The following is a 119395-nucleotide window of genomic DNA, read 5'->3' on the forward strand; positions in this document are numbered from 1 at the left end:
GAAGGAGTTTCTTTTGAATGATATCTGACGATAATGGCGCCATATTGTCCAGGTTACGTTCTTCATGAAGTAGAGGCACGCGACCAAGTAGAGTAGAGCGTAGCTCGCAGCGCCACCTGTTAGTAAAAATGCTCCTATAACTTTTAACCTTTTTTTTTTTTTTTTTTTACATTTTATTAAAACATGTAGGCTACTATTGTTTCTGCCCGATCACAATAATTCCATTTTCCTATTCTAAACATAGAGGGATTTAGCCTATGCCTTATTCAAATGTGAGTAAAAGCCTAATTGAATCTGTTCTGTTCCTAAAAACACTTCTTCCATTTCCTTCTCACTGCTGAATACAGATGTCTGCCCTTGCTATCACAGTTCCATACTAGTACTCTTTGTTGATGAATTCTTTAATTTCCCTTTAACCTCTTTTTTTGCCAAGAGTCACTTGTATAGGCTATATCTGTGTGTTTTAGAGCTTGCTTAGCTATCTTATCAACCCCTTCCTTAGCCTCCACTCCCACATGAGCAAGAACCCACAAGAACATTATTAAGCTATACCACTTATTCTTAACAAACTTGCAAGAATCTCATATATAATGTCTTGCCTTAATGAATTTACTTCACTTGCAAGGCTTGAGTTTGCTGAGCAGTCAAACATGTCCATCTAGCACGTTTACATAAAAAACAATGGAAAAGCAGCACAGTGGAATGCAAAAATGTGTTCTGTGTGAACGACCAAGGTCGCTTGACTCGCATCGTATCAGAAATGAAACTCTGATTTCTGTTTTGATGCTCATAGACACAAACTTTTAACAGTCACAAATATTGCGCCTCACATAAAGAGCACAATTCTAAAAATTGTCTATTCACTGGAAATATACCTGCAATGCTTTGGAATTGGCCAAAATAAATACTTTTTATAAAAAAAAAAAAAATGCTAAACGTACCTCAGGTTTTTGGAACAAAGCTGTTCATTAATTTGCAATATAAGAGGTTCAGTAGGCTACTTCATGCTTGCATTACTCAATGTAACTAAATGAAATAGGGTAAATTTGTTAATTTTTCCTCTCTCTACTGAGTCTTTTTCTAAAAAAAAACATACTAGCATTCATCAAAATACATTTTGAATGATTATCATACTTTTTATACTTTATAGCAGCAGGCAAGCAGGCCTGTGGGAATAACAGTAAGGCTTCTCTCACCATCTCTTTCTATCTAATTGCTCTCACTAATTATACACTGTGCCCTACTACACCATGTTAACTCTGAAACGGGAGGGTGAACAGGGACTCTGTGCCTCATCCTCGCTCCCTCTATTTTGCCCCAGCTTATTGGGCTCAAAACTCAATCACATTGAAAATTTGGCCATTTTTTACCAGCAGACTTTTTTTAACCTCTGATTTTAACATATCTCAGCTGACGTTTAGGCCTACGTGTTAATAATATGTATCCAAGAGATCACAATATCTTTATTTTTAGTCTGAGAGTGCACATAACCTATGCCTGAGAAACAGACACGTTGCTGGGGCGTGAATGTGTGCTGCTCAGGGAAGCAGAAGGGGGCTGGATGTTGAGCACCAGGGAAATGTCATGTTGACCTTTTTAATCAGCAAGCTACAGGCTGCTTCAAATGGGATGAGGAGGTTTCGTGTCACTCGCATATGAAGTATAATCTACGATAAGTGCGAGCCGTGTGCACAAGGGCTGTACATTACAGCGTCTCTGATATGTTGCGCATTATGCAGTTGGCCTGGATATTGTATGTGTGTCAGTGGCAGGTGAGGATAGTTTTTGTAGTCCAATGTAAATTCATGTCCTATTTCCATATGATATTTACACTATTTCCAGGTAAAGGGAGTTGAAAAAGGTGATCGCATGCTAGTTATTTGGTCAGGTATTGAGGAAGGTGAATATCAGTACTGTCTTTTTCTTCTGTAATGGCTTATAATGTGCTGTGCATTCTGACAAAACATTTTTTTCCATTTTGATAATATTTCATTTGTTAATAACACTTAATTATATTACAGGTATTCAACCAGTGGCCAGTTTAATTTAGAAGAACAGTGTAAAATGGATATTTTTCGCTAGTGAAGGACTTGAGATGTCATTAGCCCTGAAGAAAAAAATCCTCATCCTCTCATCTCTTTTCATCCAGACTTTAATGACAGACTTCTGTTCTTTAAGCATAGAAAATAAAATGTACATTTATAGTTTTGGCTGACACTATAGGGTGTCGGAGTCCGACTTTATTATAAACCAACTGTTGGTCCAAGTCCAATCCTCCCTCCTGGCCTTTGTTTAATGGAGCACGGCTGCTAAGCGCTAATGTTACTGTCTGAACGAGAGAACAATTGGACCAGACCACATGAAGCCACCACAGCTCTGTAAAGTCTGCAGAGTAAATATCAGATCAACTGTAAAACCGATGTGGCATGTTGATGAAGCTCCTTATATAACATGCTGCTGCTTGAATGAATAGTTAAAGAATAGGAAATGTTCCTAAAGCATTTAAGAGGGAATGGAAAGCTCAGTGTGAGAGAACAAACGCTGCGGTTGCCCTGTGGGGAGAGAGACGAAGAGATGGGGAGGGCTGAAAACATGACAGTAGTTTTGAAGCTCAGATCTTCACAATGTTCTCCAGATTTCTCTTTCTGACTAGTGTCAGAGACATAAAAGAGCACAAGAGATGTAAGAGAATGGAACAGAATAACGAAAAAAAGGGAGACAGACAAAGAGAGATTGGTTAGATTGAGAGAGAGACGGACGGACGGACACACGGATGGATGGATGGATAAAGAGAGAGAGATGGATATAGGATATACAAGACAGGTAGAGAAAGACAGATGGATGTGCAGACAGAGACAAACAGATAGATAGATAGATAGATAGATAGATAGATAGATAGATAGATAGATAGATAGATAGATAGATAGATAGATAGATAGATAGATAGATAGATAGACTTAAGTATAGACAGAATGACAGATGGGCAGACAGAAAGATAAACAGAGATAGAGAGATGGATGACAAATGGACTGAAGGATAGATAAACAGATAGAGAAAGATGGATGGATGGACAGAGGCAGACAGAGACAAACAGGCAGATAGATGCAGAAAGAGAGAGAGATGGATGACAGATGGACTAAAGATAGATAGACAGAAAGACAGATGATGGACAGACAGGCGGATGAATGGATGGACAGGCAGATAGATGGGTAGAAAGAGAGAGATGGATGACAGATGAACAGCTAGAGAAAGACGGATGGATGGACAGAGGCAGATAAGTAGAGAGATGGATGACAGATGGACTAAAGATAGACAAAGATAGATAGATAGATAGATAGATAGATAGATAGATAGATAGATAGATAGATAGATAGATAGATAGATAGATAGATAGATAGATAGATAGATAGATAGATAGATAGATAGATAGATAGATAGATAGATGACAGATGGACTGAAGGATAGACAGCTAGAGAAAGATGGATGGATAGACAGACAGGCAGAGACGAACAGAGGCAGATAGATAGAAAGAGAGATGAATGTAGGGGTGGGCGATATGAGCAAAAAATCATATCACGATATTTTTGCACTGTCCGGACGATATCGATATTATATTCCGATATGAGAAAAAAAATTGGAATCACATTTTAGTACAGCTTAGTTAAATTACAGGCAAAATATATAACTAGAAAAAGGTGAGGGATTTAATTGGACATAGACCTGAAAAATATTTTTTTATTGTCCCATTGTTTTTCTCAAAATGTACAAACTTGCAAATGAAGGCCTGAATTCACTTATCTCTTTCCACTTTTTATTTTGCGGGGGTCAAAATAATTCCTTCGTTAATAATTTGTAAGATGAGTAACACTGGAGTTTGGTTTATTGAATATGTTATAATCAATAAATATGAAATAGTGTGATTTCAGAGAGGTTTGACACTAAGGCCTAATTGAAGACAACATTATGTTAACCGAGAAGTTTTTGTATGACCAAAAGAGAGAAGTAGGCTACATACTGCTAATTCAGTGGTGAGAATTTAATTGTTGTTTTTATTTATATTGTTGTCCATTTATCAAACTTCCATACCTCTTATATAGTAATTATAAATTACTGTGTATCAATTTACTAATGCTCGGACACACGCGGTCTCTCGCTGTCGCTCGCGGAGTTCGCTTTGCTTTTGTCCAGTCCGGCGCCTCAGACGCTGTGTGTGTGTGTGTGTGTGTGTGTGTGCGTGCGTGCTGGCATAGATATCCATAAATCTATGCGTGCTGGTGCTTACAGCTTAAAATTCTACTTTATTTATTTATTTATTTGTCCAAAACATACAGAGATTAAATTTTTTAATGACATACAACTTGTATACAATGTACAAAATGTAACAATATGTTCAATGTCATCAGAATACAAATGAGAAAAGAACAATGAGCTGAAAACTAAAATAAATAAATAAAAAAGATAAAGAAAAACAAGCAGGAAAGATATTTATCTATACATCAGTTACACTGTACACATTGTTTCATGTTATGTTTAAATTTTCATAAAGAAAAGTTTCGTAAGAAATGTTAGGTAATGTAGGGTCCAAAATGTTAAAGTTGAGACACATATAAAATATAACGCATATTTTAAAAGCTTTTTTTGTAAAGTACAAATAAAAATATATTTGCAACCGTTATGTTAACAGCATTATATTTCTGTGGTAAGAACAGCTTTTCAGCTGATGGACGCTGTGCTGCGTTGTCATGGGAACATCCCAGGTGAAAATAATGAGGAAATTAGTTGTCTTTCGTTGCTCCTTCATCAAGTGCGCTCCACACGGCTATAATGGCACACTAGTGCCCTGCTCACTCCAAAGTCCCACTTTAAGGGCTCTGCCGTCTGCCCTTCGAAGGGAGTATTCACTGGTAGGGCATAGGGAAGCTCACGAGCAATAAGCACGTCCCAGCCGGGTTCGTCACTTATTTGGTTTCCCTGGAAACATTTCCGTTGTTGTCTGTGTTATTTGCAGCGCGTTTCTGTATTTGGTTGTGTAGTGAACTTTTGCAGCGCGTTTCTGTATTTGGAGCACACGTGTGTTTTGAAACTGATGAAGATGTTTTTTTAATTTGCACGCGTTTTTTTCTATTTGCATGTGTTTGCTTCAGTTGCAGCGCGTTGAGCTGTCTCGGCCACCGTATGACAGAGAACGAATACACTGCGTGTTTTAAATAGCGATAAAAAAAAAAAATGAATCAGGGTGCGGATCCACTTGTCCGTGCGATACTTCTGTCGCGCCGCGCTCTGCTTTATTCCTATGGGTGACGTCATGCGACTTTAACGCGCCCGCAAAGCATCCCGGGAAGGCGGCGCTTCATTTGGAAAAATGCTGCGCGTCAAAAAGCTGGCCGATGCCCATCTTTATGCAAATGATTTCCGCTGAAAGCGACGCGACTATTCAATAGAAATAGAGCACATGGAGACGGGGGAAGTCTCTCGCAGGTCCTCTGTTCTAGACTGGCCGCTGGCTCAAAACCACGCCCAAAGCGGTTAACTTTAGGAACGCCCATCAAAGTACAAATGTGGGGAGGCGTCGCGACACCACGCGACTGTCGTGTCGCAAAAGTGGATCTCTACGGTAAGGGTGCGGATCCACTTGTCCGTGCGATACTTCTGTCACGCCGCGCTCCGCTTTATTCCTATGGGTGATGTCACGCGACTTTAACGCGCCCGCAAAGCATCCCGGGAAGGCGGTGCTTCATTTGGAAAAATGCTGCGCGTCCAGTGGCGCAAAAAGTGTCCAGTGGCGCAAAAAGTGGGTATGCGCTATATGCGGCGCATAGGGGCGCAGCACCATGGGGGGCGCCAAAGCGATGGTAAAAAAAATTTTTTTTATTAAAATTTAATTTAAAATATATATATATATATATATTGTATTTTCTATTATGTAGTTGCTGTTGTGCGTTTTTTAAATCATTTCTGCATTTCTTCAATGTTATATAAAATTTTAGAGGACTAATTAACAGGCTAGAGTAGGCGCCCTCATGGAGAAGGGGGCCTGGGTGATATCGCGAGCGGGCGGGGGCGCCGTGAGCGCGGAGCAAGCAGGTACGAGTAGTGAGTTGTCGTCGAAAAAGATGGATAAAACAAAATGCTGTGGGGCTAAAAATAGAAAAAGAAAGCGGGAAAAGGAGATGGCATGTCAACTGATGCGACAGCAGCTAAATAAGAAATAAGTGCATGCTGAAAGCCAACAGGTAGGATTTAAAGTGTGACATCCAGGCATGTAGGCTATCTATATCTCTGGGCGCAAAAATTGTTGCTGCATACCCCTCTGACACGGGGTAGTTGCGCCCGTGTGCGCGTCAAAAAGCTGGCCGATGCCCATCTTTATGCAAATGAATTCCGTTGAAGGCGACGCGACTATCCAATAGAAGTAGAGCATATGGAGACGGGGGAAGTCTCTCGCAGGTCCTCTGTTCTAGACTGGCCGCTGGCTCAAAACCACGCCCATAGCGGTTAACTTGAGGTCGCCAGTGGCTGCGCTGGAGGGCGTTCCCACTACTGGTTGCCTTGTAATGTTTGTGAGTGACATTCACGGATGTTACTCTAGATATTAGACAACAAATACGTTTTCTTACCGCTACAAACAAACATTTTGGAAGGAAAAGTCTAAATATAAATGGAATCAGTACATAAAATGCATAATATTAAAGATGAACGAGAAACAGTGAGTGCACTTTGCCATCGCGGCTATTTAACTGCAGCAAACGGGCAAATACTGGTCTATCTGGGTTCCCGAAACCATTCAGGCACGGAGTCAGTACGGCGAATACCACTGTATGTACACGGAGATATATCATAAATTATAGGACAGTTTCTGACTGCTAAAATGAGCTTCTCGTTCAACTTGCCTCGGTCAGACTCAGCACTGAAGAGTCAACTCCACTGACTTCACTCATATTGGTTGTCGCTCCCGAAAGTCGCTCTTCATTTGTATAAAGTTAAACAGATCTCAACTTTGTCGCTTCACCAGTCGCCGGTGTGGTGAAGACATAGACAGTAAAAGAAATGGACACAGCGACCCCATAGACTTCAATGGAGAAAAGTAAAGTTAATTAGAAGCACTCACTTCCTGATGGCTGAGCGCACTGCGCATGCTTGACGACGTAGATGTGATGTAAGAAACATGTCTCACAGTTGTAAGTCTTCTAGTAGCTGTGCTAAGAGGAATCTGAATCATTCCCTTCCGAATCTTGCAGAGCCGGAGAGCGTGAGTAGGAGCTGTCCATGAGCTAGCAGCAGGATCAACTTTATGACTCTATATGGGCTTCTCCCTTGACTTTATGCCTCCACGTCCCCCCGATTGTGCGCGAGCTTCTACTTCTGTCTACACGGTAATTTCTCTACTGTGCGACAGAGAGTCGCGTGTTATGACGCAATCGTTAGCCTATTTTTACAAAAACTGCTTCTATGGGGCCATAACGTATGGTAATGGAGCCTTTTATACATTGTCGTGTTTCTTTAGAAATAAACAATGGACAAATGGAATCTTTAAACGCCTCAGATGTAAAGTTATTCGCTGTCAAAGTGACGCCAAAATGAATAGGAGTCAATGGAATGCTAACAGCTGGTGAAGGCTTGTTAGCTAATGGCGGCCCCCGGGGGGGGCCTTCAGTTTTCGGCTGGTGGATTACCCCCTTGGGTGAAGAGATTAGTCCCACTGAAGAGATGGGTCCCAGCTTAGGACCCCATTAGTATGCCAGTAGTATGCCTGATCTAAATCTGTTCTTGCGATAACTTGTAGCTAATGTGAGCTGTTTTGGTGTTATGTGTAGCTTGAATGCTAAATCCTGCTGCTATGTGCAAGATAAGATAAAAAATAAAAGATAAAAGCAGTTTGTTGCCATCAAGTAATACATTTATTTGTATAGCGCTTTTCATAGTAGGCTGCGTCAATAGCAGAGGAGAAAGGCCGCGAAATTTAAAAATACTACTTTTATTGTGTCACGAAATGTAGTTTTAAGAGTTTTCCAGTCGAGAACTTTAAACATATAAGTTAAAAGACATTGATGACTCTATATAACGTAGTTAAAACGTCTTCTATAATAAAGTGGTTTTCTCTGATTTGTAACCAGGCACTAAAGCGATTACCCATAAAAGGTGCTTTGAACCAATCGGATTGCTTGGGTCCTAAGCTAGGACCCATCTCTATAGTGGGACTCATCTCTTCACCACACCGGAACTCGCCCGCTCCCCATTGAAATGAATGGTATCGTGTCGCTTGTAGTGTGAACGGGGCTTTAGTCTGTGTGGGAAACACTGGACTTTTACCACACTGGTCTCTCTGTGTTTGATTATTAATGCCTGTGCATCACGCGAGTTGGACACAGAGGTTAAACGTTCAGTTCAGCCTCGATTTTGTATTGTCATTAGTAGTGTTAAAAGTTGTAAAGAGTACCAAATTGAACAAAACAATATAACTGCCCAATTTGAATTTATAAATATCTAACGTATTCTTGGTATCGCAAAATCCATATCATGGTACAACATAATACCGGTAGTCACGTTCGGTATAGTGCCCACCAGATAGATAGATAGATAGATAGATAGATAGATAGATAGATAGATAGATAGATAGATAGATAGATAGATAGATAGATAGATAGATAGATAGATAGATAGATAGATAGATAGATAGATAGATAGATAGATAGATAGATAGATAGATAGATGATAGATAGATAGATAGATAGATAGATAGATAGATAGATAGATAGATAGCCTTTACAATGAAGATGCATTAAAATACAGAGAATTATGCAGCTGAATAATTAAGGCTTCTGTGTGGGAGAGTAAGAAATTAAATGGATTCTCCATCCCTCAATTTTTTTTTCCTTTTCTTTTTTCCTCTGCAACTCTTTTCTCCTCCGCATGCACCTCTTACATAAACACAGTGGATATCAGTATGCTCTATATGAGCAAAGCGTGCCCAATTCGCCCATGTAGAATGCAGACTCACACATTTCATGAACTTTAAGAAGAGCATTATGCAGTGAGCTGATTAGCCGTTGATGCAGAATGGCATGGATAGTTTTGTATTGCATTGTGGGAATTTGTCACTGGCATGGCTTGGACAATGAAACAGACCTTGAAATGACTGCCTCCCTTGATAGTACACTGACTACTGAGGGAGCTGATTGAGATGCTCTATATAACACAGCTAGCACAAGCGTATGCATGGCGTGCTGCATCGTATCAGTAGATTCTATTGCAAAACTGTTGATAGAAGCATAATTCTACCCTGAACGTGGCATCACTGCATTCCTACTGCTATTAAATAGATAAATTAAGCTCTAATGATAAAGTAAACCACAACATACTAGTGGTCTGTCCTTTTCCTGCATGTGCTGCTTAGCACATCCCTTTCACTCACACGCAGTTCAGCTGTGACTAAGGCACAGAGAGAGAGAAAGAGAAGGCAGGACGTGTGGGTGGAAGTAAGAAAAAAATGGATGGTTTTAATGTGGGTTGCTGAAAGGAGTGAGAGCACGAGAGTGATTCAGCACATGAAACGTCCTAAAACTGCTGTAAAAGCCAAAAGCTACTTGTCCGTGGTTTTTGCTGCTGTAGAAATTAAAACATTAAAGACAATATTCATGGGCACTGCCATCATTTTAAAATCAGCTGGGCAAAGCCTGGTTTTACATTAAAGTCGTAGCTACCTGTTGCTGACTGAAATTTAAATTTGGGCAGCACTGAATGAATGAGAAAAATTGTCCCCATGTGTAAATCTATGCTTGCTTTTTCTGCACCACACAGCCTTCGGTTTGAGTAGTGAGGTGTATAGGAGAGAGAGGGAGAGCAAGAGCGCGCGAGAAACTGCACTCATTTTGGCTCATCTCAAGGAGCCACTCTCCCGTCGAACTAAATGTTACCGCGTTCCAAAATGGCCGACCACGGGGACACAGTTTCCCCGGCATGTTCCTCTAGCGTTACACGCTCGGACCAACGTCAGAGCCTCGATTGAAAAGAAACATATATTCTCTCTGACTCACTCAAATGATTTTAACCCCTGCATCATCCGTTTACACGGCGAAAGGCGCGGAGCATCATCGACATGCTGCGAAACTAGCGATCGAGACACATGTGGACACTGCGGTGAAACCGAATGGCGGCGAGGGGCGGCAGGTGCAGGGCTGTTCAGGGAGCATCAGGAAGGAACGCACGTCTGTTCAACATGTGATCAGTTAATTCATTAGCGAATATCCTTAGTCAGTGGCATCAATTAGGCTTGACATTATGTCACATTCAGGGAGACACAACCGTTTTTGGCATTTAATTAGTTGTCATGCAACGCAGTCTTCATAAATTGACAGCTGTGCTCCATCAGCATGGGTGTTATTTAATGATCTCGCGCGCATTAGCTTGACACTGTGTGGACGAGCACGCGGACGCTTTATTGCGCGTCTCAGCTGTTTCGGGACCTGAGCGCCTTTGCGCTGCTCATACTAAACGATAAAACTCGACAGGCAGTGGACATCCTGCTGCAAGGATAGTATTTCTTCTCGATTTTGTTTCAGTTGATCGCGAGGACCGCGTTGGGACTTACAACGACAAAATATCAAGAAACATCTGCTCGGTTTAAAGTCACAACAGATTTCTTGCTTTGGAACGTCGAATTTGGAGATTGAAACGAATTTGACATCATCGTTTTGGGACGCATTCTACATATCGTCTGATTATCGCGCATCTGTACGCGTTGGAGACGCGATTGTCTTCAAGGACTGTCTGGGCAATAAGTGTGAAACCGCTCGTGAGTAAACGACAAATGCGTACATGAAACATTAATGATAGATGTGATTTACACTGAAGAGAGATTTGGGTTCAAGAATAATGGAATAAGGGTGCAAAGAAATAGTATGTGTTATGAAATAACGAAATATTTTGTTGAACTGACTTTGCAATGAGTTGAAATACATCATGCGTGGGAAATCCAGGTGATGTCTTTAAATGTATAATGATAAGCAATATTAATGGCTTGAATGAAGAGATCTTGCTATTGTAATGAGGGTGCAAAGAAGAGAGAAGGGGGAATTGGTTTGTTCTGAAAGACATGCGCACACCTCCCAGAAGCCAATTTAGTATTGCAGTGGATTTATCAGAAGAACTTTAGTCTCTCTCTCTCTCTCTCTCTCTCTCTCTCTCTCTCTCTCTCTCTCTCTCTCTCTCTCTCTCTCTCTCTCTCTCTCTCTCTCTCTCTCTCTCTCTCTCTCTCTCTCTCTCTCTCTCTCTCTCTCTCTCTCTCTCTCTCTCTCTCTCTCTCTCTCTCTCTCTCTCTCTCTGTTTCTCTCTCTCTCTCTGTCTCTCTCTCTCTCTCTACACCTTTCTATCTCGATCGCCTCTGGAATAGAATGACTCCTGACGAAAATGTCTCCCAAACACATCGGACTGGAATATGAGTCATGAATACACAGCCAGAAAACAGCTGCAGTGCTTCAACTCCACATTTCAAAGAGAAACGGAAGAGGACGTGCATCAGAGAAATGGACGAAAAGGAAATCGGCTTTCCTTCCTGTTTAATGGATATTTGCTGACTTGGCTTTTTGCGGTGCATCCTTACCTTGGACTTGAGGTGCTGGGAATGTCCTGTGACTGCTGAATTATTATTTTTTTCTCATTTTTATTACCTATTGAGAGTTAATCTAGTTGAATGACTGATGAAATAAATTTCCACAAACCGGCTTTGATCTCAATTCCATGATTCCTTGGTGGCAGTGGAAAAATGACACAGAAGAATAGCAATGCACACTTACACAAACACATACTCGCACCCACCGTAAACAAGTGAACAAATCATCATCATCATCATCCCTTATATGTGAATACAAATTCTCAATATGGATTTCCCTAATCACTTTTCAGTACTGTGACTTCCGAAGCTGAATCTAACTTTGAGGGAATCTCAGATTAAAACCACTGACTATTTGACCCTGGTTACCCAACTCTAACTCCAACACATTTCCGTCTCTCCCCCCCACCCACTCCACGTGGGGGGGAGAGCTTCCACCTACAGGGTGATCCCAGAAGCTTGTCCCGGCAGACGGTGACTGTCAGCATGGATGCTGGCCAGGGCAGCCCAGAGAGCCCTAACCGGGCAGTGGAGTACCTGCTGGAGCTCAATAACATCATCGAGAGCCAACAGAAACTTCTGGAAACTCAACGGCGGCGCATCGAGGAACTGGAAGTTCAGCTGGACCGACTCAGCCAGGAGAACAAAGACCTGAGACTGGACCGACAGCCCTGCCCACCCCCACCTCCACCTCCCATCCACCCTGTCCTGCCACCAAAGTCCCACGCTGCATCCTCCACCGCTGTGTACGCCAATCTGAGCCTCAACAGCGGGCCCATCCCAATACCCATCCCGGCTCCGGCGCCCCCGCCCCCACCTCCACCAGTGCCACCACGGGATCGCCGTGTCAATGCCAACACGCACACAAGGCTCGGCCAAAGCCTGTCAGCTGGACCCAATTCCACGGAGAGAGAAAGGGACCGAGACAGGGGACGAGAACGAGACGGCGCTGCTACCAGTTTGGGAAGCTCTCTGCAGAGACAGTAAGTACAGGCCTGAGGGCTCTTTTACTGCATAGCTGAGGATCTACTGTAGATTACAGTCTCCACAGCCTCCATGCTGGCTGTTTGGAAAACTGTCAATCAAGAGAGCGTGTGTTTGCATGCAAAAACAGTTTAAGATGTTGGTTGTGCGAGTGTTAACTACTGTAAATAGACTACAGTTAATAATCAATATATTTAAAGGAATAGTTCACTCAAAATGAAATGCATTCTGTCATTGTCAAGTTATCTAGCTCTTTATGCAATACAGATTGTTTCAAAGCAGCATCACAGTAATAAACTGGAAAATAACTATCAATGATGCAAACTTCAAGTTCTACTATAAAGCATATCTAAAAAGACAATAGTGTAATTTTTTAGCTCAAGTCAGTTCAGTGTTGGTTCAGTTCAATAACTGTAAAGTTAATCAACTATGAAACTGGTATGATATGGGTTTAATTTAGTTATAAGCAGCTCTACAGAAGACAATAGTGTAATTATTCAGCTCAGTGTTGATGCAATTCAGTACAATGACAGTCTTGTCTCTGTTGCAAAATTCATCAATAATGAAACAACTTTTATTCAGTTTTAAAGCAGCTTTACAGAAGATAACAGCCTCCTCATCTGTCCAGCTCAATTCACTTCAAGTTTGGTTCTCATCCGACAGTGTCAGTGTAGTCAAACCGATAATATTACTAAATATGACACACCCTCATGTCATTCAAAACCTGTACAACTTTCATGCTATACAAGCATTTGTGTGACACAAAGAATGATGTTTGAAAATGGACCCCATTGACTTTGAATGTAGTTGAAACATTCTTCAAAATATCATCTTTTGTGTCATGCAGAAAAAAAGGCAGTCATAAAGGTTTGGAACATAATGAGTGTGTAAATGATGACTGAATTTTTGATTGAACTATCCTTTAAAGCAAGTACAGGGAAACTGCTGCGTGGACTGTAATATTTACTGACACTGGATGAAGATTTGAACTACACATGCTTATGAATGTTTGTACGCTATGTTTTACATCTTGCACTAGTATTTTAGCAGCATTTCCTGTAGATTACACTAGTAATGTTGGTGCAGAACTAAGAAAGCACCTTTCAGAGGGTATTTCTCCTGTTTGCACCCTGCCTGTCTTTCAAAACTGAAATTGAGTGCAACAGTTTGTCACAATAGAACTGTTTCCAGGCCATCGGACAGGCAGCTGGCTGTGCCATCGAGCCTGAACATTACATAAGCCAGCAGACTCTTATCTGGACAGACTTGTGCTGCTGGGCCATTGGCAGAGTGACAGGCTAATGTCATGGGATCCTGAGATTGAATTAGCATTCTAAATCTCAAACAAATGTCATAACTTTTTTGATATTGAAACATATTGGACCATGTCGGCATGATTTCTGGAGAATAAGGAGGTTCCAGGAAGTTTAGCTGTATTTTACTATAAACAAAGATTTTAGCTATTTAAAAAGTAATCTAAAATCATTTGCGAATGGTGAACAACCCTATTGGTTTGGGATGAAATACATTTTTTGGCTGTCCCTTTAAACTGATGCTGTTGCTATCTTTTTTAATCATATTCAGTGAAATCGACACTATAATCCGACAGAACAACATAAATAAAGTGTTTTTAGAAAAAACCCGAGCTTCTAACTCCACCTGGAGCGTGTTATTTGTTTTGCAAAAATCCACATCGGATCATCGGGTCCAATCAGCGCAGGGGGGTGTGAGATCTGACTGTCAATCACAGATCGGGCACACGCCACCCCTTGCGCACGTTACAATCACATGCACACGCCTGAAGTTTGCGGAAGTTCGCGCAGTAACGAAGAGTGATGGCGGAAAATCAAGTAAGCTCATTGAGAGTATAAATGACGTTAGCATTTGCAATCTATCGGTAGATTAGCCAGGGCAGCATACTTCCAAATAATCCATGGTGTTGATGGATGCTGATGAGACGGGCGCGTTCACTGAAAATCTGGTGCACACGCACTGACGAGCATGAACTCGGTGGGAGGGTATTCGTTGATAGTGGGGGAGGGCCATGAGAGTTGTAAACATTCAAAATTTTGCATAAGTCCACTCAATCTGCCAGACTTGCCGACTGCAGCTTTAAAATACAGTTTTTTTTTTTTTTTTTTTTTTTTTTAAGTGTTGGATGGTCCCTGAACAGATTTCCACATTGAGCAAAGCTGTCAGTAGCCTGGAGACTGTCAATATCATTCCCAGCATTTGCTGTGTCAATTGACTCCATATAAATCCAGAGAGAGATGGTACAGAAGTGTAGTCGGCCACTCCTTGTGCTGCTGACAGTTGGGTTGTTTGTCTCCATCCCTGCATTGCTGAGGAATCGACCTCTCCATTGCACCTCTGATCACTGTAGTGTGCACTTGAGCCGGCCTCGTCACAGCATGCGATGCATACAGATTCGTGCTTGAGAGTGTGCAGATTAACGTTAGTGGATTGGATCAGTGTCGAGCACTGCAGTACAGCATCTCCTGTAGTTTTTAAGGCTGGTGTGGTGTGTGGAGATTCGTTTTGTATGTATGATCGGGCCACTGTGTAGGAGAGGTTGTGATTAAAATTCAGTGCAGTCAGATTGTGGATCAACTTGTGTGGGAGAGAGTAGCATAGAGTCAGAAAGAGAGAGAAATAGGCTGCAGAATTCACTGCACCCTTTGTGTTGCTCACTTTCAAGGTTTTGTTTGTCCAATACACCTCTTATAGGCTATTTGTTTCTCTTGCCCTGATTCCAATGGAGAGAAACCTGAATGCCCTCTGATAAATTGAGTCCTTTCCTTATCATCTGAGACTTATTTATTTCTTCCTTGAGGGCAGATAGTGTACTTCATTTCTTCTTGCATAGTAATCATGCTTAAACTGTAGTATTTGTTAGGGGTGGCGATTTTTATTCATACTGTACTAGTGACTAATCTTTTACTTCTGTTCACCAAAAAAAAAATGTGTTCACTGATTTTAGTCACTATTTGGTGAGACTAAATCTGCGAAAACCTTCTATGTGACGAACTGTAAATAATCTTTAGTATATTGTTTGCGATAAATAATAAATGTCTCGTTTTAATAGAACGTTAACGTTATTTATAATTAATATTAGGAGTTTCACTTGCTGCGTTTACATGGACGCTAATAATCCGCTTGGAATCGGACTAGTAGTACAGTCGGAATAAAAAGTCACATGTCAATTGGCCAAATCTGAAAGGGGTGGTTTACACCTTTTCTAATCAGTTTGATAGGACGTATAAACACTTGATTGGATTGAAACCGACACTGGAAAGTTCTGCACATGTGCAATGGCGTAGAAATGGCGTAATGACGTATGACACGGAACAAGCTGTTGTTGTTTTTGAATATAGTAGTGTGACTGTTGTGTCAGTCTAAAATTCTCCCTCCACTCCTCATCACTGTATCTGTGAAGTGATGCAGGACAGTCCTTGCTTCTGACTCTCATCCACAGACGCCTTGTTTTGGGTGCGGGAAGGGGCATTTTTACTGCTTAATAAATATAAGCTGCACGTCACAAAGCTTCATGTGCTTGTCATCTCATAATTATGACCAACACCTCGTCGCTCAGTTTGTTCACAATTACTTTAGTTCATTCATGAGATTCAGTGTCACTCTGAGTCTCATTCTGATTCAAACACTTGATCTTTTCTTGTCAAGTAAGTCTTTGAAGGCAGGAAAAAGCTTGTCTTGTGAAAAATATTAGATAAACGCATTTAGAAACTATCAGCTTCCATAGCTTTTTTTTTTAATTGAAAAAATAAATAAAATGAAGATAAAAGTAGATTTAACTCTTCTGCCTTGGTGTCATCTCCTGTGTCATCAGATGATTCGCATGATAAATGCATGAACTCACTAGCCGTCTCGTAAACAGCATCTGGTCGATGTGGCAATGTGTTTACTTTACACCTGAGCGGCTTTAGTGCTGCTAGCTTTAGCTTTGCATCATATTTACCTGAAACAATGGAAAGTCACATGACATATGAGTGCAGATGGCTTGCTTTACTGATAGATTTAGCGTTTTACAGACTTTAATGACAGTTGGCCATCATTTGACTGATTTTGAATGAACGGCATATATCCATCCATTTTTCTTTTACTTTATTGCGAAATTTCCCAATCTCTTGTTCACACCCTCACCAGCCCTCCCTTGGTGTTGAGCAGATGGCACACCAGCATGCCATTTGCCATTTTCTTTAGGGTCGCCTTTTCTCTTTTCACCCACAAGGGTCGTTTACAGCATCGTCTTTTAATGTGAGCTCTATTTCGGTTTACATCCGTGTTTCTTGTCCCTTTTTTCTCGCCCTTCTCCCGTCAGCTGATCCAAATCACCCAACTTGGGTGATCACAATCTTTCTCTTTCTCTGGTGTAATGCTTTCGGCTAATGAACAAGTGTAACTACTGCTGTGGGTGAGCTGTTGAGGTGGGATTGTTTCTCAGAATAATTAGCATGGTCGGTGTTAATTACATTTGTCTATTGAAGGTGGCAATTACTGTCCTAGATGTGAGTCTGTGAGTAATGTTGGAGGACTGACTGATAGAGTTTATAAAATTATGATGTAATTGAATGTCTGTGGAGAAGCTTTTGGGGCAGTCAAACCTGACACCTGCTGCTTTGTGGGATAGTTTTTTTTAATGAGTTTTTCTCCTAATCAAAGTAGTAATTAATTATACTCTTATTTTATAGTTAGTTTTATAGACTAAAAGCAGTGGTTTGTCAGTCCACCTAGTGGCATAACAGAAGATGTCATGTGACCTTTTTAATATTGTTAACCCAGAGTCATTCTTAAAGGGTTAGTTCACCCAAAAATGAAAATTCCGTCATTAATTACTCGCCCTCATGTCGTTCCGAACCGTAAGACCTTCATTCATCTTCGGGGGGTTGTGCACAAAAATATTCTTGTCGCTTCATAACATTAAGGTTGAACCACTGTAGTCACATGGACTATTTTAACGATGTCTTTACTACCTTTCTGGCCCTTGAAAGTGGTAATAACGGGGGGGGGTCAGAAAGCTCTCGGATTTCATAAAAAATATCTTGATTTGGGTTTTGAAGATGAATAAATGTCTTACGAGTTTGGAACGACATGAGGGTGAGTGAGTAATGACAGAATTTACATTTTTTGAGTGAACTAACCATTTAACATAAACACTGCACATCCCCTGCATCTCTGCTTCTGGAGACCCAATGTCCTGCAACGTTTATTTCCAACTGCTTTAGCACACCTGCATGTGTGTTTTTATTTTTATTTTTATTTTTACAGCAATCCTGGAGAGCTTAATTAGCTAGTTTATATGTTTGATTAAGGTTGGAGCTAAATTCCCTACCCAGGAGCAGGAAAGACCTCTGCCCTGCATAATTGTTCTTATTTGCATATTTATAAGGTTAAAAACTTGGTTTCTGTGGTGTTGTACTGGGTAGCTCTGATAACCTCTGATAACAGATCATTCTAAATTGTAATGTAGAAACATGCATTTTCTGATGCTTTGAAACGATATGTATTGTAAAATGCGCTATACAAATAAATGTGAATTGAATTGAATTCGCTCAGCCCACAGTGAAATCTCATTGGTTCAAAGTCCTGCTCCACATAACTGTAAACTTCAAATATGTTCTGATTGGCTGTGATTGTCACTCTAAACCTGTCTGTTTAGGACTCCGTTTAAGAGCCCAAGTAATGTGAATTTTCTAGCCTTGGATTCCCATTGATAAAGTGGTTAAGAAATCCAGTGGAGATAAAAATATGGTGATCGTTGATGCAATAATGCATTTATATTATTCTCACAGCAAGTATATTTATATATTTTGATTTGACCTTTTCACAAAACTCTTGATTTCCCACCCCTTCTATCCATGATTGGTATGAATCTGTAAATGGGAAAGAACTGTAGTCAATCAAGGTTTCAAGTGGATCTTTTGAGAAAATCATTGATATTTGTGATCATTCAAAATCATTTCCTTGCACAAGATCAATTCGCATTTGCTCCATTGTTGTGTATGCATTCCTTACTGTATGTGTTCAACAATATAACATTACTGACAATTCCACTTTCTTTGTTGTCTCCATGTTTGTCTGTCTCTCACTCTTTCTTCCACTGGATCCACAGGACAGAAGGAGACTCCTCCAACAAAGACAGGTCTGTGTTCACGCTTTCATTTAATCTCCATTTCTCCTCCACAGTGCACTCTCTGACTCCTGTAGTAGCGCACGCTTCAAGTGACAGAGGCCTGTTCTATCTAGGGCAGCCTGAATGCATGTGGGACATGCCATTGCTTCTAATGACTTATTGCTTCGCTCTATGAAAGAGCTCTTGCATCTGGAGCAGGTTTAGCAGAAGAACAGCACTGTGAGCTAACTGAGAGATAAGTGTGAGAACATCAGAACAGAGGGATGAAAATCACTTGGAAATCGAGAATTATCCTCACTTGGCTGCAAGACTCCCTGTTAGCTGTTGCCGTAGTGACCAATATGCCCAGTGTGAGTATGTTAATGGGTATTGATATGCATGTCGTTTGCATTCGCCCATATAGTGAACGCGAACATGGGCGTCAGTGGTTAGTCAGAAGTAACACGAGTAATGTCCCAGCTGTGTCGCGTGTTTTGTGTGTAGGAGTGTTAGTGGGTGCAGGGAAAAAGGTCAAATGGCAAGAATGTGCTGGATTTTGATATGTTAGGAATGTCTCCTGTACAAAAAAAAGCTTATTTTGTGTGTTTTAATGCCTTGGTGTTCGTATGAGAATGAGCTGTGATTTGTTTGGAGTGTCTCGCGGCGTTATGACGATTCCTCACCATGGGCACGAGCCGGGGATCTGAAGGATAAATGATTGGTTGTCATGGCAACACCTGTAGATGAACTGGGTTGCCGAAAAAAGTTGCTTGTGTAATACATAACCCATTCTGTGCATTTTTAGTGTGCTTAGGAGTGTATATGAGTGTGGGTGTGCATGTATTTGTGTTCCCTACACACAGCAGAAGGACACGATGAACAGGGCTTGAGGACAAGGCCGCTGCTATGTCACGTTTCACTATAATTACTCTCCGCATGCTTTTTTCCTTGGTTCACGAGTCGCACCGTGTTATGGATGTGAATTTAATTGTTCCCGCATTGTTAAATCGCAGTAATACGTTCTCAATAAATGTGGCATCGTTTATGCATTGTGCTATGAATCATGCTTGTTTTTGTTTGTCACTACAACACTAATGCAAGGTTGCAATAATTAATGAAATCGCTTTCATATTCCTGCTCAACCTGATTTCCTGAGCCGGCGGAGCACGAGTTGGTCTCTGCTGGGCTAAGCGTGGAAATAACTAGCAGCAGAGGTTTGAGCTTCTCTTCCAGCAATGCATCATTTCAGCCCCTGAGGGCATCCGCCGCTGCTTTCAACCACCAGCCCTAGAGCTCTGTGTGTTACGCTGCATTGGAACTGGGCTTATGATGTAATACTTTTACACTTTCTTTAGTACAGTACGTGTGAACCAGTGTATTCCAGTAGTGTTATTTATATATGATTATTTTATTTATTTTTTGTTTCTATTTAGTATATATTTTTTCAGTTAATTTTAGTCATTTTAATACGTCAACTTAAATATTAGAAATATTGGCTTGGCAACTAACTTAAAAAAAAGTTTTTCATCTTTATTTTATTTCAGCTTTATTTCTATTAACGAAAGCAAATTTGCAAAAAGAAAATGTGTAGTTAAAAGTAACAACGCTATAATTATTCGGTAACACTTCCTTTTACAGTCCTGTCACCCATGTACTTTGTACTTATTATAGTAATTATAATTACTGGGTAATAACTAGGTACTAACCCTGAACCTACCCCTAACCCATGTACTTACCTTATATTAGCCAGTACTTTCTAGGTAAGTACACGTAAGTACTGTACTGTAAAAGGAAGCGTTACCAATTATTCCAGTATAATGTGACATGACTGGTCAATACCAAATTTATCATACAAAACTAAAATGTCCTTTTAAAATACAAAAATCAATGTTATTCTTGACCATCATGAACTGCCAAGTCCAGCTATGTGCAAAACAGCATAATAATAACATGACACATTCTAAATAGGAAATACAGCTTAAAAATATACAGCATAAGTATGATTCTTTGTTATTTGATTGTTTGATTTTCAAGTTTCAGTAGCCATTAATTTATCGCATTTATTATTTTTTGAGGATGATGGTATGTAATTCAACTTGTCTATAATAGAATCTGCCTAATTTTGGCAGTTTATGCTAAGCAGTGGTTTTTGTCTGCTAAGCATTTGTACACATCTAGAATCTATTAAATTTTAAATTAGCTTTTATTTACATAATTTCAGTGTAAGTTGTAATTTAGCTATGCACTTTTGTCATTTAATAAAATATTTATATATTTAGCTTTTTGTCCTTTGCACAATTACATATTTTTTTACATTTTATTATTTGCATTGTTTTTTTCTCTCTGCTTTCCCTGGGGGGAAAAATGCATTTTATATTAGATAAGCAAACATATTAATAAATGAACATGCAAGGGGTGCGAGATATGCTGTTATTTTGTGGAAATCTCTGGAGCTTTCTTTAAACGCAAACTATGTGCTGCCCTTCAGTATGTATCTTTTAAGTTTAGTTTGATTGTCTCTGAGGGGTAGAATTATATTGCAGCTCTTTCATTTGTAAATAATCACTTTCAGGGATGGCGTTATTTTTCTGTGAACAGTTGCATAACAGATTTGCCTATATTATGGAGTGACAGAATTTTTGCACGTTAGAATGAGGGTCGACCACCGACGCCTTGGTTGGGACTGAATATCAGCTTGTGCATTTTTGTATGTTTAGCACTTGAGGTTTATTGTGTGTGCAAAATTTAGTATGAAACATTCAGCAGAACGCAGGGCCATCTCAGGGAGGGACAGCTGAGAATATTTACCTGTGGCGAGGGCAAACCATATTTGTGTATGCTGCAATGTTTAATTTGTCCTAGTTTCCTTGAATCCAAGCAATGACCCAAAAGAACGGCATCAACCAGCCACTATAGTGAGTTGATTTTTAACTTGACGTCTGTTAGGATGGGTGCAGAATTTTTTGGGTTCCTGGATCCGTCAACATGCACAGCAAACAGTCTTTTACACAAGTTTATATTTTTACGTTAATAGTCCATATTAGACTTGATGTCCAAATAAGGTAAAAATTAACACGCAAATTAAACGCAAAATAAAACAAGATAATTGACCGAAACCAAACACCATTCTGTAGTACTCCAACTGAAAAGATATTCATGCAACCATGAATTTAATATGCACTTTCATTGCTTCAGCCTCTGAGCACACTATCAGGTCGATTACACTTTGACTGACAGACATATTTCCCATCAGAATACTGAATGACTTGAAGAAATCAACAGAAATGCAACATCAGGAAATGAAGATGGATGCTTTTTGTTCATGACTAAACTATGCAGAGTGAAACTGACAGCCCACCTGAATAGTTATGACAAATTCCACCAGCTCAAACGGAGTGTCTCGGCGATAAAGGAAGTGTGTGTGCGCCAGTGAAATCGAATTGACAGGGCTATGCGGGCATGGTGGGGACATCTTCCCTGACCTCAGCTAATGTGATAGCCCTCAGCTTTAACACTGTGAATTCACAGTCAATCGACCTTAGTCATGTTTAATTTTACACAAAAGAAAACAAGGCTCTGAGGGACTGAAGAACAGCCTCCTACTGTCCCCAGTCCCAATCACTTTCATTGTATGGAACAGAGCATCTTGAACATTTTGTAAAATGTCTTCTTTAATGTTCAACAGAAGATAGTTCTTAAAGGTCTGGAATGACCGGAACGTGAGCAAATGATTAGGATTGTGTCAGGATTTTTAAAACAAATGAAAATTGTCATCAATTCATTAAAGAGATTTATCTACCTTTAACTTTAAGCATGTACTTGTACAATCACAGCAGGACAGAGTATTTGGCCACAGCTAGTTTGTTCAAGCAGGGCACAAAGTCACAGAAGTGCTCTTTTGTTCTTTTTTCTCTCCCTTGTGGGCTTCGGTAGAAGTGTTGCTGGGGGAATGAGGTGTGTTATCACAAATGTGTTTATGTGTAAAGAACTGTGTGGGCGACAGAGAAAGAGAGGGAGAGACAAAAATGAAGGAGAGAAATGCATAAAGAAGAACAGAGGTACTAATTGAAAGAAGGAAGGAGTGAGAGGAGGAGTAATGTGTAAAAAGAGAGGACAGTGCAGCTGACAGGCTAATAAAACATGCAGGGAATTACAAAGGAAATGAGCCTTCTCTGCTCACACATACACTCCCACATCCTATCAAACACACAAAAACCTCAACACAAAACCGCTCCATCATTTGCATCAAGGGATGTCAAAAGTCTGTCAAAAAAGGATGTCAATTAAAAAAAAAAATTTTTTTGTTGTTGTTTTGGCAGTGCATGTGAGTGATGCACTTTGTGGTCCAAATGGCTTATTAACAGTCTATTTGTAAAAAATAAATAAATAATTGGATGTTAGAATATCAAATTTGTGCATTTGAGGGTAAATGTGGTCTACAAGTACTGCTGCCGTTTTTTACAACAATATAGACAAAGTACAGTGAGGGGTTCTCTCTTTTTCTTAAAGGGGTCATATAATGGTATATGCACTTTTACAAGTTGATTGTACTGAAATGTGTGTTGGCAGTGCCTGTACACAACCATCATATAATGATAAAAATCCATCCAGTGTTTTTTGTTTTCCCCTGCCCAAATCAAGCCGTTCGACCGTGTGACGTCACACGGTCGGAAGCCCCTCCCACGATTGCCGATTGACAGCAGCGTTTCAACACAGACCCGCCCTCGCTCGTGAGTAAGCTGTCAATCATAGTCCGCGTGGACCGGCGCGGTCATTGTTGATATGCTGGAGCACTGTCTATGAGCAGAATGGCGTCTAAGCGATTGTGGTGTTCTGTTCTTGGGTGTAATAACGAACACAGCAGTCATTTTAATGTTCCTAAATCCGAACCGCTGAAGACGCAGTTTGTTTTCGAAGGGAATATTCCCCACGAGCAACGTCAATGCTTTCAAGTTTGCGCGAATCATTTCTCACCAGACTGCTTTATAAACGAGGGTCAGTATGAGCTGGTTTTGCTAAGAAGCTGCTCATGAAAAAAGGATCGGTACCAGATATTCGTGTTCCTGCTGAATCTCCAGAAGAACTGAAGTGAGTGTAACGTTTTTTTAATCTTTATATTAATATTTATATTAATCTTTGCAAATCGCTTGCACACTTCACGATGAATGCGGCTAAGGTTTACACTCAGGGTACATTACGGCATGTTTTCTATGTACGATGTTCTCAATATAATTCATAATCCCACGTTTATAATGAACAACGCGTTATGGTTATTGTGTTATTGTGTTACAAACGGTGTATGCACAGAACAGAGGCGGGGTGAGCAAAGCTCATTATCATTTAAAGTCATATGCACTGAAACGGCGTGCTGAAAACAGAGCTGTTTTTGACCAGGTAAAATAAGTGTTTTCTTACAATACTAATGAGAATTTGTAATTAAAGTATATTACAAACTTTTAATTTAGACCCTAAAGAATCATATTAGCTTGTACAAAAATAGCATTATATGACCCCTTTAAGCATTATTGACAATTTGTTCCAAATAATTCTAAAAAGTGTAATTATTTGGTAGAAACAGTTACTCATTTAATATACATTATTTTTTTAAAGAAATCTCTCATGTTCACCAAGGCCATTTATTTGATACAGTAAAAACTGTAATGTTGTGAAATATTTTTTACCATCTAAAATATATTAGTTATTTTAAAATGTAATTTATTCCTTTGGTAAAGCTGAATTTTCAGTATCATTACTGCAGTCTTCAGTCACATGATCCTTCAGAAATCATTCTACGCTGATTTGGGTGTCAAGATACATTTATTATCATCATTGTTAAAAACAGTTGTGCTGCTTAATATTTTTGTGGAAACCATGATAAATTTTTTTCCCCCAGTATTCTTTAGAAAGAAACTTTTAAATAACTAATAACAATTCTTTAGAAATAGAAAGTTTAAAATAACATTTAAAGCTGCTGTCCGTAACTTTTTTGGGTTAAAAATGATCCAAAATAATAATAATTAAAAAAAACATAACCAGCCAGTGTTCAAAAATATCTGCTTGCTTTTGCCCGATTCAAAACGGTTAGCTTGTAATAATGATTTTAATTCCAGTGGTACTGGTGGATTTCCGCGGGAAATTCGAGCATGTCTTTGCGTCATTACGTCACATCTGTACACATAAAGAAGGCGTCCCGGCTAGTCGGCTAGTCGGCTATATTGCGTGAGGATGTTGGAGGTGGACATTTTTAGCCTTTTCTCACAGCATTAAATAATTAAACTTATGGCGGATCCAGAAAGGTTCAAACGACAATCACCAGTGACAACTGGACATTCACCACTTGTAAAACCCCAAATAATTCGGACTTCGGAGTGGGTAACGTTAGAGAAAAAAGAGACTGCAACTGGCCCACGCGAAAACAAGGATAAACATTGGTTCAAAACGGACGCAGAGACGGCTTTTTTTCTTTTAGGACAGGTAAGACATTACAATAGTTCAATCGTGTAACAGTAGCACACTTGTTCGCTTAATTCACACTGCAGTTACGGAGTTTCCTGTCTTTATTCGTTTAGCTATTATGGTAAATATTTTGTGCTAGCTATGAGAGGGAGCAATTCACCTCTACTCCAAGCAAACCAAACCGGCCTCCTCCGAAATTATATATAGTTTTAAATATGCATCGGATTACAGATATGTGTTTTTTTTTTCTTTTCTTTTTTCTCAAAGAAAACCAGTAAAGAAACATTAATTTATTGGTATGACAATTAGAAATTAGACTGCACAGAAATAGAAACTGAACTACAGGGTAATCATAATACACATTAAATGTAGTCACAATGCTGATGTTGATAATTTGAGAACAAAGTATAATTTGAAAGGTTTGACGCGATCGTTATATTTAATCAGCACGATTTACTGCAAGGCTTTCCCCCCTTAGTTGATGTGGATGTTACTTACTTGTTCAGATGACATTTTCCGATGAAAATTCGTATGTTGTCATGGTCATACTGTAGGCCTACTTCCAAAAGTAGAATGTGTGATTCTGAATGCCAGTTTCCACATCGGCGCGGTGACTGACAGACTCGCAGTCTCAAAACATTGTGTTCATCCGCGCTGTTTCATGCCGATGTGCAACTCACGCAAAGTTAATAATTCCGCGAATAACTGCAATTACAGATTTCAAACAGAGATGGCGACAAAGAGGAAAAATGCCGGACTGCAGCTTTAATAACATAACTGCGTTTATTTGAAAGTAAAGACATTTGTATTTGTGATCCATGGTTACATGAGAAACCTGAGACGTTTTTTGCTGTGGTATTGAAATTAATATCGTAACATCATGATATTGGTATCGGCCACGGAAATTTTGGTATCATGACAGCCCTTGTGGGATCCGAACCTTGTTTTTTCTGATCAATGATACATTTGCATTGTCTTGTTTAATCTTTTATTTTTGTATTGTTCATTGTCTTGTCAATCCATGTGATTTGACTGCAGCCCTGCCTGAAAGCAGTGTGTGATATCCTCCTCTTTCTATTATGGGCCGCACCATGTTTCCCTCGACTTGCATCAGCCCTTCCAGATGAGTCCAGAGAGACTAGCAGAAGATGGTTATACAGGGTTTAGCTCTTGAGGTGCTTGTTCACCGAGAGAGACGTGATGAGGCATTCTCTCTCTCCTTTGCAGTGGGATGGTGCATGTCAGCTGGTTTTAAGGTGACCACATTGGACGGACACATGGGGACAGACTGCTTTTTTTCGTTGTTGCTGGGCAGCAAAATTGAGTTTTTAAAGTGTGTTTGTGAAAGAGAGAGAAAGAGCAGTTGAGGAAAGGGCTTGTTAGAGGTTGTGCACCAATACAGTCCTTCCCTAGAGGATTCGATGCTGTGTGTGTGCGCGCACATTTCCAACAACTGTCCCAGCTGCGTTCTTACCAGAACATTGCAACTGTGCTGTTTGCATATCCTTCCTGATGAAGGAAACCACAAACACAGAACTGATGGAAAAAGGAAATGTCGTATTAAAGGCAATGATTGAAGCGGATGAAATATCTGACCTTACACATTTTTTTGTGCCATTCAAAAAAGAGATAATGTACAGTAATTTTGAGGAGATTTATTCTGGCAATGGATTCCCATGTTACGTTTTTTTCATCCTTGCCCCTCAAAATCACTTAAAAGCTGAGGTGACTTTTCTTTCTTTTCTTTTTTTTTTGTTGTTAAAATACTCTTACACCACTTCATTTGCATTTATATCTGGATTTCCTGGATTTCTTAAGTTAAACATTTGTGTCTCTGTTGTGTTATCAACTTGTTTGAGAATCCTGAACCAGCCGCACACAGTAACAGGCTCAGCCAATGGAGTGAGTTTGGGGCGGGGCTATCAGTTTGGGAGACCAATGAGAGCGTTTGCGAGACCTGTTTGAAAACAATCAATATCTTTTGTTTTTCCGTTTGGTGAAACTATAAAGTTACACACTTCAGTTTTGCTTTTGGCACCTTTAAAAAGTGTTGTTGCACATACTATAGCGTAAAGGTTTCTCAGAGGTCCCTGTTCACACCCACAGATTCATCCCTGGCCTTTTTACACCAGTACACGCTGAGGACTCATGCCACCTGCCTACACACTTCTGCATCCTTTTCTTTCAGGCCACAAAATCTATCCATCTCTCTCCTTTTCTTCCCTCCTTCCTTCCTTCCTTCCTTCATCCTTCCCTTATTCATACCAGTCCATTAATTCCCTCTTTGTTTTCTCGTCTGTCTGTCACTGTGTTCTGTGTTTGCTCAAGCTTTAGGTGATGTTGAAGTCTGTGCTGTATTTTTTTTCTTGATGTTTAATGCTAGCCTCCTGACAGACTCCCTGTTGTCCATCAAGACTGGAGACAAAATTAACTTTCAGTTGATCATGATGAAATACCTGAGATGGTTTAGTGTGATAGTGCAAAAAAAGTGAAGTAATTAATTTTTAAATTTCAAGTATTGATTTTTTTTTTTTCATTAGTTGCTCAGAAACTAGCTCATTTTGGATGTAAATGCAAGCTAATCAAATTTGAAAGTATTTACAGTACAATATTTGTAAATGTCTCTGGTCTTATTGGGCATGATTCATCAGTGCAAAAAAAAAAAAAAAATTATAAAAACATAACTTTCTATGCCTAAAGTCGTTTTTTTGTTCTTGTGATCTTGCCTGGACATGGTAAAAGTTATGTTAACCAATAATATCATAAGCCACCCATGTCAGTATGGAATGATCATAGCCATACATTACCCATTATGCATTATTCTTTAGATTGAAAATGCATTATATAATGCATCACATCATGGAAGTGGTGAATGTTGTTTTATTTGAAATGAACCCCTGTGATTGGCCAGTAGGGGTCAGTCACACATTCTTCACCAAACAAACCTGCAGGATCATAATTATATTGTGACACTTATTATTAAAGCATGTGGTTCGGTGACATACTGTGTACTACAGATGATTCATTTGAACAGATAAATTCATTCCATTTGTCATTTTTGGCATGACAGAACTCTCCACATTTCCATTGTGGAATAAAGGCTCACGGATATTGATTTTCATACTGAACATCAGGCACAATTCACCACTCTTGCTCTGACAGAATCTTGTTTTCAGCATTTTTAGATGCTCAAAGTCTTGTTTTAGTTGAGAGATTTCATAAAGCTGCAAGTCTAATTTCTCTGTAAGAGCTGAATCCTTTAATTTGATTTTAATTTAAGCACATTCTCATTCTTATTATAGGACAAATTAATTAATGCATATCTGTATGTAACTTTAAAAAAAAACGAATTTATTTTGGCTTAACATGGGTTTGTTGAATGATAAATTATATAAACTGTTAAAACAAGTTAAAATAGACTTCAGTGGATTGCTTTTGTCTAGTGTGGCTTCGCAGCTTGACCGAGAGCTGTGTGTGTAATGAAGAACAAGTCTGCCCTTCACCTCGGATGTGTCTCAGTCCGCTCAGTAGTTCAATAATAAGTCTACTGCTTTGGGAGTTGGGTTGGCAAAATTGTTTCAGTGCATTCATACAGTAAGTTCTTGCCAGAAAGCACTACAAACTTAACTGGTTCATCACCAAAGGATTGATGTACTGTGATTTAAAAAAAATAATAATTTTATGTAATGTCTGGATGCCATTCATGTATGTAAAGGTACTTTTTTTGTTTAGAAAATGCAAGGCAAAATTTCCAAATGGCACTATTTTTAACAGCTGCAGTGAAGATACACAATGCCATTTTGCGACATGGTCAGTAAATTCAATTAACGACCTCATAAGGTAATCGTGTCATCGGTGTCCCAATGTTTAGCGGACCCCTGTTAGCGGCCAAATGTGTGATCTCGATGTACTGATTCACTGCATGGGGAACAAGGGAGCGGATTGAGAGACAGCCCTGGTCTGTACGCTGTAATACTCCTCTATACAGGTAATTTGACATAACTCTACATAAACCATCTTAATCTTCATTAAATGCTCTGCCTGACTGCACCTAACTCTCCACAGCTCGATAAAAGTCTGCATAACGCTTCACAACTCTGCATAACGCTGCCTAACCATGCCTGTACTGCTGCTGCTAAAGTGTTTGTAATGTATGCATGTGGCTGTCTTTGTTGTCTGTTATCTTTTGTTTCTTTCTTGACTTTATTTTTTCTCTCTCTTTCTTTCTCTCTCTCTCTTTCTTCCTGTGCCTATCTCTATCTTTCTCTTTTTCTCTCTTTTTCTCTTTCTCTCGTTCTCTTTCTCTCTCTCTCCCCCCTCCTCCTCTCTTTCTTTCTCTCTGTCAGGTCACCACCCTATTCCACCTGTAGTACTTCTTCTACTCGTACCAATTCTTCCACCTCCTCTACTGCTACTCCAGCTTCTACCTCTGTCCACACCAGTCTGACCGCAAACAGCCACTCCACCCACCACCAGTACTGCTGCCCCGCGCGGCTCCTTCTGCCCAAGCCGCCCTGCGCCCTCCCCCCTGCCCGGCACCCGGAGCAGGCAAGGTAAGGGCCTGAGCCCACACTTCCCCTCTCGATAACCCGCTCACCCGATCCTTCACAACCTCAGTGTCTCCCATCATCCACGTCCAAATGCTCACCTTTCATCTCCCACCTCTCCAGAAAGGAACAGGAGAGCTGTCCTCTCAAAACTGACTACCCATAATTCCTTTGTCCCCCAACTGAATAATGCTTTTGCCTCCAAAAGCAAGAGAATAATGGCTTTTTGGAGATGAAACGACCTTGCAAGTAACCTAGCGAGATCTGAACCCATGTGGGCCACTTCAATTTCATGTCTCTTTGCTCTTTTATTTACCATTATTTGAAAAGAAAATTATTTGCTTTGTTATGAATGTAATTTAAATTTCTTAATTATGTAAATCTGTGCTTCAAAATAGAATAACAAAATTAACGACACTTCCCCTGTCTACCTTTGTTTGCCCCCAAACTCACACATTGGTTAAGTCGACTCACTTAAGCCAATGCATTTTTGTGCCACTAACAGCACAGAAATGACATGCTGTCCCTGTGATTTTGCATTAGTGCCCCTTCACACACATACACATCTCTGAATAAGACATCTATTCAGTCTCCTTGGTCCACACTCCGGGCACAAATGACAAATTCCTCATGCATAATCCTCCACACACACCAACGTACACACTCATCCTCATATGCTCGTTCAGATGTAGTTCCGCCCCTTCATTAAACATGAGTCACACAGAGGCGGAGACAAAAGTGCATGCAGAACCCCCCCACCCCTCTGCCTACACACACAGACACACACACTACCCCTCACACTCGGTCACTGTGATTCTCAGTCTCTATCCTCCCCCATCAAATCCGTCATTTCTCCCGTGATTCCATGTTGCATGTATATTGCTATACTTCACTTTGTTTTTGTTTTATTAGATTATGAGATAAGAGATAAGATGTTTTAAAGTATTGTGATACCTAGAAAAATAGTTTGAACTGTTATGCTGTTATTTTAAAAAAAAATTATAAACTTGAATATATACAAAAGAGATTATACGTATATTAGTTAAACTGCTGATTCTTTAGTCGGTAGGGTTTTATTGGCAGAACTGTGGTGGCTGAATTCAGCTTGAACTACAATTCTGCCCCCTGCTGGAAAGGACTAAGACATACAAAATTGAGTGAAAATTTAGGTTGAGGTTTGAATCCCTGCAAACAAGATGATTCCTGAATCAGAGGTGCTGGAACTGAATTTTAGCCAACTCAATCAAACCTCGTTAGTGAATATTAATTATTTTAGTGATTTTAGCACATGATACTTTTGTTTTTATTTAAAGAAATTACTAATCAATGTACTAAAAATGTATTTCTAATCATGTCAACATTATTTAAAAAAAAAAAATTAAATCTTGGAATGAACTGTACTTCATACTTGATTTCCAGAATAATTAGTTATATTGACATGGCGTGCTGCAGGGATGACGGATATTTGGGATATACCCTTGTTCCCTCGACAAAACGCCAAAAGCTTTTGGATTGCAGAAAATAAGTTCTGTGAGCAACAAGAGTTTGATACTTGCATGTTTAGAATTTTGAAGCCTGAATACAATTGCCAGAAGTAAAAATCTAAAGTTAGTCTATAGAGGAACTATACCACGGTTGCATGACTTCCAAGTCATATATATACACTCACCGGCCACTTTATTAGGTACCCCATGCTAGTAACGGGTTGGACCCCCTTTTGCCTTCAGAACTGCCTCAATTCTTCGTGGCATAGATTCAACAAGGTGCTGGAAGCATTCCTCAGGGAGTTTGGTCCATATTGACATGATGGCATCACACAGTTGCCGCAGATTTGTCGGCTGCACATCCATGATGCGAATCTCCCGTTCCACCACATCCCAAAGATGCTCTATTGGGTTGAGATCTGGTGACTGTGGAGGCCATTTTAGTACAGTGAACTTATTGTCATGTTCAAGAAACCAATTTGAAATGATTAGAGCTTTGTGACATGGTGGAAGTAGCCATCAGAGGATGGGTACATGGTGGCCATAAAGGGATGGACATGGTCAGAAACAATGCTCAGGTAGGCCGTGGCATTTAAACGATGCCCAATTGGCAGTAAGGGGCCTAAAGTGTGCCAGGAAAACATCCCCCACACCATTACACCACCACCACCAGCCTGCACAGTGGTAACAAGGCATGATGGATCCATGTTCTCATTCTGTTTACGCCAAATTCTGACTCTAACATCTGAATGTCTCAACAGAAATCGAGACTCATCAGACCAGGCAACATTTTTCCAGTCTTCAACTGTTCAATTTTGGTGAGCTCTTGCAAATTGTAGCCTCTTTTTCCTATTTGTAGTGGAGATGAGTGGTACCCGGTGGAGTCTTCTGCTGTTGTAGCCCATCCGCCTCAAGGTTGTGCGTGTTGTGGCTTCACAAATGCTTTGCTGCATACCTCGGTTGTAACGAGTGGTTATTTCAGTCACTGTTGCCCTTCTATCAGCTCGAACCAGTCTGGCCATTCTCCTCTGACCTCTGGCATCAACAAGGCATTTCCGCCCACAGAACTGCCGCTCACTGGATGTTTTTTCTTTTTCGGACCATTCTCTGTAAACCCTAGAGATGGTTGTGCGTGAAAATCCCAGTTGATTAGCAGTTTCTGAAATACTCAGACCAGCCCTTCTGGCACCAACAATCATGCCACGTTCAAAGTCACTCAAATCAACTTTCTTCCCCATACTGATGCTCGGTTTGAACTGCAGGAGATTGTCTTGACCATGTCTACATGCCTAAATGCACTGAGTTGCCGCCATGTGATTGGCTGCTTAGAAATTAAGTGTTAACGAGCAGTTGGACAGGTGTACCTAATAAAGTGGCCGGTGAGTGTATATATATATATATATATATTTTAAAATCTACAATTTTGAAAAGTTTGAGTTTAAATATTATATTATAGATAGTATTATACATTAAATAGTATAAACACAATGAGGCTGTAAAAGACTAGTGATTAGATGAATTTACTCCAGTTCAGTGTAATGTTTAAAGGGATAGTTCACCCAAAAATGAAAATTATCCCATAATTTGCTCACCCTCAAGCCATCCTAGGTGTATATGACTGACTTCTTTCAGAACAAACACAGTTATATTAAAAAAAATATCCTGGCTCTTCAAAGCATTATGGGAGTGAATAGTAACTGTGATTTTGAAGCCCAAATAAGTGCATCCATCCATCATAAAAGGAATCCATACGGCTCTTTCATAATCCATACTTTTTAATATAATTCCGACTGTGTTTTTCTGAAAGAAGAAAGTCATGTACACCCAGGATGGCTTGAGGGTGAGTAAATTATGGGATGGTTTTCATTTTTGGGTGAACTAACCATTTAATGTTCCCACAACCTCTGTTGTTCCATTTAACCACTTATTAGTGACCACATCTTATTTTATGTCAGATTAAAACGTGAAAATATCTTGAGCTGGTCTTAACTATTGACCTTAATTCAGGAGTTTAACCTACAACCCATCCAAAAAAAAACACTGACTTCAGGGCGATGAAACCGGAGGGGCACAAATGCTGACTTGTTTATGTGCTTTTTAGGACTTCCTGCAGCACTCTTATTAGCTTTTAATATTATCTGATATTTCAAACATATTTGCTTGGTATTGTATCTCATTTCAAAGTCGGCATGGAACTCATGCACATCTGCGTAGGCCAATATATAAATAGTACTAAGGCGAAGACTCGGCTCATGAATATTAATTCATGAACATAATTTGACAGTCTAGGAAAATTACCTAGCAATGTCAGTGCTAGCTAATTAATATTCATGAGCTCAGTTTCCTCTGTATTCCAATTAATTTAGTGACATCATAACCCGCCCATTTTTGACTCCCTTTCTAAAACTCATTCCGGCACCCTCATTCTAATTTACAAGCAAATTACTCTAACTTTGAATCACAGCACATTACAGCACTGTAGAGTGAATGTCACTGGATTTATATACAACTATATATATATATATCGACCCATCCATTCCTCCATTCATCACTCTTCCTTCTCTTTACTGTACTTACTCTCTCACTTCTCTTTTTCTGAAACTTTTTTTTTTTTTTTACTCTTTCCACTCCCCATCCGCTTCTGCCGCACCCTAGAGAGGATGAGGATGACGACATCGCCCATCAGTTCTGTTGCCCTGCCTCTGAGTGCAGTAGCCCCTCCTCTAGGTAACCAGCAGACTTGTTGGCCCCACCCCTGACAACATCCCCCTGGTTTGCCCTGCCCACTACAACAAAACTATACGGGGTGCTTGTCAATCACCTGGATGCTAAACTTGAACCTATTGCGTCTGAATCTGCAGCCTAAATGCAGCTGGTCTTAATTTAACTGAAACCTCTGAAACAAAATACAAAAATATCCTTTGCACTAGCATGTCATCTGCATCCTACCACGCATCGGAAATGGACAAATATCCTGTACGTGACTGAAACGAGCGAAAAGGAATGAAAACCATTGCTGTACAGTATTAATAAGGGGACATACTGGAGAAGATCTGAAGTGGAAGATCAACCCGAAGAAAAGAAAACAAAGCAGATGGTCCCCTTTTCTCCACCACCGCCTGTCTCCCGGCCCTCTCATTGTTGCGATATCAGCTTCTCTTTGGTTTCTGCTTTTGTCTTTCCTCCATGTGTTCTCTGGCCTCTGTATCTCGTCTGCCAAACGCCTGTGTAACTTTAGTATGGTCTGTGATGTGTTGTGCTTGTTCCCACATTTAGTGTCAAAAGAAAGGATATGCGTTTCTTTTTATCATCCTCCGTTTCCCCAGAGAGAGAAAAAAAGACGCTTGTCTCTCGGCCCAACTGTCAAAGTTTCCCAACGAAATTAAGGATTTACCACACTTTTGCGTATATATCAAGCCCAGCATGACGGCAAGCCTCTCTAAAGCCATATTTTAATGTGAAGCTTCACCGACCACCATTTGTCATCCCCCAGAGTTCTTTTTGAGTCACTTTCTTGACATTTTGTCTTTTTGTACTGTTGTTTACTGGCATTTGCTTATCACCTTAACAATCCAAAGCCAAACCGGTCGTCGTCATCCCACTTCTACCAACTCAGACTAAAGTTTGTGACTCTGTACATACATGTAAATGTCAACGTTTGAAACGCAATGCAGTGCAGGACACATTGTAGGAGAAAAAGGCCTGGTTGGCATGTTAGTCTAGCGATGTAGGTTAGTAACAACAACAGGGATTAAGAGGTGCTTCATAAGATAATCAAAGTTTTTCAATCCCTGGCCTACTTCAATGAATGCATCCTCAAAAATGGCACTGAATTATCCAGGTATAGTAGTGAGATATTGCTATAGTAGACTTCTTACTGTACCTCAGGTATAAAAGATACGACGTAAACAAAACGTTTGGCACTATTGTAGATCACATCGCTCTGATGTGGTGGTTCCAGTAGCTAGATGTCCACAGCTGGCTGATGAAAAACCCTCTCACCTTATTGGTGAAAGTGTCCAAGATTGTTTTGGATGAAGAGATATTCTGGAACTGTAGTGTTTTGTTTGTAATTATGTGATTGTACTGTACAATATACTGAACACGACATGCACAACGTACATACATAAATGAACTGCTTAGGGAAATTGATTTCGCGTTTATGATTTTAATAAGATAAGTTTTCCTTGCCTGATCAGTTAGAAAATCAATTGAAAGGAATGTTGAGGTCATATGAAAAACTAATACAAGGTGTGGGAAATCATTGCATGAACCAAATATCTTTCATGAGAAGGATTGCAAAAGGACTGAGGAATAGAAGAAAACAAATTTGCCAGATGTGTGACTATGAAATGCCCCCGTATTTGTGACAGAATGATGACAATGACATTGTTTGCCACTTGCTCAGAGACTCAACTGCATAAACTGGTAATAAGAAAAGAGTTTCTCAAACTCTAATGCATGTTCTCTAAAAGTCATTGCTCTTTTTAAACTCTTTCATGGTTGTGACTGATATAGTTTTTTTGTTATTGTGGAGGCTTAATTGTTTTTAATTTGTTGTACCAGCATTTTGGATGTCTTTGGGAGCCGTTAAGTACAGAATGAATGGAGTTGAAGGGGAAAGGCTCGTATTCACTGGTTTATCCAGTGACTTCAAGTCTCTCCTTTAGTCGTTGCAGCAGTGTGCTACTTTTAAAGGAGCCTCTCGCATCATGGTGGAACATTTTAATCTAGGGACGTACTACAGGGGACTTATAAAAATTCAACTTTTGTGATATGAAAAAGAGTATTGACCAAGTTTTAAAATATGCAAATTAAGCATCATCTTATTAAATATGCAAATTAAGAGTTCTAATTTACCAAACTTTTACTTCCTGGTGCAATTTAGCATAATGTAGTAGAATGGGTATTCTGTAGAAGATGTCAACTTTTTATTTAAAGTCATCAACAACGTATTATTAGTCAAAAGTGAATAAATATGTGTCAAAAAACATGCTGCTAGAATGCAAAATCGTTCGTAAATATGAAAGAAAATCCTTTCTAAAAATGTCATTACAGAAATATTACAGCAGCAAAATCGAAATTTTGGTCTCTGGTACTAATTATGAAACATGACATTGCATCCAACCGAATGCATCATGCATGCCTGTAGTACCTCCCCATAAACCATGCTGTGACTCTCATACAGTGGATGAAAATGACACGACATCACTGCTAATACGGAGATGAGTGTTGGAATCGTTCGCCTGATGCGTTCAGTCAGCGTGTTCCTGTATTTAGCGCTCACAGCGGGAATGAATGCGATGAGTCACACATGAAAGAGCCCTTCTTTACTATTTTTATTCTCTCTCTATCTCTCTCTTTTACATGCTGTAAATACTGAAAACATCATTCCTACTCCTTTCCAATGGAGGTGGAACATTAATTGATATATGTACATTACATGAATGATAATGGATATGATATAAAACTGATATATTAAAGAGTATTACTGAATATTATAAGAATGTTACTGATGATGGTGGTGATGTGGTGGTGATGGTGCTTCTGATGATGATGATGAAAGCGACTGAATAAATGCTCTTATGATCCAGATTAAAATGTGGTCATGTAGTCTTTTAATGAGAGGTACGAGTTTTTCCGAAGGCATCTTCTTGCATTTAATTAATAAAAGCAGATCAGAAACAGACGCCTTCAGATAACGACACTTGTACATACCTCTGTTGTGGCACCACCGACATGTTTTCAAACACTAAGCTGATTCCTAGGGTTGAACTGGCACTGTGTGGCTTTTTAAAATTATGTACACGCATTACAAAAGTGCAACCTCATTAAAGAGCTGAGATACGTTAGGGATCCCAGGCAAATTATGAATGTGCTCCTTTTTGGGGGGAAACAAGCTAACTGTAATAAGAGTTTGACTGACTGATTGATTGTACCGTGTAGATGTGTTTCAGTTTGTGTCACTTCAGTTGGACGCAAGGTCGTGCGGGGATAATTTGATTAAAGTCTTAGTGGAAGAGATGAAGGAAGTGTCAGCTTTGGAGGGGGGAAGGGTGAGAACCGGAAAATACAACCTCAGGGCAATAGAAAATGAAAGGAACGGGGAAAATCGATGAACGAAACCCTGAAACGGCACTATGAATGTAATCCAAGATGACCAGAACATTTCCTCAACAGAGGTTAAAAGGGTTTCATCAAAGATAAGAAGCATCAAAAGGCACCAGTGATTTATATATTAGATCTAGAGTTCTCATTTGAATATATTAGTATGCAAAATGAAAAAGAAGAGAAAAAAAACTGCTCCCAGGGCAAATGTGTTTAACAGGCCTCTTGAGCACACGGAGCAGAAAAATACTCTGGGATGTTATTTGTTCACCCATTAATGCAAACTTGAGTGTTTTTTGGGTTCATTTTCCCATCATTTACTGATATATATCCATTAATTAATATTGTGGGAAATGATGTTCCTCAGCCAGGAACAGTCAACGAGGTTCTCTCCCTCTGGATTTGCTTTTGCACAGTCATCAAATCTAAATCCCGTGAGGTAACTTACATTCAAGCCAGTGCTGGAAAGGGCTACGGAGAGTCTGCTAGCCTAGCTGTGTGTTTACTGCTGTCACACTTGCCGCTGGGATCGGATCTCTCATATCACTTCAGCACACAGAGCTGGCCCGTGACAGACAGGACGAGCAGAAGCGGTTTTAAATGGATGTGCTGCAGTCTCAACGGTTGGGCCTCAAGCACACAGCAGAAGGACTGGGGAGTCTGGACTATGTGGTGTGGAATATAAAGGAGCCTTATTGGTAGTCAAGTATTGGAGGAAAGGTGCTGCTCGAATTCTCTAAAAAAGGGGGGGGGGGAAAGCAAGTGATGTTTGTTTTGCAGTGCATCTGTCCAGACTTTTGGCCGCTGTTCTGTATGCGGTTAGTAGGTACCTCGTCCCGCAGGTATGTGCTCAGAAAATGTCAAATTAAAATTTGCTTTCTTGTCATTCTGCTATACTGTATGTGGAGACCTATAGTGGAATGAAATGTTGTGCCTCGCAGGACCACAGTGATAGATATTTAAACATAAATATAAACAACTTATATCTGTTTGCCTAACTTTACAGTAAAGTGCACAAAAACCTCAAAATATTAATCTATCTGTTGTTCTATCTATCTATTATCTACTATCTGTCTATCTCTTTCTATCTGTCTGTTCTATATTTATTTATCTCTCTGTCTGTCTGTCTTTCTGTTCTATCTATCAATCTACTTTATCTATCTGTCTATATATCTCTGTCTGACTGTTGATCTATCTATCTGTCTATTGCTCTTTCTATCTATGGTTCTATCTAAAAAAAAAATGTTTTAACCCAAACCCTTTGCAATCCAACATTCAAAGTTTTCAAATTTAGCTTTTCTATAGTTAAAAGTTAGCTACATGAATTTCTCTGAATTTCAATTCATTTGACTTCTCCTTCATTACATTCAATTTTGAATTGCAGTTCTGCATCATGTTTGCTGCTTTAGTTCAAATTAAGGAACTCAACCTGAACTTAAAATGTGTTCTCAATTCAATTCTGAATGGCGCACAGCACCGCTGTGGTGGTTACGGCCTGTATGCAAACTACAGAGAGAAGGGTCCCGTTCTCTAAGCTCTAAATGAATCCATGCCACCCTGCTGCTCTTAAGGCAGTTTCGCTCCCTGTCCGCCGCTGGAGCCGCTGTATCAGGAATCAAGCTTGCTTTGCTCTTGTCTCATTTGTTGGTGCCATATGCCTGTTTATTCATTTTATGTGGGAAAGATCATGGGTAGCTCTACTAGCTCCTATTCTCAGTAAATGGCTACATCCCCTGATGTTTATCACTCAAGTGCCCTTTATAGCCAAATAGAAACAGATGGGCTCTGGGTGTGTTTTGCACTAATCCAAACGCAGCACTAACCTTTACATGCAAAACCACCCAATTGGTCCCAGATCAGTGTTTAAAGGCAACGTTAACACCCACAGAATGAGGGAAAGATGAGGACCCTCGAAGTGTGGTTTTGGGTTTTCACCAGGTTGTTCGGTATACTTATTTTCAGAAGTATACATTAAATATAAATATAAGTATATATTAAAGCGATCAAGCATATAGCCTACTTGGATGTTTTTGGAAGGTTTTTGTGTTACTTTTGTTTTCTGTGTTGATTGTAAAGTGTCCTTGTTATTTTTGTATTATTTATATATAGATAGTAATCATTAATGTTTTAAGTTAGTTTTTATTTTATTTTAAATTAAGTTTTCATATGAATTTTAGTGTGGTTTACTAATTTTGTTGTGCTTTTTAATTTTTTTTAAATATATTTCTGTTTATTTTTATTTCTGTTTGTATATTTAAAATGATTTTTTTCCAGTTAGTTGAGATGTGGAAAGTGCCATGTATATATGGCTACCTATATATATATATATATATATATATATATATATATATATTCGTCCCTATGACCGAATCACAGCCGTGATTATATACACCGATATCGCACTGCTACTCGTGTGATATTGCTCATATATACACTCACCTAAAGGATTATTAGGAACACCATACTAATACTGTGTTTGGCCCCCTTTCGCCTTCAGAACTGCCTTAATTCTACGTGGCATTGATTCAACAAGGTGCTGAAAGCATTCTTTAGAAATGTTGGCCCATATTGATAGGATAGCATCTTGCAGTTGATGGAGATTTGTGGGATGCACATCCAGGGCACGAAGCTCCCGTTCCACCACATCCCAAAGATGCTCTATTGGGTTGAAATCTGGTGACTGTGGGGGCCATTTTAGTACAGTGAACTCATTGTCATGTTCAAGAAACCAATATGAAATGATTCGAGCTTTGTGACATGGTGCATTATCCTGCTGGAAGTAGCCATCAGAGGATGGGTACATGGTGGCCATAAAGGGATGGACATGGTCAGAAACAATGCTCAGGTAGGCCGTGGCATTTAAACGATGCCCAGTTGACACTAAGGGGCCTAAAGTGTGCCAAAAAATCATCCCCCACACCATTACACCACCACCACCACCAGCCTGCACAGTGGTAACAAGGCATGATGGATCCATGTTCTCATTCTGTTTATGCCAAATTCTGACTCTACCATCTGAATGTCTCAACAGAAATCGAGACTCATCAGACCAGGCAACATTTTTCCAGTCTTCAACTGTCCAATTTTGGTGAGCTCTTGCAAATTGTAGCCTCTTTTTCCTATTTGTAGTGGAGATAAGTGGTACCCGGTGGGGTCTTCTGCTGCTGTAGCCCATCCGCCTCAAGGTTGTGCGTGTTGTGGCTTCACAAATGCTTTGCTGCATACCTCGGTTGTAACGAGTGGTTATTTCAGTCAAAGTTGCTCTTCTATCAGCTTGAATCAGTCGGCCCATTCTCCTCTGACCTCTAGCATCAACAAGGCATTTTCGCCCACAGGACTGCCGCATACTGGATGTTTTTCCCTTTTCACACCATTCTTTGTAAACCCTAGAAATGGTTGTGCGTGAAAATCCCAGTAACTGAGCAGATTGTGAAATACTCAGACCGGCCCGTCTGGCACCAACAAACATGCCACGCTCAAAATTGCTTAAATCACCTTTCTTCCCATTCTGACATTCAGTTTGGAGTTCAGGAGATTGTCTTGACCAGGACCACACCCCTAAATGCATTGAAGCAACTGCCATGTGATTGGTTGATTAGATAATTGCATTAATGTGAAATCGAACAGGTGTTCCTAATAATGCTTTAGGTGAGTGTGTATATATATATATATATATATATATATATATACACATACTGTATATATACTTAATTTCATAATCTTTCCCTCTGTTGTAAATCTTAAATCTCATCCACTTGGTTGTGAATATTCAAATATGCAGTGTGAAGACACCTTGTACCAGGTTTGACGTCAATGATGATATCTTGTAGGCCATGTGACCACAATAATGATTTCAGTCTGTTTCTCACAGAAATAACTAAATAAGCCGTATTGACTATGGTGTTTTTTTTAATCAATATCCATTCTTATTTATTTTTATTGGGATGGAGAACACATGACAATCTGCTCATTTTTTTCCTTTCTGTGTTCCTTGGAAGAAATAACAGCATACGGGTTTGCCAAATGCACTAAATTCCATCATTTTTAATTTTTTGTTGTGTCTGTGTGTGCGTGTGTGTGTGTGTGTCTGCGTGTGTGTGTGTGTGTGTGTGTGTGTGTGTTTGTGTGTGATATTTTGACAGCAAGTACAGGTAATTATTTAGTGTATGTGCTCTTCATAAAATCTCTTCACTCTTCAGCCCCTTGTAATCATGCACTCTCAGCTTTAGTTTCCATCAGGTTTATCTCACCGCCACCGAATCGTCATCACAGTAAATCTCACACACATGCTGTTCAAATCTAAGCTGAAGGTGTTGCAATCTGCTGCATTTCTCAGGCAGACAGCAAACACACGAGCAACCAAAACTGATAATGACAGAACGAGCCAAACTGATTCCTAGAAACTGATTACAGAAGTCTTTTAATACATCAAATCACATATTTAATATTTTAATAAACAATATACCTGGTCCCTGCATTCCTCCGTTACCCCGCACTGCAAAAAAGCCCATTCACACATCCCTGTGTGCGAGTGTGTGTGCATGTGCACTCATGAGTGAAATACACACGTGGAAGAGACCTGTCAAGAATGCAGCCTTTCCGCTACTCAGAGAGAGGGAGAGAGAGAGAGTGAGAGGGAGTGAGAGAAAGAAGGAGGGGTGGGTGGGTGTGAGAGACACGGGGTAGACTGGAAGAGGGGTTATTTTTTCCTCCGCTTCTCTCAGCCTGAATGGGACCTCTCTGTGTCTGCGTGGCGGTAAGCTCTCGTTCGTTTGTACACTCCATCCTTTCATTGACTCACTGCATCATTGCACGTTTGTCCGTGGCATTAGCGCTGACACTTAACTAAGCGGCTGGACAGTCTTGAGATAACAGACCGTCCGCTCACCCTGCACGGGAAATATGCTGACTGCGGGCCTTTTTATCCATGACATTTTCAAATTCACATTCAGCTAATCTTGTTCGTGCTCGTCAGTGCACCACGTTTACTATTACTTCATATTGCTATCTAGTAAAGAGTGCTGCTTCTTCCTGATATCAGCTGTTTTGGACTGTGTAGGACAAGCTGACTCTCTCTAGAACGTAGCCCAGCAGTGATTACAGTTAGAGACGAAGGCCCACAGAAGTTCTTTGTATTACCCATTTATCCATTTTCATTACAATGGGAGTATTGCGTGAGATTGGAAAGCATTTGTTCTGGCTGCTTTTGTGTAAATGTTGCTTTAAAAATAAACCCAGGAGCCACTGGGGACGGAGTGAAGTGAAGTCTTATGCTTGAGTGAGACAGAACTCAATAATTTACCAGTTTGGCCTGCCTTCAGGCAGCTGGGTATGGTTAAGTCTTTGTTTCAGAGTTAATTTAGCTTATTTGGCCTAAAACTGATGTCTTTGTCTTTTTGAGAGAACAAAAGGCAGGAGGTGAACATCTGTGTGTGTGAGAGAGGATGTGCAGCTTCAGCACCCTTCTAACTAGGAATGTTGGTATTATTATTTTTGTTAATTTATTGTGATTCATTATACTGAGAGAAAAAAAGATGTGATTTAAAATTACACAATTAATGATGGCCCTGTAGCTGAATGTGAATTTTATTACAAATCATTTTCCTACCGTCGGAGCATGACAATATGAAAATAAATGAAGCAACATATTGATTTCTAAGGGGACGAATGTTTAAAAAAGAAAACGTGAGACACAGCATCCGGGATTAGTAAAAATATGATGCACAATATGTCAATGCCACATTGGTTATTAGCCAATATTAGAGTTTTTATTTATTGGGATCTTCCGATATTGGATATTGAATCTTGTGTTTTTACATTTAAATAACCTTTGCCATCATCTAACACTCAATTAAATCTTTAATAACAGCATTTAATGTAATCTTTAGCAGATCTCAAAATCAATATCTATTTTCATACTGTACATTTTAATGTTGTGATTCCTGAATTCACTTAATGCATTTAAAATGAGTTTTTGTGCCATATTTTTAGTGATTTGTTTTTTATAGATTTCATTATTCTATATTATTATTTAGATATTTTAGTGCAATACTTTAAAATGATTTGTATATCATTTTAAGATTTTCTTTTATATTGTTTAGATATTTTGTATTTATTTAATTGAATTGAATATCATTAGTGCATTATTTTATTGTATCTTTAAAATTTATTTACATGTCATTATTAGATATCATCTTGATATTTTTTATCTATTTAATATTAGCCTTTTATCGGTTATCGGCCACAGCAATATTATTTTCGGCTTATTGGTATCTGTCAGAACTTTAATATTGGTGCATCTATTGTAAAAAGAAAAGCATACCACAGAATGAAACATACATGCTGTTCAGGGCTGCGTTTCCCAAAAGTATCGTAAGCCTAAGTTGGTCGTAGAACAATTGCCACCAATGGTCTCTACGATCAACTTAGTCTTACGATGCTTTTGGGAAACGCAGCCCCCGAAATGGACAAAAAACTAGGAGGTATTATTATCCAGACACAGCTTCTTGTTATTGACAAATGAGTTGCTACTGTAAACATACTTGCAGTGCTTGCTCCACCCCCAACTTTTTCTGATTGGTCCACTGTTTTGAAACTGAAATTGATTAGTTGCGCTGTGTGTCAAAAGTTGAAACAAGCATCTTAGTTTTTCTCAGCAAATATTAATATATGTGGTTAAATATTAATTTGATATATCTGATTAATTGTGATATATTGGATGAATTAATTGGCGTGTCATGTTATTAATCTGATTTTAAACGTAATTGATTGTTGTTATTGTTGTTCGTATGTTTGTCTGAGACTGGAAGTGGTGGGTAATAGTTCAATAGCAGATGGGATTCGTACCAGCTGTGTTGTCGAAGCGTGAGGGAGAGACATGGATGGAAAGAATGATGAATTGACGCATCTAGAAATGAAGTGACAAGTTCAGAGATCCAGAGGGAGAGAAAAATCTGTCAAAACCATCTTAGGAGAGGAGGGGGAAGGGTGTGAGAGAGAGAAGAAGAAGAGCAAGAGGTCATGTTTTAAATTAATAATGTAAAGAAAAGCAGCTGGCTCCACACAGGAATTTTCAAGTGTTTGTGAGAGAAAAAGAGAAAGTGAGTAGATTTATAAGCTGAAGAGAGTTTTAAGGTTAAAGAAGAATTCCAGCAGAATCGTCAGATTTACGGGGTGTGTGTGTGCACCCATGGGTCTCATCTAGTGACAGAAGATTAACTGTGTCTGGTAGAAGCACTTCTGGTATCCTCAGTCTGAAAGTACAGGGCTGATGGGTAATTTAGAGCTGTGTTCTGCTGAAGCGTCACTCTTAATGCCTCCTCGCTCTCTTAGGCAAAGCAAACCCTTACTACCCTGCTACAGCGATTGTGTCAAATGGTAATACTATGGTACTGAATGATATATATATATATACAGAGAGAGAGAGAGAGAGAGAGAGTATGTTTATGGTGCTCCATACTACTAAAGTAGCATCATGGAAATATACATTTCATCATTTCAAATCCAAAGAAATCCCATTTATTTATTTACAAGACGAATCATTGATTAATGATTGTGAGTCATTGTAGCCCTTTTCAAGCAGACATTTAATAGCTATTCTTTTATAATTATATAATAAAGCACGTGTGTCCATTATTACATGTGTGTCTATCATATTCATATATAGTATGTTTATGGTCAAAGAACGTCATTCAATTACCATAGTGCGAGTCCAAAAAAATATGATTTGATTTATTTATTGTTATTGTTATGCTGTTTTTTTGTTTGTTTTTTTTGAATAATGGAAAAAATATTTATTAATACAATACATATTTTCTTTTCACATAAAATGTACATTACATTTCACATAAAATTCACATCAATTCACAATTTCAACCTTGATAAATATTTATTTATTTATTTATTAAACAAAAAATGACAGAATGAGCTTGAGTCAGTGTAGCATTTTTCAAGGAGTCATGTACTTGCTATTTTTTTGTAAAGTCTGAGTGAGAAGTGAGTCAACAATCCCAAGCTGAGTGAGAGCTGTCCAAGTATCTCGAGACACTCGTTTTCATTTACTCTAATGATGTGCGATGACTGACCATTCTGCTGTGGCGTGCGACCTCAAATGGTGAGGGATTTAAGAAATTGTTAATTTGCTAATATGTTTCAGCGGGGATGACTGTGTCGGATTAATCTTGTTTGGTAGACAGCAAGTGTCGGCTTGTGGTGATCATGAAAGGGAGCTAAAGGCAGATTATTGCAAGCGCACATCAAAGGGCGAGGGTGACTTCTTTCTGCACGCGGCTGGAGATTATGGCATCACTGTTGGGCAGTGCCGTCATAGTTGGTGCTACACTGGTTTATACTATATTACTGTATTAAATGTAGATCTTGTGTGTGTGTGTTGCATGAGGATACATGAGTGTGCGTGCTGACTGTGTGTATATAAGTGTGCATACTGTATTGTGGTACAAGCCAAGGTCACATATATAACAGAAGAGCAAGCAGGAGGAAGTGTATGAATGGTTAAAACAATAATCCGAGAGAAATGGAAGAAATGGAAATGTTCGGCTGTTAAAAAGAACAACAATTTCCTAGAGTCTCTGATAGTTATATGTTCATATCAGGAGGTTTGCCCCTCAGGTGTTTTGCTCTGAGTTCAGTGTCCTGCTCGTCGGCTCTGTAGGAAAGCACTGGTGACAGCAAATACAGTGACAGAGGAAATCATTGAATTATAGATGACAGTGTGGATTAACCTACAGGTCAAAATTTGGCTGGTTAGCATTGCCTGGTTAGACCCTACTGGCAGACGCTGTTAAGACACTGTCTGGCTTCGAAGAGCATTTTCTTTATTGATGGGCATTCAAAAGCAGCCATGCATGTTCACAAGTTTGGGGTCAGTAATATATATATATATATATATAGAATTATTATTAATAATAATTTTAAGCAAGGATGCATTAAATTGATCAAATGTGACAGTAAAGACATTTATAATGTTGCAAAAGATTTCTATTTTAAATAAATGCTGTTCTTTTGAACGTTCTATTCATAAAATAAGTCTGAAAAAAATGCACTGTTCTCAACATTGATAATAAAAAATGTTCTTGTTCTGCTGAAAATACGGCTTTGCCATCACAAGGATAAATTACATTTTAAGATTTATCAAATATGACAAAATGTCATGACATTATGACATTCTTAATGACATAAAATAAGAAGAGAAAAAGACAACAAAAAAAAAGAACTTTAAAGGGGTCATGAACTGCATTGTTTATTGTTTTATAATGTTTCCTGGGGTGCACTTATAAAGTTAGTATGATTTTTACATCAAAAATAGAAATAAATAATAGAAATAATTTAGAAATAAATGGCATTTTTCCTACCCTGATTTTAGCCCTCTGATTTGATTTGAAGGGGCGTGTCTGTTGTGAGACTTCAGTGTAAACACCCACTGCTGTGATTGGCTAACATCTTTGCATTAGAAATAGCTTTAGAATAGAATAGAAGTTTTACATGTGGAACTCTCTCGAAAACTTTTAGCACATTTTTACTATTACAGCTCTCAAGGTTAACTAATTGTGAAAAGTGTTTGATTATAGCATTATATTTAGATCTATTGCATTATATTTAGATTGTGGCATTGTAGCCTGTCACAGACATGTTGAGCGCATGAGAGATTTGTTAATTATAACGGGAGTTTGAGCGAGAGTCTAGAACTCAGTCACTGAAAAACTCACACTGTTTGATTGACAGCTCCAGCGATTGTAAAGGTTACATTCTTTGATCGCTTTTTATATATAATTTAATCACAGTTTAAATAACAGATTATTTTCATCCTACTAAGAGAAACAAAGTGAAGTTGACCGTTTGAGTCACTGGTTTGATTTACTGACACACAGACAAAGAACTGTAGAACAAAGAACAAAGACTGTACACGAATCATGACATATCAGAAATCACTGGTCACAGATCAGGCATTAGAATTAACACAGTTTCTTACATGTTGTGGCAATACTGTCGAGTCCATATCGTAAAAGTCTGTTTGCAAAGCCTGCGCCGAAATTTGAACTGATTTACCAAATAATCCACAATGTACCGAACAAACAAATAATGCTCAACTGAGACATTCTCATTGTTGAAAATAAATAACCACATTCCTAGCTTTAAGATCTTTTGGAATGATCCACTGATCGCTCTTGACTCCTCATCATCTCACTAACACACCAGTGGGCGGGGCCAAAGTTGCAATGATAAAGTAGGCGTTGATTTTCTTCTGCAGAGGCGGTCTTTCACCTATCTATTACATAGACACATTCCACAGTCGTTCGCTGGGCTTGGTTACAATAAAAGCTGTTTTTGGACTAACAAGGAAGTTTTCAGTTCTGAAACTTACAGGATATTCTTATAGTATGATGACCTCTTAAATGTCAAAAGCTCAAGGAAAATTTTAGTTCTCAATTCATGACCCCTTTAACATACAGTTCTGTCAGGACCACTATTGTCAAATCCGGTTGACAATTAGCATACAGGATTGGCGGTATAGTTCTGTTCTGGGCAGGAACTCAGAGAGCAGAATAACCCCCCTTAGGGTAAACAGAACAGAACCAACATGAATGTATTGCAGATATCATTAATTAATTTTAATGTACAACGTAATTAGGGAATTTTAGTCTGATTCAGGGGAATCAGAATGCCAAATCCTGACTGACGAGAGGAGGAGCTGGGGATGGAGGAGGGAATTGGCTCCTGAGAAACGCGATAGCTGCTGATAATACTGAAGGAGCTTATGTATACAGTGATAGGCGCCGTATTGCTATAGGTAGACGTGGATGAGCTGAGACTCAGCTGATGCGAGCTTGACTAACGTGACCTGCCAGAACTGACGCTACGCTTAATGCGAATAATGAAGCTGCTGTAAATATATTTTGTCTAAATATATTAGACAAAATATAGACCAATCCTGTCCAAATATGGCTAAAGAAGACTTTCTGGTAGATTAAAATGAATGAAGAGAATGTAGCAGTCACATCGCAGTACTAGCGTTCATGTGATCACAGTCCCGTTACCCTGCAGACAGGCATCAGCTGAATCACGTTGCTGTACAATAGTGTGCAGACGTGACTGTTTGCTCTGTGCTTATTGTGTAAATTAGCATGTTTGATTAGACATGATCAGTGAGCTTTAAGCTTCAGTTTCCCTGTGGCCTTATTTTCAATCCTGACTTGCTCTGAGGTTAATTTTACACCCTTGTAAAGTGTGGGGAGTAATTGCTGCATATTTCATAGTGGGATAATGGGATTAAAAGAGAAGCTCATTTGTTGATCAAAATGATCCATGTATCACACTTTTTAGCAACTTGTTAAAACTATAAATTGCAGCACTATCTTTTGCACTCTGAAATATGATTTATTAATAATAGCAAGTACTTAAATCTGTGTGTGCTTGCCTCATTAATGTAAGCCTTCATCAATATGAATTTTTAGCAACATGCAATTTTGTATTTTGACCACAGGTGGCGATAGAGAGGCCAAAGTTTTGCAACCTTTAAAGAGCCTCAAACTATAGCCTGCTGATTATTTCAAAAGGTTTTCATATTAAATAATTGACATTAATATATTTATAAAATGATACATTTAAATGTTTATTTTAAAAAATATTCTGTTTTCTTTTGTATAATCAATTTTAGTGCTGTGTTGGTTCAATGTCCAATCAATTTCCAAGCAAATCTAGTTAACATCCGCTGAAATTAATAGTTTCATGTTAGTTAAAACACAAATACTGAATTATCTGAATTAGTTGTGTGAACCACTATAAAGGAGGTCAAGTTGCTGTGAATGATGACGGCTGTATTCAGCACAATGGACAGCTCCCTCTATTCATCCTCTAGCTGGGACAGCTTCCTGAAGTGCATACGTAAATGTGTTTCCATCTCAATTGTTGTTGGGTCATACTTCAACTCAGCTGTGTTTAAAGGTGCAATATGCAGGATTAAAAAAAAAAAGTAAGGTATAGACTCATACAAAAATAATGCTTCCCAGTCATTACTTATGGTCCACTAGAAGTGTGCGGTGGTGTTTGTGTGCTGCCCTGTGTCTGTATCTTCATGTTTTCTTTTTGCTGTTCTATAATTTTCATAAGTTCATAATTTTCATAATTTACCCGCTATATTGTTTCTGGGCTGCAACCTTTGGCCAGTGGGTGTGTCCAAGGGCGTAGATTTGGTTTGAACATTGGGGGGGTTGAAGTTTGGGTATGCCTCCTGATATTGTGATCATGGTATAAATAATGGGGGGGGTTGTAATGCATAGATTTAAATATTGGGGGGGTTATATCCCCCCCATCCCCCCCACAAATTACGCCCCTGGGTGTGTCGCTCCTCCAGCCAATAACGATGTGCGGTGCAGGTGAGGGTGGGAAGTTGTCGTTTCTCAACACAAAAACAGTTCACCGATGTTGCTATTGAATTGTTGACTGCTATCTGTAACTCGACAGATTACTGGTTATTGTAATTTTGTTTTTATGATGACACGTAATTATCGTCTATTAGCAAGCTAGACTGAAGATAAACTCGCTCGCAAATTACAGCCAGTCATGTAACTATTAGCATAACTGATATTTCATACACAAAAAGTGCTATTTATGCATGATAAACAAAAAATAATTGCAAAAGAGCTCACCACTCATCCGATATCATGTCAGAGGGCTTGAGCTTCTGGTGGTGTTTTGCTCACGAGGAGGGTCCAAGTTTAAATGTCGTGTTTACAAACAATAACTGAAAATCTTGCATATTGCACCTTTAAACAAACCATTCAAAAGTATGGTATCAGGTAAAAAAAAAATTTAATAGAAATAAAAAAATTTTTTAACAAGGATGCATTAAATTTATCAAACGTGACAGAACATCATAGAACGTCTGTTGAGAAAGGCATATAGTTCATCATAACATTGTAATATACATAATTTACCCGCTATATTGCCTATGTACCTGATTTTTCATATTAACAGAAAAATATACTGATAACCTGGCTTCTCTTGAGACTCCCCTATTTCAGAGCGGTCATAGTTAATGATATGCTAAAGCCCGCCCACTCTGATGTGATTGGTTACAAGGTAGTTTGTGACGCCAGAAACACTGTTGATATCAAACCGTGACTGTCTTTGATTCACTGCAGTTTTAAGGAGAAAAATACTCAGCAATGGTGTTTACATGAATTTGCGCATGGTTTGTCTTAAAGCACATAAAAACACCACATAGACATATACACAAAAGTAAAAACTTGATTTTCACCACAGGAGGTCTTTAAAATAATATTAGCTCTAGTGTTTATGTGTGTACTTGTGTATGTTTATATTGTATATGTGGATATATGATGCTACAAACCCCTCAGAGGTACTGTGATCCCTCCCATCTTGCGCCAAATCCTGTAAGACAGTGTGAAACCTCGGTCGCCATGGCAACCTCACTCTTGACTCTGGCTCACAGCAACCCCTCCCACATCTGTTTCTCAGCAACCGTCACCAAGCAACTCTGTCCTCTCATCCCCGCCTTTCCTCTCCCCTTCTCTGAGTCTGCCTCTTCCAGAGAGAGTGACAGCATCGAGAAGGAGGGATAAAGGGTGGAAGCAGTGGGGAAAGAGAGATAATGATTAAAAAAGAGAGAGAGGGTGCAGTATACTTACAAAGAGATAAGAAGGAAGACAAATGATGAGCAAGAGATAAGTAAACAGGATTACAGTAATGGACAAATAGAGTAAAGCGAGAATAATAAATGCTGTGAAATAATGAAGTAGCAACAGACAGGGTTGAAAGTGTCATGCTTTATTATGTATGGAACAAGATTGTGAAAACATTTCCAGGTCACCATTCACTCCAAAATCAAACGGAAAAATAACGGAAGTTATATGTATGATGAATTATATATTTTTTTAAAGTGCATGGCTGCATTTATTTGTTCAAAAATACTGTAAAAACTGTAATAATTTAAAATGTAATTTATTCCTGTGATGGCAAAGCTGAATTTTCAGCATCATTACTCCAGTCTTCAGTGTCACATGATCCTTCAGAAATCATTCTAATATGATGATTGGTTACAAACAGCTGTGCTGCTTAATATTTTTGTGGAAACGGTGATATCTTTCTTTTTTTTTTTAAGGATTCTTAGATGAATAAAGAGTTAAAAAAAACAGCATTTATCTGGAATAGAAATCACATGTAACATAATTAATGTCTTTACTGTCACTTTTGATATAAAAAAAAGACTAAGTACAGTTGTTTATATGTGCTTAATTGTCATTAAATTAATGTCACAATGTTATGCCACGGTTTTTTTTTCTTCTGGTTGCTCTTTCTCTTTATTATTTCTTGAGTTGTCAGGTTCTGATATGTTCACTATTATAAAAATATGATATTAATGTTTTCATCTGTGTTAATTATGCAGAAATCATAATCTAAAGTGATGTCTCCATTCCTCTCAGCTGGTTGAACTTGCTGCGTTCTGAAGCAGAGACTTTCTGATAGCTCAAATGACCTAGTTAGACTTTATTAATATTGCAGTCAGCAGCACGTTGTATCGTTGTTCTTTGGGAATCATGAAAGGGGAAATGCGAGGAGACTGACGTTGACTCCGCCCACCACGGGAGGCCGATAGAGCACAGTCATGAAGCATCATGTCTGTCCAATCATGTGGAGATACGCATCACGTGGTGCCCTGGTGACATTAAAATAGACTGAGTGCTGCATGAGTAGTAGCTCAAAGCACATTTACATGATGTGGGTCTACAGTTTTTCAGCAGGATGGTTTCAACAACATTTGTATTATGCAATAGACAACTCATCAATGTGTGCAGGAACAATATGAGTATGGTGACACTTCATACTGTACACCTAGAATGAGAGCATTTGTGGTGATGTGTTTTCTCAGTGTGAAAGCATGAAACATATGAGCTCTGTTCGTTTTTGTAAAATGAAGCATGACTGTATTTAGTTTGCCATCGCAAGAGGGTGAGAAAGAGAAGGTGATTGTGCAATCATTCAGCATGTTCACCCAAAAATGAAAATTCTGTCAGTAATTACTCACCCTCATGTCGTTCCAAACCCGTAAGACTTTCGTTCATCCTCGGAGCGCAAATGAAGATAATTTTGATGAAATCTGTGAGATTTCTGTCCCTCTATAGACAGCTACACAACTGAGCGGTTTTGTCCGAATTTTCTGAGAAGACACGATCGCTTTATATGATGAACAGATTGAATTTATGCTTTTATTCACATATAAACATTCTCACACATTCATTCTCGTGTGTTACGCAGCACGTTTGAGAACCAATGAGGTTTGTTCTCGCGCATCAAGCAGGTTCATTTGACCTTCTGTTCGCTGATCAATGTTTATATGTGAATGAAGTTCAATCTGTTTATCATATAAAGCGATCGAGTCTCTTCAGAAAATTTGGACTATGCCGCTCAATTCCGGTTACAATCTCTTTATGAACTCTTTGAAGCATCAAAGTGGTAGTTGTGTAGGCTGTCAATGGAGGGACAGAAAGCTCTCAGATTACATCAAATAGATCTTCATTTGTGTTCCAAAGATGATAGAAAGTCTTACGGGTTTGGAACGACATGAGGGTAAGTAATTAATAACAGAATTTTCATTTTTGGATAAACTATCCCTTTAAATACATCCACTGACAGTTTTGCCATTTTAATTGGTTTAATTGAAAATATAGCCTGTCTACACTGAAAAAGTTTGGAAAAATGTTCACTCAGAAATTAATTTCAAAGAAATGGCAAGTGACACATTGAATTAAACATGAAATATTGAGGTAGAAAGACTAAAAGAGTATTTTCTTGTATTATTTTTGTTTTGTTTGCAACTTTAAAAAAAATATTTTTTTTACAGTATACAGTAGGCCAAAACATCTCATAGCAACATGAAAAGCCAGCACATCCAACAATATTTATGTATTGTTATCGATGCCCTTGCTGTTTATTATGCTGCATTTTAGCAATTATGGACAGGAATTTAGCTAACTCATCAATTCTCATTCATGTTCTTAAAAATAACATGCAAGAGTGTGATGAATGGCAAAATGTAGGTCATGAGACTCCTACAAATGTAGGCCATAATTTTAGTTTCTATTTTTAAATGTTAATGAAAAAATCAATGAGAATTCCCCTAGAATTAATTTGGTTTGGACATGCACAGATTTAAATGAATAAATTAAATTTTAACAGTAAGTATTTGTGAAGTATCCAAAGAAACAAACTTTTCCTGTCCTGGAAATCACGATTTTAATATTCCCTGGCCTGATACTTTCAGGTTTACCATGACCGTATGAACCCTAAAGAAAAGAGAAAGTGACACAGGAGAGATGAAGTGAACAGAACACTGAGCAGCTTGTGCTGAAGAATGAGACAGATGACAAACATGGGGAGAAGGCATCAAAATGGTGGCTAATATGGAATATGATGAATTATATAAAGCTGTCCTGAGGCCAGGGAGAAAGATGGAGACAGAGAGAAAGAGAGAGAAACATCACCAATCTCTCCTGTGTTTTGATGTCCATGTGAAAGGAACGAGACTGCTCAAGACGAGAAGAAAAGAGACTTGTCACAACAGAGTGGGTTGAAGCGTCTCTCTCAGCGTACTTCAATGCTCAAGTCCACTGACAAAACATAAAACATTAATTAATAAATGGCAGATGTGCAAAATGAAGAGAGAAACGTAGAGTGATACATCCACACTATTAAATATAAGTGTTTTTTTGGCATGGTTCCATGACGACCTTTAACATCCACAGTAGGGCCTATACATTTCCAATGCAATTAAAGTGGAAAAGGGTTCTTCACAGTGCCGCTGCTAGCCATTTTGGTGCCCTAAGCATAATTCCTTTATGATGCCCCCCCGCCCCCCCCCCCCTAAAAAAAAAAAAAACATTTTAATTTAGGATTTTCATTTAGGGGGGCTAAGCCCCCAATGAGGGTATGATTTATAAAAAAAATGCAAAAATTAAAAAGTAACACTTTAGTTTAGGGTCTAATGCTTACTATTAACTAGTTTCATTACCATGCAATGGCATGGTTTTATAATCACTGGGGTTCCGAATTTGAGGCAGGTTAGTTAGGGGTGTTCGGGGGAAATTTTGGATTTTTCTGAACTACAGATGTGCATTTTAAGATGTTGTGAAGGCAAAAAAAAAAAAAAAAATATATCGATAACAACAGCTTTAAAACCATGTCAGTGGGCAGCTGATTATTTTTCTCTCCTCATCAGCATCACACTCTTTTCTCTTTGTTTTTATCTTGCCCTGTCTCTTCCCCTCCTAAAGTTGGCTTTTTTTAATTTTCTAAAGGTTACAATTTGTATTTTATTCTCAATATGTACACATTCATTATTAATCCTGTGGCTAACATGATGAAAACGGCTTTGTTCATGTTTCTTGTCCCCTCACAATGACAATAGCCTAAACTATTACACTAGGCTACATAGGCCTATTTTCAGTTCAAAATAGCGAAATTAGACAAAACTATATTAGTTTGCCTAATAGTTTTTTGTCATTCGTTTAACATTTATGACCTAAAAAAAACTGTCAAATAAAGTTAAGTTTAGCTACTTACATCTTATCTCGCACTTGACCGTACACTGAAGCGTCGAGTTGCACTGTTAAAATTCGCGCTCAGCGTCTGTGAACATAAAGCCCGCCTACTTTGATTTGATTGGTCATCTCAAATATTCTGACATTGACGAGCAGTGACAGACCAATGAGGCTCAGATGAACAAACACATGACACACACACACACACACACCCTGTCCTGTGTTTCTGACGTGCTCTCTGTCTCTGCTCGGCGCCGCTGCGGAATGAAGAGGAAGAACGCGCTGAATCTGATTATAACAAGAAGTTTGATGATTGGTTTTTCATTAGGCTATTTTTGGTGCCCCCTCAGCACTTGGTGCCCTACGCACAGCGCGTGATGCGCGTGGTGGGAGCGGCGGCGCTGGTTCTTCAGATTATTAAAATGTTCTTCACACTAGAAAAAAATGGTTCTTTGGGGAACCCAAAATGGTTCTACTATGGAATCACTGCACAAAAACTCCCTTTTGGAACCTTTATTTTTAAGAGTGCACTTTGAGAAGTGGCGCGAACTGAGTGATAGCATTGACCACCAGATTGACACCATATGGTTCCCCCGGACCGCGCGACGAATCGAGATGTGACTCACACAGATTATGTCACATGACACTCTGATTGATCTTAATGGCACCGAACAGAGCCTGTCAGAAGAGTCGATGCAATGTTGCCTGAGGTGCGGATCATGCGCTGCGAACAGGAAGCGGTTTGCCAAGCTCGGCTGGCACTGGCAGACGCGTTTTCGCGCCCTTACTGCTGTGTCACGCTGGCTGCACGAGCCTGAAGAGATTCAAAGGATTGGGAGAGAGAGAGATGGAAAGAGGGGGGAGGAGGAGAGAGGGTGGCCAAGGATGAGAGAATGAGCTTCTCATCATCTCCTCGCTAATGACAGCACATGAAATCGCAAATCATGCCTTTTAAAGTGAATCCTACTCCGCGCGCACGCCGTGAGGGACGCTGTCAGCGCTCGAGCCAAATTAGCGATCAAATGAAATAGCGCTTGCGCATCCGGACGTGTTTCTCTCGCAACAATGTGGTGCATCAACTGTGCGTCGGATAAGACTCCAGCGATTCTTCATAACAAGCTTGTGTACTGGTAAGACGCAATGTTATGATTTTTTTTTATTTTTTGGGGGGGTGACACGACTGGCTGGAATTGTTTGTTGTCTTGTGCTAAGTGGATTTTAATGTGTATGTTAGAGTCGTTCATTTAAATGACCCTGTTATGAAGCATCACTGGAAAAACAAAAACCGCGCAATATGCGTGTACGCGAGTCCTCTGTTTATTGTAAATGGAAGCGCATCTCTAGCCGCAGAGAAAACGCTTGAGGCCAACGAGTCAGAAGAAACCACTACCAAAAACAGTCAGTTATGCTTTTAAATGATATGTTACTACGTGAATACCTGTAATGTACAGAGTTATGAGCTTGTGCAGTGGTCTCCGTTTTTGAATGGATGTTCTTGGCAATGACTTGTAGGTCACAAGTTCCCTCAACACAGAATCGCCCTCATTTGAAAACAAGTGTAATACTGACTCACGCTTGAATCATTTTTCCTCTTTTATGAGTGCTTTACTGTACATATTGAGATGACTGTTGTATATTCAAACATCTTACTGTCGAATGACATTTTTTAAGCTTCCTTTGGATTTGGTATAACCTGTTTGAACACACTAAAGGTAATTGTGTGTGGTGGCCTTTTGAAATGAGGAAGCAGAGTCCATGGTCTGTTTGTTTGATTGTTTGTTTATTGTTAGTCTAGTGTAAATTAACCATTTTCATTTGATTTTTACAGTTTCTGTAGCCCATTTAACAACCCAATTCTCCACTGTAAAAAATGGGATCTTAAAGAGCTATTTCTACCTGATTTAATCCATAAAATGAGTTTTGTTTGTATAATAATGTATTAGTATTAAGTGATTATAAAACATTTGTGAATTTAATAACTATTTAGATGACAACATTTTTTCAATGTAAATTTAATGTTTATATTAGCCTAATTTTATTTGAGTATTTTTACATTTTCTTAATTTGTACTACAGGACTAAGCACTTAAAAAGAATTTGTGTTTGGCTATTTTTATTAAGAGTCACCTTTTTTTGGACCATTATTTGTCAACAAAAGCTATCCGACAGGCAGAAATCATGTTCATGGACGAGCTAATATATTAAAGTTTTATAAATGTTACTGTGGTATTAAGCAGGGCGTGGCTGAGACCCTGGGGCATTTTACTTGCTGTTTTTATTATGCTTCTATGTTTATGTTTATTTTACTATTCATTTTACATTTAATGTCCACCTGCTTCTTCGCTTCTTCCCTGAACTTGAACTTTGTTACAGTTACATTTGATCACTTAAATTCACATTATTATTTTTATCTTATTTCATTCTAATGAAATAGCCACAAGTGCTGATTTAATACTTAAAGAAGTCACTTTATTTGATGAATTAAAGTTGTGGGGTAACTGTTTTACTTGGTCAATAATACATATGAGTGTGTTGAAAGTTATGTTAATCTGTTCGTTCGCTCGGTGGGTGCTATGAGACACTTGTTGCACATTGCAGTAAACTAGATCGATATTAGAATATCATATTAATAAAAGCTGAATCACTTGTGTTGCTAAATAACATGCAATTTGTTTTTTTCATATATTGTATACTGTTACTTACAAATAAAGCAAAAGAAAACAAGAGATTCAAACAATAAGACTAATGATGTTTTCTGTCGATAAAGGTATCCAAACAGTTGCTCACCCGTCTAATAAAACACATAACATATTAAAGCGTCTTTGGTGTTTCCATTGTTTCTAAAGCTCGAGGGATATAACATTGACACGCTACGTAAAGACACGGGCTGTTACATTGGTTAAAATTGTTGATTTCTCTGGATTTAAACATTGTTGGAAATGTAATTAATGTAAATAATAATGTAATAATAATGTAAGTACACAAGTCATCAACACAATATATAACATTGTTCTAGTGATTTTTGGATATTTTAATCCCAAAATCTTGGATTAAAGTAATCTTTTCAAGCTTACAGTATATCCACTAATGTGACCTGAAGTGGTGATGTCTGAGTGAGTTGTTCACTCTGTAACTATTTCATTCATTTACACCAGTATGTTCGATTTAGTTCAATTTAGGGACTGGTTGTGAGCATGAGAGGTAGGGATTATCACATTGACAGATTTATCAGCCAATCGTAGCATATTTTGTCATATTTGTTCTTTTTTTATTATTGTACTGTCAGTTATTTTGAGGAGGTGCTGCCTCTGTTTCTTCTTCATAAAACGCACCTGTCTGAAGGAACATGCTGTGTTCCTTAATGCTTCAAACCTCATGTTCTTACACTGGTACTATGAAGTATCGGATACAGCAGCCAGATTGAGTCCTGTCAAAAAAGCATAAAACTCTTTAGTACATTGTGCAGTAAAAAAAAGGCTGTAGTGTTTTCTCTTGGCTCTCTCTCTCTCTATTTTTCAGCTGGTGGGGGGTCTTCTGAATCCGCTAGTCCTCTCGTCTGAGGGGTTTAAACGGTGCTGGAGAGATTTCAGCTCTTTTACAGGCTGCTGAGAGTTACAACACTGTCAAAGAGGCAGCGAGAGACTGAGTATGTGAGAGAGAATCGCTGTTCTTCAGCAAGTGTTCTGCCAGTAAGTTGGTCTTGTAGTTTTTTTTTTTTTCCCTCACTGTTGCCGTCATGATGGAAGGATCTAGAGGACTGTCATCCATTGCAATAAGGAATTATTTATTAAGCGCTTCATCACTCTTGTTGCATGATAGTAAGTGAATGTAACCAGACGAGCAGGCTATTATTCCTGTGCAAGGCCTTCAGATTCATACTCTGACCAACTGTTTTCCAGTTTAATGCTGTATTGAATCTTTGAGCATAGTTTTAGCTTTATGAACTTTTGAACATTGAGCATAGGGGTGGGCGGTATGCCGGTAGACACGATTAACCAGTAGAAATTTGTCAACCGGTAGAGATTTTTGACTATCATCTACATCACAGTTACGCTCATGTGATGTTGCTGTGTTCGCTGTGTTGTCGCATATCAATGACGTGCGGGTCGGATACATGTGACCTGGCCGTTCAGATTGAAGTCGCATTTCAAAAGATCGGATACATATCGGATTTGGACCACATACCCAAGTGGCCTGGGTCGCATTTGAAAAGATCGGATCTGTGTCGTTCAGACTGTCATTAAAAGATCAGATACAGGTCGCAATCGCATAGGGGCAAAAAAATCGGAATTGGGTCGTTTCAGCCTGCAGTGTGAACGTAAGCTCATCACTTAAATGTGTTTTAACACGGTTTAAAAACAAGTGATTTTAAACTGTTATGTGCATGAAGCAGCGAAAAAGAACTCGTATGCTAAAGCTGCTGCTCAGATCGTGCGAGTACTGAACAAAGTTGTTTTTGCCGCCTTATTGGGCTTCAGTCAAATACACACATTTATGTGTCAAAATGCCTGTCTTTGCAAGTGTCCTCATAAACAGTCATTTATGTCTTCACAGTTGAGAAAGAAAACGAATGTATAACAGTATATTGGATCCGTGCATTCGCTCTTAAAGTGACAGCAGCCTAATAAACCTGCTGCAGCCTGTCATTAATGTTAATCAAACAACAAAAGAGAGAAGATCTCTCACTGTTCTTCACTGAATCACTTTTGGATCTTTAATGAGAATAAATTAAAATATTTATTTTACATAGTGTAGACTATGCAGTGTTTTTTTACACTTTACACAATTGATGTAGTATTTCTTATTTCTAGTGCTTGAAGTTTTTCAGGTAGGTCTATTTCATTTGTGTCTTTGTTCTATTGTAGTTTGTCCTATTGCTTGTAATTAGTTTCTTTTTTCTTATTTTATCAGACTGTTTACTTGTCTTCAATAAGCTTGAGTTTTTTTAGTTTTATTAGTTTTAGTTTAATGAATTATGAAATTTCAATGGTATATTTTTTTTATATCATAACCTTATTTAAAGCAAAAAAAAAAAGCCTTTGAGCGGTATATGAGTTCAAAAATGCTAAAGATTTCTTCTGAGCTTTGACCTTTCTCTCACCCTCTCTTTCTCTTTCTAACCCCTGGCTATGTGTCCCGCTGTATCAGCCTTGGTCCTTTCCTGTATGTTTAATGCATTGGATTTGAGCCACAGTCACAGCTTTATCTTTACTCACACTAATTCAGTTTTTCCTTCTGACTATATTTATGTTTTTAGCTCTGCGCAAAGTTTATTTCTTATCCATGTTTACATGCACAGATTTTAGTTTTTGTTTTCTCTAGTGCATCACATTAACTCCAAACACATTTATGCACATATGAAGTGGCATGTAGTTACCATAGCAGTGAGATGCTTGTGAGTCCTGTCAGAGAAAGAGACTGAGTCAGCTGACTAAAAAAGTTAGGCTACTCAGCATGGCATCTCAGTGAATAATTGGCATGTCTTGCCTTTCTAACATGTCTAAAAATACGAAAAAAAAGCTTTCTTCTTATGTTTCTTACTTAGTGAGAGCAGTAAGTGTTGCATTAACAGTTCATGCCCATTTTAGTGTTCGGCTATAGATGTGGGCTATATTGTGCACACAGATGCGAACTTAAACTGTCCTCTCTCTTTCAAGTAATGTTGGGATATAGATTAATATTATTGAAGTGGTTTGTTTGAGGGGTTCATGTGAATCAACCTGTGCAGAAACTATTGACTGATTCAGATCTGAGTCCTTTTGTGCACATGCTTGAATTTAACATTTTTTCAAAATTTGTCTAAATAATTCATTTGCAAATGTATAAGTTATAAAATGGTAAATTATTGAACAAATTTTTGGATCAAAAGATTCAAGTTTCTAGGATGAATTAATTCAAAGTTATTAGCCGCATTTCCATTTGATCACCATATGAGGCAGAAATATATGTATATGCGATTCTAAAGGCTACATCGCATTTCTTTAGAAAGAGTGAGCATTTCTATTTATTTGCCACAAAATTATGCGATCTGAGGAGGTTTGAGTGATCTCTCCCGTCTCACTATACTGTTATCCTTTCAGACAGAGAAAACTTGAGTTATACGAGTCAAGTCGAGTGCATGTTTTTAATGATATGTATGCGGATGCATTAGTCCGGTATTAAAAAAGGCTTAGGGAAGAGACAGAGAAAACATGAAACCCAATAAATACACGATTATAATCATAAATGATTTGTGTATGTTCTTCAAGCAGTCTCTGGTATTTTCCATAAACATAGTATTTGTATTTATTATCGCAGTGGTTGGCATACTGTAAGTAAACATGAAATTGTATCAATATTTTTCTAAATGTTGTGATGGATTTTTTTTCTAAATTAATAAACTCTATTTTAAAATAATCATAATTCTAACATCTAACATTACTTTTCCTACAGCCCTAACATTCTAACACTTGAAAAAAAAAACTAAATTTACTTTAAGGTTGATGTGTTGAAACCAGTGGAAACTTTGAGATGCTGGCTGGCTAGACAATATCAAAAATATAATAGTCTCATGACATATTGAGTAATCAAATAAACTTCTAACCTCTTTGATTTTTTCAATGATTTTGAGATCTAAATTTGGTCTGCCAGGAACAGAGGGCGAAGTGGGGCCTTGTTTTGAACAGATTGAACCAATCATATTGAAGGAAAACAATCATGAGTAATATGTCATGTTAATCTTACTGTTGTATATGTCTATCCTATAAAACCTGATGTAATCTTCTTTCTGGTTGAGATTCTCTGAGAATTGTTCCAGAACTCTCCCGGCCGCTGAAGTCTGTCTGGTTTTTGCTGCGCAGCAAATTAACAGATTAGTGAGACACTAAAGATCTTATTTCCGAGGGATAGTGTCAAAAGGAGCGAGATGTCGTTCGACTCAGTGTGAGACTCTTAGGTGGGGTTAGATGTGGTCAGGTAACTATAATTCTTAGGCATTTGAATGATGTGGTCAGAATAGCTACTATCAGGCGTAAACCAACGAGGAGAGGGGAAGTCACCCGAGTATAATTTTGCAGATGTGCAGGGTCACTTGGTTCAACTTAAGTCAGGTGCGTAGGGGAAAATTCTACCATAATGTGTAAGCATTTGGACTTAAAAGCTTTAGAGTTGTTTTGTGCATTCCTGTGATTGCAAATAAATGGAAGCAGGTGCAACCGAATAGATATTTCTCTTTTTATGTGAAATGGTAAATATCAGTTTGATTCAGCATGATTGATGTGCACTCCTGACTCAAATTAATAAATGACTGTCACTGTACCATTTTTATTGTAAAACATTGGTGAAATATCGATGCTGGAATTTAAAGGTGCCATAGACTGCATTGATACAATATTTTTAATTGTTCTCTGATATCTACATAGAAGGTATGTGGCTTAGGTAAAGCCTAGGATTTGTCCCTATAATGAAATGGGCTGTTATTACCTTATTTGGAAGGGTCATGAATAATAATATTAAACTCTGCTCTGATTGGCTGTTTTCACAGATTTGTAAGCAGGAGCTGTGATGTACTCATACTATATAGTCATACTTCAGTTCTCAAACAAAAAAATATTTGATCAAATTGACTAGATGCAGATTGTCAATTGACAATCGTTTCAACTTAAGTGGTGGAGAAGGTCACCTTCGCTAGAAGGAGCGAGTGAGCTATCTGCAAGCAACCAAACAAACCTAGTTAGCTCCTGAGTTGTTGATGAAATATAGGCTAAATTAAAATACTACCTTACAAAAGGGACTGACATATAAATCTACAAAATACAACTATAGATACATCCATGACAACACAGGCATGAAATAATATTAACCTCCATGTAAATAGGTTGCCATACTATTACGTTAACGCTTGCGTTCGATCTCGAAAACACAGGGTAAGTTATTGTTAATGTTGTTAGCTCACTAAGAAACTTTCAATTTAAACAGAAATGGCTTCAACAGTCAAGAAGTGGATAAAATCACTACTTACTGCTTGCGGTAGGGGTTGTAATGGCAATATAGTTGGAATTGCCCCCTTCTTCAGTATCAAACGCTGAGCGAAGCCTGTCTGATATTGTCCCAGGTTAGAAAAACTGTCAGTGGTGAAATGGGCAGAGCAAACGAACAACTTTGAATTAAAATGGTGCGGTATCCTGCTGTAGATAAACATCAACCATGCCTGTTGACAGTTCTGTTCTGTGGGAAGGGTATGAAAAGTGCTCACATCCCCTGCACAGCCTGAACATAACATTTATATCCATAATCTGCCATTTTCGCTATTGTCCTTGCTGGCTTCTCCACATACCTGCAGAACTTCTGATGATTCGGCTGTGCAGGTCCACGTTAATACTACATGGGCTGGTATGCAAATTTGGGGGGCGTAAATATTAATGATCCCGACTGCAACCTCACAGTCGGCTGTTTTTCAGTGGTCTTTTGCACGCACGAGATTGACATTTAAAGGAGGAAACAATGGTGTTTGAGGCTCATAGTATCAACTATGCCAAGGTAAATACAGTTTTCCATTCGGTGGCACCTTTAAGTCTTCTGTCATGCTCATTTTGTGATCTAGCTCGTTTTCAGTCAGCTGGTGAAATGGCGGGGTTGTTTGACTTCATTCTATGGAGGTGTGTTAAGGGCGGGTTTTATGGTAGCGCTACGGTGATACTGGCCTGACAGTGGAAATACAACTTGATTTTGGCCTCTGTGCTTGAGGTCCGAGGCTTTTGGCCCCGCCAGGCACTTTGTTAGCCCTGGCTCGCTCTGGCCCGACAGTGGAAAAAGCTGCTATTGAGGTCTGATTGTAATAATATATTATATAATATGATACTGTCTTTTTCTGTATAGACATTTAATATATTTGGATCAGCTCAATTCCATTTGAAGTTTATACCTGGTTTTGTTTGAGTTAGTCAGATTATTTGCCTACTGTCTATATTTAGACACTCAATTATGTCATTATTAATCTTCCTTGAACATTCGTCTTGTTCAGACTGATCTTTGGAGTTCAAAGTCGTGTGTTACTTTTGTGTTTTCAGCAGTCCTGCTATTTTAAGCCTAAAACGTTGATGTCGTCAGTGTTTCTCTCTTCTGTGCTGCTGAAGCTGTGATCCGGTTTGGTGTAAATGACAGGCTGCTTGAGGTTGTGCAAAAAAGCGAGACCATACAGCGCTCTGTGTCGTGACATGCAGCAGTCTTATTCTCCAACAGTGTGTTCTCAAGCTGAGCCTTTAGTAATGAACGCAGAGATGATTCCCAAGGCTGCTTTAGCAGTTCTGGCCCGTAGCTTTAAACAGGAAGTGCACTGTGACTGCCAAACACTGCATTTTGAGGGAGTGCAGAAATGACGTACTGATGCTCTTTGGCTTCTGATGCTCACTGCGTGAAGATTTGTTGTTTGCTGAGTGTGCAAAATGAAAGCTTCCAATGCTTTATGATCCACGCCAGAAATAGTAACATTATGTTATATTTGGACATCTAAGCAAGTAATCCAATGTATAGATAAAATGCATGTATAGCATTTTCGGTTTTTGGCGGAAAGAGAAAATATATGCCGCCCTTCAGTGTTCTTCAGTGATCCGCTTCCCGCTACGCTCTGCTCACATGGTCTGATAATAATAGCTTTGTATGACTATACATTATTTGGATGATTGGTCAAAAATAAATCTGCTGAATCAAAATCTGTTGCATTGAATCGAATAATTTTAGTGAATTACTTTCAATAAAAGCGTGGTTATTTTATTTTATTGGCAAGTATTTTTTAAATTCACTATCATTAAAATGATTGAATTTCATAAAAAAAAAATCTAATATTAATACAATTATACAGCATTATAATTCTATAATTATGACAACACACTGGTCCGGCCGACCAATCAGAACATATTGCGCTTTTCAGAAGGAGGGGCTTCATAGAGACAGGAACTAAAGAGGGCGTTACTGACAGACTGGGAAGAGAGGTGCTGCAACAATGTAAAATATGTGAATGAAAAAATTTGTTTTTTGAACATTCAAGCATGAAAATTGTTCTAGTAGACCCCAAAAACAAAATCAAGATTTTGTAAAAGGCCATAATATGGCCTCTTTAACAACATCCTGCAATAAAAAATATCTTGCAATGACACATTCTCACTGTCTCACACCTTTACCTGCATGATAGCAGAGATGCACATGCAGTAATCTCAAGGAGACAGATGACTCAGAGACTGAATGTTTCCACTTTCCATTTCAAGAGGAAACCATGTGCCTGTGAGTGTGAATTAAGTCTAAATTCAGCATCCAATTTTAAATGTGCAGTGTATCTGTCAGCATCAGATTTAAAGAACTAGTATATTGAAAAATGACATTTCTGACATACATAGTACAAGCAAAGATGGACATTTATTAAATGGACAAAAGCCATGGCAACATTTTTCAATATCTTCTTTTATGTTCCACAGAAGAAAGAAACTCATACCGGTTTAAAGATTGTCACTTTTAAGTGAGCTTTCATCCCTTTTCTCAATCACATTCATATTTATTTGGACATGGCTTTTTACTTCTTTTCTTTATATTAAATCATGTGAATAACTATGCTTCTGACTGTATGCAAACAAAGAAAAAGTTGTATTTTCTGAATAACAAAATTTCGGGCTGTTTATCATATGGCTTCAGATGACTTGTGACTTACATGTTTTCAGTATTCTTTGAAGAAAGAAACAGCATTTATTTGAAGTAGAATTTTTTTTGTAACTTTATAACAGTCTTTACTGTCATTTTTGATCAAGTTAATGCATCCTTGTTAAATAAATGTATTAATTTATTTAACAAAAATTATACTGACCCCAAACCTTTGAACAATATTGTTATTTTGATCAATAGAAAAGAAAAGCTGAAATTCTTTTTTTTTTTTTTTTTTTTTTACAGTTTTTCTGTTTTATAGGTGTGATTTTTTTTTTTCTCATTTTCACGTGAATTACCCCATGATATTCACATAAACACGTGAACGTGATGGTTTTATGTTTTATGTTTTTTATAACACAAACTAAAAAGATGATTACAATGCCTTTCTTTCTGCACCCTTAATGAAGATCTCACCCACAAAATCACTCCCAACTAAAGGCTATGATACTAGACTGATATCGTGGAATTACTGTAATTCTGAGCCTAAACTAATTTAACATGATTATGAAAATCGATAGAATTGATAATAAAATAGCTCCTAGCTGTGTTACACCAGCCCCCATCTCCTGTAGCAAAGATAAAACCTCTGTTCCAAAACCTAGTGTGCTGCCTACGGAGGCATCATTTTAAGACCTCACATGGCTGTTCCAGAAGGGAGGCAGCTTAATTATACCGCCTCCTACCCAGTTTACGCCAAATTCTAAGGCAGCATCACATGTATCCTTTGTAGAGAAGGCAATTCTATATTACATTGCAATAAGCTCTGTGAAAAATCAATCCAAGATGATGGAAAAGGTGAGAGAATTAAATAAGCTTATACTTTCATTAAAATGGTTTTATTGGAATTATAAAGTGTTTTAGCCAATTTTTTGTTTGTTTTTTTGCTAGGTATTTTTATGCTTGGAGTACCTTGGTGTTAGCTAAGCAGCATGCTAAGACTAAACTCTATTGCAATTAATTTAAAAAAATGAGTCTCTTTTGGTACTACAACCACAAAAACATGGGCCACTGCCTAGTGTAATTTGTAGAGTAAAAGTTGCTGATTACTTTCCGATTGTGTTGTGGTTTGTGGTGAGATCACGGTGACACATAATGGGTAATAGATTTACACAGAACTAGCTGAGGAAACAATTCAGTAATCCTTCAAAGATCAATGGCGCATACTCTGTTTATCTGTCAGTTTGCTCTTTGTCTGCTAGTTGTTGTTTTTTTAAAGCTTTTTCTAACAGCTTCATTAGATGCTTGCAGGATTGCATGAAATGTTTTATTGGTTATTGTGGATCTTTAAACATAATAATGAATGTCAATTACTAAAAAATCATGACAGATTGATTGCAGAGTGACAATTTTAAAGTGCACTATTATATAATGGCAGATGAATGGTATAGTGATATAGTTACATTAGCATAATGCAAGATCATTCTACTGAAAAGCAGATGGCTCTTTTAGATCATAAAGTTAATGGTGCGGCTTTTTATTACTTTATTATTGGTTTAATAGAGCAAGCTAAAGCTGTACTGATGTCTGCTGTGAGTCCTTTATATTTGTGTTGAATTACGCGTATTATGTATTTAAAAATCTGTTTTGATTGGCCCGTGCACTTCTGTCTGGAGAGCGTGAATTACTGTATTTTATTACTAACCGAGGCACTTGACAAAATTATAATCCCAGTTTGCATGTTATCTGTATTTTAATGTGTGCAAGATTAGCGTGTCCTAAATTCTAGTGTGTTGAAAGTGTTCCGGTGGCCATTTCTGGTAGATCTGTGCATGCTTTTGAGCTAATATTGCAGAACCACTTGGTTGCCTTCCCGTTGATGAACGTTTTCTTTAACAGGTTACACTAATGCTGCCAAACGCATGTAGGAGTCTGAGTGACACTTTCAATTAACAGCCATTCACTGACTCGCACGGAAATATTCCTTTCTGTCAGCATCTCCCCCGCGATTTCATGAAAATACAAGTGTACACACACAACTAATGCACATGCACGTTTTGCTGTCAGTACACTTTAACAGTCAGAAAGATTTTCTTATATTCTATCTATGCGGTTAAATGTATTAAATCAGATATCTGTGAAGAATTATAACTAAAAGCATCTGCTATATGAATAAATGTAAATATAATTTGCTCATCTTAATGTTGTACAAATCTGTATGACTTTCTGTATGAGACCAGGGCCTCTACGTATTTTCAATGAAGGTAAATGAGGACTGGGGCTGTCAAACTTCAAAATGACACAAAAAAGCATCATAAAAAGGGTCCATATTACACATGCACTATATTTGTAGTCTTCTGAAGTCAGTTATAATTTAGGCCTAAGTCATTGTTCACTAATAATCGTTCCTTCTGCTGTTAAAGGTGCAGTATGTAATATTGACAGCTAGTGGTTGAAATGGGTACTGCAGTCCAAATTCAAAATATTTTTACGTTAGATTATAACGTTAGGGGAACATTACAATATAATGTTCTACAAATCAAAAACTAGCGTTCTATTTTCGTTAAGAAAACTTTCCTGGCTACAATATTACTGTTTATTATCGTAACAGGAATGAATATTATCGTAACAGGAAAGAATAATGTTTGTATGGTAGTGAGCTGACCCAGGACTGCCATGACGTGTTTGCAAGTGTGCCTTTGTGTGACTTGCCCCGGGAGGTGGGGGACAGCACGGTTTGCCCACACACACAAGCACCATGTGACCGGGATCCTACCACAGCTGCATATCCGTCATGAGCAAACACACACATACACATACAGTACATCCACATATCTAAAGTCACTCATGCTGATCACCGCAGGATTGCACGGCTGGACTACTCGGCACTATTCCTGGACACACATCCCCATACACGTCCTAGACAGGAGAGAAAGTCTGAAGGACATTTATTGCCTTGTGTGTGATTGAAAGAGAGAAATGGAGGTTGTACTATGCTGCCTTTTGGTGGAACGGTATATTGTGAAACTGTAGGCTGCATAATAATCATACATTGAATGTTACAGTGTGTAGCGGTATAATATTTCAGTTGTTTGCTGTTGAGACGATTGTTTTGAAGCTTTTCTGTTGCTGGCTAGACTCAGCTGTTGCCGTGTTGTTCGTTACCAGCCCCCTGGTATGAAGAGATTTGTTACACACAAAGAGAGAGGACTGTATGTGTGCGGTTGCTACTGTACTGCTCTGAAACTGCATCGGCTCTGCAGTAATTGACAGATCGTCGATGCGGTCATCAGGAAACCCTCCGGCATGATTCAGCTGATCCCAGAACAGCTCCTACACAAACACATGCTCCCTATCACACCGCTGCAGTGCAGACATCATGTGTGAGTGTGTGTTCTCCTCCTTAGCCATGCGCTTCCACCGAAAGACTAAACTCCCGCACAGGGCCCACGCCTACATGTGAGTAAACAACTGGGGGAAAAATCACAGAATGATGAACATTTAAATGTTATATGTTAAGATTTGTGAGAATAGCATTATCATTTGACTGATAATGCTTAATATAATGACTAAAACACATACAGAGTGTTTTTAAGTGTCTGACAACCAATATCTATAATGAATTTTTAATTAATAGTTTATTTGTGATTTTTTAGACTACAACAATAAAAATGTAATATGCAGCATAATAAAAATTAGTAGTAGTAGTATTGTTATTCAAATTGCAAAGTTGTTTTGATAATAATAAACTAGAAGTTGAAAAGTGAATATAACAGTAACAATTATAAATTATATCCATAACCAATTTTGAATTATATTATTTGTGCTTTTTGGCTACAAAAATATTAATTAAAACATTAGACTACAACAGTAAAAAAAAAAACATGCTTGCATAATAATAATAATAAAAAAATTATTACTGTTGTAATTTTTGCTTAGTAGAACTGTTAAGTTGTAAATATATATATATATATATATATATATTGGTCAAACCGGTTTAATCTGTATATTTGTTGAGAATAGGTTAAGCTAGTTATGGCAGTAAAAAAAGGTGACTGAAGAATACAGAATAAAAAGATGACATGATGTATAATTACGTATTTATTATAAATGGCAACTTACTAAAAAAATGCTGACCAGGAAGTGAGTCATCACAGTACAGTACACCTGCTTCAGGGAGAGGGGGATACTGAAGTCCGACTTGCCTTTTATACTCCTTTTCATTCTTTTTTGTGCTTCTCTCTTTCTCGCTTGCTCTTTTTCTCTCCGAGTCATCATTGGATGACTCAGTTCTTATCATTTTTGATGCCTGACTTGGCTTCTCTCGTTGACAGTATACCACACATGCTACTGTTTTTCCCTTCTATCTCTCTCTCTCTCTCTCTTCGTTTCTCTCTGCTTCTTTCTCTATGCATCATGCCCTCTCTCTGTTCCTCTTTCACACTCCCTCCATCTTTTCTCTCGTTCTTCTGTATTCCGGCCAGATGGCTGAGTCCTGGCTGGGCTGCATATGGGCATTTGAAATGCTAATGTTGGTTAGTGTGCTAATATGTTTGTCTACACTGATCAGTTTAAGTGCCAAGATTACAGACTTGTTTTAGTCTCAACTTGTCAACAGATAAGACCATTTCTGGCAGTTGTTGACCTAGAGCTCATTCTCCATATCTCTGTCTCTCTTTCTCTCTCTTTTTTCCTCTCAGTGTGGAGGGAGATCCTCAGTGTCCGGACACGACTAGCTTTACCGACAGCACCTGCAGTCAGGGCCCATACCTGGGCAACTTGGACCGCTACGGGAACATTCGAAACATTCCCGGCCCTCAGGGGCCTACTGTGGCCCCTTCAAGTCCAGCGAGCCTGGCCTGGGCGCAACGGACCCGCCACCAACCCGCCAGCCTGGCACTCCGCAAGCAAGAGGAAGAAGAGAGCAAGCGCTGCAAAGCGCTCTCTGACAGCTATGAGCTCTCCACGGACATGCAGGACAAGAAGGTGTGGATGTGTGTGCCTCAAGAAACGCATATCGCTATTTTGACCTGCCATTGTGTATTTACACTGTACCACCTTTCCCAAATGTGGGGGGGCAGTACCATGGTTAAATGTATGTATATACTGTATAAGAAATATATACATACATACACAAATTGTAAATCTTGGGAATGGGAAATGGGTCAATGTTGTTGGTATTTTATTTATTTTTTGTCAATCCATTAATTAAATCAAAAGTGCATCCAAATGAAAATCATACAAAGACTTAAATACATATCTTCTATGATGGGCATGTTTTAAATTTCTAAATTATGATTCATTTTCATTTCTTTTTCATGCAAAAAGTCAACAATTTCAGGATGGTATAACCAAAAAAAAGCGGTTTTGTTCAAATATTACATGGAAACATGCATAGTACAGGATTATATCAGATGATCATACCGTAGTGCTTTCATACAGTAATTACGGTGGAATTGAATGTACAGTATATCATATTGATGTACAGTGGTGTTTGCACATATCATTTAAAGAAATCGTGCCATCACTAAAAAAAAACAGTATTACCATGTTTTCATACCATTAATGAAAGGAAATCTTCCGCTTGTCAAACACTGTTAACTTTGCTTAATTTGTGCTTGCTTAATGTTTGTCAAAACTCTCAGCGGCACAAACAGCCCATAGGAAAATCTACTTATCACAACGTGTTTGTGTTTTAATGTGCATGGAGGCCATATTACAAGCTTTAAACTACAGTCATGCCTTGAATGCACTTAATGTCCTCCAGTCATGCTAATGTGAAGCCAAACCTCATCTCACATAATGAAAGCATCATCTCACATAATGAAAGATGGGATTGCAGTTATGATCCAGACCGTGCTGTTATGTTTTCATATTACTACCAAGGATTTCTGCATTCTGGAATTATCCACTCGTGGAGGAGTGACTGAGACTTCCGAAAAGATTCACATAAACACTGCAATAAAAACTGCAATGTATACTGCTATGTACAGAAATATATTTAATTTTATTAATTATTGAACCACATTGCTGTCATTTCCCAGATTCTTTGTGTTTCAGGCTTGATTGGTAAAGCATGTAGACACAGTACATTACTAGGTTTGAAGAACAATGCACCACGTCTTTCTGTCTTCAATTCCATTCGCCTTTCATGCTCTCTGTTTTCCTTTTTATCAGGTGGAGATGCTGGAGAGGAAGTATGGCGGTTACTTCCTGAGCAGGCGAGCGGCTCGCACGATTCAGACAGCATTCCGGCAGTATCGCATGAACAAGAACTTTCAACGGCTGCGCAGTTCCGCCTCAGAAAGCCGAATGACTCGCCGGATCATCCTGTCAAACATGCGTTCGCAGTACTCGTTTGACGAGCGACAGCCACAGGCAATATAACAGTATAATGGTTAAAGCCTGTACTAAGTGGAAAATTCAGCTTGACTGTCAGATATTGATTCTGTTTAATGTGATATTTACGTCATTTTAATTCCTATTTTTAATATTAATTATTGCTCAGGTTCAGCCCCAAACGCCCCAGCAGCAGCAAGGTCGATATGCCAGCCATCACACTTCAACTCCAGGAACAGCTGGCCAGGCAGGAACCACAGACACACAGCAGGAGACTGACTCACCCGGACACTGTCCTTCAGACAGAGAGGAGTACTCGCATGCAGATGACGCCTTCAACAAACAGGTGACAGATGAGTGAAATAGTCCAAAAATGGGCCTTAGAAGTCATGCTAGATTTAGGTTCATTTAAACTAATTTCAGTCCAGGTCACATACAAAGTTGGAATAGTATCGGAAGAATAGATTTAGGCTATATTAGATTTGGTATAAAGTAGTTTTACATGTTGCCTGTGAGACAAATGAGGACTTATCAACAAATCAGGCAAACTTATAATCTTTCAAAACAATCCACAGAATTAGATAACAGACACTTCTTTCAAAGTGGCTAATTGCAGAGAAAATCTCCCTGTAGCCTGAATCGAAGGCTTTTATTAATGGAGAGAAAGAAAGAATCCTTTTTCAGGGCTTTATTTCAGATTTTATGCACTAATATGAAACGATTTAAATGTGGAAAAATGGCTACTGGTTGAATTAGGCAAAATATCAGAAATACACAGATATTTCAAATTCTGGTTGACACTGATATTCTGACAACGACTTTTATGTTATGGACAATAACTGATAAATAGTGATATTCTATAATATTTTGTTAAGTTACTTAAAAATAAAACACTGAAAACGATAGTAATTTAAATGCTTTACATTTTAAAATATATTAAAATAGAAAACAGTTTTATTTTATTTTTTAAATGAAATACAGTGCATGCATAATTATTAGGCAAGTCAATATTCTGATCACAGTGTTTTCCAATCACATCAATCTTATTAACTACTATTCATTTTTTATATGTGATATATAATTGTTAACCAGGGCTGGAAGTGAAAGATGCCTTATATTCATAATTGCATAATTATTAAACAGTTTTCTTTTACAGGTAAAATTGGCCAAAAAATGTCATTCACAATGAAAAGTCAAAAACTATTAAATGGACATGAGAAGGATGGCAGACAGCAGGGTCACAAAAACAGGTTGAGAAGGAAAGATACTAACTGCAAAAGACTTTAAGAATTAAGGTGAAGAATTAGGTGTGAAGCCATCAGGAACCCTTTAGTCTCCAGTGCCATTTTCCAGAACTGCCAACCTACTTTAAGTCTTCAGAAGTACAAGGTGTCAGGTTCTCAAATACTTTTCTAAAGAATCCTGAAACATGACCCCAACTTGACACCAAAAAACACAAACTGAAGTGTTGTGAAATACATGCAGACTGTGAGTTCATTTTAAGTCCATCTCCTACCCTGAAAGGTCTGTCTTGCTCATTGTTAGTCACACCATGGCTCTCTTGCCACCTTGCTGTTGTCTGACTTCAACTGGTTCTGGTACCTCAAGAGTCACTCTCAAACTATCTGTCCATAAAACTTTTATTAAAAATCAGTCTTCGTCTATTTCATGACATTTCAGCGTGTGATTCTTATTAAGTGGGGGTTATGTTTCAGGAGTCTCTGAGAACCTGACACTTTTTCCTTCTGAGGAATAAAGGTAGTTTCCAGGTAGTTTGCTGTTCTCGAAAATGGTGGCACCGTAAACGAAGAATTAAGTCTGAAACCACCAGAAATTCATTAACATGCTTCTTTTCTTCTCCACCTGTTTTTCACATTCATTTTTTAAATTTCTATAGCATTGCATACTTCTCATGGGCATTTCATAAATTGATTTTTCAGTGTGCTTTAAATCTCTTTTTTTTGGCCCATTTTACCAGTAGGGGAAAAAAAGCCTAATAATTACGCATATATATCTTAATATAAGGCGTTATTCGCTTTAAGCCCTCATCTACAATTACATATCGCCAATTAATAATTATATACAAATCTTAATAGTCATTAAGATTTATGTGGTTTTCAATTGGTAAAATGTGCTTGAAAAAAATATGATCAAAATATCAACTTGTCTAATAATTATTCACGCACTGTAATTCACAATGTTAATGTTTTTAATGTATTTTTGATCAAATAAATGTTGCCTAAGTGAGCATAAGTGACTAAATCCCCCAAACTTTCAAAAATACTCAAAAAAAGCCTCCAAATGTTTGAACAGTAGGGTAAATGTATGTGTGCTTTCTCTCAGGTGACCTCTCTGGCTAACTCTATGGACGACACTTTGACGTGTCAGTCAGGTCGCGGAGATTCTCAGGATGGTGGTGGGGGAGGCGGCGACGAGAGCGAGGATTTCGGAGAGTGTGTGTGGAGCAACAAACCTACCTCACGTAGGGGGGTCTTGGGGGAGCAAGAGCGTCTAGGGGTCATGCACGAGGACAGCACAGCCACCTCGTACAGCGATGTCACGCTTTATATGGACGACGGCATGCCGTGTTCTCCGCTATCTATTGAGCGGGTTCCCTCTAGCACGGACACCGAGTACTGGGGCGTCAGCAGTGGGGTTGGAGGCCGCGAAGACAGCCGGGATACAGAGGGTGGCGGGAGCAATAACAGTCGGCGGAGCACGCCGTGCACCGAATGCAGAGATTTCCGCTTGCGTGGTTCACACCTTCCCGTTCTCACCATAGAGCCGCCTAGCGACAGCTCCGTTGACATGAGCGACCGTTCAGATCGAGGCTCCCTCAGCAGACAGCTGCTTTATGAGCAGGAGCCTACGACGGGCGGATCACCCCAAGGGACTCTCAAACACAATCCTGCACCTCGCACGCCCAATCCCTGCGCGGCACAGGGCCAAACGCGACCACAGGGTCGCCCCATCCCATCTCCTCTGCCTACACACTTACCGCACCACGCTATGATGCACCACCATCACCTCCCACATCTTCACCATCCACTGCATCACCACCCTTTGCCACACATCCATCACCCCTACCCAGACCCCACGTCTCCCTCACCCACCCAACCTCCACTCACACCTCTGTCTTCCTCATCCTCCGCACCCCTGCCCCCTACTGGCCTGGAGCACTCGGATGGGGACAACGACTCCTTGAACTCCACCACCAACTCCAACGAGACCATCAACTGCAGCTCAGGCTCTTCGTCTAGGGACAGTCTAAGGGAACCGTTGCCTCCTCTTGGAAAACAGACCTATCAGAGAGAGAGCAGGCATAGCTGGGACTCACCTGCCTTCAACAACGACGTGGTACAGAGAAGGCAATACCGCATCGGACTCAACCTCTTCAACAAGTAAGAGATGTTCACCAAAATGCGTTCAGTCCTGATCAGTGATAGGACAAGATCAGTGATAGGACTGACATTGTGCGGTTTCAGTTGAAATTTTAATTTGAAAATTGAAATAGTGTCCTGCAGTCTAAATCTATTTAAACAAAATTTCCCCTTTTTAATTTAAAATTCCCTTTTCTATACACATGCAATGTTTTTTATTAAATAATTATTTTAAATGAACTACAATTAATTAGAAAGTTCAGTTTCCCACAATTGAGCATTCTTGTTGTTTTATTTTGTTTCATTAACAATTACAATTGGATCATATTACTTGAGTAACTACATATATAATATTTGTTCTTTAAAAAGTGCATTATCATATCACAACTATGGACATGCAAAAAAAAGTTTGATTTAAAATAGTGAAAAAAAGAAATGATAACCAATATGTTGCCATTTTTTCATAAAAACAGTAACCATAAGATCTTAATGTTAAAAACATTTCAAGGACAGATATTTTTCAATTGGCCATCTACAGATTTCTCCTCCATATGGTTTATCACACCTGTCATATTTCATTTTTACATCCTAATATTGAGGAGATGACAAGCCCAGAGTGAATGGAACCTTTTTCGGAATTAATACCTTTGTTAAAATCACAGACGATTTATGACAGTACAGTATTATTTTAACTTGTCCTTATAAATCATAGAGAATTGATAATAAAAACAAGTAACTAACATTTTATGGATCAAGATTGATATGAATCTTTTAGCACCGGGGGAACTTTTAGCAGGTTCCTTTAGAAAACTAATTCTGATGAGGAAATGAAACCGCATGCAATCAAGTGAATTTTAGGATCAGTTGACAGAAATAAATAAAATACCGCATGATCAAATGCAAAAGGTGGGAACCCAAATCCGGATGCAAGATGTTTAAAGTGTCTATACTTCTGTCTACCCTCATGCTGTTGTCAATATGCTCTTTTTCGTCTTTATTCAGTTCATCACAGATTTACTGAAACAAATCCTGTCCTATCTGTTTAATCTCTCAGTCTCTCTGTCTTCCAGGAAACCAGAGAAGGGGATCCAGTATTTGATAGAGAGGGGTTTTGTCTCAGACACACCTGTGGGCATTGCCCGCTTCATCCTGGAGAGGAAAGGCCTAAGTAGACAGATGATCGGGGAGTTTCTGGGAAATCGACAAAAGCAGTTCAACAAGGATGTGTTGGAGTAAGTAATGATGTTTTTCCTGTCTTCCAGACCCAGATTGTAGCAAAGCATCCATATGCTGTTTACACCAGCCTGGAGGCAAAAAACAGAAGCCAGACACTGGCTAAAAAAATCAACAAATACATGTTGGTAGATGAATTCAGCAATCGTTCTGTTTTTCTTTCTCAGCTGTGTGTTGGATGAGATGGATTTCTCGGGTATGGATCTGGATGACGCCCTTAGGAAGTTTCAGGCTCAGATTAAGGTTCAGGGGGAAGCCCAGAAAGTGGAGAGACTAGTAGAGGCCTTCAGGTAGCCTCATGTGACTCTCATCACACCCTGTGCTCTTTTCTCTGAATTTTGTAGTTTCCGCATGAGTATCACCTTCTTTCTTTCTTGCAGTCAGAGATACTGCGTGTGCAACCCTGCGCTTGTCCGCCAGTTTCAGAACCCAGACACTATCTTCATCCTGGCATTTGCCATCATCCTCCTCAACACAGACATGTACAGCCCCAACGTCAAAGCTGAGAGGAAGATGAAGCTGGAGGATTTTATCAAGAACCTTAGAGGTGATCCACTCCTTTCCATTAGGTCTAGAATGTCTTTCATGTTCTTTTTCTCATTCGTTTTACCTCTCTTTTTCATTGACAGGAGTGGATAATGGACAGGACATTCCCAGGGATATGTTAGTGGGCATCTACCAGCGCATTCAGAAATGGGAACTCAGGACAAACGATGACCATGTGTCTCAAGTGCAGGCTGTAGAGAGGGTCATCGTGGGCAAGAAACCTGTGAGTCAAACCATGTGATTCACTCATGCATGTCATACTTCTGTTAGAAACCCCATATTGTAGTTAAAAGGAAATTTGATCTTCAGTTTGTTTGGGTCATTTAGCGTGAGACAAACCAAGTTGTATTTTGATATGCTTTTTGTATGTGTGTGCAGGTGCTTTCTCTGCCACATCGCAGGCTAGTGTGCTGTTGTCAGCTGTATGAAGTCCCTGACCCCAATCGACCACAGCGGAGTGGAGTTCACCAGCGGGAGGTCTTCCTCTTTAATGACCTGCTAGTGGTAAGTCTTCAGTCAGCTCATATTGGTCTAATTACTGCAAGAAGATGTAGAGGAAAAATACTCCCTTTTGTATAGATAAGACGTGCATTTACAATAACTTATAGTATTATTTGCATTGAAAAATGTATACAGGATGTATTGGCTGTTATATATACCTTATGTATACTGTTTTTATTTATTTTTTAAATCAGTAGGAACATACAGTATGTAACAGTTTCGGTCTTATAACTATTTTAGAATTATAGAATTATAAATGTATATATATATATACAGTATATATACACACACACACACACACAATTCATTAGTTACAATCAAGCCATTTCTGGTCCTTGGTGAACTTAAAAATGACAAAAATAATATATTCTTTATATGTAAATATTATGTATTTATACATATTATTATTACTACTATTGCTACTACCAATAGTAATAATAATAAATACTTATTATTGAAGATATAATTTGTACTAGTAAGTTTGGACACCTTCTTGTTCTTTATTTATCATTTTATAAAAAAAAGTCATCAAAACTATTAAATGGCACAAATAGAAATATGAAAATAATACAGTGACCTAAAAAGTATTCCAGCTATTCAGACTGAATGTGTATGTAATTATATATATAAAAGGCTGTCACTAGATTCAAATTTGTATTTACGATTAATCACACACTTCTCGTGAAATTAAGCATACACCATTTATCTTCTTAACACGTTCATTTTGTCATCATTTGCTATATCAATCGCTGGGATCATATTACCTGCACACGCTGCCGAATAGGGCCCTCTAGACTAACTCATATGTTTCTGTTAACGGGTGCCCCTCGTGCCAGAATCCATTATCACTGAAGCATATTTTGATGGACTGTGATAGATTGAACTTTTTTTTTTTTTTAACTAGAACTAGAACTAGAATTCTTTATTTTTCAGTTGACTCGTATGAAAAGATTTTTTATTAAGTAAGACCAGATCCAGTTTTAGAATTTTTATCTAAGATAAAATTTAAAAAACCTATTTTAATCGTTCCTTTTTAATCTCTTTCTCGCTATGAATATAGCCTTGGTAGCTGGCATGGCGTTAAACTAAAAACAAACAAAAAACAGTAAACTATCAGATTTAAGGGTGATTCTCACAAAACTGTATTTTCTGCTTTTTTTTGTAGGTAAATTTAGGTGTCTTTCCAAAAAAGGATACTTGGAGACTCCAAAAGAACATTTTATAATTCATAAATGTATGCACACCAAAGCACCCATTTATATATATATAACAAATATTACAGAAAAAATCAACGTTTTTCACTGAATTCACAGTATAGTATGTATGTGTACAGTGCAACAGCAAAGAGCTTGTTTACATTTTAGACAAGTCAAGTTGCCATACCGAACAGGACCACATGGAGATGCCAAAAAAAAAAAAAAAACCTTGACCTGACTGCATATACTTACTACAGTATCCATTCAGAATTACTAAACACAGCAACATACACATGACAAATCAAAACATTATCCTGAATGTATGTGGAAACAACGTGAATGTTTCCTGTTTGGACTCCTGTTTGTCACCCCAATCATCTTTGCCTTGATTGCAATCTTCATCCATCAAAACTTTACTAGCGAGACGTTGGTTTGCTTTATCCAGCCGAGAAACGTAGTTTCATCTAGCCATACAGTGGTGGGATGTTTTGATATCCTGCTCAGTCTGTATTTCACTCGATTTGTGAGGTCTCGCACTCTTCAGAAACAATCACAGAATATGACAGAGCTTGTGTTTTAAAGCGAAATACACTGGAATGAATGATTCACTAAGAACGCAACGTGAGTCTCTATTCTCTCTGCCACCTCTGATGTAATCAGCCTGGTTTTATTTACATTAGCGCTGTTTTGGACTGGTTGTTTAAATTCCCTTACTGGATCATTGGACTGAAAACTTTCCTGGAGTTTAGCAGCTTAAAATGATCTGTTCACAAACAGAGAAGTGGAATCTGTTTAGAATATAAATTTCCGCCTACCAGGGTTACAGGTGCTTGCGCCATTGTAGATGCTCATTGTGATAAACTTCTAAGATCATCTAACTGTGTGACGTAAATTACGTTAATGACACAATTCCACGTGCTTCGGTATATTCAGTCAAGTGTGTCCAAGCATTTTTCTGTTAGAGTATGTACATATGTATAATGATCATAACTACATCCGAACATCCCTTCTGTTCCCCGCTGCAGGTAACGAAGATTTTTCAGAAGAAGAAGACGTCTGTGACGTACAGTTTCAGACAGTCCTTTCCCTTGGTGGAGATGCAGGTTCATATGTTCCAGAACTCCTGTAAGTATATTCATCCCTCCATCTGTCTCACCATCTGTCCCTCCTTCTTTATTTATACTATCACTCCATTCCAGCTCGTTTACACACTCTGCTCTCATCCACTCCATCTCAGCTCGGTGCTCTCTCATTACCCTTTTCTTGCTTTCATGTAGGTGGTGTTTTGGTTTCATCCTCATGCCATCATCTCGATTGGAGCTATTCTGTTGATTTCTGAGAACATCTGTTCTGTATTTATCTTAATCAGTGTTTGTTTTGCACTTGTTTTCGACTAACAAAATAAATAAACATCCTTCAAAGAAGATAAATTAGCTTAAAGTAAAATGTCATGTGATTCAGACAATCTATTTTGAATTAAATGTATTTTTCTTACCCCATTGGTCAGTTGTTTTTTATTGTTTTAAACATAAACCTCTTTATGCTTATTAAAGAAAAACGAATAGGGTAAGAAAACAATTTACATATAATTTTGATAGTACACACAGTACATTTATTTTGTTTGAAGGTCCTTAGATATTTTAACTAGAAAACAAAACCAAGGTTATAAAAAATATTGTTGAATGTGTTAGGGAACTAGCTTTTCTGGGTTTAATTTTAATACAGTTCTTGTGTGTATCTGTGGACTTTTGTCAAAATAATAGATCTATAACTAATTACATGAGGCACAGCACATGCCTCTTTATCTGGTTCTCTCTTTAATTGACTGCATTTACCCTCTATCTCTATTCCTCTCTCTCAGACTATCCTCACGGTATCAGACTGACATCAGCAATGCCCGGCAGTGAGCGTAAGGTTTTGATCGTGTTCAACGCGCCGAGCCAGCAAGACCGAACACGCTTCACCAGCGACCTGCGTGAGAGCATCGCTGAGGTTCAGGATATGGAGAAATACCGTGTAGAATGTAAGAAATCTTTTTATAGTATCTGTTCTTTCACACTCGACAGATCCAAAGCATGAGGTTATTTTCCTGTATGCAAACTGAAATTTCAGAAATTTGCTGTGTGGCTGATAAATGATTCATTATGGTTAATGTTCATTACGGTAATTGTCAATCCCTTATATCTGTTCTCCGTAGCTGAGTTAGAGAAGCAGAAAGGTGTGATGCGTCCAGGGCTCATGAGTGGAGATGTGGGCGGGGTTGGCGGAATGAAGACTGAGGCTGTGAACGGCACTCTGGGAAGGCCCAGTCTGGATGACACGTACGCAGCAGGGGAGGGGCTTAAACGAACCGCACTTAGCTCCTCACTGAGAGACCTCTCTGAGACAGGTACAACACCCATTCACACAACAAACTCCCTTCTATTTCAACTAGGCTCTCAAAAAATGCAAGACAAATTAGCACATTTAATTATGCTCCCCAGATTTCTGTGGACTGTAGAGTTAAAAAAAATATATATATATTTATAGCGGGGAAATATTTATAAATCCACCACAGTTTGATCATGAGTGCCATACTGTAACAGTTGTGGAGTGCTGAACTTCTGTAATGAAGTACAGATTGACAGACAGTGCCCTCTAATGGCACATTATGTCTTTGCATACTTTTTTTAATTCAGTGGCTGTATTTTGAATGTCAAAGTGCAATTTGCAGTGATTAGTATGTGCACTAGTATGTCACAGTATGCATAAAATGCATAGGTTCTACATTTGTTCAAATGTGCAGTGTACATTGGAGCAGACTCTGTGTAAGGGCCGTGACACCAAGCCGACAGTCGGCCATTCGCGGGCCGTCAGTGAGCGTCTGTCAGGTTATTTTTTGCGGTGTGTTCCACATGTCGGCAGCAGTTCGCCCGATTCAGCATGTTGCATCTGAGCCGTCGGTGAGAGAGATCATGTTATGTTGGTTTGAGGTTATCCTAACTTTCTGAAGTTATTTAAGATGATTTTTAAGAACATTCTTTTCGGGAATATGAATTGATCTTAAGAACAATCTTAATAAAAAATATATGAACATTATAAGAAAAGTTTTTGGGAATAGAAAATATTCTTATCTTTTTTCTTAAGTTAGAAAATAATAAGAAATTGGCAGTTAAGAAAAATGTTATTCTTAAGAATGATTAGTGAATCTGGACAAGAATAAAAGTGAAAGTGATGAACGCAAGCAAAGAACTGTTATAATTTTATGTAATCTTACCTGAGCATTCAAATACTCAAATATTTCCATAACCGCATGAGCCGCCTGGAATTGAGAAAGGGATCAGCATGATTGATATTCAAAATGGTAAGCAAGTGCTGCTTTGTTTATGGTTTGTATATCTGCAGTTCTAGTTTCGGTTTACCTTTTTGAATGACAAATAAAGACTTTTGATGCCTGCTGATATAGACAGTTATTTCCTTACAAGCAGGTGCAGAACCCACATGCTAGTTGGCAGTCGCCTTTAGTCCTTTTGGTGTGATGTTCAAGCGCAGCTTTTTGGCCCAGACGCAGCCAACGTGAGCCGACGACACAGTCGGGTTTTGTCGCCGCTAGTTCTTTGACGTCGGCTTGGTGTGTCACGCCCTTAATACTGTATCACACAATGCAAACATCTTGACTGTGGCCACCTATTTCCATGATGTAATAGCTGCCAAAATCTTTGAAATGTCTTTCTTTTCTCAATGTTTAATCAGGTTGCCAAGAGTTAAGACATATTTACGCAAATACAAAATTGACATTTTATTTTGTAGAGTATTAACTCGCAGACTTAAACACGAATGTAATGTGGTCATGTGACGTACTACTCTTTTATATGGTTTCTGAACACAGCCAATGTCGAGTTGAGTGCCGTGAAGTTTGGTTATGTCAGTAGATGTTTGTGTAGATAATTTGTACACATTGTTCGTTGTAAATGGATCATCCAGGGTCAAACACCCAGTATGAGGTTTTGGAAAATGTTTTCTCCATGGCCGTTGACTCTGACCTTGCTGTGCTTGGTTGGGTGCAGGAAAGCGAGGCCGTAGAAACAGTGTTGGCTCTTTGGATAGTACCATTGAAGTAAGTCGGACAGATCTACTAACTGCTCGTAATCACGTTGAAATGGAATGATCTTGTGTTGCAGCTTTCTCTAGTGCATGAGTCCACTGTACTGTATTTAACAAAAACGGCTATGCATGAATTTGTGATTTTTGTTTGGTGAAGTGCAGCATGTTTTATTTCGTATTGTGTAAAAACAGTAATCTGTGTTTGCTTTGCATGCAGCATGTCTAATAGGTTATGCCTGGTGCATTTGCTACTAAATACTACTAACTAATGCATTGCTTGGTATAATAACGCCTCAAATCAGTGTTTGAGGATTGCTTCTGTTTTAAGATTCAGATACATGTTTTGCCTGGGTAAATGAGTGAGGCGCTCTAAAAAGGAAGCTTTAGTTTGTTATATATACTGTATAGTCGATCATCACAAACATCTGACTGCATTGTGATTTGTTTAATGTGACATTGACATTTCTAACTTTTGCAAGATGTTTGAGGCTGTTTGTAGTTAATGCCGAAAGGCTTTTTGGTTTTCTGGTGCCCAGGAGATGTGTGTACAGTCTCAAGCTACATCATTTTCTTGCTCGTAAAATTAAGCATGTTCTGATATTAAAATTCTGGCTGATGCAGACAAGCCAACAATTATTTAGTGTATTATAAATTCTATAATATATTAAAGCAATTAAAATGTATACATTTTAAATGCTACAAGTGAATTCATACATCAAAACGTTATATGATTTGCTAAAGATTACATTTAAAAATAATGATGTTATAAGTATTCAATAAATGTAGTCTTTAATCTTGTAAATCTCAAAATAAATATTATTTTCATACTGTACATTAACAGTACCACGTTGGTACTGAAATGTAAAAAATGTGACAATACCAGCATTTCTGCTGTACCGGTAGTACTGAGTACTGTGTATATTCGCTTTCAAACGCTCTCATGTGTATCTGTGTAAGCGCTCTGTGAAGAGGTTTCTATTTACAACGTGTTTTTGAAACGTTGATTATTGTACCCAATCACAGACATGCAGTATCTGTTGAGTGCGTGAACGCAAGGGCCAATCAGAGGTGTTTTAGTTAGTCAGAATCCTCTCAACACCGCTCAAAACACACCAGAGTTTGCAAATCCTTTCATTATTACCAACAAAGTGTAGATCTGAGTGAGCAGGTGCTGAACGTACCTCAAGTGATTGACAGATCAAGCGTAGCGTCAGTTCTGGCAGGTCACTTTGGTCAAGCTAATCAAAACTAATTTAATTTAATTAATATTTTTTATTGTCAAATAGTAGTAATAATATTGGTACGACCATTGGTATCAAATAGTAATGGTATTGGTACCGACTACTGTAATTTTGGTTACCGCGGCGTGACAACCCTAGTGTACATTATGACACTAAAATTAACTTGTTTTAATGTTTTTTGTTTGTTTGTTTTTATTTAGAAAAAATAGTATAGCATTTTAATATCTGGTATTAATTGATTATCTGCTAAAACATAAATCATTATTGCTTATCCGTATTGGCCAGAATTTTAATATCAGTGTATCCCTGAAAAAAAAAGCATGCATTATTTATTTGACGAAGTAACTGGGGCATGTCTGTCACTCATTAGTAGCAACACTGTCCGTCCTCTCAGATTTTCAGTGCAATGACTGTCTGGCTTTGTGTGTTTTTGCACACTATAGGGATCCATCATTAACAGTCCTCAGCCGCATCAGCGTTTGCCCATGGGGGGTGCTGTCCCCAGTTGCTACGGGCTGGAAGACTACCGGCCTCACCGCCCCATCCTGAGCCCCGGAGTAGGGGTGGGGGGTGGGCCGGGGCAGCTTCACAATGCCGTAGGCAATATAGGGGGGGTCCCTGGCATCAACGATCGAGGTGGGGGGCCGGGGAGCAGTTCTGGAGGGAGCAATTCCGGTTCCTTCCTGGGCTCCCTGTTTGGGAGCAAACGCGCCAAACCCCCTGCTCCCCTTATTCCCCCCGGGCCACATTACCCGGCCCCCGTGCCACCTCCTACTACAGGAGGACCGCCGCCTCCGTCCCCCTCCGCCCTCAGCCAGTCAGACCCCGGTGGGCCTTCCAAGATCCAAGCGCTGCACGCTCAGTACTGTCACAACAACTTTGGGCAGCCTCCACCCCCCTACCACCATCATCATCGGTATCACGTGCAGGTCGCCACCCCTGGCCACCCACCCATCCATCACACCCTACAACGAGGGTCCCTCCCACGACGTGGGCCGCCCGCTCCTTCACACGCCCAGCTCCAGCAGCAACTATCCCATCATGCTATGCAACAAGGCCGTTACGGCAATATGGCATGCACTCCACCGCCTCTGTCCCCGCATTCGCCCCATTCGCCCATCGCCCCTTTCAACTTCTACCACGTGCACCCCAATACCATACGCCACGTACGGGTGCCCGGTCCTACCGGCAAGCTTCCTCTTACTCTGTCTCACTCTCAGCCCCACCCTCACGCCCACTCCCACGTTCACTCTCATACCCACAGCCATCCCGTCCATGCCCACAGCCCTCACCCCTTACTGCATCACTCTGCCCATCAAACTCATTTCGTTTTCTCGCCGCCCCCTCAGGCACCATCCGCCATCACCGCCCGGCACATACCCCAGGGCCCCGCCCACTACATACCACAGTACCCGCCCCTTTCCTCCATTCCGCCTCCTCCACCACATTCCCCATTACCTCCTCCGTCACCACATACCCCTCTCACCCCTCTTACCCCGCTCTCCCCACTAGCCCCGCAGCTCCCGGGACCCATGGGGGTGCTGTCGGGCGGCCCAGGGGGCGGAGGCGGAGGCGGAGCCGGCAACAGCAGCACGATCGGCAGCTCCAAATCCAAACCTATCAACCGCATCAGCACGGTGGTGTGAGGGTAAGCCACAGCAGAGGGCACAGAGTCTCAACGCGGAGAAGTCGGAGACCAGGCAAGAGGAAACATACCATACTCAGACTCTGTTACTTCCACATCCGCTTCCCCCACGTGTAGAGTGGGAAACCTGGCTGGCTACATGCTCATTGCTAGCCTGAACAGCCTCTTGCTGTCCGCTGCCATACAAAACAAAGGCTGTGTGACAGCATAAAATCTCCGACTGAAGATCTGAGGAGCCTAATGGAGACAATGGTGAAGCAGATGAAGTGTTTGTAAGAGTTTGAGTTGAATTTGACCTGGATTGCTGCCAAAGGAAAAGGCTACAGGGGGAAAGGGGGTGCCAACTTAAATCAGACTAATGAATTTAAGATTCAGATTAAGAAGACGATGATGGTGAACTCTTCAAACACTCAACATGGATGCATAAGCAGACAGACGAGTGCATATTATTAAAGAAACTGAACTTTTTTTTTTATTTGTAGTCTTTTCAGTTTTCATGCGTCTCAGATGACAATCATTTCAGGGTCAGTAAGAAAATGTTTGCTCAATACATTCCTCAAAATTGTCAATCGTATTCCTCAGCGTGTAAAAAGGGCCAGCATGCACTTAGAGGGATGCCAAACACTATATTTTGATTCTTTTAAACTTTTATCTTGACTTGTGAGTGAAGGGACGGGGTGGGAATTGCTGGAAAAACTTCACTTAAATCTGCACAGTAAAAAAAAATATCACTATTTTGGAACTATTTGAAACTGTTTTTTGCTTTTTGTTTTTGTCTTGAAGAGGCTGGGCATCAGGTTTGCAATAAGTCAGCCATAACAGTAAAAATCCTTTTTGAAGACCTCAGTGAAGTCATTATGTAATTTGCGCCTTTCGTTTATTAAACAGAATGTGTAGAAAGAGATTTAAATTGTTTAGTAGATATTTCTTTTTTCTATTATATAAGACAATTAAGTCTAACCTAGCGTAACAAACCTAAATGTAACATACACAAAAGAGTCATAACTAATAACGACCAATAATCAAGACATGGATAAATAGAAAAATCAGCACTGCATTTATTTCCTGCCACCTGTTACCTCAGCATCTCTCCTTCCCTTTTTAGCGTTGACATTTCACTATTATTTTTGTCTTTTTATTTAAACAATCTCACCTGACCAATGAAACATTTATATTTGGCAATTCATTACATAACCTTAGTGCCTACTGTAAAGGTTTGTCATTGGCGGTTCGGTAAAAGTGGTTACATTGTGATACACCTGGATATTTTCTCTGGATGACCTGTTGGAGGAGCAGGATGTTCGTAGAGAGTTTCATTGAAACTTTGAAATGAATTAAGTATTTCTGGACTCACAGTTAAAATGTGTTACAGATATCTTAAATATATAGAAGTAACTGAATTTTAAAGAAAATCTGTATATGGGTGATTTTAATGGGTAAATTTATTACTATTATGATGTCAAATACTACTGATATAATTCTTGCTTTTTTGGTGTAAAAGCTACTGCTAATATGATACATGGTTATGTTTTAGCAGAGTGCCGTGCTGAGTGTTTTCTAAGAGCTTTTTTTAGACAGACCAACAGGCTAGGTTTTTTTTTGTGTGTGTACAATTAATGTTTATTCAACTAATTGGACTGCTGATTTCAGGTAAATGTTTTGCAGCAAGTTTATAAAACTATATTATCCACATAAATGCTATATGATCCATGTAAAACTTATTGTTGCCAGAAGCCATACACACTTGAGCAACTTGCTCTTTTAATATTGTGAATTTTGCAAGAGTTGCATGTCCAATGTCAGTGCCCTCTTATTTTTTTATATGAAAGTGTGTTTAGAGGACTTCAATTCATGCACACACACTCATTTACACTGAGAGAGTGTAAAAGCATCTTTAATTGTGAAGATCTTTTTGCTGAAAGTTTCTGGTTTTGCACATACACAAGTTAAAAATCATCAGTGCCTAGGATCCAAAGTCCCTATACCATCTGCGTCCCTCCAAACAGTCCCTATCTCTTTCTACTTCTACTTTCCCCTTCAACAACCAAAATGGGCCGTTCTCTCTCCATTAAGCAGACTAATTCAAAGTATTACATTAGTGATGTTTGTGTTGAGGAGTTATTTTTATATTTATTAAAAGTCCTAAAAGGATGAAAACATCCTAAATAAGAATATTGATCTCTGCTGCTAGGCCCAGCCCTTTATTTTTTATTATTATTATTTCCGTTGCCTCTATAAAATACATTTAGTCAAACCACAATAGTGTTTATTCAGGTAATTGATTCCAGAACTTCAAATCTGCTAGCATTATCCATTACTGGAAACCTTAAGGCCCTTGTAGACAAACAGGAACTCCATGTCCCTGTTCATAAGCTGTGGCGTGATCTGAATTTAGAGGGCCGTTCAATACATTTCACATTTTTTTCCTATGGGTGGTTTTGCTTCTCTCTAACTCTAACGCTTTGCTCTTGTGCTTGTATTAAGAGTCCTGAGTGCTGGGGCATGCTGAGCTCAAACACAAATAAAGCAGAGATGTATGAGGTATAAAAAAAAAGATCCAGTAGTTTTTTGAGATGCGTGTTCTGGTTTCTGACACGCTAATGTCTTGCGCCACCGTGCCCTGTGTTGCATGTCTGCACTTAGCTGAATGATGCTGTATAAACCTGAATGTATATATTAGCTGATATAATTATGCCATATTTACTCTGCACTGGACTGAGGAATCCATATCTGGCTGGGAATGGGAACATGAACCATTGTTTACATTTTAAGGATCTGGGGATGGGGGGGGGGGGGGATTGGAACAAATTGTAATTGTAAAATTGTATCAGTATGTGTGTGTAAGAGCAGTTCCTATATTTAAAATGATTAATTGTATGAAGTTTTATTTGTATATATGTTGAGGTTTCGATGCAGAACTAATTCAGAGACATTATGTGATAATTTATTGCTCTCGTTCTATAAAACATGTTCTTGCTGTTGGAAAGTTGTTGTTTTTTATTAATATTTAAAATATTTTTGAGTGACTGTTTGGCTGTGTGTGTACAGTATGGATGTATATGTGTACGTGTGCAATTAGTATATGAAGATTTATATTAAGCATACAAAATCATTTTATTTGTCTAAAATGTTATATTTTTTATACTGTCTCAGCAATGCATTGAAATAACCACTCAAGAACTAATGCACATTACACATTGTATAATTAGGACTATTGATATCAGTCAACAGGTAGGTACCATTCGAGTACAACTGTAGGTTTCTACATTTTTATCTAACACCAGAACGACAGAAATGACAAATGATGCTGGATAAAGTACTCTGGTCACATACATTTGTATACTGAGAAATGGAAGTTAAATTTCCACTAAAGTTCATTGTGTTTCTGGCATGTACAATATAGTCAAAATCATAGTCAAAGTCATGCAAAATTAGTTGAGCTGAACAAGTGACTCTCATCACCAAACTGGTCAAAACTCTTAAGGCCATTTTCTACAAAATCTTCAAACAGTTTTGAACACTTGCTATATAATATGCTAACAAATTTGTATATCAATCATTTGTTTATTAATAAGAATATCCTTTAATTTTTTAGCTCATTTGCTACACTGTTGTGTGAACCACTTCAGGTTAAATGCTCCTTATAACAGTATATTAAAATGTACGATCTGTTTTCATTTTGTAGCTGGTTATATTTCAGGATCCCGGAGTGTTTTGTGCTTCCCCTTTTGCTGGTGATTAGTATGTGTTCGCATTAGGCCACATAGGCTTGTGAAAGTCTCTCTGTGATGACTTGGGGTGTTCGGAAAAAAATTACCATACATTCAAAATTAAAAAGCATAATGTGGCTTACATTGTGCTTTTGTCTTATTTGGGTCCTAATAAACAGTAGAGGAGAATAGTGTAAACAGACTATCACAAATAAGCAGTACAAATCTCAGTTCAGCACCACGTCTCTGTAGAAAAGTTAAGCATGATTGTGTCTGCACAGGTTACGCACTTATATGATGCTGTAGTTAGAGCAGTAAGTTGTACAAAAGTCTTATTGTTATCCAATCCTGCTATTGTCAATGAAAATCAAGAATTCAACAGTTGAATTCAAAAGAAATTGAATTGTTTTTCTTTTGGTTCAGCTATAAGGAAATTACCGTATGAATTCCATTTGTTCTATATATTTGCTTGCAATGGGCAGATTTAGAGTGAACAGTTTTCCTGCTCAACCCCACAAAGAGACCTGTCTGTTTGGGTGCAGTTTGTGTGTCTGTTGTGCTTGTCTGTGTACGTTCAGTCAACATTCATAAACTTCCACAGTGACAAAGTGTCTTTGTCACTGTGCTGTCTTTTAGTTTAAACAGTTAAACAGAAATTCTTTAAAGCATATATGCTTGACCCCAGAGGAGTGTCAGTAATGTATATTGAGAATGTCACATTCAGTAATCAAGAAAATCAAGTTTTTTCCAAGAACTTAAGAGTACCACCACCCAAAAAACTTCTTAATGAGTTTTAACTAGTCTTTTGATTTGAAATGTACATTCACATGAATCATCACAGCATAAGATATTAAGGACTTCAGAGAATGGGAATGTTAAATTAAAGAGGGTGATAGATGCTAAACATTGCTCAGCCATAATAGTAAAGTGGAATGATGATCCTTTGAAACAGTTGAGAACTGTTCAAGATAGTAATTGGATAAAATAGATTCTCTTTCTGTTGTCCTTCCTCACCATCCTTTGATTTCAGACTGTGGTAACGGACAGAAGAGGATTGTACACCTTTGTCCCGTCTGGAGAGCGAGAGCCATGTGCCAGTAGCTCTTGGATGGTGATCCAGTTGTCCAGTATGCGTCTATTGCGTTTCTTGGAGCTTTTTTTCTGACTGAGCTCTAGGATTGAGGCTGAGTTCTGACCTGACTCTGACTGGCTCTCCTTGCCCACGTCCAGACCACGATCCCGGAGATATTCCAAACGACTCTGCATCATAAACTCTCTGCGTCTGCGCTGCTCACGGGCCCTCAGAAGCTGTTGCTTACGCTCTTCTTTGCTCCAGTAGCGTCCCATCTTCATTTCGCTCACTGCGTCGTCATCAGTTGTCATTCCACTACGCTCCTCACGGATCTTCATTGCTCTGGCTTTCAAGAGTCGGTCTCGGACGGGACGTTTGGCCACATAGCGTGTCCCATCGCTCCTAATCTTCACCTTCCACTCCATGCGTGGTGAAGCAGGGGGAAGCGGCAAAGGTAAAGCCAGAGAAAGCTTCACTGGGCTGGGGTGAGGCAGCGACCCAAAAGTGCCATTCCTTTGGCCCTCACGGTCACTGCCGCCCATTGGTGCCTCACTTTCTCCTTCCACGGCTCTATCCAAGGGTCCAGAACTCTCGGAAAGTGAAGATCCCAGATGCATGCAACTCTGGTAGCGTTCTGGAGTGAAGCAGTTGGAATGACGGCGTCGAGTGAAGTAAGGACTTGACTCAGCACTACGACCACCATTCCTGTCATGGCTGCTCACCCTAGAATTGCCGCCGTGTGTCACCCCTTCAGGCATGCGACGGATGGTTCCTTCTCTGGAGAGTGAGTAGTATTTCTGGTTCATAGGGGTGTTAGTCTGAAACTTCTTGTAGCTGCTTGGTGAATATGAACTGTTGAGGCTTGCTCGTCCCCTTTCACACCAGGTTGGTCGATCCTTGTGTCTACTTAGCAGAGGGCTTGTTGACTCTTCCAACTGAGAAACTGGAAGTCGATTCTCACTCACCATAGGCGTGCTCCTGCAGCTCTCTCCCCCAGTGTTGTAAGCGCTGGTGCTGTCCTTGTCCAACCGTTCCTTCTCAGGAAGTTCGTTGATGTCAGATAGCTCATGCAATGGAGACCCCTGAGGTTCTGCAGATGCCCGGCCAGATGTTTCTTCCTCCATCAGCCAGGCTTTCAAACAGCGCTCTCTTAACTGCTGCATCTTCTGTGCCCGTAGAATGTTCCGGCACTTAAACTCAAGGTGTCTCATTTCCTCTTCCAAAAGCGCCATCTCATGTGGAGTCAGGTTCTCGTTACTGTTTTCATCCAGAGTCTCCTCCCTCTCCCTATTCTCATCTTCCTTTTGTCCCTCTCCTTCTTTCTGCTTCCCTTCTTGAACCTGCTGCACTTTCTTCATCCTCTTTTCATAACGACACTTGATTTCCAGAAGTTGCCTGTACCTCTCGCATTCCTCCTCTGTCAGACCCGGCATCATCATCCCGCTGATGGGATCGTGAAGGTACCCTCCACCCACGCTTCCACATTCCAGTGAGTCTGTGCTGAGGTGGAGCTCTCGGAGAGGGAACAGTGGAGATGGCGTGTCGCTCCCTCCTCCACTGTTCCTGCTGGGCCTGAACTTGCGCAAGCTGCCAGGTGTGTTGGTGGCATTTGTGTTGGAGGCGCTGGTCTGCTCGTCGCCCAGAAGGATGTCATGCTCAGAGGACTCTTCATTCTTTGTGCTCTCATCAGTGCGGCCCACACCACTGTCGAGCTCCTGACTGTTGCTAAGGGTTGCTAGGCTGAGCATGGGTGTCTCCCGATGTAGGGCTTCTTCAGGAATGCCTGCTTGGGTTCTCTTTTGGCGGAAATGGTACAGGCCGGACAGATGTGAGGTATTTAGGCTGTCCACACTCATCTCTACAGGTAACTCACAATCAAGCTCCTCTGGGTCCAAATGAGTGTCCGTCTAGGGGAAAGGCACAAAAAGGAAGTGAAGGGGAAAAGTAAGCAAGCAAAGAGGGGAAGAGTTAGAGGTTGACATCACCAGTTTTGTCATAAAAGTACATATATACAGTAATACACTTCAACACTAGATGGCAATATAGACATTTGTTTAAATGTGTTCAACATATTTAGTTGTAACACAAGGATTGTGGGGTCTGTTATTTATAGTAATGTTCTAATATGTGTATTAATATATTTTATACATCTGTATTATTATACATATAGTTTGTCTTAGGTTACACTGTATTTTATAGTGTTCTTGTTACACATGTTGCATGTAATAACAGTAAATTATATGCAATTACATGCAACTAACTCTAAACCAAACCCTATTTCTAACCATAACCCTATAGTAAGTACTTCTACAACAAATGTTGTTAATTAATATTACTCAGGAAATTTATAATTACACTGTAACAACAATGACACCTTCAAATAAAGTGTAGCCTTATCTTACATGATCATTGAGACCTGGACATGGAAATTAATCATTTATTTTCTTGTGACATACTTTGTAACAAAGTGGCACTACTCTGAATGTTAATTTGTTAATGTTAATTTGTGAAAATTATGTTATATCCTCCTACAGGTTTATTGATGAATACAGATTTATTGATGTATTGATTTGTTTTCCCAGAGTATCTTTGTCTATAGAAAGAAGACAATAATCAATTGCAATTGTCACTTGATTAGTATGTCTCTCTTCCTCTCCTCTTGATTTAGTCAGCCTGTAATCTCTTTCTGTTAGTCAACCATTCTCTTTTCCCTTTCTGTTTCTCTATTACTGTCTCTCGATCTCTATCCATCTCTTCCACTCTTGGTCTGACAGCTCCACTTGTTTCTGGTCTTCAGTTCATCATTAATCATTTTGTGTTGCTGGGAGGGTGATGAGAATGAGAGGTACAAAATGGCCCTCTTTTTGTTCTGATCTTGTTAGTGCTGAGCGTTGGCTGAAATGAGCTCCCTGTTTTATTCATTAGCTGACGGCTGTGCTCATGATAGATGATTTTTGCTGGCTGCACACAATAACCAACAGCCATTTTTTTTCAATATCTCCACTGGTTTCCCAGAAATTGCAGAACAATTGACACAGTTACAAAGTCATAAATTTAGACCACCATATATACAGCTCTGAAATATAGGTGCTCATTTAGAACAGATAATAAATGAGTGGTGCAAGAGTAAAAATGCTGTTAAATGTTAAATAGAATATCAAATTTGTTTGAATAGATATAGCTTGTAGATTTAGTTCAGATTAATTGCTGCTGTGTGTGTTATTCTTATTTGTTAGTCACTTTGGATGAAAACATCTGCCAAACGAATACATATAAATGCATAAGTAAGATTGCAGCACTGGTTATTGAAGAATATTCAAGGCTTTACATTATAGTAATACAATAGCATCACAGTAATTGAAGTAATTAGATGATTGTGTTTCTAATAATGAGCAAAGTGCAAATTTACTAATTTATTATGTTTTTTATAAATACCTAGACCATGAGTGTGTATGCGCACAGCTTAATCAGATGTGTATGTCCTCGGAAACAGCTGACTGTGGAAATAAAAATCATCTCCTTTCTCTGCCTAGTGTACCTTGCTCTATACCTCTTCATTTGCCCTCTCTTTCATACCTTCCATCAATTCCTTCAATTGCTCCTCCTCTCTGCATGTCTTTCTAATAGTGCACTTTTCCCCATGCATTCTGTAAAGCAGCTTTGTTCCCTCTCACTCTTCACCTCCTTGTGGAATAGTGTTAATGGAACTGCCACAAATCCTTGATGCCCATCACTAAGAGTGATCACATGATTGAGACATTGAGTGATGTGAGACTTCTGTTTCCCTTCCTTCAGCAAAATAAGCCATTAATTTTAGGATCTGCTGTCGTTGGGGACAGCGTGGGTCCATTAACTTTGCATGTGCCTCAAAAAGCCTATTTTTGTGTGTATGTGTACTTGAATTGTGCTTGTATGTGTGTGCCTAGAGGACCGTTTTATTGCTCCGAGGATGTGCAGATGATTTCATGGAGATCTAAGTTATATGGCATTTTAACGTCCGCTTTGTTTCTTTTAGGTTTCTCCTAAAAAAATGTGCTGTAAAAAGTAAATACCTTTAAAATATAATGACATTTAAAATTACTACTATTGGTGTATAATACAGTAATTGTGTCAGTATGTTTCTATTTTCTAATGAATCCAGTTAATTTAGATGCTACCACTTTAAAAAAAATGTAGGACTTGACAAAACATATATAGAGATAGCTACATTCAGATTAAACTGAATTTTGGTCTTGGAAGAGTTCTAATTTTTGATTGCAGACTTTCCAACTCCAATTAAACTCACCTGAACTTGCTATTCAAGGTCTTACTAGGCATCCTAGAAACTTCCAGGCAGGTGTGTTGAGGCTTTTACCTCTGTTATAAGTCTTTACCTCTATCTCTGGTCTGGCCAGCAGTAATGAGAAGTTGGTGCTGTCCTCACGGGTCAGGATGGCCACCGCTTCCTCTCGGTTCTGAACTTCCATGCCATTTATCTAATGTGGGACAGACGGAGCCATCACACACCAAATGTCAGCTCTTTTCCAAAATAATAATAATTCGTTACATTTACATTACATGTAATTGGTGGTGGTTGAGGAGATTCCCCCTTCCATATGTAAAGCGCTTTGAGTACCCAGAAAAGCGCTTTACATATGGAAGGGGGAATCTCCTCAACCACCACCAATGTGCAGCATCCTCCTGCATGCGACGGCAGCCATATTGTCCCAGAACACCCACGACACACCAGCTTTTTGGTGGAGAGACAGAGTGATGAAGTCATTCAGTATATATGGGGATGATTAGGAGGCCATGATGGATAGAGGCCAATGGGTAAATTTGGCCAGGATGCCAGGGTTAAACCCAAAGGACATCCTGGGATTTTTAATGACCACAGAGAGTCAGGACCTCGGTTTAACGTCTCATCCGAAGGACTGTGCTTTTTGACAGTATAGTGTCCCCATACTGGGGCGTTAGGACCCACACAGACCACAGGGTGAGCACCCCCTACTCCCCTTACTAACACCTCTTTCAGCAGCAACCTAGTTTTCCCAGGAGGTCTCTCATCCAGGGACTGACCAGGCTCAACCCTGCTTAGCTTCAGTGGGCAACCAGTCTTGGGTCAGACAAAATAAAAAATAATATAATATAGAGGCAAAAATAATATAACATCAAAACATCAGTAAATGGGTGGTCATGTTTCAACTGAGTCCAAGGTAATGGATGTGTCAGTGTCGCATCAGAAACCAGAATAAACTAAGAACTTGTCAAGACAATGGAATCATGTCACTCTGTGTTTGCTGTTCTGTAATTATTCTCTAGAGAAACTGTGTGGGCTGTCTTAAAAGTCTCACCAATTATCTGTTTATAGACCGATTGTATCTAGAAGCACTTGGCCTGCATCCCAAATGAACATAATGACATTATGATGTCAGTTCATTTGTAATTATTGTTGATGTCATTTGACTCTAAAAGCACATCTGAGAAGAATACAGACCTGTAATATTCTGTCCCCCTTTCTGATTCTTCCATCTTTTGCTGCTATGCTGTTTGGATTCACCTAAGAACAGGGAATGTTTAAATATCAGCTGGATAACTTAAATATCACAGTTGAATACTTTTTTACTGTTGTGTTGAGCAGTAAAACATGACATCCGGCCTCATGTGATCACTCACTGCTCCAACGTAGATGCCTTGGTCTTCCTCGTCGTCTGTCCGATAACAGACTGTTAGCCCCAGTTTATCCTGCTGACTCGACTTGTACAGCTCCACCTCCTGACAGAGATGTAGAAGGAGAGCTACTTATATGGGGTGAAGATTAAACCCTCTGCTTTAAAGATGCACAGAGACAGAAAGCCAGCCAAAGCAAATGTATGAGATATTGGAGGTTGTCGCAATGTGTTTGGGTAACTGGTTATGTTAACCCATTTAATCAAATGTTTTCCCTTAGAATGAGTTTTTTTTTCTTCTTCCTGGAAAGTCCAATGAATCAAACAGCATGCCTTTTCTAAAAATAAAAGGTTTATGTGGAAGTATGTGCTTGGTCACAGTTGTAATCCTGTGGAATCTGCAATCAGAGATTGCACAGTTTCCAATATAATAAAATCATTATTTGTATATTTTTTTAGTTAACAGGCGATTGTTGGGGGGGGGGGGGGGGGGGGAATCCAGAATAATTGTATATTTATTTTTGCTGAATTTCATGTTTTGAATCAACCGATTTTTTTGTTTTGTTTTGTTTGCAGATTTTGAGCATGTTTGCATTTTACTTTTATTTACAATGTACAACGTCATTTATAATAATAACATTATGTTATATTATATTATGTTACATTTTTACCTAAATAATGTGTTTCTCTATATTTTGACAGGTTTTACTTATTTACTTATTATTATATTGGAGCTTTGACTTTGACATCAACCAATGAAACAGCTCTGGCCGTTTACACCATCCAGGTAAAAAAAAAAAAAAAAAAATCATAACTTTGCTCACCAATTTTATCAGCAGTATTTAATTTGTTAAATGTAGTGGTTAATTATTTGTAATTATTGTAAAGGATTTATTTTGATTAGTTGGTGTTCCCACCTCATATTCCAGCTCTTCTTGTTGATCCACCTCATGGTTAGCCACATTGAAGTAGTCATTTGGATCACTATATTCCTGCCCCAGAGAACCACTGTGAAAACACACATGTTTCTTCAGCAGGTTTTCAGTGCATGCAACATTTGTCCACCTCACAAACCCGCAGAGACACTAATGAGAACTGATAAAATGGCAGAGGACAGTGAAGACGCTCACAGGTCATTCAGCAGGTACGGCTCCACCAGCTGGGCGAGGGGAGGGGAGGGTGGAGGCATTGGTGATCCACTACTTGGGTAAGACCCTCTGTCCCCATTCAGGAAGTTCTGGAAGCTAATGTCGGTCTGGGTGCCGTTGTCCATGCAGTCTGTGATAGCCATGAGCCGAGCCGTGCCAGCGGCCGCACCTAATCTCCTCCTGTGACCCTTGCGTACCACCTGAAGCAGCAGAGGATCATGAGGCTGCCCATCCTTGTCCTGGGACAGGTGAGATGTTCTTCTGCCTTTGAGCTGCAGGTAGTGAAAATAGTTACCATATAGGATTAATGCAATTGTATGTCCACATTAAATATAATGTAATGATTGGTTGTTTAATCTGACACTTCTGAAAACGCTGAAGCAGCACTATAAAGAGAATGAGGCGGGAGGAAGGGAGACAGATAAGAAAAATGAGAGGAGGAGAGAGGGAAGATAAATGCACAAATAAGCAAAACTCAAGGAAGGATGTAGTTCTGCTCCTCCTTAGTGAGAAGTAACATTGCAAACCAGCAAAAATGGCTAGTGCAAGACAAGCAAGAGCTGTTCATCATCCAATCACAAACGGACATAGAAAGAGAAGAAACTGATCTTACAGCTGCTTCTTTGCCATTCAAAAGATTGGAGTCATTTCTTGCTCACCAAGGCTGCATTTATTTGATTTAAAACGAATGCAATAAAAGCAGTGATACTGTGAAATATTATTACAATTTAAAAGAACTGTTTTCCTTTTTAATGTAAGAATGTAATTAATTCCTGTCAAAGCTTTCAGCAGCCATTATTCACGTTTTCAATGTCATGTAATTCTTCTAATATGCGGATTTGGTCATTAAAATACATTACTTATTATTAGCAATGTTGAAAACAGAAATTTTTTTTGCAGGATACTTTGAATAGAAAGTTTTTTTAAATAGAAATCTTTCTAATTTCTTTTTTTTTTAAATGACTGACCCCAAACTTTTAAACAGTAGTGTATAGACATGTGATGAGACAAATTTCAGATCTGAGTGATATGTGTCTTACCTTCACTTCTGCATCAATGGGACGCAGAGTGTTTCCCTTCTGTGGAGAAAAAAACAAGCAGAAACAGATTAAAAGAAGTAAATATTGACAGCTTTAAAAAGAAAAAAAAACAGCTGATGAAGGTTGATATTATTTCTTATAACAGTTCATGTTTTGGCAGGATTTTTTTGTTGCACATCACTGATTCTTGAGTGCTATGACGGCTACAAAACGATATGTATCAGGGATTTATTTTTATATTTTTTACAGATCAGTGTTTGAGTTTTCCAACATAATTTGTGTTGTGTGTGTCAAGTCAAGTCACCTTTATTTATATAGCGCTTTATCCAATACAGATTGCTTCAAAGCAACTTAAGAGTGATAACAGGAAAATGATGCATTTCAGCTGAAGTCAGTTCAGTGTTGATTCAGTTCCGTTGTAAAGATAATCAATTATTAAATGAGTTCATTTCATCTGTAAAGCAGTTCTGCAGAAAACAGGGATGTTTTCGTCCAGCTCTGTTCAGTTCTCACACAACAGTGTCAGTACAGTCAGATCAATAATATCATTGAATAAGCAAGCCAGAGGCGACAGTGGCAAGGAACCCAAACTCCATCAGGTGACAGAATGGAGAAAAAAACCTTGAAACCAGGCTCATTCGGGGGGCCAGTTCTCCTCTGGCCAACAAACGAACACGGTGTGATTATGATTCAGGCTGCATCACAAGTCAGAATTCAGACAAGTCAGAAGATCAGTAGCAAATATTCATCCAGTTCCTTTTGATTGAAGATCAGATTCATTATGCCGGTATGGAGCCGAAGCTGGCCATATGGTCTGTGCTGAGGACCTGTCTGGTATATGTATTACATATTATACCATGTCCTACATGTGCTGTTGTGGACGCAGGTTAATAACTCTAAGGCTGTTGTTTTATTTATTATAATTATAACTAGCAGTCCAGATTTGGATTTGTGCATTGGGACAGTTCGTCCGATGACAGGGCTTAGGGAGGGACATATGAGAGGTGATTTAACCCTCATGAATACAACCCACAATCAATATAAGGTTAATACTACTGAAAGTACTTTTGACATAATCTCTCTCTCTCTCTCTCTCTCTCTCTCTCTCTCTCTCTCTCTCTCTCTCTCTCTCTCTCTCTCTCTCTCTCTCTCTCTCTCTCTCTCTGTCTTTCATCATTCTCAAAGCAGTCAAGCTACAAATAGCTGACCCTTAGAGACCAGGTCTCACCCCAATCCTTATGCTTTTTGACTGAAAGTCTTTCAATGTCTAAAAGAGGTGAAACCTATTTATTTTTCATTGTGTTCAGCTCATTATCGATCCTGTCAGTAGCTTTGATTACAAATGGACTGTCTGCTCATGGGATTCAGAGTTGATGGAGCAATAGCGATATTGGCAAACATGGAGTTCTCGAGCAGAAGAGTTTTTCCATACATTCAACTACATCTGTCATATAGAATGTCTGATTCTCTAGCATGAGCTTGATACTTTAGTATTTTACATTTAGAAACATAAGATCATGGGGGAAATTACAAGCTATTTTATATAGGGAAGCAGTGTGTTGGAATTTAATAATTGTTTTAGTATTTTCAGAGCAATGTGTTGAATGGACTGTGATGGAATTTCCTCTGCATGATCAAGTGGCCTATACAGAACTCAGTGGGTGATTGTGCTTATCAGTTCAATACCAGGAGACAGCAATTACATCTCTTTAACTTCTGATACACCTCTATTGACCTTCACCCTGTACATTTGCCCCTGTGGAATATTTGCTTAGCTAATGAAGGAGCTTCTGAAAGCGCTCACAGATATTGCAATGCACATCCACACCCCAACGATCCCTATCATCTCACTGTGGGATGCCTGCATTAACTCAAAGTCTGATCTACCAAACAAGCTGCATTAATTATGGTTCCCTCCAAGACTTCAATTTTGTTGTATTTTAAGAAAATGTTCATCTAGCTAGTGTGGAACCAAATGCTGTTTTTGAGTTATTCACAAAGTAAAACGTCACAACAAAGTTCAATCGATTAACATTAGCTGACATCCATTATGTAGAATGTTACAATAACAAAAAAAAATTAAATGCTTTAAAAGTTTTGTTCATTTTTAGTTTGATACCCAATGCAGCAATGTCGCGATGTAACAGAAGTAGAGACAGATTTTTTTCTTTCATGTTGTGACATGTTTCTGAGTGAAACAATAAAACAATACTTAGTGAAACATATTTCTGATTTTTTTTTTTAAAAGTAGGTCAGAGACTGGGTTCTATCTGTCGGTTGTTGATTGTATGGAGGCATATCTGAATGTGAGTTTGCAGTCAATTGTAAGAATGGGACGGGGTTTAAGTGGACTAAATGTTTGAAGGCGGCCATCATACGTCAGCAGAGAGTGGTCTGTCATTTCACCAGAAGATGGAGTGATGACATTTTGATTTAAATTAAAATAAATAAATGTGTGAATGAAGGAATCGTTCAATAAGATTCAAAATAGGTTGAATGTTGACTACAATCATTTTAACTAAATGTTATGAAGTAGTAGACTGTGCCTGGAAAGAAAGTGTCTTGTTTGTTAGACATTGTATCTGCTTATTGCATCTGTAACTGCTTTAATGCTTCTACTTTGCCACCTCTGAGTATTACATCTTGTGGTTATTATTACAGAAGTATGAGCTGTAATATGAGCTGAGTATTGGAGTGACAGGTTGTTTGTTGTTGCATTTCCACCGCCGGCCTGCTATGACTGCTAATTATAATACAGAAACAGAGGGCTGTTTCCGAAAAGATTCTCCCCAAATAATTATTCTAATTATGGCCTCTTTTTTTCTGAGTTTCATTTTGAAATCAGCTTGCTTCTATCAATCAACTTGACCCAGTTAAACAAAGTGTTAGAAATGCTAAACGTCTTCACAAAGGTTCTAAGCACTGCAGTAAACTAGGTCAACTCAGTTTGAGGTTCTAAATTGTGCCTTTTACATTGTTCCCAAACTATATTCCCGTCCTCCTTCCCTCTTTCCATCACCTTCCCCTCAGGATTTCGTCTTGCTTTTGATTAGAGTTTAGAGGAGGGAAACTCTCTCTCTCTCTCTCTCGCTCTCTGCCCTGGATTGAACCTTAACCTCCATTAATCCTGAGTCCTGAGCAGTGATGGACGGTATGTATGTTCAAGATGGACGATAGCAATTTTTGCTCCTGCTAGTGTTGCCGGTCAGGGCAGGGCAAGGGTTGCTCTAGAAACCAGAGGAGAATTTAACTAAAGGTTACTTGTGCCTGAAATGTCAGTCTGGATTAGTTTTACTTTCTTCTTTCTTCCTCCTATTCTCCGAGCAGGTGAAGGGTGGACTGTTTTATCTTTTTTCCTTTCATGTCGCTGCGTGTTTGGAGAGACCTCCTGCAGCGTGGAGGGTACACTTCACCCTGCACTAGTGGATCATGTTTATTTACATCAATGGTTTTTTCCAAACGCCTGATTTAGTGTGCTCGACTATTTGTGTTCGCCGTCATTATTGCGTCTTCGTGCGTTGCAGTGAGAAAGCATATAAGTCTTGCTTAATGACCTCAGTTGCCTTGGCAACGGCATCCCATAGAGACAAATTTGACAGGGTATGTTAGGTAGAGGCAGGAAGACTGAGAGAGCGAGAGGGAAACTCATCAGACGTGTCGTGGGGGGTTTTAGGCGGGATTACAAAAGGCAAAGTGTAAAAGGCTCATTTTAGTGCGACTCAACATGCACAGGATTTTTGTGCAGACTGCGCTCATTTAAATCTCATCATAAGACTAAGGCTTAGCGGCAATTAGCGCGGATGAGCATCACATGAAGATGGTCCTGCCAAATGAATGCGATGGCGTTCACGGATAGCGATTCCACGCGCTCGGCTATTCCAGCAGAGCCGGCTAATGTGATCCAGTGTGAATGGTATTATTCATGCCTGCAGCAGCTTGTCCTGAGTCCAATGAAGCCTGTCAGGATGTGTCTGCTCTTCATTACTGTGTGCCCAGCCACAGAGGAGAAACAAGAGCAAATGCCACTTACTCAGATACATGACACAGAGAAAGACTGAGTGAGAATGTGTGTCTAAGAAACAGTGTCACTGTGATAAGCACTTTAGAGTAAGCAATAAGCCACAAGAGGTGCGATTTATTGTGTTTTTTTTGGAACACTGCTTAACCCATGGCGGCTTGTTGCTTTTATAAAACAGTGACAATATTGCAATGATAAAAGACATTTTATGAAGAAATGCCATGATCACCATGTTGATTTGCTTTTGTTATATGTTACGAGTGCTTTTTAGCATGTTGCTGTGCAGTTGCTGGGTGGTTGTTAGGTGTTAAGTGGTTGGTTACATTAATAAAAGCACATCCATGCTTCTCTATACTATTCTGATCCCTAGATATGGCTCGGGTCCCTCCGTCAGTATAAGCCTGGGGGATTTTACACCAGTTTTATCATCTCCAAGTCTGTAAATAAATAGTGCCCACTGTGTTAAGATGAAGGAATTTTCCATATTAACCTGTAATTTAAATACACATTGTGCTGTGTCCGTAAACAAATAATGTCCTGAAAGACATGTACCTTTTCCTTTTTTTTTCTTCTTACACTGTGGTAATAGCTCACCTCTCTTCAACAAGTCACACGATTTGGTATAATTTACCGTTCAAAAGTTTGCTGTTTTAGTTTTTAAAGAAATGAATAGTTTATTCAGCAAGAATGCATTAAATTGATCAACGGTGACAGTAAAGAGAATTTTACATTATTACAAAAGGTTTCTATTCTAAATTAATGCTGTTCTTTTTCATTTTCTTTTCATCAAAGAATGCTGAATTTTTCTATCATGATTTTCACGAAAATATTAAGCAACACTACTGTTTTCAACATTGATAATAATAATAAGAGATGCTTCTTGAGCACCAAACCAGCATATTAGAATATTTCTGAAGGATCATGTCTGAAGACTGGCGTAATGATGCTGAAAATTCAACTTTGCCATCACGGGAATAAATTACATTTTAAAATATATTAAAATAGAAAACAATAGAAATATTTCACAATATTACTGTTTTACTGTATTTTTGTTCAAATAAATGCAGCCTTGTTGAGCATAAAAGACTTCTTTCATAAACATAAAAAGATAGATATGGGTGTTGTTACTGATGACAGAATTTTCATTTTTGGGTAAACTATCCAATTGAACAATTTCAGTTTGAAAGCTATGAAGGATATGGGGGGGGGGGGGGGGGGGGGGGGGGGGGGGGGGGTAAAGACATGTAACGCCTCCTGGTGATGTCACCCACAGCTTGTGTATCACTCTCATGCTGATATCGTTTTGCAATGCATCACATTTTAAAGCGCATTATATATGCTTCACTATTCCTTTGTAAATCCAGGGGGCTTCCAGTGTTGGTGCAGTTGATTTGGCAGGGGGTTTATGGTGTCTTCCAGCTCTTTCCACTAATATGTGTGCAGCATTTAAAACAGGCTTACACAGAGAGGACTATCCGTCACTGTGGAAGAAACTGGTTAAGGAGCAAAACCCTCTGTGAGGAGCCACAGGCAGTGTAGAATATGGCAGAGAGAAGCTGGAAATTGAAGTGAGATTGAACAGATCAAGTGGGAGATCCTCTCAGTATTAGAGAAAGCTCAACCTATCCTGGCATGACATTGATATCTGGCGGAGAAAGCAAATTGCTCTCTGAACAAAACTTCAAAGCTGCAAACTCAAGCTGTGAAGAAGATTTTGGTCAAGTGGAGTTTAAATGTTACAGGTGAAAGAACTGAGAGGCATCAGTTCATTTGAAATAGGTTGCGTTTTTGTTTGGAAGTCTTCGTTTTTTTTTAAAATTAATTTATGTCATTGTTATTTTCTTTTTTAAACGAGGCACTTTGTTATATAGTACACATAAAAATGTTTATATGCATGTTTTTTTTTAAATGTTAATCATGTTTATAATTAACTTTTCTTGAATAGATTGAATTTTTGTTTTGAATTATTTTTATTTTTATTTACAAAAAAGGAGACACTTTGCTGTTATTTGCTATAATCCAAAGAAAATAGAAACCCTAACCACGTTCCGCAACCGCATAGTTCACCCGAGCATCATTCTCTTCCCAAAATATATAAATTGAGTTAATATTTGCAAATTCATGAGCGTGACCTTGCAAAAAGGCTAAAATAGTTTATTCAGAGGTGTCACAGATACTTACTGATTTGGACCCTTAGTTTAATTCAAGGTGACATTATACTGCAGCCACTTTCCATTGTCAGCTTTAAGCCATGTGTTCAGAGACGTGCCATGCTTTTTTATTTTGCATATTGGATCAGCTTTGCTCCGGTACACTTGTACTCAGCTTCCGAATTCAATAAACCTTGATTTTAACAATCCATTTCCATCTCTGCTATCTGCCACAGATATTTTACACACCTGATAGGTTTTATTATTAGCAGATCTGCCCTTCTCTCATCCTGCTCTACTTTCCAGAAGTATAAATATCCCCTAGCTATCAATCATAGTCACATGACCTGTCATGTGGTTGGAAAAATGACAGAATGGAACCCAAACTTTAACACCTCAACAGTGGAATAGGTTTAAAAACGAGCAACACTTTTTCTCTCTCAGCCTATTAGAAAGTCTCACCGCCATGTCAATTAGAGGATGCTGAGTAGGACGTCTTTGTGTGGTTTGGGGGATTGTGGTTTTCAACAGGATTAATTCATTAAATTCTTTGCTTAAAGCACCAACGTAACTTAAAAGCCCCTTGACACATCTTAAAGCTGCTCTGTTACGATAAACATTTTCCAGTTTGCTGGCAGATCTACAATCCCCGTAAGGAAACACACACAAACCCTGGTGCCTTTATATGAGACAACAGAATGGGAGTTGTTTTTCATTGGTACTAAGAACAAGAACAGGAGCCTCATGCAGGAGTACAGGACCTTAAACCCAACACAAAGAACCATTTCACCATTTCAAAGGTAAATATAGATGTATGATGAACTATTAATATAATTTGAGGAATGGTTCACTGTTATAGATCATGGAATGGTGATCATACTCAAGGTTGTCTATTTTGGGCTCAAATTTAAATTGCTCATCCAAACGAGCTGATTTAAGGTCTAATTTCCCTTTTATATTTAATCATATAAACTAGATGGCCCAAATCCATGTCCATGTTTCAACATTTATTCAGTATTACCCACGGTTTTAAAATGGAATATTTAACAGTTAGTTTGTATGTTCCTAATACATTTAATACATAATATAACAAGCTTCAGCTCATCTCAGAATTGTTACTTTTAATGTTACATTTGATACCGGTCAAATGTTTGGGGTCAGTAAGATGTTTTTTAAAGGTCTCTTATGCTCACCAAGGCTGCATTTATTCGATAAAAAATACAGTAAAAACTAAATTTGTGAAATATTATCATTTAAAATAATTTGATGTTATTATTATATGTATATGTTATGTTATTATTAAATGTTATTTATTCTTATGATGGCAAAGCTGAATTTTCATCAGCCATTAGTATTTCCAGTCATAGTATTACATGATCCTTTAGAAATCATTCCAATATGCTGATTTGGTGCATATTTCTTATTATTATCAATGTTGAAAAAAGTTTTAGTACAGAAGTTGTTATTTCAGGATTCTTTAATGAATAGAAATTTCAAAAGAACAGCATTTATTTGAAATATAATTTTTTTGTAAAATTAGTAATTGCATTACCGTCACTTTTGATCAATTCAGTGCATTCTTGGTGAATATATTCATTTCTCTTTTTCTTTTTTTTAAACCTTTGAACAGAAGTGAAGTCACATTATATGTGGTCTATTTAAATGTATGATGCATTATGAACTTCATAACTTTATGAAACTTTTACCTTCTAATGATTATTCCCAATAAGCATTAGGTTTGCCCGTGCAAAAATCAAAAAGTGAAGAGAAAATGTAATATGCACTTGTTTATGTTGGCACTCTCACCTGGAACATGATCCTGTACTGTTCCTCTGGCCTGTTCACCACACACATATTGCAGCCCATCCTGGCTTGTGATTTCCTGAGGGGGTGCGATTCCTCGATGAACTTTGCTTCCTGATTCTCCGATGTAGGTGCCTATCCCTGCCTTCCAATTACAATAATCCCTCCCTGAGATCAGAGGTTAAGACTCTGCACTCCATGAAAGGGCTTTGATGTGCTTTTCTTTGTCTGCTTCCCTCATTCAGGCCCGGCTGCTGTTTTAATTGAGGTCCAACCCTGGAAGCGGGATCAGAGATGCTGAAGCATCCAGCCGTGAGAAAGTCGAGGTTTGATTGCTGATGTATGAAGCCTCTGACGTCCGTGTGCTTTTACCCAGCTTTGAATTTACTTCACCATATACACTCAGGGAAGCTGGTTCAATGTTACAGCCTTGAAAACTTCACCTATGGCAGAATTATGATGACGCAAATCTGATAATATTACATTAGACTGAAAATGTTTCATATCCCCAAAGTCTTTGCACTTGAAACGAGCAGCGAGCCGAGGATTAAATTCACAGATCCCACCGTGTCAGAACGATATAATCAAAGAAGAGATCTGCTCAGCGTAAACTCCCTGGTGCCAAAGTCGTAGACTAAGACATGAATTATTAAATAAAAGATGCAATAAACAAATGTTTACTTTCCGCCGCTCCGCTTTCCCCTGAGAGATGCCTTCCTTCACACTCTTTCTATTATTATAGAGCTTGTTCCCTTCATTTACATATAACAACACTCTGTAGGCGCAGACATGCACGTCATGCTATTTGAAGTGCTTTAAAACATGTTGCTTGATTCTATGACTACTGCCTGCTGCAGTACTGACTTGTTGAGTATTTCCGTTACGATTTATTCCCTACAATAAAACATTCTTGCAATTACAATGCGGATGCATTTAGATGTTCATTAGCCTTCAGTATAACTGTAGGTCTGATGCCGTGCCTGATTTCATAGCATGTTGTATTTGACACCTGCATGTATTTACCTACAAAAGCACTCTATGACTGTGTCATCATCTTTTCCTCGTCCTCTATAAAGTGGGGATGTAATCCCACCTCTCATTTGCACTCACTGTGCAGATAAGAGTCTGTCGTTCACAGATCACATCAAACCTGCCCTCTTCCTTTCTTCCCGGAATTCCTGCTGCGTGTTCATGGCAGAAAATGAATGAGCAAGTGCACCTGTCAGATCATGCCAGAAACAGCCTCTCTCGCACTACAGAGGTAAGCTCAGCTCTTTCTCCGAACCAGATGGCAGTCTACCAGGACAGGTCTCTCCATCACATGTCGGACGGATGATTGAAAGGGATGAAGTGGAGCCTGGAAGTATCTGATCTTCAGCAGGGAATGAATTGGACGCTGCCCTACATCTGCTCGGCATCTGAGAGAAATCCAGATTCAGGAGAGGCTCACAATAAAAAGTGCATATTACCCCACTGCTAATGATGTTCCCTTATGGTTCTGCTGCTCGCGTCTGCATATTTGGGATGTAATCCAGCTTGCTTGAGCGTTTGAAGATGAATGAACTGGAGCCGTGCGTTTCCAAAGAGAAAAACCAAGTCATTCAGTCAGATGGTGGGATGGTGAATCCGAAAAATCCGTTTGAGTGTCTCAAGGCTGTGCTGGAGCGGTGCCAGCCCAGCGCGCGCACATTTGTGTCTGCAGAGAGAGGAAAAGCTGCTAGGTTGGAGGAAATGTGGGGATCGGCACCACTGCACAAGCTGGAGCCCATTACAGCTTTACAGCAGGCCCCTCCTCTCCCAGCAATACCAGCCAATATTCACCAGCCAGCTCTCAGCTCTCAGCTCTCTCTCTCTCTCTCTCTCTCTCTCTCTCTCTCTCTCTCTCTCTCTCTCTCTCTCTCTCTCTCTCTCTCTCTCTCTCTCTCTCTCTCTCTCTCTCTCTCTCTCTCTCTCTCTCTCTCTCTCTCTCGCACAGCCTCTCTCTTGTACTTATAGGTGGTAGCTTCACCCTCCCACCTTCCTTTCCTGCTTCCCTCATATCTTATTTCCCAGCCCCTCATTGCTGTCACCTGTGCTGGGAGCAGCTCTGCACTCGGGGTCTTTGTTGCCTGTGGTGAAAGGTGCTGAGGCTGTTGTCAGTCTCTGGCTGTCGGCACACAAACAGAATTTATGACCACATAAACCAAGAAGCTTTGAGAAGCGTGACACTTTCTAGTGGCCATTCTCTTCTTTTTTTTTGCCTGAAATCTTGCAAGCATTCTTCAATTATAAATAAATGTATTATTAAAATAATACTGAAGGTGCACTCAGTCATTTTCCCACATTAAAAATAAATGAATTGTACTGATTCTGAATACTGTTTAACCACCTTGTTATTACTGACAACTTTTGATTTTGTGTGATACATTATTTATTTATTTATTTTCCAATAGAAGATGTAGTCCCTGGCATGTAAACAATTACAGAATGTTTCATTTTGTTTTTATTTTATTATTTTTTATTTTATTTTCCTTCCCCTTAAAGATAAATAATAACAGAAATGTTTATTTTATATTATTTAATTTTATTATTTAATTTGATTTCCACTGAAAGATACAGGGCCCTATTTTAACGATCTAAGCGTATGGTCTAAAGTGCAATTAGGGCGTGTCCGAATCCACTTGTGCTAGTGTAACGACGGGAAAAATGGTCGGCGTGCATGGTCTAAAGCCTGGAACACACCAAGCCGACGCCGACGAACTAGCGCTGATGAAAGCCGACTGTGTTGTCGCCTCTCGTCGGGGTAAAAAGCTGCACTTGAACACACCGAGAGAACTACAGCCGACTGTCAGCTAGAATGCGCGTTCTGCGCCTGCGTGTAAATGAGACAACTGTCTATTTCTGCAGATATATTAGTCTATATTCGTCATTCAAAAAGGGAAACCGATGCTGCCGGCTGCAGATTCACATACCGTAAACAATGCTTACCGTTTTGAATATCAATCCTGCTAAACACTTTCTTTATTCCACTCCGCTCGTGTTAATATTGAAATATTCGCCAAGGAACACTCAGGTAAGATGACGTAACATAAGAACAGCCTTCTATCTGTAGAGTTTTAACTTCTTTGGTCGCTGTTTTGCTATTATTCTCGTGCATTGACTCTTTCACTAAGCTGAGCAGCCAATCAGAGTTCCCTCTTTCACCGACGGCCCGACGCCGATTCAACATGTCGAATCGGCCGAAACAAAGCCGACGAGGACCAATTTCAGCCGACGGCACGGAACCGTGCGGAACAACACACCGAGGAAACTTAGTCGGCCGACGCACAAAAACTGCCCGACGGCCGACCGTCGGCTTGGTGTGTTCCAGGCTTAAAAGGATTGTCCCTATTCTCTTAATGAGTAATGGGTGTGTTTTGGGCATTAAAACAAAAAACAATCAGGGTCTCATCTACCATTCCCTTTAAAAGCCAGTTGCGCTCTTGCCATGGCGGATTACTATTTACATGTCGGAATTTGCAATCGGAAAAACTGAACACTCCAGAGAGAAAACGGATCTGCTCGTGCGCGAGGTTAAAGCGTGCAAGCAGACCATCTACGGGACAACCCGGATTCCTCCATATCTTTATGTACACAATAATAATCTGTTACATTGTAATCCTTTTATTTTTAATATTTGGCATGTTTGTGTGCCCTGTGTGTGTAATAAGCAGAGTGCATTGTGCACCCGCATATAGGCGCATATTACTAATGCGCCTTTTAAATAAAATAAATACTGCGCCATTGACTTTAGACCAGGTTTTTGTTTGTCAATGGCGCAGTCTATTTCAGTTGCATCAAAATAGCAGCGCGCCAACAATGCGCCTGAACACACCTCGATTTTTAGACCAGCACGCCCATGGGCGCACAAATGGGCGCAAATGCATTTGCTATTTAAACAACGTTGCGCAGGACATGAAAATGCGTCAGGCTGAAACTAGCAAAAGACACTTGCGTTGCACCGGGTGTATGATAGGGCCAATAGTCCCTGATTGGTATACATTTTGTCTATGGGTGCTGAAGATTGATGTACACAGGTTCTAGGTAAACAGATGTTTGCCATCATACATGCTAATATTGTGTATTTTGCAAGTTTGAAGCGCTGCATTGACCAATCAGCCTCTAGGATGGGAACTCTTTGTTTTATCATTTACACTAAGCAATCATAGAGCAATGTTTAACAAGCACAATGTAAAATGATGTAGCTTCCAGTGTCTGATGCTACTAAGGGGAGTCATTATTGACCTGTAGCTGTGCTGAGCACCAGTGGTGTGTTCTGGGGAAGCTGTTACAAGTTAATGTATTAGGTGTGATGTGGGACCTGTGTGTTTTGCTGATAAACTGTTATCTCTCAATGTCCCTCTGACTCCTCACTGCACCATGGGTAGTCATGCAAAACCAGAGCTGCCTTTTAAAAGACTTTATTTGATTTTGTGAGGTCCTGATTTATTTAGAGAACAAGGATTACCACACTAAATCAATATAAAACAGCATGCAACACACTTCTGTGATGTTCTCATTGGCTTCAGTATCACAGTCTCTCATGTAATTCATGTGTCTCTCTTTTTATTTTTTATAATGAAGGCTCTGGTTTTTAATGATGATATGATGCATATGTGCCATGTGCTATTAGAAAGAACGAAAAGCAGAAAGAAAATTCCCCTTTTTTGTCATAGTGCTCATCTGTTCTCTCTCCATCTCTTTCTCCTGCCTAAACTACTCTTACATGTCTTGAAGACAACTTGGCAGCTGCGTTTACCCTTGTTGACTCAGTCAGGATAGATCTGCCCAGTTCATCTTTGAGACTCAGACAACTAGTTTTATTTTAATACACTCCACTGCACATTGAAATGCCCTTTGACACAAAACAAAATAACATTCTGTTGACTGACATTCATTAGTTTACATGGAAACACACCTCTCACTAGCCACGTTTCCATTACACTTCAAACTGCACAAATTGAAATTGAAAATACTACACCCAATGAAAACACGTCAATTTCACAAAAACTCCCATATATCGCAAAAAAAGTTTTTACGCTTGCATGAGGTGCATGTTTTTTCAGGCAGTTCGAAAAAGAAATATTTCACAAAACTACAATGGAAACTGTTTTGCACATTTACAGGTCACCTGACGTAGACGGCGCGGTATGTTTGTACAGAAGACGAGACAGAGTTCTTCATTAAACTCATAAAAGACAACAGTATTAAGGGAACACTGGATTCTAAACAACAAAGAAATGCCCCAATTTATAAAGACCTTGAAGCAGATATGGAGGAGAAACACCTCATATGTGCCGCTCCCAAGTATAGGGGCTTTCCTTGCCATTAAAGCTTGGATAACACGCCTATGTTTCCTTGGCTAGTGCAGTGGCTGAGATATAGGCCTACATAAACCTACCAACATCCAAAACCTACCGATTTTTCGAATTACTTATCGCGAGAGGAAAAAATTACGTTTTAGTCGCATAACATCAGTTAATGGAAATGCCGTCATTTCTCAATAGTTTTTAATCAAAATTTAGAAAATATTGCTAAAGATTTGCGCAAATCTGTACTGGAAACGGGGCTAACTGAGAATGTTTTGAAGTTCTTATTGCATTTAATACCATAAGCTCAAATTAAATAGTATAACAATTCAGTTGAAAACCGTAAAGACAAAGCATAAAATATGGCATAAAGCAAGATAAAGAGAACAGAAAACAACAGAGAGAGGGGGGGCTGAGGTTAGTCTACAGTGATCCTAAATTTGATATGCAATATATTTTCTATTTTCATCCAATGAAATCTGATTTTATATGATTGCTTGTGAAGGACGTGAACAGCCGAATATCAAAGGGAGGAGGGGAGATGCACATTCAGAGGAAAGCTGGCCATTGTGTATGCGTTCTGTATCCTGACGCCAACCGCAATCACATGGCCTGTGACTTACCAGGAGTTCTTTCTGCACCTTGAATAACATGTAATGGGCTGATCTCACGGCATTAGCATGCATTATACTACATAAAGAGAGAGAGAGTGAGTCAGTAAATGACTGGAGGGAATGAAAGTGCAACATGAATTTTAACAATATGCTCATTACTTATTTATACCTCTGGGAGGAGAGAAAGAGAGACAGATTTCAAATCTGTTACTGATGTTTTCTTCTCCTCTCTGCCTCAGTAACTTTTCTGTTTGTTTGTTTACCTTACTGTGACCTTCTGCTGTTTTTGTGGTTGCCTTTCGCTGTATATGAATGTTTGGATCTCCACGTCATGAATAAAACAGTCAGCTTTGTGAATTCTCAGGAGAAGAGCCTGCTGTAAATTGTTGGAAAAAGGTGACAGCTAACATGTTGCTTTTGAATTCAACCGCTAGTTCGCTCTGATATTTAGCTGGTTCCTGAAGAACCGTGTTAGGGAGATCCGTTTTCCCATTTATTTATACCTACACTGTTAACAATTTTCTTGTATTTTTACAGTACAGTACTGGCAGCAAGGTTGCCAGCAAGGTACTGTATTTCGATTTACAGTAACTGTACTGTAATTCAATTTACAGTACACACGAACAGTACTGTAAACTACAAAACAGTATTGTACTGTATTTTGTCATTTTTGTCTGCTTCTGTTGTAATTTATACGATATTGTACTGTAATATCTATATTGATATATTGATACATTATTGCAAAACATTGTAATTTTCAAATTACTAATGATATTATAACTATATAATATGTAGTTATTACAGTATATAAATCTATAGGCAATAATATTATAATGCAACTTCAGAATAACTGCAAATCAAAAGACAATCCAAACAATGTTCTTGTCAAAAAAAAAATTTATTGATCAATTACACTATTAAAACCATGTGAACGCATTTAAGAGAGAGGTTGAGAAACTGCATGACTTGCAGCTGTAGCTGGACATACTTAAAGGGATACTCTACTGGTTTTTCATATTAAACTATCTTATTCCCTTAACTAAGACGAGTTGATGCATACCTCTCTCGTCTCAGTGCGTACACTACATCGCTGTCTTGCGGCGAAACTTTGTTAGATCTTATCTCAGCCCTGTTCATTCAATACGTGCCCAGAAGAGAAGCGACCAAACAGCTCCACGTTTTCCCTATTTAAATACAGTTACACGAGTAGTGTGACTCGACCTAGGACGGTGACACAAAATAAAACGTTGCGCTTTTCTGAGCGTGTAAAATGGATAACTATATTGTATGGCAGAATACCATAGCAAGTGCTTGGGAGCACTTCGACTCTGCGCAGTAATATCATCTCTCGTGAAAAGTCCTCTCCCCCCGCTCCCTCTCCTCCTCCCTCTCATTTCAACGGGAGCGGACTTTTCACGAGAGATGATATTACTGCGCCGAGTCGAAGTGCTCCCAAGCACTTGCTATGGTTTTCTGCCATACAATATGTTATCCATTTTACATGCTTAGAAAAGCGCAACGTTTTATTTTGTATCACCGTCCTAGGTCGAGTTACACTACTCGTGTAACTGTATTTAAATAGGCAAAACGTGGAGGTGTTTGGTCGCTTCTCTTCTTGGCACGTATTGAATGAACAGGGCTGAGATAAGATCTAACAAAGTTTCGCCGCAAGACAGCGATGTAGTGTACGCACTGAGACGAGAGAGGTATGCATCAACTCGTCTTAGTTAAGGGAATAACATAGTTTAATATGAAAAACCAGTAGAGTATCCCTTTAACTTGGCTGGGATTTTGAGGTGGTACTGGAACCTTGGACCGATGACCAAAACTGAAAAAGACATGACACACAAAAACACATGACAAAATCTGTTAGCCACAGCACCAAAGATGAGCAGACAGACAGTGGAAGAGAGAAAATTCTGTAGAAATAACAAAAACAGCCACACACAAAAAAGTAATCTTTAGATTTTAAAACTTTAAGTTTAAAACATTGTATTAACATGGCTAATACTTACATAAAACTCCTTCCCAGGCTGCAAATTGTCCCACACTGTAGAGCTGTAAGAAATCAAAATAAATAGTATTCAGTTAACGGTTATGTGTTTCTTGTTAAGGAAATATCTCATAAATCTGCTTACAATACATCTAAGTTAGGTTAATAAAACATAAGCTTCACTTGACCTCTCTAAATATTCTAACTTGATTTTTTGGCATGCAGTTTACTTATCTTTGTTGCCTAATAGATCATTAACTCTGATAGTCTGAAGTTTTTCAACAATTTACACCTTTATTTATATTTTTAATTATTATAATAATCAATATAACTGGGTCTCCTGCCTAAATAGAAATGAAGTAAAAGGCTAAACTGGTACCAATAGCCAATCTCTCTAAGCCCATCTCTCTAAGCCCAAATAAATCACCCATTTTGCGTTGCAAAGGACAGTGCAGTATTTTAAGCCTTATTTTAACGCGTCTTATTTTGTGTCTAAACGACTTCAATTTGGTCCAGTATTGATCATAAAATCATCAAGTTCGTCATTCGGGAAACGGACTGCAAATATAGCAGTTTGATCAAAATGTATATCGTTATGTCTGTTATAAGTGCTTGTTTTTACCACTGACAGGCTCGGGTGTTCCCTACAGAGATAGGCCTAACAGTTAACGTTAGACTAACATGTCAAATGCAGTAATTTTATCTCGCAGACCATCGTAAAACACATTTAATTAAAACTCGACAGAAACAAAATAAAACTCACAAAAGACCATCGGTTTGTCTTTCCACCGTTCCAACAATCACCAAATCTGTTTTGGTCGAAATAAACCGTAAAGTAATGTTAATTCACGGAGTTATAACGTTAAATTTGAAAATGTCAGGACAAGCAGCGGGGTGAAAGAGCAGATAACGTTAACAAACTGAACAGTGTTTTTGCAACCGTCGCTGGCTAAACTTTCACTGTCATTTCACATTAAAAGCTATGTAGGCTACACACTATAGCGTAACATCCTATAACCTTATTATAAAATTCAAAATTAACTTACCAAATTTCCAGATATCCGCAGAGTGAGATATCCGCGCTGAGTGAGTGAACTGCCGCAGTTGTGCTCTGACGTCAGTCAGGCGGCGCGCGCGCTCTCTGTTTACAGCAACCCTGTATATTTGCCTGGCATGTTACAGCCAGGTTACAGCTAGGTTACAGCAACACTAAAATGTACTGTAAAATGTTCCCGCTCAAACAAAATTACCCAGAATGCAATGCAAATTACGGTATTTTACTGTAATATAGAAATGCAGTATTGTACTGTAGGTTTTTACAGTACTGTGCTGCTAAATCTACAGCGAAAGTTAACAGTGTAAGCAATTTGGCAATACTGCTTCATCTCGCAGACCTGAAAGCCTGAAATAAAAGGAAGCACAGAGGCAGAAAGAAGAGAGTGGATGTGTACCACAGGGAACCTCCATAAACGACATCTTACAGGACTTCAGATAGTGAGGGACTTGACAAGCAATTATAGAAGCCAAACGAGCGCAGTGCTTTCAGAAGAGCAACAGAGAGAATAATACAGAGATGCTACAGTAGCAGTTATTGAAGTCTGAGAGACGAGAGGTCAGCGCTGGTGGATCTGCAGCGGATGAGGAGAAATTACACACTCCAGGAGTGCAGCCTTATGGATTACTGCCTCCAGGATGGGAAAGGCACCTGTTTCTGTCTCTATAATTAAAGGGATAGTTCAGGCAGAAATGAAAATTCTGCCATTGTCTGCTCACTCTCATTCTCATGTTGTATAAAACCCATATGTCTTTATTTCTGAACTGTACTGGTCATTCTTTGGTAATTGAGGCTTTTACTCTTCAGAAAGGCACCATAAAAGTATTACACTTTTTTTTTTTTTTTTTTTAAGCAACCAACATTTTTATTTTGAAAGACATGAGAGTGAATGACAGAATTTTCATTTTGATTGAACTAATCCCTCACCTAGACAGTATTATTATTATTGAATATGTTTGGCTATTGAAATATCAATTGTATTTACACCATTTATTTGATTAAAAATAACCGGTTTCAATTTTAATATATTTTAAAATGTAGTTTACTCAGAATTTCCAGCACTTCATTGTCACATGATCCTTCAGAAATCATTCTAATATGTTGCTCTGGTGCTAGGAAACGTTTCTTTTTATTATCAGTGTTGAAATCAGTTGTGCTGCCTAATGTTTTCGAGGAAATGGCGATAAAAAAATATTTTTTAGAAAGATACAAAGAACAGCATTTATTTAAAATAGAAATCTTTTGTAACATCATTAATGTCTTTACTGTAAAGTATTAATTTCTGTCAAAACAATTAATTAACCACAAACTTTTGAAAGGTAGTGAATAATAAAATGTTTTAATAAAATAAATTCTCATGAATTTTAAGGTTCATAAATCAACATCCTTAATAAAAAGTTGCGATGGAATATACAGTTGTCAAATATGAATCCACAGGGTCCCCCTCAAACCCATGGGAAGTGTTGCTGAGAAAATTCATTAACTCATTCAAATATCATGTAAATTCATTATGCTTCCAGCAATGAGAAAATATGGAACCCTGTTGTGAAGAGAAATCCACAACAATCTTAATGAAAACTCAGCCTTTCTCTATTTCTGAGGGGGTGGAGATTCTCCAGGAAAATAGCCTGAGGATAGATCTCATGCGAGCACACACCAGTTAACATGCAAGAATTTAAGTTGCAATAAATTTAGCCAGTAAAGCAAAAAGTGAAATAGATTGGATTTCACATTCAATTCATAGTTACGCAGCTTAAACAAATCTCTAATTAGATAGCCCACAGCTCAAAATTATTCTAAAACTGAAAGACCTTACTGATCCAAAACGATTTAAATGCTTTGGAAACAAGTGATATAGAGATAAATTTGCTCACAATTCATCAGAATTTTGTGCTCATGTAAATATTTCTTGCTATGTCTCTCGAACACTATGAAAGACGCAGGCGCAGATGTAACGCAAGGCTGTGGCAGAACTCCTCTGAAGATTTATATCCGAGGGAGAGGTCTGTCGATGAGGAAGAGGATCTTTATCATGTCACAACCTGCAACAGACATCACAGTTTACAGGCTATGATTCCATATATAGAGTTATTCAACTGTCAGATGTGATCTTAAACTTGACGCTTGTATATTGACCAGATGTTCCTTCATTTGCACATTCACAACACAATCACATTGCATTACATAAAATATCTGTTCCTCTCAACGCTTTTGGGGGGGGGGATGGGATACATGTAAGGAGCCTGGAGGTATGTGGAATGGACAAGATGGAGAATGGATTGGGGGAGGATGGAGGAGAATGGGGGAGGAGGAATGTGGTGAAGCAAATGTGTAATTGTGGTTTGTGGCTCAACCTAATATTCTTAAGGGACAGATTGATCCGTAAAGTGTTTTGTCCCCCTGCGGATGATGCTTTGACCAATTATATACAACTTTCAGGTAAGTTTGCAATGAAGATTTTTTTATTAATCAGTATACAGATTTCATCTGTTTAGTTTCTGTTCTGCATTATTGTAGTATAGCTTCATCACATTATTATCAAGTTAAGTCGATTCACTTGTGTGCTACATCTCAAATCAACTTGGACCTTTTGACCCAGACACATATTATGATCAATTCCACCGCTCCTCTATTATTGAGCCAAACTGCTCGTAAATAAGGGGATCTCTCGTCTCTCTGGAGGGCAGAGAGGCAATAAGCAGAACTCTGTCGGCCACCCCCAGGGCCCAAACCCACGTCCTCCCTCCAAGGACAGCACAGCGCGGTTCATTTAATTACCCAGCATGCCCAATACATTCCCATCTCACATCTGTATGTGGCAAACTCGTCCCACTGGCTGGCAAACACATTGGTTTGTAATTAATTTTTCAGCCTCCTCGGCTGATGTGTGTCAGTCACGTCGCGGCTCTTGCACACATTCCAGACTGCCGTGCCGAGGCTTACGCTGGAGTTGCGATTCAGGACCTAATTCATCAAGGCCTGTACCTGTCTCATATGGGTCATAGTGGGGGAAGGGTAAAGCAGTTTGCATGGGTTTGGCTGCTGGGAATGAACCTTGCTCAAAATCCCCAGGTGTATTAGATCGGCAGAGCAGCGAGATAAGAGTTGGTCCAGGCAGGCAGAAATTAAAGTTGTGATGAAATAGTAGTGGCAGATCTTTTTTTATTATTGTGACGTATACATTTGAGTGTAACAGATTTTCGGAAAAGAACAAAAAAAGGTGACTTGGTTCTCTGTTGTTGATTGGATTTTAAGATTCGGGGCGTTGCACTCAAAAGTGGAGGCAGATGAACTTGAGTTTGAGAGGTGTGGTTAAAGTAGACTAAATGCTGGAGAAGTCCTTCACCATTCACCAAAGAGAAGTCTGTTCGCAGACCGATCAGTGTATGACATCAAAGTATCGAGAGAGCGATATTCGAAAGCATACGGAGCGTCTGCTCTCTAATCGCTCTCACGGCAGGATGTGAAGAGAGTTTCAATTAGATGAACAAAAAGTGTTTATAAAAAAAATAGCCTACTCTACTTTTAACCACAACTAATTACAAAAGCAGTCAAATAAAATATCATAAAATACATAGTCTAACTCGAATACAAATCTATCAAATTAATTTAAATAAAAAAAAAATAAGTAAGGTATCTCAGGAGACAGGAAGTGAAGCTAACATTGGATTTAGATGTGCCTTGATGCCTTCCTTCCTTTGAATACATTTTTCAACTTTCGGGCAAACAACTTCACGGTAGGCTAGCCTACTCAGAAAATGCTATATTTGAAGGCATCAAAGTTATGACATTTTTACTAAAAATTACGAGGTCAAATAAAATAAAAGAAACATATACATGGATGAATTCTTCACAATAAGATATATAACATGCATTTAGACAACAGATTGGGTTAGTTCATTTCATGCAGACATAAAGGTTTTTTTGCCATGTGAGCAACAGCGACATCCAGCGCACAGCAGCTGTAACTACACTTTCTCAGCCGGAAGACAGTATGTGTAATTGCTTCATAATTTTGTGCATCTTGGTTTGACTGTTTTTTTCTTCTTCTTCTTCTGTTTTTTTGTTTTGTTTTTCATTTGACAGAATAATAAATAGATTATAGGGCGTTACCGCCTTTATGGAGTTTTGTTCCCCTGAAATTCTGTGAAATG

The 119395-nt window shown here is 38.9% G+C and overlaps 2 protein-coding genes and 1 long non-coding RNA gene across 5 annotated transcripts; 1 reads left to right on the top strand and 2 right to left on the bottom strand.

The window, feature by feature from the left end:
* The first annotated feature begins 11714 nt into the window (after window positions 1–11714).
* On the top strand, window positions 11715–87802 carry LOC130094677 (IQ motif and SEC7 domain-containing protein 2). 3 transcript variants are annotated; one of them, XM_056261089.1, is made up of 16 exons: window positions 11715–12591; window positions 18723–18752; window positions 70201–70486; window positions 71678–71878; window positions 72009–72185; window positions 74183–75240; window positions 76290–76451; window positions 76620–76742; window positions 76833–76999; window positions 77082–77221; window positions 77377–77502; window positions 79721–79820; window positions 80557–80718; window positions 80893–81084; window positions 82742–82791; window positions 84463–87802. In XM_056261089.1, the coding sequence occupies exons 1-16, from the start codon at window positions 12095–12097 to the stop codon at window positions 85663–85665; spliced, it is 4674 nt and encodes a 1557-aa protein (XP_056117064.1). In that variant the 5' UTR covers window positions 11715–12094; the 3' UTR covers window positions 85666–87802. The 3 variants fall into 3 exon arrangements, with proteins under 3 accessions (XP_056117064.1, XP_056117065.1, XP_056117066.1); XM_056261090.1 differs by lacking the exon at window positions 18723–18752; XM_056261091.1 differs by lacking the exons at window positions 11715–12591; window positions 18723–18752 and adding an exon at window positions 55520–56023.
* A 61-nt stretch (window positions 87803–87863) lies between these two features.
* Window positions 87864–108087, bottom strand: pdzd4 (PDZ domain containing 4). The gene is made up of 8 exons (XM_056261099.1): window positions 106257–108087; window positions 98283–98321; window positions 97225–97514; window positions 97012–97102; window positions 96102–96200; window positions 95923–95985; window positions 94820–94921; window positions 87864–92353 (listed from the first exon to the last, which is right to left on the bottom strand). The coding sequence occupies exons 1-8, from the start codon at window positions 106314–106316 to the stop codon at window positions 90401–90403; spliced, it is 2697 nt and encodes an 898-aa protein (XP_056117074.1). The 5' UTR covers window positions 106317–108087; the 3' UTR covers window positions 87864–90400.
* A 5883-nt stretch (window positions 108088–113970) lies between these two features.
* On the bottom strand, window positions 113971–115541 carry LOC130094699 (uncharacterized). Its single transcript, XR_008807996.1, has 3 exons — window positions 115234–115541; window positions 114210–114252; window positions 113971–114022 (listed from the first exon to the last, which is right to left on the bottom strand). It is a non-coding gene; the product is annotated as an uncharacterized LOC130094699 (long non-coding RNA).
* Between the last annotated feature and the right edge of the window lie 3854 nt (window positions 115542–119395).

The sequence above is a fragment of the Rhinichthys klamathensis genome, unplaced genomic scaffold (assembly GCF_029890125.1).
Source record: "Rhinichthys klamathensis goyatoka isolate OS25496 unplaced genomic scaffold, OSU_Roscu_1.1 h1tg000180l_1, whole genome shotgun sequence".
In the NCBI taxonomy this organism is placed as follows: domain Eukaryota; kingdom Metazoa; phylum Chordata; class Actinopteri; order Cypriniformes; family Leuciscidae; genus Rhinichthys; species Rhinichthys klamathensis.

Coding starts and splice junctions, on each gene's coding strand:
- LOC130094677 (XM_056261089.1), top strand. CDS start 12,095: ATGGATGCTGGCCAGGGCAGCCCAGAGAGCCCTAACCGGGCAGTGGAG. Junction 75,241..76,289: donor GGACTCAACCTCTTCAACAA/GTAAGAGATGTT, acceptor TCTGTCTTCCAG/GAAACCAGAGAAGGGGATCC. Junction 79,821..80,556: donor TCATATGTTCCAGAACTCCT/GTAAGTATATTC, acceptor CCTCTCTCTCAG/ACTATCCTCACGGTATCAGA.
- pdzd4 (XM_056261099.1), bottom strand. CDS start 106,316: ATGGGCTGCAATATGTGTGTGGTGAACAGGCCAGAGGAACAGTACAGG. Junction 97,515..98,282: donor CCATTGATGCAGAAGTGAAG/GTAAGACACATA, acceptor CACTACCTGCAG/CTCAAAGGCAGAAGAACATC. Junction 94,922..95,922: donor AGGGGGACAGAATATTACAG/GTCTGTATTCTT, acceptor GTCCCACATTAG/ATAAATGGCATGGAAGTTCA.